We start from the raw sequence: 144,179 nt of genomic DNA, 5'->3' as shown, positions 1-144,179 counted from the left end.
TATGTATTACATACAACAAATAAAAATTGGTGATATACTTGACACTTTATCCATAATTATGAACATAATTTAGGATATTATATCCATTTTTTTTCTCTTCAATACGTTGCTTAATCTTGAGTTTTCCAATGTCAAGCAAACTCCAAAAAAAACATGACGCAATGATTCAATTTCTCATCCTCGACCTTTGAGAAAACTACACAAATATGGATGTGATTGACATTTTAGTGGCGTTCGTCCGCACCTTTCTAATAGAATGGAACTACTCATGCGTACAACAGAATTTGGTAAGTTACGACACACCTCCCTGGCAGTGATCAGCAGAATTTAGGAAGCTAAGCACAATTATTTGCTCCTCCTCATGTTGCTCAGTCTTGAGCTTCATAGTCCTTAGCGAACTTCAAAACAAAACATTACACGATTATATGATTTCTCACAAAAAAACCGGTTCCATTAAAAACACTGCCACCCCTATTCGTATAGAGAGCACATCAGTTAACAATCCAGAAGTGTGGTGCGTGAAAACTTTGAATGGACTTGGAATTCTGTTCGAGATGTTGTACTTATTTCTCACTCGATGACAGCGCAGTGGATGAAATAAAAAATGTGGTTGATAATTCTCGACTGTTAAGCCTCTGCAACAAGAAGCACAACTTCAGACATGCAGGCATTGATACTTATCAGTTTTGCACGAGAGAACAAAGAAAACTGGCATATGATGTTCTTACATACGCATACACCGGCTGTAATGCTTCCATGTGTGGCGATGGAAAAAGACGTGTGGTCCCTAAGAGACATATCTGCAGTAGTGAAAGAACCTTCCCTTTAAGTATCCTTTCTCGGTACCAGCACTACAGGTCTTACAATGTCAGACAGCCTACCTTTCATTCGGTGTCCCCATGTTGCACACTTTGAGGCTGCTGTACGCAGTGTCGTCACCTGATGAACACGCCAGCCTCGGAAATTTTTGCTTCTAAAAGCACGAGAATTATCTTGTCCGCTCAAGACACACACGATTGATTGTGAAGTTAGGAAGAAGACATGCTTTCCAAAAAAAACTATGATCAAAACCATAACCACCAACTCCTCATTCTGCATTCAGCATCAAGGTTAGACTTGTCAGAGTATAAAGTAATCAGACGAGTCTTTCAACTTAGAAGGTTGCAAACAATCGTGGAAGAATGACATTCATTAAAGTTTACCAGGAAACTTTGAGTTCAATAGAGGTCGGAATTAGTAGTTTACTCAGCTTATGGGGAAGAAATATAAAAGTTTGCAGAAGTCGTCACCATTTCAGGCGACATAGCATCACCGTACTACACTGTAATTAGGTTTCTGGCGGCTTCTTTGTGCCATTTCTACACGATTTCGAAGAATCACGATGATGTTTATCTCACATGATTCATGCATTTTGGAAGATTCGAACCAGTTCAAGAAGCAATAACACAATTTGCGCTAAGAAGGTTTCATTGCGAGGACTTCAATTACACCAATCGCTATTTATGACAGGATTATTTCCAAATTGGACATTACAGAATATGCTGGTCAGAAGTTTGTTCGAGACTTTGATATGTGGAATAGACGTTCTATGCACACGAGAAGCACATAATTACAGCAGAATACTTAAAACAGGATAAAAAATCGCTTCGTTTTTTCACTTGATGAAAAAATGAAATCAGGTGACCACCAAGTATGCGAAGAGGACTCGGTCACATTCCAGAGACTACTCGTTTTTAAACGCAGAAGGCCCCGAAATTCTACCGCACAAGCCCATTAAGAACGTCTTATAATCGACAGTGATGGTAAATGTTGGAAATAAACCTTTGATTGTCTGTAAAGCATTATTCACCACGTGTGAAGCTCTAAAAATAGTTCAATTCCAAGGTGCATGTATTTTGTACGATGGGATAGAATCTATGGAAGTTTCGTTGATGCTTTGGACGCACGATGGCGGGGTCGGCTCGGCCACATATTCCTAGCACTTAAATCAGGTTTTCATGAAGTATTTCTATAGCAGTGTTCTTTTTTCATTTACACTTTTCTTTTTCCGGATTTGACAGTCAGAGAAATACCGATGCATAGATTAATACAGGACTTCTGTGGCAATCTAAAGTGACAGACGACATGCCGAACCGAGAACGCACGACATGCTGTTGTCCCTATTGGAAGCTCAAGAAATCCAGATCACTAATGACAGATGGAGCAGGACAATGTCACAGAAGAATGCTGTCTCAAACCGCTATGGAACAAGCCTAAACCTGATTATGACCAGCACTATCTCATCGCAATTCACCATGGTAAGGCTTGATTTCCTTAACGTGGGAACATCGAGCCCCCTTCGTAACAAATAGCTCTCGTCTAGTTAGAGGGAGTATGTTATAAACTGCAGAGTATCTTCTATCTCATAACGATGTCGGGAAAGGTGAAACAAGAAATACCAATGTAGTTCTTGTGCACATCTTATTTGAATAGTGAGCGTGGAATTCACTGTGACGGAGGAAATCGATGATAGAGATAATTATTGTGCCGAGAGAAATGTGCTAGCAGAATGCGTGAGAAGAGGAAATGACTTTATTAATGGCAAGTGGTAGCAGCTCCAGTACGGAAGTTCACACATATACGCACATATAGATACGCATATACAAACAATTGTACATTATATGTATATATATATATATAAATATATATGTATATTATTTGCAGTTCTAAACGTCTAGAGGCTCTAAAAGGGAGCTTATCTGGAGAGTACAATTGTTGGCATTAGCCAAGCTTGAAACCTTGCTGTGTACCTTTAATTGGTACATCAAATGGCAAGTTGTGAGTTCGCTTATTGCAGCCAGAGTCAGCCTGATTTATTCATTCCTCAAGTGTGACTGGGTGTTGGGCAGAAAATTATTTGGTCTGATGTTACATCATTTCCGACTGCTAAATCTAGCATCATCGAAATGACTTGCAACAGCAGGGCCATTCTATTTGTCTCGAGTCTAATAAACGTGAGAGGTAAGAAACTCGGTTCTCTTGCGATCGGTTCGCCTGCGCATCCTCTGTTGGTAAATTGCAGTTTGTTGATGGTACTCAGAAAATGGAGAAACTAAATTGGTTATATGAACTCCAGTAAGCTTGCATCAGCGGTCAACATCAAGGCCAATCCCACCACGGCAGACCTCTTTCTTCATCGAGCTGCGACAACATGTAATTGCACGATTCGTCTTGGAATGAACCATCCTCAAGCTTCACAGAAATGCGGTGGCAATCTATGGGGGAGAGCATTTGATCGCAGATGCTATCACTCATATGTATGATGCTGGAGTCCACCATAGAGTCTGTAGGAATGTGTGGATACGTTGTGAACTCGTTCAAAGGCACAAGAGAGATACTGTCCGACGTGCGAGGACTGTCTGCGTTAACTATTTCGCTGGACATGCTGTCAGAGCTTTCGAAACTCGAATCTCCCTCTAGAAAAGGCACCAGAGCATCGTAGCTAGCAGTATGCTCAGTACATATCTGTTCCAACTTAACGGAGGCCTCGGACATCTTCGGCGGGGAAGGCTGAGATGCTGTTTTCAGTTTCTTGGATTGTTCCTTTGCACCCAAGACCGAACTTGGTTGTGGCGTCGGCAACTTTCCCCTAAGACAGTCCATCTGCGAAAAAAAATAGAAAGAGAAAGAAAATTAAAATTACTTCCAGTCGCTGCTATCAGAGGATTAAATTGGTGTAAAGCACATGATCAGGAGCAATAAATTTTTACACAATGATGCACATCTCCCAAAAACAGAGCCACTTCATGCAATGTGTGTGCCTTCCACTTCCTGAATTCTACGTAGGTGGTTGACATCGTGGCTATGAGGGATAGTAATAGAATCTGAAGCAAATAGTTTTGGACCACGGCGACCGTAGGATTCGCCGGGGAGTGAAATTAGAGTTATGACAACATTGAAGCCTCACCTCCTCCTGGAGCTGTTGCTTCTCCTGAACCACATCATCAAACTTATTCTTGAGCTGGTTGTAATCTAAGGAGAGAACTTCATAATCCCGCTCCAGCTGCTTGGTTTTCCAGCGCGCACGACGATTTTGGAACCACACGGCCACCTGCCGAGGCTGGAGTCCAAGCTCTTGTGCAAGTTGCAATTTCCTCTCCGGCTCGAGTTTATTCTCAATCTCAAAGTTTTTCTCTAGTGACCTGACCTGATCGAAGGTGAGTCTTCTCTTCTTCTCCACTTGTTGTGTGCAGTCTTCAATTTCCTCATCTCCTGGATCTTCACCAGAGGCTTCAAAGGAGGAATAGTAGGGGCGCTTTTGACTACAACTGGCCACAGCATCCTCCAAGCCTCCACCTGCGAGTTGAACTGCACAATGCGTGCACACAGAAGGTGTTAGACAAGGAAACGCACGTCAGGAGTAGAGAAGTTGTATACTAATCGTATTGTGAAGAATAGAGCAAATGTTGTCTGTTATGCAATCGTATGGCTCGGCAAAATCGCCAGTCGGTTTTAGTATCCTCAGTGTAGCGAAATAGTTCTTTAATTTGTTTTTCAAACTTCACACATGCGCTTCCATTAAAATTGACAAAGTCAACAAGCTTCCATCCTCAGACTTTCAATCTGCAACTAGTGCATACGCCACTGGCGAAGTGAAGAATCTAATGAGTTTGTGATTTCCTGAGCCGGACTAGGCAACGCTGTGTTCAGATTCCTCATAGTTCCCTTAGACGGCCGTAATCTCCACGAATCCTGGTGGAGGAGTGTCTAGTAGACGAACCTTGAAGCTGAACTGAAGAACAAGAGGCAAGCATGGCAACTAAGGTGTCTGTCGAGCTCTCGTTACGCACAAGCATGACATTGGGACCACCATAACCACTCACAGTGCTCGCCATCCCTATCCAGGTAGTGCCACTCGTGGGATGCACGCTCAAGTCTAGTGGCTTCGCCTACCTAAAAACACTCGAAAATGTTTTTGCATCCCAACATTGCCGTCGCAAGTCCTCGCATTTACCCTGAGCACCCAGCGGGACGATTGTCACTACACCACTTACTTCCTTTCTCCCAAATCTCTCCTCATTACCTACCTAGCCAGATCTGATGACTTAACTTCCTTACGAATATTCTCTCTTTCAAACTCCTCGCTCAACTGATATCGTGCTCACTCTGTCTCTCTCTCCCTCTCCCTCTCGCGCACGCTCGAGGGTCTACTTTGTCTCCGCTCACACAGTATCCTAGAGCCAGCAATTTCAAGAACTATGACGCTGGCAGTAACAGATTTCTCAGAACCCCAGACACGGCGAAAGGAGCTTTTAGTACTACTATGTTCAGGTCAGCTTAAGTGCATCCATGGAAATGAGGTGTCCCAGTTCTACTATATAAGTTCACTGCAACAGCGGCTACGAAAAGCCAAAACGAAACCTCCGCCAGGTCCCATTTCTCGCGACGTGGGCCGTACATCTCTGATTTAGTGCAAAGTCTACCTCTCTATATTCCCTCCTCCTTTTCCGCGGCGTATTCCTTCCGACCACTTTCATTAGTAATCGTCTGAAATCCTGGGCTAACAACAATCACCGCCGCTAAGACCACATCATTGACTCAGTGTAACCATCGTGCACAGACCTACGTAGGAAAATCTAATTACCTTATGACAACACTTCATCGCACTCACACACTTCAATGACACCAGCTCGGCATCATTAAAATTGTGAAAAATGCTCGCGAGTGTGTCGTCTCGCAGTCGACATGTTTTAGAATATAAATGTGAGCTGGCTTTGTGCAGGCGCATCCCCCCAGCTTGCCAGAGTCCAAACAGAGTCCACACGATTCATCACTTACTTTGCCACCGACACACCAGTCTCATCCCCCGATTATACTAAAATCACACTAAATCTTGCTTTGCGATTGCAGCCCCCACCCGAAGCTGGCTGCATCATTTTGTCTCACAGCCATCTGGCTCTGCGGGGGCGAAGGGCTTGTCCTGGACCATTCGAGGTGTCAGCGAGATGATGCTCTGGTTAGGTTTTTCTTTACCGTGTCATTAAAAAAAACTACCATGCAGTGAAGACAATGGAGATCCGGTGTACAATTGCATGCAGGAAGAATATTATACTTGTGAAGGACGTCTACCATTAAACATGAAAGTGTCTAACTTTCTGAGAACTGTGGCTTTTCGGTTGTTGTATACATCCTGAATAACGCGGATTTTGTACTCTTAGAATTTTGAGAGGAAGCGTCTTGGATGGTGCTCGAAAATGACGTGATTTTCTTGACAACATAATGAATTGCAGATTCTATTAGGAGCGATGATTGTGCGAAGATGATAAGTAAAAATATAAATAAATAAATAAATAAAAGTAATACCTTGATTCAGTGAAGACGGAAAAGAATCCAATTCTTCACTGCAGTTGCACACGCTCGGGTGATATGCTACGTGACACACGGGGCTGACATCAGTTGGAACAGGATTGACGCATCGTAAGAAGAGATGGGATCCGGACCCCCTGGGATGATAGATGTGTCCTTGATAAATCGGCTTCTTTACTTCTCCTCCACCGACAAATTTCAGAGAAGATTCCTTGTAGCGTCATGGATTAACAACCTAAACTCTGCTGGCATGAGAAGGTTTGAATGATTATTGTTCTCAACTACAACCAGCTTCCCAATGACTGCGGAAACAAAAACAAAAAAAACAAAACAAGCAACAGTTCAGTTCATCTCAGTCCAAAAGAGGCCGGCCTCGATCTGGCAGTTGTATAGATTCTCCCATTTGGTTGGTTGGTTGGGTGGCTGGCTGGCTGTGGGTACTAATTCTCGCCAGTCATCCTTTTAAGCATATTCTCTCCCAAGCTTAGCTTCCAAGTACCCAATATTGCAGGGTATGGGCATATTCTGGGGTGATGTTGAGAAGAAAGAAATGGCAGGTAGTTCATCACTACTAATAGGATTTCTGAGGTAACACTTCTTAATGTGTGCGTTATCTAAACAAATCACAGAGCTTTTGCAACAATATCAACATTTAGTTTTAGAATCACTTCTAAGAAGTATCAATAAACCAAGTTGGAGCCCGCACCTTCAACGAGAACTTTGAATATACAGCTTGATTGATGCAGCATGTGTAACTTCAATTCCCGTGGAAATTACTCTGGAGACTCCTTTTCCATTATATTACTTTTTCACACAAATGGGCTGAAGAGGATTGGCTCCTTGAGGATCCTTACTCCGCAAAATCTTAGTTCACAAGTAATAAAAAACAATAAGGGTGGTTAAAAACAAAGCACCTACTAAGACAAAATAGTACTGTTTTGTCTGATCTGTAGGCCTGCCTCCCGCACCAGTTAGCGTGACGTCATTTCACAAAAAAAAAAAAAAAAAAAAAAAAAAACACGGTAATTTCCACAATTGAGCATGTACGAGCAGCCAGTCCTCATACCGTGTGGTGCCTGGCTTCAGATGGTTCACCGTATTGACTTCGCCCTCAAGTCCACTACCGACCTCCTCACAGGCCCTCGATGCTGCTTTTCATTCCGCCGTGCGACGGTGGATTCTACAGTCACTATCGTGCTCACGAGTGCTGAGGCAGCAGCGGCAGCGGGAAGTGAAGTGGCATGTCAGCATGGTATTCCTCTGCAAAAGCTTGGAAAAAAAAAACCACAATAATGGATAAGTAATTGTCTCATTGGTGCGATGCCGAGAAATGTTTTCTGTAACTAAGAGCGGGGATGAATTGTGGAAGGAAGATGAAGAAGAAGAAGAGGTAATTGTGTCAGAGCTGGCACAGAGGGTAGTGTGGGTTCTTCTGATTCTCCTGTTGTTCCTGACACTCTCACTCCATCTCCGAATAAAGCTAACAGCAAGAGCCTGAAACCCTAGCCCTAGCCCTAATTCGATCCCACCATTCCGCACTTTGAATGTTTCTACTTCTCTCTCATAGTAATTCGATTGTAAAGTGCACAACCAATGCATTATTCAACGTTACCTTTTTCAATAACATCAAAAATGTGTGTGCATTTGGGTGCATTTGTGTGTGGTGAGGATGAATCTTTTTACAGCAAATGACAGGAAAAAGACAATACATAAGTGCAACATAAATAGTGCACTTGTTTACTTATTTTCTTTGCAAGGATATCATCTTTAATGAAGAAATCATGGCTTCGGGGAATCATTTTTGGACACAGCAACTAAAACGAGTCAATCAGCATTTTAATTTTTTCTTTTTGTTTTAATTTTTTTTAGTCTGTTCACTTGTTTGTTTGTTTGTTGTGGAATGTTGACTTGGAATCCAAGTGCATGATTTAAATTATTACATGGGTTCCACACCTTATGCCTTCTGTCCATCCATTAAAATACCCATTTGTATGTGATGAAAGGGCACCAAGTTTTTGGCATACACTAAAATACACTAACATTGTTTGGAATTTGGTCCAAATCAAGAGAAGAGATGTCTGAAAACTATCCACCCTCTTTTTTAGTTTGGGTCCAAAACACATGAAACATGGTCTCTTCCTTTCTATAAAGAAATATTTTGGAAATCACTCAGATCAAATTAAGTATTTTACAAGAGTTGTAGATATCTAACGAAGTCATAATTTTAAAAAAAAAAAAAAAAAAAAAAAAAAAAACATTAAAATTTATGAATACTCTGAATGAATATGGGTGAGATCCACAATAATTTCGTGACTACATACTTACATAAATATATTTTCCAATATTCAAAATTAAACTAAAGAAAACTTCCCAAAGGAAGCAGTAAAGTGAGAGACACCACAAATATTCTTTCACATCAACGTCACTAACATAAGTGGTTCAGTGCTTCACATGGCTTTTCTGAGGCAAGCCTCACAAGGTTTGTCTTAACACTGTATACTTTAGAGAACTTTAGTCCTTCCATATTATATTATGCTTAGGGAAAAATCTTTGATGTTTGGCTGCAGGCTCATTGTAGCTTGTTGTGTGAATTAAGTGAAATAAGACACTGTTATCAAGGTTGTGATGATGCAGAGTTATCCCATGAATTGTTCAAACTCTTGAAGTCCACTATAAAAAGGTCCCTCTCTTTCGACATGAAGTTGACTTTTGCAACACAATTCTTGAATACTACTAGCTTGTTTAAAATACAAAATGCTTATTGTTCTTTTGTTGTAAAATTCTGGGATTTCAAACTATTTACAATCATTAAATTGGTGGGTTTTGTATACTGCATGGAGCTTGTTTGATTTATTTATTTTATTTAGATTGTTCAAATGTGTTGGAATGTACAAAATCTGATTGACTATACTTGTGTTGCATTGAACCTCCCTCTCCATGTTTATGAATAAAAATAAATTGTACAAAAACTAGGTAAATAATTTATCTCACCTACAATAATTGACAAAAAAAAAAAAAAAAAAAAAAAAAACAACAACACAGAAACTTGACAAATTAATATTGGCTTCACAATGCTTGTATAATTTGGCAATACTATTATAAATACAATATAAGATATGATATTTTAATTAAGTTGTTGTATGTTTGTAAAATATTCATTATTATTAAAAGTTAAAATATTAATAATATGACTTTGTTTGCACATTGATGCCCATGTTAGAGCAAGAAGGTGTACGTGACAAATTTTATTTTTAAAAAATAAAATTATAAAATTTGTATTTTTAGAATCAATGTATAGTCGTCAAAGAGATTTTGATTTTATACTACAAAATTAAAAGGAATCAATTTTTTTAATTTAATTTTTGTATTCAAAAATTTAAAATAGATAAAATTATAAATTTTAAATTTAAAACCATATTTTTAGATATAATAAATTATATTTAGAAATTTTTAATTTTATTAATTTTTAATTTATTAAAGAAATCAAGATTTATTACAAAATATCAATGATGCAAAGACAAGAAACCAAAAAATAAAGAAGTACAAGAAGAATAAATTATTAGATTAAAACCAATACCAAATAAAAGACTAAAAATATTTGAATTGTTTTAAATATTGTATTAAAAATACTATTTTTTCTTTTTACTATAGAAATCTTAAAGAAACAAATATAAGGAATTAAATAATCAAGTAGTACAAAACTAAATAAATAAAATACTAGATCAGAGATAATATCAAATACAATAATAGAAACAAATTTATACTCAATTTTTTCTAGAATTTATATTAGCAATACCAAAATATCTCTTATCTTATTTATTTATTTATATTATGGCATCTAGGTTCTACTAAAGCTTCTAGGAAAGGAAATAAGAACTATAGAATATTATTAAAGAATAGAAAAGGTCTTGGATGGTTAAAAATTGCTATAGAAGTTTGAATTTTGTTGAAATTAAACTAGATATTATGATAGAAATTTAATTTTTTTTCGAAATAAGCTTATTTATTTTATTATTTTTAGATATAAAATTAAATGCAACATATCATTTTTTGTTTAATTGATTTAGTAGCATAATAAAAACCAAAAATAATTTATTAAGATTTGATATATTATTTTTTTCTTAAATCCCACAAAATCCAAATTTTATTCTAAAATGCCTTGAATAAATAATACCTTTTTAGTATAATTTCTTATTTAAATATTTTATAACATGTAAATAATTATTTTTCTTCTAAGTCTAAAATCACCATAGAAAAATTATTTCAAAAATATTTTTTAACACAGAAGTAATGACATACATATGAATAAAAAAACTATTATAGAATTTTAAGATAGTAAAGTATTTATTAAAAAATAATAATAGTATGTCGAGGGCTTAATATTAAGTGCCGACTATTCGATGCTGCACTAACAAAGTGTGCAATGTATGTATGTATGTATGTATGTATGTGTGTGTATATGTATGTATGTATATTTGGTTTTAAGATGGAGAAAAAAATAAATTATACTATGGATTAAAATCATTTTTTGAAGAAAAAAATTCAAAATAAAATTACTTAATAAATTAATTAAAAATTTAATCAATTTTTATAGCTTTAAATATATTAAAAAAATATTTTAAAAATCATATGAATCTATTTAAAAATATCAAGTTATAATAATGAGTAAAAGAAAAAATAATCATTAATATGCTTTCAAAGCCATATTCTTTCCTACGTACATGTTGTAAAAATTAAAAATATATACATAACCAATTAATGAAAAGATTTATAAGAGTATTTGTTTTAGAAAAAATAAATTACTTACCAACCATTTATTGTTTTGAAATTATTATAAAGTATTATTTCCTTAAAGAATTAATAATATCAAAGATATATTTGGCTATTTTAAATTAGAATCAGTTTATTTTTATTAATAAAAAAAGAATTAAATTAGATTACTTTTATGAAATATTAATCAAATATGATAAATAGTGAACAAAAGTTATACTTTTTATGAAAAAATGGAAACTTTATTGATATTTTCAATATGTTTAATATTTTTAATTAAATTTCTTTCTGATCTATGAACTTACACATCATAATATATAGAAAATATCCATTAAATTAGTAGAAATTATTTTTCATGTTTTTTAAGTAAATTTCAACCAAAATCTTATTATGTGGTCTGTATCTTATTTTCCTGTTATTTTTAATGAATTTAATGGATCTTTTTCATAAAATATATATATATATATATATATATATATTTAAAAACTCATATAACATGTGATTTTTTTCATTATTTTCATTTTTTTATTTTTATTTTTAAATGAACTGTATAAGTTTGTACATATAAGAATTTTTTTCTTAAGTCGAAAACTGTATTTGAATTAATTTAGCAAAGTAGGTATTGAAAGCATTCTTTTAACTTCACATAGTAAGAATCCTATTAGATTTTGAAATGATATATAAATGTAATTTCTAATCTACATTATATTGTATAATTTCTAATGATTTTAATTATGTATTTAATATTTCAAGATTTAGAATATCTGATTAATAAAAATTTTCTTTCTTTTTTTATTTTTTTGTATTATTATCAATATTTTTTTATTTACCACTTAATGTATTAGCTTTTCCATGTGAATTTATATTAAAAACTATAAAATAGTACCGTTTTTTTTCAAAATGTTAAACTATTTTTTTAAAACAAAAACAATAAAGAAAGAGTTATTTATACTAACTTAATATTATTAAAGCTTGAAAACCAGTAATCAATACTGAAAAAGTATTTTTCTCCTCTATTGACTTTTAGGTTGTGATATGTATTCAAATTTGACCTTACATTTTTTGCTTAATTATATTTAATTTATTTTTCTTAATTGACATAAGTACTATTTTTGGTGGTATTATAATTTATTTTAAAGTTTCAGTCCTCTTAAATAGCATCATTTTTTATTTTTATTTTTATTTTTCTTTTTTTGCAGCAAAGACTTTATATTTTGATTGGAAAATATATTTTACTTTATTTTATAAGTATACATTCTAAAATAAAAAATAATTCACAAAGCCAATTGATCTTAGCACGCAAAAACACAATGATTTTTGACACATTTTTCAGCTTAAGATTCTCATGAAGCTTAATAACATGACTGTTCTTTTTGTTTTTACTAATCAACTAACTAAATAATTATAATTTTTTCAAATAAATATTGTTGATACTGAAAATTGAATATTATTGGTTTGATATATATATATATATATATATATGTATATAGATAATCCCTTCAGATTTTATGGCATGAAAGTTTTTAACAACTTTGCATAGATTTTATGTGTTTACATAAAAATAAGTTCCAAAAATATACTTCAACTTGATTTTTCAAATGTCAAAAGTGCTTTAGAAGTCAAAAAAATATATTGAAACCGTCATTGGCTTAAGTTGATTATAAAAAGAAAGGGATAGCAGGATAAATCCTATTTTGAAGAAAATCTTACTTTGAATACGCTTACTCATGAAACATTAGTGCAAGATTCTCTGACCTACACAAAGGGATAATTTTCAATTCAAAATGTGTTAATTCATCATGCCAATAGACTAAAATAAGTTAATATGTTAATAAATCATTCTTTCAATTGGAATCTCAAATGTGTCACGTGTCAACAACATGTGTACCTCACAAAAGCTGACACAAGCAGTGTAAATTTTTCCTCAAAGTAATGCCTTCTAATTTATGTGGCTTTCAAACACATGAATGCACAGTTCAACACAAAGATGGAAAATGTCTTCATGAATACAAATTTGAAGAAGTGAAGGTATTTCATGTTGAAACTTATCCTTTCACAACCCTTTCATTCTTTCTTTTAATTCAGATATAACCCATTTCAACTTGAAGTTTAAAGGTATTGTGAGCTTTATGAAACATCCACCAAATAACCAACAGTGGAGTCCTACTAGTATTGCTTTCTAAGATCAAAGTCAGAGTTGTGTTCAGTAAAGCATGGCACTCATGCTCAAAATATGCCCGCAAAGCTGCTTCTCCAAAATATTTATCAATACACACACAAACAAATGAATGAAGTAGGAGATGTATGAACATCTGCAGCGACGAACAAAAGCTTTTCTGCAGAAGTTGAATATATTGTTGAGGTTAAGAAAAGGGGGCATGATAGTCCAAGTAAACAAATTCACCTTTAGTTACCATACTTGCAACTGCTTCCTGTCTCTACATTGATCAACTCAGGTTTATCTCAAGTAAACAAATAAACAAAGAAGAGGGAAATGAACTTGGGCTTGACTACTTTGCCTATAAAAGATTTGCTACCAGACAACCTCATAATGGACCAGTCACCATACATGTGTGGTAAAGCAAGTGGCTGACCCCAGTCAAAATACTCACAATAATAATAATAATAATAATGTAGGAGGGGGAGGAAACTGAGGGCTTTGAAAATACATATTTATATTGATATTCTATTACATGGGGTTTTTTTTTTTTTGTGTATTTGAGGTATGACTCCATTCCAACTGGATCAATTATTTGGTGCAAAGCAGGGAAAGGAGGGAGGAAGGGCAGGGAAGGGCAATACTTTAATAAAAGAGCCCATATTCTGGAGGATTTTTGTCTGCTTCTTACCCATCTCATCCTTTTTTTCCCTTCCTTATTCTTTTCTCCTTTCCCCCTTTTGCCTTCAGTGCACAGAAGGCTTACAGGAAAAGGAGATTCATTGAGAAGAAGAAGCCACTCTTGTATGTTCTTGGTTGATATCATTGATGCTATTTCTGTGCTGTGCAGCGCTAACTACATGCACATGTTGTAAAAAGTAACCATTCTGGACCTCCTAGTCAATGTACACTGCCCACATGGTGTATATACATACATACATACATACATACATACATACACTTGTCCAATTAGAACTTCCATGATCTCCTCCTGTGAAAGGGGAAAGAGCTGAGTTGGTGAAGTCTTGTGAACCTTTGAAAGGCTTCAGTTTTTTCAACCCAATTGATTTCGGATTCTAATGCTTGGCACAAGACAAAAGACTGAGCTGCGGCTAAAACAGCCATGCCAATTTTGTTGGCCTTAAAGTAACCAGCACGGCAGCCAGGCAGGGCAGGGAAATGAGTGAGCTAGAGGCTCACATGTGCTTTGTCTTTAGTTGTTAGCTGACACCTTCAAGGCAAAAAAAGGTTTAGTTATCATCACCACTCCTTGTGGCAGCAACATTAGGCCTCTTGTAATAGGGACAATGATTGACAACACGGCCACAAGCATGTGTGAGCTTCAAGTTTTTAATTTTTATTATTTTAATTTGGCACGTGTTGGATATATCCATTGCATTGATCAAAACCAGGAGATACAAAGCATGCAAGGCCTAATACTGTGTTTGCAGGACTATGTCAGGAGCACAATAGTATATTCAAATGTTTGTGCTCAGGGGAGTAGGCAGGATGGCACAATTTTGGAAGGTTTTGAGTGGATAAAATGGAGAAGTCTCACTTGGTTGACTCAAGTATTGTTAGAGGAAATGTTGAGATAGAACCAACTTTTTTTCCTTACATGGAGGAAATATTGTTGTTCCTTAGAATTTGTATTGAGTTCTTTACAAGCATGGTTTTTATGGAAATTCAAGAGACGAAAATCATAAAGAAAATGTATATATTAGAATTATCTATTTCTATATGAACCAAAATTAGCCATTCTTTTTAATAGCTTAATTTTTTACATGCTATCTATGATCTCTATAGAAGAAGATTAGTTGTTTGTAAAAAAAAAATAAAAGTTTGATCCAATTCCTTGAATAGTTTTTAACTTAAAAAAAACTTTTGCAAACTTATGAGAAGGATTTTAACATAGAAAGATATTTACAAGAAAAATACTCATTTCAATCTTAATTTTAATGCTAAAATTTATTTCAAAAAATTAAAATCTATCAAACATATTTTCATATGTATATAATATGTTTATGTTTACATGATCTAGGAAATGCAAGATATTTCAATCTTTTATGACATGTCATTTTTCATCAATACGATTTCATTCTTAAATAGATATATATATATACAACCAATTCTTTGAAGAATAAATATCATATAAGAAACTAAAATTAAGCAGCCATAATCAAGAACAAGAACATGATAAAAAGAAATAAACAAATGAAACTTCTCTCAAAGAAAGATGACAAAATAGAAATAACTTGATATGTATATTAAGAAAGAAACTGGAATGGCTATTGCCACAAGCCAAGAAAACTAGAGACCCTTGAAACTAGACTGGAAGCAAGAAATGAGTTGACTTTGTAAGACACATGCCTTGACTTATAAGTCAAGTTTTTCTATGTGTAGGTTACATAGTTAGCTTGATCTTCAAGCTAACAACTTGTGTGGCACATGGCCAACTTGTTGACCATGTTTCTAATCCAAAAAGTCAATTATAGACACCTATAAAGTCAAAATAGTGTCTATGAAGCTTCTAGAAAGCTTTTATAGTAAATATTATAGAATTAATTTACTTTTATCTACTTTTACTTACTTCTACCTATTTATATATGTAATTATTGGCTTACATGCATATGTCTATGACATTACTCCTCCTTCTAGGGATGAGTTCCACAAGGAGCAGTCATCATATGTTGAAAAAATCTATGATGCGAAAAATTATATTTGTCACATACTTTGATCTTTGTTCTCTTCGAAGATGATTGATAGGGCCTCTCAACCATCGGTAGTATTCCATACTACGACGGGAAGACCACCCAATTATTTAATCATTGTTAAGGTCTTTATAACTTCTTTTGAATAAAATATTTGGAATATCATCAGGAGTTGTTCGTACATGTAGTAAAATCATCAAACATCGATAGTCCCTTCCAAGGTCGTGATACCAAACGCGTTGTATCTTGCCATCTATTCAAGGAAGAACATGTTATTCTTGAAGATCTTCATCTCGATTGCATCATCTTGACGGTTGTAACAATCGTAATGTCTCGTCTGGTAAGTCAACAAAAGAAGGCTCTTGAGTCGAATCCACTGATTGTTGGTTCTCCATCTCCTGAGCATCATAACTACAAAGAAGCTACAAACAAAGATTGAAACTAGAATTTTATCTTACTTAGATCTTATTTCTTTTATAAATAAGATTTTCATCTTAATTTTGATGGATGTTGTCGATGAAAAGCCTCTACCGCCTTCGCTAGATTTGTAAGATTCTTTACTGGCTCCTATGTGCATTCATTAATATCATATCTGCACCAATCGACAAGATATTTCAATTTATTTTGATGCCACCTTGAATCTAAGATTTCTTCCACTTATCTTCTTCTTGGTGTGTCCATTGTCTTGTATGGTTCAAGAAGAGACATGTGGAATACTAGATGGATTTTTATTGACTCGAATAGATATAAACGATATGTAACTGGATTGATTTGTGTAGAAATAGAAAATGGTCCAAGCCTTCGATAATTCAACTTGTCATAAGGATGAGTGATCTTGATATTGCGATGTAGTAACCATACCTTATCACCTATGTGGAATGGTGGTTGTTCCTTTTGATAGACATCTGCATTGACCTTTTGTTGTTCTTGAGCTTCTTTTAACTACCCCTTCATCGTTGCATGTAGCTCTGACAAATGAATTACCAAACCTTTTGTAGTAGGATTATCAACTTTTAAAAATTCAAAAGTATTAAATCGTGGATGATAACCATAATTGGCAAAGAAATGTGTTTGTTTTGTAGAAAAATATACCATATTATTGATAGTAAACTCTACCAATGGTAAAAGAATTGTCCAATCATCTTGTTATTAATTGATGATACATCTTAAATACTACTCTAAAACTTGATTAACACGCTCTATTTGTCATGGACATACATTGGAAGATTCTTCAAATATTCTTCTAGAATATTCTCTAAAGATTCTCTAAAGATTCCTTTAAAAGGTTCTAGAAGATTCTTAGAATATTCCTTAAAGATTCTGTTAGAAGGTTCTAGAATATTCTTAGAAGGTTCTAGAATATTCTGATAGATTCTAAGAAGTTGCTCGAGAAGCTTCCTATTCAGTAGTATATATAGGAGTCGAGGCTGAAGGGTTCTTCAGTCTCGACAACACATCTCTTGGAGTTCTAGCTCACCTTTCTGGTGTTGTTCTTGTACTCATCTGTTTAATCTAGTTCTGCCACTTCTTCTTGAACTTCTTGTTAGATTTCAAGTCTGTATTTTGTGTCCGTGACAGTTTGTCGAGACTACATTTTCACTAGTATCAGAGCTAGTTCCTTCTTGTTAGAGAGTGGATTACCCCTCTTCTTGAAGGTGTGCTAGTGTTTTAGAGGTTGCGGATTACCCTCCTCTAAACTGATATCTCTTCTTTCTCAATATTGGAGCCTTATTCTTCTTGGAGAGAGTGGATTACCCCTCATCTTGGAGTCTTAAGGCGTTTTAGAGGTTGCGGAGTACTCTCCTCTGAACCAATATTGTCCTCTTGTCAAAACTCTTTTTTCTTCTTTCTGAAGGTTAGCCGAAGGTTAAGACGTTAAAATGGCTGAAAGTTTGGAATCCAAACTAGATGCCATCATAAATGCTCTTGCCTCGTTGTCACATAGGACAACAGAGATCGAAGGAGTCATGGTAGGACTCCATAACAATGGAGCATCTGGGATAGCGCCATCTAAAGCATATCAGCCTCAAACTTCTGCGCCAGAAGAAGCAGTTCTACCTCCATTTCAACAAGATCGAGTAGTCCTACAACGAAAAGAGCCTCGAGTTAGTCTTCCGGATAAGTTTGATGGAACTCATTCCAAGTTTCGAGGTTTTGTCAACCAAATCAGGTTGATAATAATTTTACAGCCCGAACGTTATCCGACGGAAGAAGCGCGTGTTGGGCTTGTTGGAACCTTGCTTACAGCACAAGCTCTGTCTTCGTTTACTCCCTTGTTCGAGAAGCGATCGCCAATCCTGAGCAACTTTGAAACGTTCTTGGAGGCGTTTGCAGAAGCATTTGGCGAGCATGATAAAGTTCGATGGGCTACAACAAAGATCCGATCGCTACGACAAAGAACACGCTCTGCATCAGTCTATGCCTCGGATTTCAGACAATTGGCAAGTGACATTAATTGGGGTGAAGAGGCGTTGGTGAGTCAGTTTTATTGGGGCTTGAAGGATGATGTGAAGGACTTGCTGTTATCTCTTCCTGATCCTCAAACGCTCAACGAAGCTATTAGCCAAGCTGTAAAGTGTGACAACCGCCTATTTCAGCGTCGCCAAGACCAACGTCCAAGACACCAAATGACTCGTTACGATGTGACTATGTCTGCAAATAGCTTAAACTCACATTCGGAGGCAACAGACATGCAAATCGACACGGCGCGTGTCTGATCTCTTACTCCAACAGAGAAGAAACGGCGTATGGAGGAAGGGTTATGTTTGTACTGTGGAGAAGAAGGTCACAAGGTTGGAAATTGCCCAAAGAAGCAAAATTGGCACCCTGTCAAGACTAGAAGTGCGATGATTCCGGAAAACGACGACGCCCAGCCACAGTAGGAACCGTGCGGCTGGACAATCTAATATCACGACAACAATCAGGTTCCTCCTTCTCTGTCCAACCTGCCCGTTGTTTTACAATTCCTTTGTTTTTAGGCCCTCAAAAACAAAAAACTTTAGCTTTATTGGATTCGGGGGCATCTACTTGTTTTTTAGATGAAGAGTTTGCTAAACGCCATAAGATCCGTTTAGTACAGAAGTCCAAACCTGTTCACGTAGAGGTGATAGATGGACGACCTTTATTGTCAGGCAACGTTACCCACGAATCAGAACCTATAGAAGTGGTGTTTAAGGACCATAGTAGTCACGTTATTTTTAATATTATTAGAACCCCATCAAGCCCTGTTATCCTTGGTCTTTCTTGGTTAGAAGATCATAATCCGTCCATTGATTGGAGGCTACGAAGGATAACATTTCCTGAAAAAAATAATAATAAACCTGTTGGTAGAACCTACATGAAGAAATCCATGTTTATTGGAGTGAGAGCGTTCCTAAGATCGTCCAAGGAAGGCGCACCATTTGTCATTTATGCAGCTCCAACTAGCGGCGAGAATATCTCAACATCGAATATACCAGAGCAATATAGGGATTTTGAAGACGTGTTTCAGAAGAAGAACGCCGATATACTGCCGGAACATCGACCATATGATTGCGCCATAGACTTAGAGGAAGGAGCGCAACCACCTTTTGGTCCAATATACAACCTATCGCAGACGGAGTTGGCAGAATTGCGGAAGTACATCGATGAGAATCTAGCCAAGAATTTTATTCGACATTCAAAGTCGCCAGCTGGAGCACCAATCCTATTCGTGAAGAAAAAGGATGGCTCACTGCGGATGTGCGTGGACTACCGAGGACTCAACAAGGTGACCAAGAAAAATTGCTATCCCTTACCTTTGATCTCCGGCCTCTAAGATCAACTTGGACGTGCAAGGATTTTTACAAAGATTGATTTAAGAGGAGCCTACAACCTTGTGCGAATCAAAGAAGGAGATGAATGGAAGATAGCCTTTCGTACAAGGTATGGCCATTTTGAGTACAATGTCATGCCTTTTGGTCTTACCAATGCTCCAGCGGTCTTTCAGCATATGATGAACGACATCTTTCGGGAGTACCTCAATGACTTTGTTGTCATCTATCTGGATGATATTTTGATATTTTCCAAGAATGAAGAAGAACATGAGAAGCACGTTTGTTTGGTTCTTGAAAAACTACGCGAACGAGGATTCTACGCCAAGTTGGAGAAGTGTCAATTTCACCAGAATGAGATGGAATTTTTGGGCTTCATTGCGACTACAGAGGGCTTGAAGATGGATCCAAAAAAGGTAGAAGCAATTATATCTTGGGAAGTTCCGAAGACGGTTAGAGATATTCAGTGTTTTCTTGGATTTGCTAACTTCTATCGGATCTTCATCAAGAATTATTCTCAAGTTGCTGCACCACTCACGCGTCTAACAAGCAAAGACAAGCTCGAATGGGGATCACAAGCAGCAAAAGCATTTCAAGATCTCAAGACGACATTTACTATGGCTCCAATCTTGGTACACCCTGACTTTGCAAAGGCTTTCTATTTAGAGACCGATGCTTCAGATTTTGCTTTGGGAGCTGTGCTTTTACAGATGGGCATAGACAAGAAGCTTCACCCAGTTGCGTTCTATTCACGGAAGTTCTCTGCTCCTGAGATCAACTACGAGATCCACGACAAAGAGCTGCTTGCTATAGTGGATGCCTTCCAAGAGTGGCGTCACTTCCTCGAAGGAGCTGCACATCCAGTGACTGTTTATACGGACCACAAGAATTTGGAGTACTTCATGACAGCTCGAATTTTGAATCGTCGTCAAGCTCGATGGAATATGTCTCTATCACGATTTGACTTTATTATCACCTACCGCCCTAGAAAACAGCAAGGATTATCTGATGCATTATCGAGGAGATTGTATCTTGCGCCAAAGGCTGAAGAAGCAGCGTTTGATCAACAATGTACAACATTATTGAAACCAGAAAAATTCAGGATTTTTGCTACTGTTGCAACTATCGATGACGGCTTCCTCAACGAGGTACGTACTGCGACCATTGAGGATTCTATAGCTCTTGACATCAAACAACGTGTCGATAATGACAAGTTTAAGGTGGAGGGAGATCTTCTGTATTTTGAAGAGCGGTTGTATATCCCGAAAGGACCAACTCGACTCCAAGTACTTCAATCTCGCCATGACTTTCCAGCTGCGGAACATTTTGGATTCAACAAGACTTTGGAGCTCATTTCACGAGATTTTTGGTGGCCCCAAATGTGGAAGGATGTGAAGGAATTTGTCCTTTCTTGTGATGTTTGTTCAAGATCCAAGATCCCTCGACATCGTCCGTATGGACTTCTCCAGCCATTGCCTATTCCGCACCGACCATGGTCTTCAGTTTCTATGGACTTCATTACGGACCTACCGCCATCGAATTCATTTGACAGCATCTTTGTTGTGGTGGATCGATTTACAAAGATGGCGCATTTCGTGCCTTGCAAGAAAACATCGTCAAGTGAAGACACCGCAAGACTCTTTCTTGATAACATATATCGTTATCATGGCCTACCAGATGATATCGTGTCGGATCGAGGTACTCAGTTTGTATCCAAGTTTTGGAGGTCCCTCTTTGAGATATTGAAGGTGGATATTAAGCTCTCTTCGGCTTTTCATGCTCAAACTGACGGTCAAACGGAGCGGGTGAATCAAGTTTTGGAGCAATATTTACGATGCAGCATCAACTATCAACAAGATGATTGGACTGCATATCTACCGCTTGCTGAGTTCGCATACAACAACACTCTTCATGCGTCAACTCAACAAACACCATTCTTCTCCAACTACGGATACCACCCCAAGCTCGATTTATTGAGTTCTTCAGCAAATAACAACCCAGCAGCTGAAGGATTTGTGAAGCAACTATCGGAGCTTCAAGCGACGTTGAAGCTTCAATTGCAATCTACCCAAGAGAGTTACAAGGCATCTGCAGATAAATATCGAAATGAGGCCCCTACTTTTAAAGTTGGAAGTAAAGTATGGCTTCTTCGACGGAATATCAAGACCAAGCGACCATGAAACAAATTGGACTATCGGAGATTAGGGCCATTTGTTATCGAGAAGCAGATCAATCCGGTGGCATATCGTCTGGAGTTACCAGCTACTATGAAGGTACATCCAGTCTTTCACGTGTCTTTGTTGGAACCTTATCGAGAGTCAGCTTTTCTCCAAAGAGTACAAAGTCCGCCACCAAGTATCGAAATTGAAAACCATGAGGAATACGAGGTGGAAAAGGTACTAGATTCATGGCGTAATAGGAGAAAATTGGAGTATTTAGTGCATTAGAGTGGATACGACATCAATGAACAAACGTGGGAGCGTGTCGAAAATCTTGCCAATGCACCAAAAAAGGTACAAGAATTTCATCAACGATATCCTCATAAACCTAAGCCGATTCAACGATAGCTTCTTGCTGAAGCTTGCTCATCAAGTAGCATAAAAAAGGGGGAGGGCACCTCCAAAACCCATAGTTCGATAGTGTAGAACTTTGTTAGCAACTATAGTTTGCTCTCATCATTTTAGCCTTTGGACATGGATAGTCAAGATACTACACTTGTTATGTCATCTCAAGCGACTAGCTCACGAAGACGACCGCGAGATGAAGAACCGCCTGCACCACGACGACGTCGGAGGATACCGAGCAACAGATCGCTAGTAATTGTATTTGAGGTCGAGCCTGCCTACGACGGTCAGCCAGAAGGTATGTTTGGAGGACAGTTTCACAATGAAGACACAGAAGTCCACGCTTGGTCAGAGGTTGAAGGTGTTGGTCACTACCGTTGGCTCCAAGGGCCGATGAATCATTTGCCTCGCGAACAACAATTGGAATTCATAGCGGATGTGATGCAACAAATTTTCATTTTCTTGCGTTGGTATTGATTGATAACAACATTGCTTCTCGAAGACCTCGAAGTTAGAAGAGGAGGTGATGTCATGGACATACATTGGAAGATTCTTCAAATATTCTTCTAGAATATTCTCTAAAGATTCTCTAAAGATTCTTTTAGAAGGTTTTAGAAGATTCTTAGAATATTCTCTAAAGATTCTGTTAAAAGATTCTAGAATATTCTTAGAAGGTTCTAGAATATTCTGATAGATTCTAGGAAGTTGCTCGAGAAGCTTCCTATTCAGTAGTATATATAGGAGTCGAGGCTGAAGGGTTCTTCAGTCTCGACAACACATCTCTTGGAGTTCTAGCTCACCTTTCTGGTGTTGTTCTTGTACTCATCTGTTTAATCTAGTTCTGCCACTTCTTCTTGAACTTCTTGTTAGATTTCAAGTCTGTATTTTGTGTCCGTGACACTATTTGTCCATCAGTTTGAAGTTGGAATGTCAAAGATAGTTTTATATCCACTTTTAGAATCTTGAAAAAATCTGCCAAAATCTTGATATAAATTGAGTTCCACTATCTGATATAATATCCTTAGGTAATCCATGATAGCATGTCAAGGACAAGAACTCGATGAAAAAGCAATTCAAACAAGTGAGCCTTCACTCAAAGAAAGGTAAATAAATATAAATAAACAAGTATATATATTGAAAGAAAAACTGGAATGGCTATTGCCAAAAGACAAGAAAACTAGAGATCCTTGAAACTAGACTAGAAGCAAGAAAGGAGTTGACAAGAGTGAAGAAGGCTTCACTCTTGTCTCTATATATATTATCTAACTAGGGGCTACATGGCGACGTTCTATAGGACCTCCAATATGTATTGACTTTATAGGATACATGCCTTGACTTACAAGGCAAGTTTTTCTACGTGTGGGCCACATAGTTAGCTTGATCTTCAAGCTAACAACATGTGTGGCATATGGCCAACTTGTTGACCATGTTTCTAATCCAAAAAATCAATTAAAGACACCTATGAAGTCAAAGCAGTATCTATAAAGCTTCTAAGAAGCTTCCATATTAAATACTATAGAATTAACTTACTTTTATCTACTTTTACTTACTTCTACCTATTTGTATATGTAATTATTAGCTTACATGAGTATGTCCATCACATAGCGATAGATATTTTCAAGAAAGATCTTAGCTGTTTCTTCACCTATGATAGATTTTGTTCATAGTACAAAATGATCTATCCTAGTAAAATGATCTACTATCACGAATATAGAGTCATAAGAACTTGAGATTGAAAGATTTGTGATGAAATCCATAGAAACAGAAGACCATGGTTGTTCTAGAATGGATAATGGCTGAAAAAATTTGTAAAGTCGATAACAAGGAATTTTTGATCTCGAGTAAACATCACAAGTTTGTACAAAATCTTTGACAACTTTTCACATATGGAGCCACCAAAAGTCCCTGAATATCAATTCTAAAGTTTTATTGTATCCAAAATGTCATGCTGTTGGAAAGTCATGATGAGCTTGAAGAACATGTAATCAAACTTCACTTTCTGGGACATATAGGTGTCCCTCAAAATATAGTAGATTCTTCTTGAATTCAAACTTGAAAGTATCATGAGACTTTGAAGGATTTCCTTAAATATCAGGAATAAGAGGATCAGAAGACATACTTGACTGAACTTGCTTAATGAAAGTTGGATCAATAGTTAGTGTGGATATCATTGCTCGAAGATGAAGATACTCTGGCTTCAAGAGAATTATTTGTTGTTGATCAAAAGCAACATCTCTTTCTTTTTGTGCAAGGTAAGATCATTTAAAGAATGCATCTGACAAATCTTATTATTTTCCTGGTCGATAAGTGATCTTGAATTCAAATCTTGACAAAGACATATTCTAATGGGCTTGGCAATGATTCAAAATATGTGCTGATATAAAATATTTAAGATTCTTGTGATCTATATACATAGTGATTGGATTAGAAGTACCTTCTAGATAATGGCACCATTTTTGAAACGAATCCATGATTACAAGAAGTTCTTTGTTGTGAATCTTGAAGTTGATCTCGGCTGTTGAAAATTTTCTGGAATGAAAAGCTATTGGATGAAGTTTATCATCAGTTCCTATTTGTGACAATATGGTACCGAAAGCAAAGTTTGATGCGTCTATTTTCATAAAAAAATGGTTTAGAAAAATCGACACGATACAAGCTTGGTTGCAGAAACAGAGGTTGTCTTCAAAGCTTCAAATGCTACTTCAGCTTCTTGATTCCATTGAAGTTTATCTTTACAAGTCAAATGTGTAAGTGGAGTTGCAACTTGAGAGAAGTCTTTCATGAAGATCCGATAGTAGTTGGCAAATTCCAAAAAGCATTGGACATCTCTTACTGTTTTTGAGATCTTCTGATCCATAATAGTTTGAACTTTCTTAGGATCCATTATAAGTCCATCATTTGAAATGATGTATCCTAAGTAATCGACTTGAGTAGTCTAAAATATATACTTTTCTATCTTGGCATAGAGTCCCATATCTCTTAGTTTTTGTAATACATGACAAACATGAAGTTCATGTTCTTCTATGTTCTTAGAATAGATTAAGTTTTCGTCTAGATAACAGATAATAAAATCATCTAAAAACTCTTTAAAGACATCATTCAATTAATCAAGGAATCTAGATATCAAAAGTAGCGGGTACCTATTTTTGATAGTGATTTTGTTGAGTCCTCGATAATCGATACACATCCGCAATGATCCATCTTTTTTCTTTACAAATATAATTGGAGCTCCTGCTGGAGATTTGGAATGGCGTATGAAGTTCTTGGCTAGATTTTCTACAATATACTCCTTGAATTTAGCCAACTCATTTTGAAATAAATTGTAGATTGGTCCAAATGGCGGTTGTGCTCCTTCTTGAAGGTCAATTGAGTAGTCATAGGAATGATGTTTCGGAAGAGTATCCACATTCTTCTTCTCAAATACATCTTGAAAATCTTGATATTGGCTTGGAATGCCACTTGAAGTCTTTCCACGAGTAGAAATAGGTGTAGCATAAATGACAGAAGGTGATCTTTCTTTTGCAGTATGCAAGAAAGCTCTTGTACCTACAAATATAGGTTTAATTATACTAGACTTATGACTTTCTACTTGATTAACTATGCTCTTAGTTATACTTTTAAAAAAGTCAAGACTACGAGAAGTCCAATCTATTTTAGGATTATATTCTTCTAGCCATGATAAACCTAAAATGACTAGATTAGAAGGATATGTAATGATATTAAATATTATAAAGCTATTATGACCATTAGTTGCTATTTCTATAGGAAGGGTTTCATGAGTAACATCTCATGAAGACATCAAACGACCATCTATGACTTCTACATGAATATGTTTAGTTTTCTTTACTAAAAAATATACTATGTCTTTTAGCAAATTCTTCATCTAAGAAATATGCTAAGGCTCGTGAATCTAGCAAGGCAGAGGCTTTGTGATGTTTAGGTTCTAGAATAATATTTATCCTAAAACATACAGAGGATTTTGAGGAGAGGATAGGATCTTTACTAGGCGTTGTACAAGGTTCCAACCGCACGGTTCCTATTGTAGCTGGACAAATTCATTTTTTGACATGCTGTCTTTTTTAATCATTGTATTTCTCATTTTATGGTTGCATCGCTTCTTTGGACAATGTTGAGCAATTTCGATAACTTGCAATCTACTTGTACGGTTCTCAGATCGGAATTTTAAAAGGCAATTGTCACACTTCACATCAAAGTAAATTGCTTGACTCAATGTTTGATGATCAAGTAAGTTGAGCATTAATTTTTTTTTACCTCATATTGTAATTCGTAGAAAAATTGGCTAATAAGTACAGCATCATCTCACTTGATATCAATTGCAAGTTATCAAAATTGTGAAATAAACAACATTATTGATCAATTGTTTTGTCGCAAAATACGGATCTTATTGGTTGCAACACAAATTGCATCATGTTTTCCATACATGGATCGAAACTCTACTAAAAAAGACTTTAGATTATCTAATATTGGATCTTGTCATTCAAGAAAAGATGAAAACCATGATAATACTGAACTTGAAAGAAGCGTACCAGAGAATCTAACTTGCGATCTTGGAATTGGATAGCTTTGGGGTTGAAGTTCAATCACAAGTTATACTTGATTGATAAATCTTCTAAACTTTGATCTGATGCCATCAAACTTCTCAGGTAGGGTAATTCTTGGTTCTCTAACACTAGAAGGGCATTCCACTAGAGAAGAAGGGACATGATTTGGTGCAGATGTTGAAGCAGCTCCAATCATTTCTATATCTTCACTTCCTGCCAATCTTGTTGCTCCTTGTGGTGGTAAATTGAGTTGATATATCGCAAGCATTAACTCCCTTGATTGCTCTTACATTTGTGCCATTGCACTCTTCATTTCAGTAAGTTCTGCCATGATAATACTCAGAAAAGAGAAGATGTCTAATATTACTCAAGACAAATAGAAGAGAGGACTTGAAAACAAAGAAAATACTAAAGACAATATCAGTTTAGAAGAAGGTCATCCGCAACTTCTAATATGCTTATGTCTTATGAAGAAAAAGAGGTAATTCACTCTTAATTAAGATTAGACAAAGCTCTAATATTATAAGTGTACTCTTGTTAATCAGTCACAAACAAGAACATGATAAAAAAAAATAAACAAGTGAGACTTCTGTCAAAGAAGATGACAAAATAGAAATAACTTGATATGTATATTAAGAAAGAAATTGGAATGGCTATTGCCACAAGCCAAGAAAATTAAAGACCCTTGAAACTAGACTGGAAGCAAGAAATGAGTTGACAAGAGTAAAGAAGGCTTTACTCTTGTCTCTATATATATTATCTAACTAGAGGCTATGTGGCGATGTTCTATAGGACCTCCAATATGTGTTGACTTTGTATGACACATGCCTTGACTTACAAGGCAAGTTTTTCTATGTGTGGGCCACATAATTAGCTTGATCTTCAAGCTAACAACATGTATGGCACATGGCCAACTTGTTGACCATGTTTCTAATCCAAAAAATCAATTATAGAAACCTATAAAGTCAAAATAGCATCTATGAAGCTTCTAGGAGCTTTTGTAGCAATTATTATAGAATTAACTTATTTTTACCTACTTTTACTTACTTCTACCTATTTATACATGTAATTACTAGCTTACATGCGTATGTCTATGACAGCCATACATTCCAAAACTTATAACTTTTGATAGTGAAATAAACACATTTTCAATCTCTTCATTAAGATTTTTTTTTATCATTTTTAAAAATTATTTTTAGAAAGTATTTTAGATTTTTAGATTATTTTTTAATATTAAACTATTTTTTATTGGTTTTAATAGAGAATTTTATAATTTCTTTTGATAAATCTACATATTTATTAAATTTAATAATTTAATAAATTATATATATTTTTAATATTATTAAAAATAAAAACTAGTAAAAAAAAGAAAAAAAGAAAAAATCATGTATATATATATATATATATATATATATATATATGCACTTTATTAAATAATATATTTACTTTGAAATAAGACTAGATTCTCTAAGGTCTAAAACATTATTAATTTCATAAAAACAAAGATCTTGACATAATATAAGAGCAGACGCACCCATTAAAATTGAAATTAATTAAACAGAATAGAACATGAATGACAAGTCTGAGTAAAAGAGAATAGAACCAAACAAAACCAAACAAAGCACAACAAGAAAAAAGCCAAATTTTATTGAAAGAAAGAGTTTGAAGTCATACTTGACTAAATATCCCAAATGGCCTCAGCCTATCCTACTTATACTTTGTTCAATTATACTTGAAACTTTTTAGAATGTCTCCAATGGTGGATTCCACCAAGTTAATTGTTCTTTTAAAAGACTCTAGAGATAGGCTCCACCATGATAATTGCCTTAAAACTTTCTAGAAGGTTCAATGGTGGATCCCATACAAACTACCACTTTAATCTCAATTCTAGAAACTTTCCAAAAACAATTCCAATTGCATATTTCTATTTACAAATAAGACAAATATCCTATCCATGCCCTGTTATAACCTAGTTTGAGAAGTGTATTTTAAAGATATGTATTAAAGATGAATTATAATTCAACTAAGATTTTCAAAGACTATCGTAAGTGTGTTTGTTTTGTTTAAATATATTTGTCCAAATTATTTTTAGTGCTATATAATTTAAAGCTTATAGCTAACCACTAAACCTAATAAAATCTAATCTTTTTGTGTACCACCTAATTATTTACTTCCACAAAGATAATTTAAGTACAAAATGTTAGTTAGCTTGATTATCTAAAAGAAATTTGGAAGAACTAATTTAATATAGGAATCCAAATTAATAGGGTTTCTATAGTAGAAGGTATATAGGAGATAACCAATCTACATAAGAATTATACTAATAGGGTCTAAATAATTGAAAACAAATAGAAGACACTTGATCCACATAAGAACCACTTATCCTAAAGTGTAAGTTAGAATAGATTAGATTAAGAGAGTAACTAGTTGCTTAGAAAAATATAGCTAGCAGCCAAGAATCAAAGTGATGTAAATAACAATCTAGGTCAATGATGTAAAAGAACTATTATTATTTTATATTTTAAAGTTTTATTTTAATTGATTTTGAATATAGAATATTTTTAAAATTTAAGCTATATTTCTTCTATTATTTAATCCAAAATAAGTTTTTACAATATTTTTATTAAAGTTTAATTGTATGTAGTTCAATTTATTGGTACAAAACAATTCTTAATAAGAATTCCAATTAGAACTTGTCAACTTTGATACAAAAAGATTTTTTTTCAGGAATAGTAATTACAAATTAATATTTGATAAGAGGCATAATAATTCAATGATTATTAAAGGTGATCAACAAGTTTTCTTTAAATTAAAGCCAAGTCCAAAGAGAACTTTTTGATCTATTAGATTTTGGACCTACTTATGTCTAAAGTACTATTGTTTGGACCTTAAATTCATTGAATGATGAGTCTTTTTATAGTGACATATACTATTAACCTAAATAGTGTTATTGACCAATAGACTATTCAATCAACATAATATATAAGATGAATACAAATAATAAATTCTAAATAATTCTTCACAAAACTTAAGAAAGAGCTTACCAAGAGTAACTTTTTCCTAGTGCAAGCAACCAATTTGTTAATGAGCTTCTATAGCTTTTAAGAAAAATTAACTTTTCTTGTACATGTAATTAGAATTTATATAGAATACTTATACCAATATTTCTTTGAATTGGTTGAGAAAGCCCTCTTGGCATACCATGTTGTCCTTTCTTAGTGTAAATTGACATATTGAAAACCTCTGCAAATTATAAAAGCCCGACTTCCCTGGTTGCAAAAAAACATTAAGAAAAAAGAAGAAAGGATAAACACACTTGGTTTGCATCCTTTAATTGTGTGCCTGATAATACTGGAAAATTAAATCACTCTGGTATCATCATTCTGCACATGGGTTTGAGTTTTTCAAGTTAGATCTTGTCCACAGGTGGATACTGTATCAGATTCTGCAACATTTGTCACTCTTCTTTTTGCAGTACATTTGCCCCCAAAGATCATCAATATCTCTGAACCAAAAAGATTTGAATCTAATACTGTATCAATCTGTTCAGTAATTTATGTATTAAAAAAAAAAAAAAAAAAAAAAATGCCATGAAAAGGATGACTCCAACTGTGAATTGGCTAATCAGTGTGTGGCACAATAGTTGAGGAGCAGGCCTTTAGAAGGCTAAAATTGAATCACATCAGCAAAATATGCAAAAGAAAGAATTAAGAAAAAAAATAAAAAAATGTAAGATGAGATGATGGAGAGGTTTGAGCAAATTTGGCACATGGTAGCAGGTGACCATTTCATGGGAAGCACCAAGCATGTGGGTAATCTGCTTGGAAACCAGTCCCTTGCGGTGATTGGGTGTTTAAGTTGCAAGAGAAACATTCTTCCAATAAGATTTTGTGCTGTAGAGGGACATTGTGCTTTTAGAGTTCAACAACCTAAATCCTGACAAAAGAACAAAAATAGGATTAATCACCAACAATGCCAGGCAACAACATCCTTGTCCTGTATAGAAGGATGCCTAATGATTCCTCCATCAAGACAGTATACAAACAATCCCTGCACAAAAACCCTAGTGAGATCCAGACTTTGGAACTCGTGTGTGTACATATCAATAACTAAAATACACAAACAAACATATACAAACAGAAAGAAATGATAACATCAGATTATTCTTTTGCCAGGCTTTTTTTGGGTGCAGTCCAACCCATCCACTTGTGCCACATGCCCTGAACAAGTCATTCTTTTCCTTTTACCAGATCCATATATTTACAAAATTTATTAGAATATTGTTTTCTTGTTTGTAAAGTAAAGCCCCACAAGCCCACACCTCCACACTGAACCTGCCCACATTTCACAATTTAACGCAAAAATCATGTGTCAACATTGAACTTTTCAAAATGTTGTGCTGTGTTCACTTTAATCTCCTCAGGTTGAAAAATAAATATCTCTGTTCTCCTTTGTAGAATGCTAAAATATACATATATAAATGCATTTTTATTAACAAAAATCCAAAAAGCACACATGTCTCTTGCCAACTGATAAAATTTGATCCCATAAATTTGGAAATTAAGTAATACTCAATTTGATTGCCAAAATACTCATAGTCCATTCAACTGCTTTCAGGTGTTAGTAGCAGACCAACAATGCAACTCATGTGGGTTGGCTTTCATGTGATGGACACTTAGATGAAGCCAATTTTTTGAGTGCACTTGAAAAGCGTAAATCATTTGCAGCGACAAGAGAAGTAGAGGAGACATGAGGCTTGGTTTTCCATCTTGTCTTATCTTATCCATAAAAATAAAAAAATAAAAACATTTTTTCAATGCCACCCATTTCTTCCTTTCTTGCCAAGAAACCCTTGATAACTTTGAGTAAAAGTTGAGCAGGTGATTATACAAGGAAAATAAGTGAACTGTGAAGAATTTCAATCATTATGAAACTCACCAAACGATTTTTTTTTTTTTTCTTTTTTTTTTTTCTTTTTTTTTTAAATCTTCTCCAATTTGTAATTCGATCAGTTTACAAGCAGAACTTTATTGAGATTTTAGGAAGTTCTTTACCATCAATCACATATGGTACATGGGTAAAAAACATGAGAAAGAAAACTAAGAAAATTTATGAAATAAAGAATAAAAAATAGTGTTACAGTTTGATGATGATTTTTAATATATACTGTTTAAAATTAATCTTTTTCTTAAAATGTTACAATAACTTTGTGATCTTTGCAAAGCACGTTACAATTGCTTGATTCATGTTTACTTATTCATGTGAATAAATGATGATTGTTTATATTCACTATATTTATCAATCTAATAAATTTACCTATCACATTATGTAAACAATTCTACATTTAAAAATTTATTTTTGGTGTACACTGCAATTTTTTATGAATTTTAACCATATTTTGATTGAAAAACCTACGTGATTGCTTCTATGGATTATACATTAATGACTTCACACAATCTGCATGTGAAAATGTAAGAAATGTGATGAATAAGCTTTAATTTTATTTTGTGCCTAAAATTTCAACTATTTAACATGTATTTCGAATTTTTAATGCTATTATTATTTCATGATTTTTATACAGAAAATATTTTGAATTACAAGTAAAAAAGTTAATTAATATAGAAGTTAAGATACCTATTTTTTTAGACATTGATTTTATAAAAATTAATTAAATTAATGTATGTGAGCTATATCAGTGTATCTTGGTAATTATATGTATTTAAGGATATTATATAATATTAAAAAATCAAGTCCAAATATAATATAATTCATTTTATCTTATTCACTGATTTAAATTAGATTAATTCGGGCTTATGATTTATTTTAATAAATATTTTATTTAATTATTATTTAAATATACCATGCTATTATTTTAATTTATGAAATGATTTTCATTAATGTAAAAATTTAATTTTTTATAATAATTTTAAAAAATGAGGTTTTTAATATTTTTTAAAAAATAAATGACAAGTTTTGTTTTAGAATAGATAAAGTTTGAAAATTATACATAGTTAATAATGTAAAATCTATAGCAAGAATGAAAATAATAAGATTTCAGAAAATTGTTAATTACCTTTTCATATTAAAAACCATCTAACACATTTTCTTTTTTAATTAAAATTTATTTCGATCAAATTCTTTTATGCTATGAGTTACATTTTATTGTATATATATATATATATATATATATATTTAATTTTTTCTATATAAAAATATAATTTGAAAATAAAATACTTTATTTATTTATTTATTTATACTAATTTTCGATTATAAAATTAATTCTAGTTTTTTAAAGAAATCTATTGAGATATTCAAATAGGATTTATTGATTAATTAAAAAATAAGGAAAATTTTTATACTTTATTATCTATAAATATAATTAATCTAACTTTAGAAAAACATTATAGTTAATACATGTAACATTTTCTTTTAAAAAATATTAAGAATTTAATTTAATTTAATTTTCTTACAATCAATTCTACAAAATTTTAAAATAATGTATTTCTAAAATTTAACTTAGGCTATAAAATTATTTTATGATTTGATTAAAATCCCTTGATTTTAGATGTAGGAAATAATGATAATAGTAAATCTATTGCAGTTTGTTTATCAATTAATTCCTTGACAAAATTAATTTATTCCTTGATAGGTTTTAAATTCATAAATATAGTAGTTAATCTTCTATTTAAATATTAATCAAGAAATTATAAGAAAAATACCTAGAAATCATATATATATATATATATATATATATATATATATCTTTAAAAAATATATTGCAAGAAACATTTGCTATGTGTAAGGATTTAATTTTTCTTCAAAGATATTATATAATACTTAGTAAATTGATTATAAAGAAAGTAAAGATATTTTTGAATAATATAACAAAAAATAGACTAAAAACATAATATTTTTGAATTTTTAATAAATTTGTATTACAAATCAATTAGAAAATCCACTGAGAACATTAGATTTTTAAAAGGTAAGAATGTAAAAGAATTTGGTTTTATACTGATTTTAGTTATTCAAAATTACTTTCTATATATATATATATATATATATATAATTTATTAAGATGAATTTGTAGGCTATAAAACTACCATGAATATATTTTATAAGAAAAGTTGATTCTTTAAAAGGTTCTATTGTATTTATATAATTTTTTGTAATAGAAAGAATCATTTGAAATAATTAAATATTAAAAAAAATATTATGGTGTATTTCAAAAACAGAAAATAATTTTATTTTGTTAGATCTTTGTATACATGTGTAATTCAATACTTCTTCTTTCTAAAGTTATGATCTGCAACTTACACAAACAACTCACACTCTCATTATATCTATGTTGATAATTTTTCTTTTGAAGTTAAATAGTTCAATGTAGAAATAGAAATATAAAATAAACTATAAATTTAAATTTAAATATTTATTTAAATAATCATATGCTAATTTTTATAATAATTTAATCTAAATGTATTGCAATGAGTAGAATTTATTCATATTAGACTCAATAAAGAAATTTAGTCATATAAGATTCATTTAATAGAATTATTTTATATTCTACTACTCATTAATTTTTTAAGTTATAATTATTTAATTAAAATTTATAAATTTGACAACATTAAAATCAATCAGTCTCTTATGCTTAACTTATTCAAAATATGCTTTTACAATCTTGTATGAATAAATTGATTTAATGAACTATTATGGAATAATGAGAACTAAAAAATATCAAAACCTCAAAATAATAATTAAATAAAGCCTTTGATAATCTTAATTTTTATAAGGTTAATTAGTCTTAATATTTTAAATAAGTAATTATATTTTATTACTAATTTTAAATAAAGGTTTTTCTTCAATATTGTATGAAGCTCTCTAATATTAATTTTTAAATTCTATACTACTAGATTTTTAACTTTTAAAAAATCAAAAGTATGAAATTTTAGATGATAATCTTAATTGATAAAAATTAGAATTTATTAACTAAAAGAATGTGTTGTACTACTTTACTATTTTTTTGCTAATAAAAAAAAATTCTATTTATTTTGATGATGGTTAGATACACATCACAAATACTTTTTTATAACTTTCTTCATACTTTCTATGTTTCTTTTAGTTTGAGGATAGAAATGTAAACTAACTTAATTTACCTTTAATATATTGCAAAGTATCTTTTAAAATCTTAATATAAATTAAAGCCCTGAATTAAATATAATACCACTAAAAATCTCATGATATTGATAAATATTATTGAAGTGAGTCTACTTGTTTCTTTGCTACTAATATTTTGTATATAGTATGTAATGTGTCATTTTATTAAGATGATCATCCACTAAAAAATTAGAATTCTAAGAATTTTAGATTAAAATATTTTTAATGAAATCCATTGAAATGTTAAAGAGTGTTTTCTAAAATCTAGATAAAATTGAGATCCTTAATTAAATATAATATTACTTAGATTTTTATAATTTCAAAAAATACTTTTAAAAAATTATATAATTTTTTTTACTAATAGTATTTTCTATGAAAGGTCCAAAATTTACTATTTTAATTTAGAAATTTACTATTATAAAATAAAATAAAATAAATTTAAGATTAGAAAAATTATAATAAATTCTATTGAATAAATGACTAAGATTGTTTTAGAATAGGTAGAGGTTAAAGAAGCCTTTACTCAAGAAGAAGTGTAACAAGATTAAACAAATACTATGTCAACTTTTTATATTTGAAGCCAATAAAAATCTCTTGAAATATTCTACTAAGTTTTTTTATATCCAAAATATCTTCTTATTAGAAAGTTTTATTGTGCTTAAAATGCATGTAATTGAAATTAAATTTTTAGAATATAAAAATATTATTTATAATAAAAAAAGATGTTTTAAATTTAAATTTCTTATAATTATTAAAAAGGTTATTAAAAATAAGAAGGCCTATTAATTTACTAAAAAAAATTGAATTAAAAAAAAGTAGATTCAATTGGAATTGTTGCTATAATAGCTCAAAAGCATACTTGCTCTAATTTTTAAAAAATAGTCTATTATTAATCATATCTAGATTTTTTTTTTTTTTTTAGTGTAAGATAAGATTGTCAAAATAAGGCATTTGATAATTCTTATTTTTTATCCAGCCAATATATAATAATAAATATACATTGTAACAAATACATGATCCAACAAGCTTGACAAAAATTAAGACATGTATTAATATAAAAGTTTCAAGGTTCTTACAATTAATATAAACTATAATTAGATTTAAATATATTTTTAGATAATAATATCATTCTTGAAATAAACCTACAATAACATGAAATTCCTTGTAGATTTTATAATTAATCTTGTTTATTGATTTTTTTTAAAATAAAAAATAAAAAAATAAAATTTATCATATATATATCTATTTATAATAGAATTATATTTAATGCAAAATTTAATGATTGTAACTATCTTTATCTTCTTTTCAATCTTTATTACATTGATTCTATAACAATCAATCATTTCTACAATTATGCTCCTTTGATATTATTTCATAATCAAATATTTCTTCTTTTTAACTTATACTTGTTTTATTGTTGCTTCTAAGATCTCTTTCTCTCTTTCTAATGTATTGCTATAGACTTCCTCTATGATCTTGTTGCCGAGAATCTTAATGGTGTAACAAAAACACTTTCAAAGAATATTTAATTTGATCACCTAAAATAATATTGTTAATATAAATTGATTAGAGATACTAATACTTCTTATTAACCTAATACAAATTAAAATTAAAAATTAAGATTAAAGATATAAAAGATTAAAATAATAGTAAAAACCTATGATAAGTCAATTGAAAAGTATGTCTTTTTAGATTTATAAGTACAAAAATTTACAAAAAAATATTTATAAAAAAATTTAAAAAAATTTAGAAAAAATAGAATAGTAAAAAAATATAACTTATTGATAAAGGAATTAAATCAAAAATAAGTAAAAGCCTGCATGTGAGATCAAAAAGATTAATAAAAGAAAAAAAGAAGATGAAAAGACAAAGAAATAAATCCAAATTATCAATTAATTTAACTTCTTAGTAAAAAAGATATAGTTCTATTATATCTAGAAAAAATATATTTATTTCATAAAAATGGTTTTATAGATTATATCTCTTAAAAATAAAGCTTATCTATTTATGAATTATATATATATATATATATATATATATATATATTGTATTAATAATATTGTATGATACTTAGAGATTTTTCATCTTATTAATAAGCATAGGCACTAGAGTTTAACTAATTAAAATTTGAAATAGTAGGATTTTTATATCTTAAATAGATTTGTATTAAAAAAATATAGAAGATAATATATGGCCTTGTTAAGATAATGTTATACATTGATTCAAAAAAATCATCATAGTATTTGCACGTTGTCCATTTTTTAGCTTGTTGCATCTTCTCTATAATCTCAAATAGCATGCTGCTCAAAAAATGAACTAATAACTATTTCTTTTTTATGTCTAGTATAAGAATCAAAGCAATTGATTATATCACAAAATTTCAATAAGACAATATGTATATAAAAGATATTGAGACAATTTTTTGATTAGTAAGTCAATATTTTGTTTGCTCTACTTTTATCTTTAAAACTTCATCTTCACAATTTGAAATGGTATCTACAAAAGTGAAAATGACTTTTTGATTAATTTCTTTTTACTCTTCTTATACTTTTTCCCATAGGTCCAACATTTTTGATATTTTTATTATTTGAGCATTCAAACAATATTTGAGACGCTTCAATAAATATTCTTTTGGTTTTATCTTTGAAGATTATATAAGTCAATGTATGACGTCGATTCTACATTCTTTAAAATACTTTGTTTTTAAAAATTGTACTTTGAATCATTGTCTTTTTAAAAGATCACATTATTGACACCCAAATTATAATAATCTAAGGTTTTTAAGAGCTCTTTGTGAAAAATTATATGATATAAGTTTGTATTCATATTCTTTTCATTTTTAGTGAAATAAAATATGCCATAGGTAGTCATGTAGTTCTAGAATTTAAAAAAAAAATCATCATTGTGCTTGATGATTGTTTAATAATTAAAATATTTTTTTGTATAAAGATTAGCTTACATATGCATTGGGCATTTGGTTGTAGAAGGATTTGACCTTATGTTGAAGTTAGATTTGTAACCTAAAACAATACATAAAGTTTTTAGAAACATCTTCTTAGAAATCTTAAATAACCTAAAACAACTTATCATACTTAGAGAAATAAAATAAAATATTCTAAAAAAGATTAAATAAATTTAAAATTGAATCCTAAAAAAATTCTAAAAACATCCTAGAAATCCTAATCAAATTCCAACTAAACCATAATAAAACGTAGTCAAATGCTAAATAAATTTTACAATAGATTTCAAACCTTGATAAATATTATTTTAATTATTTTTGTCTTATAACATGGTTATAAGATAAAAGAAGGAAAAAAATAATATATTATATAAGAGCTTATCTTAAAATATAGTAGCATGTTATTTTAAAAATATAAATAATAGTTAATGAGATAGTAAAATTAATAAGTGCTAATGCTATTTATTTTGTAAAAAACAAATTCTACTCATTTTATAGGATCATGAATAAGAAAAAATAAAATAGATTATCATAGGCAACTTTAGGTATTAGTAAAGAATATCAATCAGTAATAATTATTTAGATAAATATTAGATTGATACCTAGAGAGGTCCAATTATGAACCATGTTCAAAACCATACCTTGAAGCACAAAAATATGCACATACGGCAAATGAAGTTATTTTTTGTTAATAGAAGTATAAGTTTTGGAGGCTAATTTGATAGGGTTTTATTAATGTTAGTTTTGTAGGAATTTAATTATATATTTATAGTCAGAGCTTTGCAAATTTTGGATTGTTTTGAATGAAATTATTTTATACTGAATAAAAAAAGGTTACATTTTGTTGCAAATTTATGAGGTTTTCTTTTGTGCTATTGGTTGATTAATTTTTTATATTAATATAAATTTTGATAAAAATTTAACAATTTAAGAAGGAGATATTCAAAACAAGAGATATTCTAGAAGATTTATATTGATATTTGTGAAGGAGGACAATCAACACCTAAACAGATTTTGAGTCATTTCTCTCAATTTTTAAGTTAAGTATTCTTGAAATTTTGTATGCTTATTTTTAACTACGAAGTTAAGATATATGAAAAATTTAAATTAAGATAATTTGTTTTTATAGAATCTATTGAAGTTTGAAGCTTTTGTGTGGTTTTTACATTAGATTTAACTAGGATTTGTTGAAATTTCTTGTAATTTCTTTGAAATTTTTTATAGACTTATTTAGAATTAATTAGAATATTTTATTAATAGTATTTAAGATTTTTTTAAAGTTGAATATAGTGTGATAATTTTTTTTAGATTATTTAATATTATCAAGATATTTCTAAATATCTTATGCATTTAAAGCAAAATTTAATCCAACTTTAAGATAAAATCAAATTATTCTATAACCAGATATTTAATACATTTTAAAGCTAATTTATATATATACAAAAAATTATTGATCTTTATTTAAACTTCTCACACGTCTTAGTTTATTGATTGAAAATATACACAAAAATTTTGAAAAAAAAAACTTACAAATTAGAAAAAAAAATGCTTCTAATTGGCTCAAAAGTCTGCTATTTCAATTAAAACCTTCAAGCATCAAAATCTCTCCTTGGAACCATTATCATGTTTTCAAAATTTGCATGTATATTAAAAATAAGTAAACTATTAGCCTATAAAAAAATTATTCCACTTCAATTGGCTAATTGCTCAAAATTATAGAAATCATCATTAATCTTCAAAACTTAATTTTCAAGATCTTAACACTCTTAAATTAGAATTAATTTTGGTTTCACCATCTAATTAATTTTAATTTTATAAAGAAATTTAACACAACTACATTTACAAACTTACACAATTTCATCCATAGATCTACTACTAAACACATAATTTATTCAAATGCTATATCTTCTTTAATCTACAAAAAAAATATCTTTTAAATCAATTTTTACTTTATAATATTCTCACAAAATATTTATAAACTCAAATACCTAAAAACCAATGCTTAAAGAATAACTATTAACTTTTCTCTGTAAACCAAGCTCTTCAATCAACTAAAGAACCTCACATTTATTATAGGTATGTTGTTTTATATCTCATGGTTTGATTTTGACCCTAATTCATAATACAATGTCAATGCCAATGTAGTTGTATATACAAGGTTGTAAAAAGCTTCAATTGCAGTAACTAATTTGCTTGTTGTAATATTGTACATGACTTTTTATTTCTTGCTATCAAATAGAAGTTGCAATCAACTTGCTTTGATACTAAAATACTTTAGGATATCTATTTGCAAATGCAATCAACAATTTAAAATTTAATACCAAGTTGAGCTAATATCTTCTAAAACAAAAGTCTTTATGCTAACACTTGTAAGTTTTTTATTTTATTTTATTTTTTTTTGTCTTGTGCAATGGCTTACATGGTGATAATGTGATAATCTAAGTGAGTGCAACACAATTACTAGACTAGTAAATATTCATATGTATATATGCAAAAGAGTACAATAAAATTGTCTTATTATATAAACATAAGCCTAACAATACATCGAGCATTTAGCTATGAAAAAAATTGATCTTACCTTGAAGTTGGATTTTCACGTACAAAAACACTGTATAAGGTATTTAGAAACAACTTCTTGGTAATTTTGAACAACCTAAGTAAGCTTCTATTTATGCTAAATATACTTTATCAACTTAAAAAAAAATCCTAGAAATATCTTATTACATTCTAATCAATTCCAAATAAACCTTAATTAAGCTTTAAGAATCTTTGTTAAATTTAAAAAAATATATATATCTAATTAATCCTAAAGAAATAACAAAGAAATAAAAAAATCCAAAAAAAATACAAAACAAATCACAAAAAAACCTTAAAGAAACTTTAATCAAATCCTAATTAATATTAAAAATTCTTCAATAAATCATTATTGAAGTTTTAAAAATCCTACATAAAAGCTAACCAAATTTGAATCAAATTTTAAATAAATCTAAACAAATTCTAAATAAATCCTATAGTAGATTAAAAACCCTATAGTAGATTAATTTAATAGTTTAATTTTAAAATATAAAAATATAGTAGATTAATTTAATAGTTTAATTTTAAATTAATCTACTATAATAATTCTAAACAAATTCTAAATAGCTTCTATTTTAATTCTATTTTCTTAGAATATATATATATATATATATATATATATTACAAATAGTAAAAAATGATATATTAAAAATCATAATTCTTTTGAATTTTTTAGTTTAAAGATTTTTTTACCATAAACATAAGAATTAAAACAGGTCATAAGTTTTATTATAGCTATATATATATATATATATATATATATATATATATATATACACATATGTATCATCTTTAAAAAAATAATCTATAACTTGTAAAATTTATTTATTTTTAAAAAATAAAAATTTATTCTATTAAAAAAAAATTGAATCTTTAATTGTTGGTATTGTTAAATTAAAAAATATATAAATCTACTTAATTTTGAATATATATACATCTAATAAATAAAAATTTATTAAAAATTTAAATATATCAATAAAATAGAAAAGATTAGATTAGAATAAAATAGAAAAGATTAGATTAGAATAAAATAGAAAAGATTAGAACTTTAAACATATAAATTATAAATTCTTCAATTCACAATGCAAAAATCATATCCAAGAATCACAAGAATATACATCATTAATATATTTAAAATGGTTTAAAATAAATAAATTATATATATATATGTAATATATATATATGTAATATATATATATGTATATATATATATATATATATATATATATATATATATATATATATATATATATATATATATATATATATATTATAAGTCCAAAGTATAAATTTTGAAAATATTTTTTTTTTATGGAATTTAGGATTTTAAATTGTGATATATGTTTAAGTAATATATTTTAATAAACATACCTATATATACATGTTTATATCAAAGATAATAATCATAAAATTTTAATAGGCATTTATTGATTTTAATGCATTAGAAAAATACTTCAAAATTAACTAATATTTTACTATAATGGCTGAAATATACTTATGATATTTTTTATCTATATTTTTATGTTTAAAACCATGTATAATTATGATAAATATTCTAAAAATATCTTTAAAGTTTTATTATACAACACATATATCTTTAATTTAGTATTAAACATTTGATATAGTAATAAAAAAATTGTTAAGAATTTTTAATAGAATAACATCTATATATTTAATTGAGTGATAGGATTATTAAAAGTTTAAAATATTCAAAATATTTTGAGTTAAATTTTATCAAAAAAAATAAACATAGTAAAAATGATATATATATATATATATATAATTTAAAAAAATAATCAAAATTAAATTATTAAAAAGAGATGATGAATTTATTTTATTAGATAATTTTGATAGATTTTTTGTATAATTTTTATTTTTAGAAACTAATATTTTATTACTTTTTATATTATTTTACTAATTTTATAGATTTTCAAATAAATGTATTAATTTTAAAATATATATTTTTTATTTATAAAATATATATTTTTTATTTATAAAATATATATTTTTTATTTATAAAAAATATATTTTTATTTTATTTTATAAGATATTTGATAAAATTTTAATTTTCGTCGAAATTTAAGATAAGAAAATTGGAAAATTTAGTAAATTAGAATTTTTATAAATTTTGAGATTCAAATATGATTTGAAACTAGTATTTATTTTTATCGAATTTTTTTTTATATTTTAATAATCTTCTTATTGAAACATTAGAAGATTTTTTTAAAATTTATATATATGCATATATAATTTTTTATAATTTATTCGAAAATATTAATAAAAATAGTTTTTTTTATTATAATAACTTTGATTTCTAGTCTTTTTAAAAAGTAAAAAAAATCCTACAGTGATTTTATGACATGATTCATAACTATTAAAAAAGTGGGTTTTAGTCTTATTTATAGTATGTAAAATTAATAATAAAAATTTTAAAATATTATAAATTTAATCAATGAATACGAATAACTTATTATATATTATAATTATATCATAAATATATTATAAATATTATAAATATTATTAGTGAATACCAATAACTTACTAGAGCATATTTCTCCTAAAATAAAATAACATCCAAGGCTGATATTTATTGAAGTAGCAAGGTTATTATTATGAATAAGTATTATCACAATAGGGCAGAGATTTATTTATTTTTTAAATTACTGAAAGAGCAATGGCAAAAGTTTAAAATTTTTAAAAGTCTAAATTTGCATGCGAAATGAAGACAACTATTCTTAATTCTTTCAGTCATGATTTATTTTTCAATGACATTCCTGATTTTTACATTATTTAATATTGAATATTTTTAAACTTTTAATCATTAAATTTGATGTGTACATTGTTCAACGCCATACAGTTCTCTAACTTGTAACTTCTGAAATATGTATTCAGCAAACAATAATTGTGATGTTTAATAATGCTCTACATAATAATCATGATAATAATAATAATAATATATCACGTACAATAGTTTCAGAACATACAAGAAAAGCTTTAACACTGCAATCAAAGAATTCATCGTGTTAACACCACACACTTTTAAGGTAGATTGAAATGACGATTACAGCTGCCACCCTTATTTTATCGACGACTACAAAACGATAACCCGATGTGAGGATGAAGGAGCGTGGCATTAACCGCTGTAGTAAACAAAACCAAAGCTACAACTAAACAATGAAGACGACAAGATGCAGAGAAGAATGAAGGATGAGGCACAACTTACAAGGGCTGTGTGCCGATCCGGTGCCTCTCCAGAGTTGGAATGTCTTGGCATCTCCGGAACTGAAATGTTACTTGGATGTTACCTCGTGCTCAATAATGCTTCGGAGTCGTTATTGCCCCCGACAAAAATCATCATTGAGGATTCTGGTCTGTGTGAATCGTGAGAGAGGTTGTTTTAGAGGTTGGAGAGATTGTGAATTCGTCAACTAGGAGCCATAAAGCTTGAGAATCAACAGCCTATTGTCTACGAACCATGCTGATCAAAATGGCTTTTATCATGTTGAGAATGTTTAGAAAGACATAAGAGTAATAGTAAGTCATACACACACACAAGAGTAGTAGTAAGTCATATACACAAGAGGGTTTCTAAGGAGAGAGAGCTTCACATGTAAAAATCTGTTCATCTGGTTGTGTCTCGTATACAAGAAGAGAAAAGAGGAGAGGATAAACAATACTTCTCCACTAGACTCTAAATATTGTAGCTATAGTATTTACTATAGTTTACACTAAATATTATGGAGCGCGTTGGCTACATTTAATGATCTCAACACTCCTCCTCGCTCATCATAATATTTACATAATATAAAATTTGTATAGAATTATGATCTATACTTTTTTGTGATCTTGCAAGATCAACAATTGTTGCCTCATTAAAACCTTATCTAGAAAAACCTTATTTTATTTAAGAAAAAAACCATAGATGAAGGAAAAAGAGTGCAACATCATTTTCTTTAATTATTTAAAGAGCTCATTAACTTTCTTATTCAAGAAGAGCAAGTCGTCGCATACCAATGCCATAAGTAAGTCGATGATGGTTGCTTAATGGGAGAGCTTTGGTCAAGAGATCAGCAAGGTTATTTGTAGATTCAATTTTCTTAATTATAAGTGCTTGATCAGTAATCAAGTCATGGGTATAACTAAAATACTTTGGATCAATATGCATTGTCTTGTCGCCTTTAATGAAACCAACTTGCATCTGTGCAATACAAGGACTATTATCTTCATACAAGATAGTTGGAAAATCATCATATGAAAATCCATAGGTTGTTTGAATGAATTTATCAATTGATCGCAACCAAATACATTCTCGAGATGCTTCATGTAAGGCAATAATTTTTACATAGTTGGATGAAGTTGCAATTATTATTTGTTTCACTGATTTCTATGATATTACAGCTCTATGTCTTAAGAATATATATCCTGTTTGAGATTTAGCTATTGCAATATCAGATTTATATCTTGCATCACAATATCCAACTAATTTTGGATCTGCGGATTATATGTAGTATAATCCCAAGTCTTCAGTACCTTTTAAATAATGTAATAAATGTTTGATGCCATTTTAATGTTCTAGTGTTGGACGTGTATTATGTCTTGTAAGAACACTAATTGCAAATGCAATATCTGGTCTTGTAGATGTAGCTAAATATAAAAGTACTCTAACCGCTGCGAGGTATGGATATTGGTCTCCCAATATTTCCTTCTCCTCCTCGCATGGACGATATGGATCATGACCATCACGACCACGTCCAACCATTGGTGTGGACAATAGATAAGCATCAATCATATTAAATCTTTGCAAGATTCGTCTAATATACGTTAGTTGGTAGAGAAAAAAGCTACCATCTATTAGATACATAATCTGAAGACCAATGCAAAAAGTTGTTTTTCCTAGCATTTTCATCCCAAATTCATATATAAGTAGGTTTGTAGTTGTAACACATGTAGATGTAGTACCCACTAGGTTAAGATCATCAACATATACAGCAATGATCACAAAACGAGTTTTATCTCGTTTGATAAACAAACAAAGGATTAGTGGATCACTTATAAAATTATTTGTAATTAAATAATCTCGAAGACATTGATACCACATACGTCCGGATTATTTTAAATCATACAAGGCCTTACATAATTTAATACCACGATATTTTCCTAGAGCGGGTCAATTTGAAGTTCTTGTTTCTAAGCTAGGTGGAACTTTCATATAAATATTTGCATCAAGAGAATCATATAGATATGCAGTTACTATATCCATCAGATGCATCACAAGGGTGGCATGAACTGTCATTCCAATAATATATCGAAATATAATTGAATCTATGATTGGAGAATATGTGGATTCATAATCAATGCCAAATCGTTGAATAAATCCTTGAGCAACAAGACGAGCTTTATAGCAAATTATTTGGTCTTGAGCATCTTACTTGCGTATTAATATCATTTTATATTCCATAGGGCGAGACGTAAGAGTGTCTACAATTGGACCAAAGACTTTCTTCTTACGCAAAGAGGCATACTCCTCCTCAATAGCAGTTTTTTATTTTGACCAAACTAAGTGATACATCGCCTCTTCGATGGTTTGAGGTTCAATATTGTCTTTTTCGCAAGAAAGGGCTTCTCTAATCATATATGCAAATGATTCATCTACCATAATAGATGGTCTATTCCAAATATCATCTGTAGCTCAATATAGAATAGATAATTCTTTACTCAATTTGTTCTTATTCCTTCCAATTCCAAGATTGTTTTTCATAGGAATTGAAGGTACATTATGCATAGATATATCATCATGAATTGATAGTCCTACAAGATGTGTGGCAATTTCTTGAGAAATAATACCAGGATTAGTCAATTTTATAGCTTTCTTCTTACGTGGTTGCTTATCTTGTCCACGAGTTCTTTTAGTTGTTGTTGTTATAACTTAAGGTATTGTAGTCAATGGCACTACAATCTGAGCAGGTGCATTCTGAGCTTCATTAATAGGAACTCTTGTAATTCTAGGTGCATCATTGAAGCTATCAGGTGTTTCATCTCCGATCCATTTTAGATGCAAAATCTTAGCAACTTTAGTTTCTACCAAAGATGTCCTAGGATCAAGATTCATTGTAAATGTTTTTGGTGCTTCAAATATGAGTACTTTATTTCTTTGTTGATTGGATACTCCTCTTTGAAGAGATGGAAATACATTTTCTTCAAAACGGTAATTTTACAAATGTGCATGTAATAATGTGCCAATTGATGGATCAACAATACGAATAATGCTTGGTGAATCAAAACCAATATATATGCCTTCTTGTTGATGAGCTCCAATGGTACGCCATTGAGTTTTTGGTACTGGAATCTAAGCATGGCAACCAAATGCTCGTAAGTGAGATACATTTAGAATACGACCCAAAATGAGCTCATGTGGTGAAATAATTTCAAGAGAAGAAGGGCGAAGGCATATTAATGCTGCAGTATGTAAAACTGTATGACCCCACATAGATGTAGTTAGATTTGTGTGAAGGAGGAGTGGCCGAGTAATGAGTTGTATAAACTTTATAAATGACTCTGCAAGTCCATTTTGAGCATGTTCATATGGAACACAATATGTCAATTCGATTTCTATTGGAGTACAATAGTCTTCAAAAGACTTTGATGCGAATTCTTTTGCATTATCCATATGCAATGTTTTTATAGGATAATCAGGAAAATCTGCCTGCAAGTGAATAAGCATAGATATAAGATTGGCAAACACCATGTTTCAAATTAATAATAATAAAACATATGATTATTTACCTGATGCATCAACAAGGACCAAAAAATAACAAAATGGTCCTGATATTGGATTAATAGGACCACAAATATCACCATGCAATCTTTCAAGCATTGGTGGTAATTCTTGTGAAAGTTTCCAAATTGAAGGCCAAGTAATCATTTTACCTTGCATGCATGTATGACATAATTCCATAGAGTCTACATCTGCAGGCTTTAAATTGTGCCAAGTTATACATGGAATGATCTTTCTAAATAATATGGATCATGGATGTCCCAATCGTCCATGCTAGACAGAAACACGACTCTCTGAGATAGATGATGCAAAATTAAATATAATGGGAAATAAACCATTTTCTGTAGCAAAAGCTTTTTCAACAACTTTATGGTTCTTCGCAAGAATCAAAACCTCTTTTCTATTTAAAGTGGTGATCGAGAGGTGATAACCATTAATACACACATCTCGGTAGTTGATCAAACTCCGAGGTGCTGAGGGTGCAAACATCACATGTTTTCATTTTATGATAGAACCCGCAGGTAATTTTACCATCGCTATGCCCTCTTGGAAACAAAACGCATTTGCTCCAAGCATGGTCATCATATTTTTAGTTTGCCAAGTTGAAGATTTTTCAATAAAAAATCATCTATCTCGTAAGATAGTATGTGTTGTTGCAAAATCAATGAACGCATCATTTGATTCATCATTAGAGGTTTTACAATTCATATAAGCCTCTAAGTCATCAACACCAATTGAATCTATGGATGTATCCATAGTATGAACTTCACGAGCCTCAGTTTGTAATTTCTTATTTTCTTAGAATATTTTAATAAAATATTATGAAGTACGGCACGCATGTACTAAATGTCCAATCATTCCACACTTATGGCAAGAATGCATCTCTGATTTTTATTTTCTACTATAATTAATAGTAGAAAGTTTATTCTTTCTATATGGGTAGAAATAGTCTTGACTATGACTACCCTGACACTTATGAGCATGTTTCCCATGTTTATATAATTTCTTCTTAGACTTTGAAATATTAAGTACATGAGATTCTGGAACTGTAGTTCCAATAGGACGAGCTTTCGCATTGTGCAAGAGTAGTTCATTTTGCTTCTCCGGAAGAAATAGATAGGACATGAGATCAGAATGACTCTGAAATTTCATGTTCTTGTATTGTTGTGCAAGCACAACAAATACAGGAGGAAATATGGAGAGAGTTTTCTCAATCATTTCTTCTTCAGAAATACTTTGTCCACATAATCGTAATTGTGAGACAATACTATATATTTCACTATTGAAAGCATTTAAATTTGGAAAATCCAAGACACTTAAATGTGTCCAATTATGACGTGCACGTGGAAGAAAAATGGTCTTTTGATGATCAAACCTAGATTTAAGATTCTTCAAAAGTTTTGTAGGATCTTCCATTTCCAAATATTGATGTTGTAATGCAGGTACAAGATGACGACGAAGGAAAAGAAGTACTTTCCAATAAATAGCACGAGGTATAGAAATACTTATTGTAGGAGATTCTTCAAACATAATGGCATCCGAGAGTTGTTTTGCAAATAAATTTGTTTTTGCCATTTTTGCCCATAATAGATAATTGTTTCCATCCATAGTCAATGGTGGAAATAAAAGAGCTTGAAAATGTTGGGATGCACTTATAATAGTTGGAACCATAGTAGAAGCAGTTGAAGCACTCATTATAAATAAATTTGTAAAGAAAATACAAGATCAAGTAGAAAAGTTGAGTAAAACGTACCTTAAAATATAAAGTCAAATAAAATGATAAACTTGAACTTGAAAAAATAAAAATATATAATTTTTTTATTTATTTATTTTTTTTAAAGGAGATTGTAGATTAAAAGAGTAGAACAGCAATAAGATGGCAGCAGCAGGCAGCGGTAGGGCGGTAGGGCGACAGGGTGGCAGTGGTAGGCAGCGATGGGTGGCAATAATGGACAGCAACGACGGGCGGCGACAGCGGCAACATTAAGACGGTGACGGAGACAGGGGCAACAGCATTAGGATGGCGACAGCGGCGAGTGGCAACGCCAGAGGGGGCAATGGCTGGTTCAGCGACAATTCGACGGCAAGCACGACAGTTTGGTAGTAGGGAGCACAGAGCAAGCTGAGGTGGAGTTGGGCTAGATCAAGTATTCTAAACAAGCAGGGCAGAGAGTGGAACAAGTGCTCTAAGCAAGCAGTAAGAAGAACAAGATCATGAGGTAGACACTGAACAAGGGTAGCAACACGTTTGAAGAGTCAAAGACTAGAGCAAAAAATTGTGATAGTGTGTAGAAGAGAGTCATGCTGATAACGTGTTGAGAATGTTTAGAAAGACACAAGAGTAATAGTAAGTCATACATACACAAGAGTAGTAATAAGTCATACACATAAGAGGGTTTCTAAGGAGAGAGAGCTTCACACATAAAAATCTATTCATCTGGTTGTGTCTAGTATACAAGAAGAGAAAAGAGGAGAGGATAACTAGTACTTCTCCACTAGACTCTAAATATTGTAGCTACAGTATTTATTCTAGTCTATAGTAAATATTATGGAGAGCGCAAGCTACATTTAATGATTTCAACATATCACAAAGAATTTCCCTTTAGGTATGAGAATAAACCTTAACCTTTTGTCTGCATTCATGCAAACCAAGAGGGCATATTTGTATTTTAATCAAAAAATGACAACTGCGATAATTCTCTACCTATTCTGAGCGACAAACATGCATCAGTAAAAATAATATTCTCAGAATCTCACCGTGTTAACCTATCAGCTCACGCATCGATCGGGGCACGCGTCGATGAAATCTGTTTTAATGCAAAACTGCTCGCTCAATCCCCCTGAGATGGCCTAGTGATCTTGAGTACACATGCATCGGAAGAATGAATGCTTCTCAAATCATCTAATTGTACGAGTTACCTTGTGTGTCCAACTTCGCTAACCAACCTTGAACACTCTGCAAGATGAAAGACAACAAATCAGCCTAAGATACGTTACAATAGGATGTCGGCATTGCAGTCGAACTATGTGTGTGTGTTTTTTTTTTTTTTTTTTTTTTTTTTTTTGTCGGAAATTGGCGTTTGATACTATAAAACTAGAGAAGGACATTAATTGAAGCTGAACGTAGGATATATATTTGGTCTAAGGTTTCAGGTTCGCTGTTTTTGCTTGATGCTTTCCATGATGTTCCCAATTTGGACAGTAGAGTCATTGAAGTAATAAAAGTCCTCTTTATGACTTCCGCAGCTGATCGGCAAACCAAACATAAGAGGTTTCCACCCTGAATGAACTAGCAAATGTCACCTATTTGCAGTTCTGTGCATGGCAATGTAGCATAGATCCGATGTTCAATCCGTGTACTGAAGTCGCATCATAGCGTCGAAACAATTCATGGAGCTTGGAAGTCGATTTCAGGCATCAGAACAGCAACACTGTCACAGATATTCTATGATATGATAATAATCCTTTACAAATCACCATGTTTACAGATAACACCATACCGCCATTGAATCGGCAAATTGTAGTGTCTTAAAGTGCATTTACGGTCTCTCAATGAATAGAAGCAACCATCTCAAGCGTCACTTGACAGCAAAATGCAGAAATTGCATAGAACCACAGAACGACGGCCATCTTGGCATCCCTAATCATCCAATCTGCCGAAAAACGTCCATGTTAATATCTATATAAGCTGAAGTCAAATCCTTAAAGTCAATAGGAGAGGAGTAGAATTGAGTCATCAATCGTGATATATGACCAATCCAGAATTCAGTACTGCTTTTCAACAATCGATAATCTGTCGCAGATATAACCTCTCTCATCCTGCGCGATTGCGGCGTGCAATGACTCAGGACTCGAGCACAACCGAGTTCCTCATAAAGACAAAATCACTGAAGCACACCTCCTGTTGATCTTCTACACTGCTGATCCGATCTGCGAAAAACTACACAACCACACAAATTCTCAAACAATCGAAGGCTCGGGTCTGTGTAGGGTGACTGCAAAATAACTAAAAATATTATATAATCATTGGAAATATTATAAATAATCGTCTATTTGTATTTAAAATTAGAAAATATTTTGTTAAATTTTATTTTAAAGTTTCTTCAAATTGAATGTTTTGATTACTTGTATACAATTTGATAATTGTTAAGTTCATCTAAGGTACATTAAAAAACTTGAATAGCAAAGCCTAATATCCTTGAATCTTCATTTGATTTTGTGGATTGTTAACTTTTGTACTAAATATAATTTTTGAAGATAAATAGATGAATGATATTAAATAGTGTAATATTATAATAGAAGAATAGCAAGAGAGAATGGAGCTCAATTGTATCTAGATTTCTAATAATTAAACAAAATTAGGCTAAAAGTTTAATCAACTTTGATGTTGTTTTCAAAGTTGTACTAAAGACAAGACTAAAAATGTTTGTTGTCAGATTTTATTAGTGTTATTTCACATATTTATGTGTAGTTTCTTGCATGCAATAATATACATTCAACATTAACTTATTAATTAAATAGATTATTTATTTGTAGATAAAATATCTTAAATCTCCTCTAGTATTAAGAAAAAACAAATTTGTTGAATGATTTTAAAGATTTGACTATGAAAAAGTAAACTTCTATGAGCTTATCATGTAAAACTACTACTATTCTACAAAATATTTGTAAATTTTGGATGATTTTATTTTCTACAACTCTTCTTGGCTTTTCAAGACATTTTAAACATAAAATTTTATTTATTTATTTTAAAATAAGTTTAGAAATTAATACAATTATATATATATAAAAAAAAAAAAAAAAAAAAAAAAACTTTCTTTCTTTTACCAAGCTCAAAACTTGTTGTCAAAGAATAGATTGCACTCTTGACTGTGACAACAATCACGTCCATCCAGTTCTTCCCTCAACAGGATCGGCCCTTCGTCGTCGCCGTCGTTTCCCACAAATGGTGCTCGATTTGTCGATTCTCCTCACGCTTTGCTGAGAATGAGCATGCGATTCCCTAGCTTTCAGAGTTTCGAGGGATTTTGCAATGGAGTGGATTGTAGCTCCCGCGGTGAAAGCAGGAGACCGGGTGGCTATCATCGCGCCTGCCAGCCCTGTCTCAGTGGATCTTCTCGAAGCCGGCATTGCTGTACTAAGATCTTGGTTATTCTCCTTCTCCGATGAATAGGTTTTCTATAGTATTGTTATTATTATTATTAGTATCATTATTTTTTCTGAATGCTTTCTGCGCTTGATTCTGTAATTGGTGAGCAACTCTGAAAATATTTTCAAGGGTTGTCATCATGCATTGTGATAGGTTTAATTTTGATACACTGCTCTGAAATGAAGTTCAAATTTTCGCGTTGCACGTCAATCTTGTCCTCTGACATGAGCTAGTGGTGATTTGAGAAGGGATTTAGTGCCGGTGGTGCACCCACAAGTGTGGTCAAAGCAAGGGTACCTCGCGGGCTCCGATGAAGAGCGAGCTGATGCACTGGTTGGGGTGCTTGATGATCCCAGTATTGCAGCCGTGGTGTGTGCCCAAGGTGGATATGGCTGTACAAGATTACTAGAATTGTTGCCGATCTCTAGAATTGGTGCTCACAACCTTCCCTCTAAACGCTTCTTTGGATTCTCAGATATTACTGCCTTGCATAGGTACGGAACAGCATGAATCTTCGTTGTTTTGTTTTACTGCCTTCGTGTTTCTCCACCTCGTTCTCAACTCAAATCATATAGGTGTGACGTTGTTAGGTTTCGCTACGGGCGACTCGAGATTTAACTGCAATTTCTTCAAATACTTCATTAATACATGCGTTTAAAACATCACGAAATGAAAATTGTTGGTTTTGTTTCTGTTCTCGTGACTGTTTTCTACATCAATGATGAGTCCAACCACTGACTATCCTGAACCTTCATTGTTATTATTATAATCATTATTGCTCTTATGTTTTCTCATCGCTGTTCTAATTGATTTTGGAAATTGTGCTTCTTCTACTAGCGAGGAAATGGGCATTTTGCATATTTCCCACGTGCTTCAGTAGAAAAGCGTCCTATTCATAATTAATGTGAAGTTGTTTGCAGCTTGATGAGAGTAGCGGTACCAGGATATGTGAGCTTCTACGCACCAATGCTTGCAACATCTTATTTTGCAAAGAGCACGGAGCTAAGCCGAGAGTCGTTACGTTTATCTATGTTTGCTCCTAATCTTCAATCTGCTTGTCCGCCACTCAAGGTACTTCGAAGTTAGAACATGGGATTTTTTTTAAGGTCATAAACTTCAAGCTGTTAGGAAGGGCGCGCATAGTTTCAATGCGTCTGTCCATGCTAACTTCCACTTCAGCAGTAAAAATTAGTTCAAAAGCCCTTGTTTACTAGGAAACGTCCTTGATGCAGGGGCGATGTTTACAGATGGGACGCGCAAGGTCCACAAATGGTGTTGTGAGTGGGCGCCTCGTTGGGGGAAATCTGACTGTCTTCACTAATTGTCTTGCAACTCCTTGGCAGGAAGATATGGAGCGCTGCATTCTGATCCTAGAAGATGGTTTATTATCCTTTATTCTAGCCCTTCACCAGTTCTCCCTCCAATAATAGATTTAATTAAGTTGCTTTAGAGCGAATGATGGCTTCTGGATGTGCTGTAGATTTACTAGTTTGTAATTAATAGATAGCATTAGGGTGCAAGTGTGAACAATCATGTGATATTCCTTCTGCCCATGCACCTCACGTCGAAAGACTGATCTCATTCTCGCGATGTTCAAAGTCCATCTTGATGAGCGATATCATGTGGACTTTTCATAGCTTTCTTTTTCTTCAGTCATGTAAATAAATTGATGTGTTGAATTTATTCTTATGTATTACCCATTCTACTCTTTTGGAATGATTTATGGCATTGGTACTGGTTACTTTTACTTTTTGAATGAGCTTATATTTCTGAGCACTTCTCTCTAACAGAACATAGTTTACTGAATTTTTTGCAGTTCATGAGGCGCCTTATAGTGTGGATCGCATGTTCACTCATTTAAAATCAGTGTCTCCCGACCAGGAGGTGCTTAAAAAAATAGAAGCTCTCGTTCTTGGAGATTTTGGTGATGCATTGCGGAGGAATTATGAAGAACTAGGTATACTTAATTTTTCGCCTATGCTTCAAGCTTAATTTATGCACCCTGCTCAAAATATTCAACATTTGTGGAGATTTCTGATTTATAACAAAAGGACAAGTACTTATTAACTGCACTGGTGTAAGTGATGACATTCTAATTTTCCAATAGTCAGTCTTCTTCTTGAATGGGAAAGCGTGAGCAGTAGGGAGCTGATCATCAATGTCAGTTATAACTCACACGTATATTATCTCAACCCCAGCCCGTAGTTTACGTTGCTTAAGTGATAAGGGAAAGGAGTCTTCAAAAACAATATTGATTCCGATGTATGTGTCTTTGCAGCCTGCGCAAACAAAATGGTTACACAAGAGACGGTGGAGAAGTGGTTCTGGCTTGAACAGATGCGTTTGCCACCAGATCTTCCTGTATTGTCTGGCCTTCCAATAGGCCACATTGGGGACAATAGAGTAGTCCCGCTTGGTGCATTTGTGGATGTTAATTTGAGAACATGTAGCTTGAGTGTATCTTCCTTAGTTGGTCGTCCCTCACACAATAGTCGTTTGTAATTCAACGGCAACATCTTCTAGTCGTGCAGTTAAATTAGTGTACCATGTGTGTAGATGGGAACAATACCTTTTTTTGGAAAATTAAATTAAAATAATACTTTCATGACTGAATTTGATGCTGACAAGATCAGATAGGATGTGTGAAACTACTGCAGAATTTCGTGACGTTTACGGTATGCTTTTTATCATTCCTTATAACAAATAATGGTCTGCGCTGAGTGTAATACTAAATACGTTACATGAAAAATTACAATAAACTCCAATTAAGTGCAGGTGCGACAGGATGTCAAAAAATTATCAACCACAAAGTTGTTGTAAGTTCAACCGATTCCAAGTGGATTCCACAGCAATTTCTGCCAAGAATAGTGAATTTCTCCAAAAATCCAGTGTCAGATTCCCACAAACAACCCACTGCATTCAATGCAATATGTCAACCTTGGCAACTAACCACGGAAAAGAATATTGCTCTATTCGATTAATATACTTAAAACTCAAGTTTCAATAAGCAAAAACCTTCACACAACAGAACCATTTGAAAACATATATTCATATAAGCACATAAACGCAGATTTTGGGATGTAGCACTTGACATGAAATAAACATAGCACAGCTTGTACAAAGTTAAACAATATTTGTTGGTTCTAATAAATTGCTTTAGTGAAAATCTTCACACGAAATTTTCTTTTCTGAGTGCAGGTCAGTCTCCAGAATAAAAGTCAGGATCATGTTTTAATGTAAAATTACTGATGCTGTTAAGCATGTTAGTACGATGGTATCTTGGTCAGTATATCCATCCTTGTGACACCACTTCTGCCTCCGCATCAAGAATTCACTACAGCCTTAGGTTGTCAGAAAATGAGTTTCTCCAGACCTTCCAAAACTTATGTAGATAATAACAATCCTAAGACCGTGGCACATACCGGATGTTATTATCAACGCAGATAGCCTGCACAAGTGGTCAAAAGTGTAAGATGAAACTAACCACTCAATATCAAATGTATGGGAATATCGGCAAGCACAAAGGAAGATATAAATAAAACAGAAGAATCGGAATTGAGGAACTGGAAGTACCTGCATTTCTTCAGACAATTCACCAGTGACAGTGAACTCATAGCAACCAGGAACAAATTTACCTAGACAAAGCTGACTCCTGGAAAAGTTCCTTTTAAATCTCGTGTTCAGTTTCAAGCAGGAAACTGATTTCTTTCTGAAGGTATGCAGATTACCCACCCTCTCACAAGAATTCTGGCAAAAACTTCCCTACTCATATTTCAGGTAATAGAGGGAGCTGATTACATAAACTAAACTGAACAAGACAATTCTTAACTTCTAATACCTGCCTACTAAGTGCCAGGCACTGACCAAAGTCTTGAAGTTCACTAGTCTACTACATCATAATGTTAAAATGCACGCCACTTAAAGCAATGCAACTTTAAAGGAATTGAAGGGCAGATCACCACTGTGTCAAGAGGGCAAGCCTCCTCGAGAGAACACATGGTCCTTGATTTCAAGTGGGTTGTAAGAAGCATAATTTCTTCAAATTGTTAAAGTCCATAAACAAAATCTTGAGAAAATGAGAGGTTAACCAAGAAAGAAAATAATTGGCTGCTTGTTGCAGTGGCTGCCTCAAAACCCCCATCTACAAATTAGCTTGGATCTCCCTTGTCACAGCTCTTCTTCTTGCATGTTAAGGCTTGTTGAAAAGCTAACAATGAACTCTAGCTTCTTCCAAATTCTCAAAATAAAAAGAAGAAAATCCAGTAAATGGCATAGAAAGTTCCAAACTAGTCTTGAATTTTGCCACCCGAAAAGCTCTAGCAATCCCCTTCTTACAAATCTGCTTGGATCTCCTTCATTATAACTCTATTTTTTGCATGAAATAGTTTGTTGGAAAGCTAAAAACAATATTCAGCTTTTCTCAAAATTTCAAATCAAGAAGAAGAAAATACAAGAAATAGCATAGAAATCTCTAACCAGTCTTGAATCTCGCCACCCAAAAACTCTAGTGACCTCCCTTTTCACAAATTCACATGGTTCTCCCTCCTCATGGCTTTATTTCTTGCATACTATAGCTTATTGGAAAGCTAACAACACAATATAACTTCTCTCAAAATTTCAGAATAAAAAGATGAAAATTTTTTAAGTGGCCTTCAAAACTCCAAATCAAACTTAAATCTTGTCCCTCCTCCCTAAAATTCTAGCGACCCTCCCTTTCCACTCCTTTCAACCTCAGCCTCTCCTCCCCCCTCAAAATTAAAATCCTTGATGCCAAAAATCCCTATTCCTAATCTTCTTCCAATATCCATCTTGAACTACTATAGAACTAGGTATTTATCCTAAAAGATAATACCTTCAAGCTCAAATAATCCATTTAAGACAACAATTTCATATTCTAAATTATATTCAAATTTTTAAATATATTAGTATTATATCTTCATCTCCTCTCTTATAAATAAAATTAATTATCTTCTAAATATCTTTAATACAATTTAATTAAGTGCATCACAACAACAAATTGTAGAATCAGATACAACATAAATCAAACCATCTCTACTGGATCTCCAAGCATATGATGTCATTTTAATAGAATAGTATAATGATTTAAAATCTAACTAATCACATATTTATTTGAAGCCATCGAGCTGCCCAACTACTTGTTGGATCTATGTATAAGATTATCTTAAACAAACTAACATAGACAAGTGGCAACTGTTTAAATTTAAAAACCTATGTTTCTTAAATGAGTAAATTTATGTTCAACTATGACTTTATTATAGAAAGGAAAGAAAAGAAAGAACAAACTAACAAAGATAAAGACAAAAAAATCTTTGGCCATAGAAGAGAAATTAGGTGAGTCTGTAAACTTGCAATTGAGTTAGTGAGAATTAATATCCAAAAGCTTTTAACATGAATTGTGAAGTACAAAGGTTGGAATTATAAAACATATATTAATTAATATTGAGCACAATATTATTGGTGGATATCGACAAGATTGCTTATCCTGCAAAATTGGGAGTTATGTACTCTAAGTCACAATCAATAACTAATTTATATTTAGACTATGATCAATTTCAACTTACATATAGGAATAGAGATCTAATAACAATGAGAATATTACTTGGATTATTTAAAATGTGTACTCTTTCACAAAGTACTACTAACTCAATTGTATATTTGACTAATGGAATGAACAAGGTATTGAGAGATTTTATTTTTAAAAAAACTATGTCTTTTTTAGATGATGTTCTTATCAAAAGATACAAAGAAGGAAAAAAAAGATGAAACTTTAGATGAAAGGGGGTGTTGCAAGTATGTTATTGATCATATATAAGATTGTGAAAAGATTTTAATTTAAATTAAAGAAGTTCATCTTACACTTTTTGAAGCAAAATCTACATTTGAAATGCAAGAAGTTGTCATTGTTGTGCATTTGTATATATTTTATGAAAGAAAACCAAATCCAAGCAAAGTTGATGTAATTAGAATAATAAAGGATATATATAATTCTTTAATAGAAGTACATAAGTTTTTAGGTACTTGTATATTTTATTGTATATAGATTCTTTATTATTTTTATATAGCAAATCTATTATATGAATTATTAGGTAAAGATTTTTAATTTAAATATAAAAGAAAGCAGAATGAAAGAATAAAAAAGCTAAAAGTGTTATTGTTGATACCTCCAATTTTAAGAAGAATTGATTATAAGTATAATAGATAAATAATTCTTATTATAAATACTAATTCTATTGCTATTAGATGGATTGTGAATTAAGATGATTCAAGTCGAAATAAATTTGTAATTTTATTTGGAGCTAAAATTTTAAGTATTCATCAACATGCATAATTGTGAATCAAAAGAAAACTATAGAGAATTGTTTTGGCTATAAAAGCTGAAAAAGATTATTTGATTGATACATTGGTAGTAATTGAAATAGATTACTTGTCATTACTTGAAATAATAATTAATTGTTAAATACCAAATATTGAAATGCTAAGATGGATTGCTTATATTAAATCATTAATTCTAAAATTTAGGCATTTTTCTAGAAAAGATAATTTGGTGGCAGACATATTGTCTTCAGTAAGATATGAAAGAGAAGACAAGATGCTTGAAGACATTGATGATATTGGATCCAAATTCTATTTACTATCAAATCCTAACAAGAAAGATAAGTTCTTTTTTAAAAAAAATTATGAAAGATAATTATTGGATATTGATTATTATTTGAATAATTAGACTAAATAAATAAATAAACAGTATATAAAAAAATTAAACAAATAAAAAAAAGGTTTATGGATTTTTTTTAAGAATGATTCTTATAGAAGAGGCCAAAATAAGGAATTGAGATGCAATAACAAGTGATAGGAAATAAAGAAGAGTAATAAAAATTAATAAATAGATTTTATGATGATTTATAGGTAAAAAATAAGAGAATTTGTACTTTTTTTTATTAAACTTAAAAAATGATATTCGTGAAAAATATACATCAAGATATAATTTTATTTATAAAATCATGTGAAACTTATCAAGCATATTCCAATATATGACATCAAGATAGTCTATATCCAACATATCTTTTGGCTATTCATTTTAAATAGATTGTTGATTGGTTATTATATCAACTGGCTTATGAAAAATGAGATATTTGGTTTTGGCTCATGAAGATTTATTAATCCAAGTAGAAGGTAGAGCATTGAGAAAAAAATCTATAGAATGAATTTGTAGATTTTTGCTTGAAGATGTAATTTGCTATATGGATGTATAAAAAAAATCATTGCAAATCATAGAGAATTAATTGCATAAAAAGCTCATGATCTCTTTGAAAGATATGGAGTTAAGTTATCACTGACTACTACTTATAATTTTAAAAAAATACCAAAAAAGAATGTATTCATTTATCAATTGTAAAAGCATTAGTTAAAACTTATAATAAAAATGATAGAAAATAGCTTCAACTGTTGTCATTTTTATTGTAAGTTAATCAAACAACTAATAGTTTAGTAATGAAATATATGCCTATTAAGCTTATGATAGGTCAAAAATCTATTATGCCAATTAAAGAAAAAAATACTCACTTGGAGTATGCTACAATAGAAAGATGAATTGACAATAGAAGAACTTTTAGCTATTAAAATTCAATAACTTCAGCAAAGACTAGAGGATGTGCAAATAGCATTAGAAAGGTTTAAAAGGTCAAGGTTACAAAATAAGACACAATTTGATAAGAAACATTGATTGAGACCTAAAGCAATTGAAGAAGGTAATTGAATTTTGGTCTATGATAGTAGCTTGAATAATCAACATAGTACTTTAAAGAAGATTTCTAAAGAATGATTTGGACTATATGTAGTAAGAACTATTTATGATAATATAACCTATTCATTATAAGAATTAAATAGAATAAAGTTTAAAATATCAATTGTGAAGAAGTGAGAGAAGATATTCAAACAAAGACACATAGAAATAAGTATAGAAGACCTTATTAAAGACATAAATCTCTCAAGAAAAGAAGATGATTTTAACTTAGATAGCAAAAATGATGGTAAAAATTTGGATAAAGACATGAAAAATATAATATGAATCAAACAAGATTTCGATTATTTGATACATATCAAAGGACAAATTCAGATGAAAAGGATATTATGTGGTAACATAACTATATGTTAAAAAATAAAAAATGGATGATATTGTAGAAGAGCCTAGTAAAAATATATAATAAAAAGATAAAAATAAATGATAAGAAGATAGTAAAACATTTGATCTTAATACTACTTTTTGTAGAAAAAACTTCTAATTACTATGTAGGGGCACAAATGCCTCAAATCAAAGTAAATGATATAAATAAATGATATAAGTAAATGATATAAGTAAATAATATAAAAATTATTCATTTCTATAAAAAAATTTATTTCTAATATTTTTTTAAGGTTATTTTTATTTCTTTAAGGTTATTTATTTTAGGATTTTTTTTATTATTTTTTTTATTAGATTAATTTATGGCTTCTTTGTGTTTTTTTTATAACTTCTTTTAAATTTATTTTAAATTGGTCAAAGTTTATTTAAGACTTCATTAAATTTAGTAGGATTTTGTTGTTACATTTCTATTTACCTTCCATAGCTAGGTTTCCAATGTATATTCAAGCAAGAATACACATAATATGACAATGTTCTTACATTCTTTATTACAAATCCTTAAATTTGTTGTATGGATGAATATTACATAATATTTTGTTATGTTATCAATTGAGTCTAAAGTAGATAGTATACAAAATTCTTTTTGGATAGATAGTGCAAAAGGCAAAAAAAGACGCAACTTTCATTCTATTATAAATAGTTGTCTATTATGAATAGTGAATATGGATTATAGAGGTTATATAATTGTGGACATCAAATTTGGAGAAAAGATCCAAGAAAAATATTTGAAGAATATTGTAAGCTATTAATTAAAAAACTATACATTGTACTATTTTTAATACCATTAAATGAAGGCATTGTTGTATCCATTTAGAAGATTAAATTTAATATAGTATTTTTAGAAAAAAATGTAAAGTTAAAACTAATAGTATTAATTTTACTTTTACTGTCTCTTTAAGTAAAATTAAATTGTGATAAACAATAAAGCCATTGTCAAAAGTAGTGTTAGAATTTAAAATTATTAAAACTTTGAAAGTAATGTTGTGACTAGTATTGAAACATGTAAGGTATTAAGATGTTCAATTTCTTGTATGCTTATTGAGTATGTGAACAAGAACATTATAAAAACTTGTACTACATTGGCATGAAGTAAGGATAGAAAGATTTATGAAAATTAGGCAGTTACCATGTTCATATACATTTATAATGTAACATTTTTTATATCAAAACAAAGCTCAGCCTATCAAGGTTTTAAATTTAGATGCAAGTAATCAAAGTTGTTACAATATAATAAATTTGAACAATGTATCTTAACAACATCATATTTCTTTAGGATCTTAAAAAAAATATGCTTAGCTTGAAGCTATATGTGTCAAGGACAAGAACATGATAAAAACAAATAGAAAAAAGTGAGACTTCTCTCAAAGAAAGATGACAAAATAGAAATAACTTCATATGTATATTAAGAAAGAAAGTGGAATGGCTATTGCCAAAAGCCAAGAAAACTAGAGGCCCTTGAAACTACATTGGAAGCAAGAAAGGAATTGACAAGAATGAAGAAGGCTTCACTCTTGTCTCTATATATGCTACCTTACTAGGGGCTACGTGGCGACATTCTATAAGACCTCCAATATGTGTTGACTTTGTAGGACACATGCTTTGACTTACAAGGCAAGTTTTTCTACGTGTGGGCCACATAGTTAACTTGGTCTTCAAGCTAACAATATGTGGGGCACATGGCCAACTTGTTGACCACGTTTCTAATTCCAAAAAGTCAATTAAAGACACCTTTAAAGTCAAAGCAACATCTATGAAGCTTGTAGGAAGCTTTTATATCAAATACTATAGAATTAACTTACTTTTATCTACTTTTACTTACTTCTACCTATTTATACATGTAATTACTAGCTTACATGTATATGTCCATGACAACATGTGTCAAATTTGGAATATTAATTTAGATTTTAAAGATTTTATCTTCATAATTCTAACTCAATATTATATTATAACATACATAGTATTTCAATTATAATAATAATGATCAATTCTTGTACTTAGATAGAATATAATTGGATTTATGCTAACTATTCAAGTTTACACTTTTTGAAGTTGAATTCAAGAGTTGTTATAAGAATTGACTTTATGTCCAAGTATAAAGTTTTAAAGTAGTTTCAAATATTGATAAGCTTTGTTATCATATTTTAGAAGTTGAGACTATTAATTTGTAATTAGGACATGATCTATAAGCTAAAATATATATTCTTTTTATATTAATATTTGTTAAATCAACATACATGATAGAATTGAAACTTTGACCAATTGTTTAATGACCAAATTATTTGTTTTCTTCTCTATTATAATAATTGTGTATTAAATTTAAAATACTATAAAAATATAAAATATTAATCTAAAACCAATTTTTTTAATTTTTATTTATAATTCTAATTTTTTTTTTAATCAAATTTAGGCATTTGTAACAACTTTGATTGATAGTAAAATAAATAAAGAAATATGGATTTTAAATGTCTTGCTAAATTAACAAGATATTTCTCTTGTTAATCAAGTTGGTCTTCATATTCTTATCTTTTATTTAACTTGTGGCACTTAAAGATAGATTAGAGAACAATTCAACAAAGTTCAGTGAATTTTCTTTGCATAGAGATAAAATTGTAAAAGGTATCAATCAACCACAAACTAACAAAGTGTTTCTAAAAACCAGTTTTACATTTAAAATTTTATATAAAATCCTAGAATGGTATTTCTATTTGAAGACGAACAAAGATTAATTTATGTTAAAAAATATCATATTATAAAATTAAAATGAACTAATAAACAATAACAATTGTTATAATCAACAATCTACCATTTATTCCTCTACCACTTATAAAATTGATACTTAATCCGAAATCATGTTGTTGGTTTTTTGTATTGGGACTAGAAGTCAAAGATTTTAAAATGTATAATACTATATTTCTTTATTTATATTTTAATTATATTAAATCAATTTTAAAATTACATTTTTGAATTCAAAGATAAAATATAGCCAACAAGCATTTATGATAAATTCAATAATGACAATACTACATGATAAAAATTGAACATGATTTTATAAAATTATTATAAAACTATATGTATTATAAATTTATTCTTTTTCTTTAAAATAATTTCTTTCTTCATAGTACTCTTCTAAAAATATAGAAAAAATTATATAAATAATTTGATATTATTAAATGTAAATACTTAAAAGACAATAACAAGTATTCAAATTATTAGTCAATATTCAATTTGTAATAAAAGCATGTCTAATATATCAATAAGGCTAAGAAGAATCTATTCTATCATTAGATACAGAAGAAGACCAATGTCTATAATATATATTTATTTAAATTAAGAATTTACATAGATCCAAAATTCTTTGGTATACTTGATTACTTAATTACTTAAATAAGATAAAGTTAATGAATCCAAGTAAAGAGATTAAGAATCAAAAAATTGTAGCATTTTAAAATCAATTTCCAAAATAGAATATTATCTTACACTAGTGCCTATTATTTAATTCCAAAATTCATAAAAAAGAGAATTTTTTGTACTACACAAATGTAGACTCCAATGTTAACCATCTTTTGAAAGATTTTAATCTAGACATGTCAAATAAAGATTCTCCCAAAAAACCACTACCATGGATGATAATCCATGGGTGATAATCCATAGAATAATATTTATTCATTGGATCAAACTTGGAGATAATTTTACCAAAATACATTAGAAAAAAAATGTTTGAAATAACCTTAAACTATCAAAAAAGTAATAAGTGCACCAACACTACAAAATAGCACTAAAAAAGTTGATAACTCAGATCATAGTTCTGAAATAACAACCATTATACACATTGCACTAAGATCACTTTATTAACAAAACTAAAAACTAAAAAAATACTCCGAGAAATGTAAACATCCTTTGGTTCCTTCAACTAATGTTACTTTACTTCCAAACACCAACTATCTATGAAAGTGTCACGGACACAAAATACAGACTTGAAATCTAACAAGAAGTTCAAGAAGAAGTGGCAGAACTAGATTAAAGAGATGAGTACAAGAACAACACCAAAAAAGTGAGCTAGAACTCCAAGAGATGTGTTGTCGAGACTGAAGAACTCTTCAGCCTCGATCCCTATATATACTCCTACTTAGGAAGCTTCTCGAGCTACTTCTAGGAAGCTTCTAGAAGGTTCCAGAGGCTTCCTTTCTAGAAGGTTTTAGAAACTTCTCGAGCTACTTCTATTAACTAGGAAGCTTCTAGAAAGTTCCAAGGGATTCCTTTCTAGAAGCTTCTAGAAACTTCTCTTCTAGAAGGTTCCAGAGACTTCTTTTCTAGAAGCTTCTAGAAACTTCTCTCTAAAAGGTTCCAAAGGCTTCTCTTCTAGAAGGTTCCAGAGGCTTGTTTTCTAGAAGGTTCTAGAAACTTCTCTCTAGAAAGTTCTAAGGAATATGTCCCTAACATCACCCCCTCCTTTAGCTTCGAGGTCTCTGAGAAGCAATGTTGTTGATCAGTACCAACGCAAGAAAATGAAAATCTCTCGCATAACTTCTGCTATGAACTCCAACTGTTGTTCACGAGGCAAGTGGTTCATCGACCCTTGAAGCCAACGGTAGTGGCCCACACCTTCGACTTCTGACGAAGCATGAACTTCCGTGTCCTCATTGTGAAATTATCCTTCAAACACGCCTTCTGGTTGACCATCGTAAGCAAACTCGATCTCAAATACGATCACCAGTGATCGGTTACTCGGTATCCTCTGTCGTCGTCGTGGTACATATAATTCTTCATCTCGGGGTCGCCTTCGTGAGCTACTCAGTTGTGATACTCTGACTGGCATAATATCTATCTCTTGGCTATCTATATCAAAAGACCAAACTATGATCTATCTTGGAGAAAATAACTACATCAACTATGAATTTTGCTGGTGCTCTCCCCTTTTCTTATATTGTTGGGAGGACAAGCTTTTGAAAGAAGCTATCATCGAATTGATTTAGGTTTATCGGGATGTCGTTGATGAAACTCCTGTACCTTTTGTGGCGCATTCGTAAGATTTTCAGCTGGCTCCCATGTTCGCTCATTAATGTCATAGCCGCACCAATGAACAAGATATTCTAACTTTCCCCACCTTCGCCATGAATCCAATACCTTTTCAACCTCGTATTCTTCGTGGTTCTCGATTTCAATACTAGGTGGCGGACATTGCACTCTTCTAGGAAAAGATGACTCTCGATAAGGTTCCAACAGAGAAACATGAAAGACTGGATGTACCTTCATAGAAGCCGGTAACTCCAGCCGGTATGCCACTGGATTAATTTGCTTCTGAATGATAAATGGTCCCAATCTTTGATAGTCCAACTTATCACATGGTCGCTTGGTCTTGATATTTCGTCGAAGAAGCCAGGCTTTGTCTCCAACTTTGAAAGTAGGTGCTGGATTCCGAAATCTATCTGCAGACGTCTTATAGGATTCTTGAGCGGATTATAATTGAAGCTTCAACATAGTTTGAAGCTCTGATAGTTGCTTCGCAAATCCTTCAGCTGCTGGATTGTTATTTATTGACGGACTCAACAAATCAAGCTTCGGATGATACCCATAGTTGGAAAAGAATGGTGTTTGTTGAGTCGACGCATGGAGGGTGTTGTTATATGTAAACTCGGCTAGCGGTAGATATGCAGTCCAATCGTCTTGCTGATAGTTGATGCTGCATCGTAAGTACTGCTCCAAGACTTGGTTCACCCGTTCCGTTTGGCCATCAGTTTGAGGATGAAAAGCTGAAGAAAGCTTGATATCCACCTTCAATATCCCAAAGAGAGATCTCCAAAACTTTGACACGAACTGGGTACCTCGATCTGATATGATATCATCTGGTAGTCCATGATATCGATACACATTATTGAGAAAGAGTCTTGCTGTGACTTCACTGGACGATGTCTTCTTACAAGGAACAAAGTGTGCCATCTTCATAAGCCGATCTACCACGACAAAGATGCTGTCAAATGAGTTTGATGATGGCAAATCCGTGATGAAGTCCATAGAAATTGAAGACCATGGTCGACATGGAATTGGCAATGGCTGTAGAAGTCCATAAGGGCGATGCCGAGGATTCTTAGATCTTGAACAGATGTCACAAGAGAGGACAAAATCTTTCACATCCTTCCACATTTGGGGCCACCAAAAATCTCGGGAAATAAGCTCCAAGATCTTGTTGAATCCAAAATGTCCCACAGTTGGAAAATCATGGCGAGATTGAAGAACTCGGAGTCGTGCTAATCCTTTTGGAATGTACAATCGCTCTTCAAAGTATAAAAGATCTCCCTCCACCTTGAACTTGTTATCATTGGTACGTTACTTGATATCAATGGCTACTGAATCTTTAATGGTCATAGCACGTACCTGGTTTAGGAAGTCAGCATCAAATGATACAATAGTAGCACAAAGTTGAAATCTCTCTGGCTTCAATAACGTTGTACATTCTTGATCAAACGTTGCTTCTCCAGCCTTTGGTGCAAGATACGATCTCCTTGATAAAGCATCGGATAGTCCTTGCTGCCTTCCAGGTCGATAAGTGATAACAAAATCGAATCTAAATAGCGACATATTCCACCAAGTTTGACGCCGATTTAAAACTCGAGCCATCATGAAATACTCCAAATTCTTGTGATCTGTATATACGGTTACTGGATGTGCAGCTCCTTCAAGAAAGTGACGCCATTCTTCGAAAGAATCCACTATAGCAAGAAGTTCCTTATCGTGGATCTTATAATTGATTTCAGCGACAGAGAACTTCCGAGAATAGAATGCAACTGGATGGAGCTTCTTATCTTCACTCATTTGTGAAAGTACAGCTCCCAAAGCAAAATCTGAAGCATCAGTTTCTAAATAGAAGGACTTTGTAAAGTCTGGATGTACCAAAATTGGAGTTGTAGTAAATGCTGTCTTCAAATCTTGAAACGCCTTCTCCGCCAAAGGTCCCCATTCCAACTTATCCTTGCATGTTAATCGAGTGAGAGGAGCAGCAACTTGAGAATAATTCTAGATGAAGATCCGATAGAAGTTAGCAAAACCAAGAAAGCATTGTACGTCTCTAACCGTCTTCGGAACCTCCCAAGACATGATTGCTTCTACTTTCTTGGGGTCCATCTTCAAACCTTCTATAGTCGCAATGAACCCCAAAAATTCCATCTCCGTTTGGTGAAATAAACACTTTTCTAATTTGGCATATAGTCCTCGCTTGCGTAGTTTCTCCAAGACCAAACAAACATGCTCCTCATGCTCTTCCTCGTTTTTAGAGAATATTAGAATATCGTCTAAGTAGATGACAACAAAATCGTCGAGGTGTTCTCGAAAGATGTCATTCATCATATGTTGGAAAACCTCTAGAGCATTGGTAAGACCAAAAGGCATGACATTATATTCGAAATGACCATACCTTGTACGAAATGCTGTCTTCCACTCATCTCCTTCCTTGATTCGTACGAGATTATAAGCTCCCCTTAAATCAATTTTTGTAAAGATCTTCGCACGTCCCAGTTGTTCTAAGAGACTAGAAATCAAGGGTAATGGGTAACGATTTTTCTTTGTTACCTTGTTGAGGCCTCGATAGTCCACACACATCCGTAATGATCCATCTTTCTTCTTCACAAATAAGATGGGTGCTCTAACTGATGATTTTGAATGACGAATGAAGTTCTTGGCTAGATTCTCGTCGATGTACTTTTGTAACTCTGCCAACTCCATTTGCGATAGATTGTAGATTGGGCCAAAAGGTGGTTGTGCTCCTTCTTGCAAGTCTATGGCACAATCATATGGTCGGTGTTCCGGTAGTATGTCGGCGTTCTTCTTTTGAAACACGTCTTCAAAATCTTTATATTGCTCCGGTATACTTGCTGTTGAGATCTTCTCCTCGGTAGTTGGAGCCGCATAAATGACAAATGGAATGCCTTCCTTAGATGATCTTATAAACGTTCTTGCTCCAATGAGTAAGGATTTCTTTTTTCGAGGTTTTTTACTAGGTTTTTTCTTGGGTGGTTTTGTGGGAAAAGTCATCTTCCGCAACCTCCAATCTATCAATGGATTATGTTTTTCCAACCAAGAAAGACCAAGAATAATAGGATTTGATGGGGTTCTAATAATATTAAAAATAATATGACTACTATGGTCTTTAAACGTTACTTCTATAGGTTTTGATTCATGGATGATGCTACCAGACAATAAAGGTCGCCCATCTATGACCTCAACATGAACAGGTTTTGATTTTAGTACTAAAGGGATCTTATGACGCTTTGCAAATTCTTCGTCTAAAAAACAAGCAGATGCTCCTGAGTCTAGTAGTGCTAAGGTTCTCAGTTTTTGAGGGCCGATAAACAGAGGGATTGTAAAACAAAGTGCAGGTTGGGCAGAAAGAAAGGAACCTGATTGTTGTTGGGATATTTCATTGTCCAGCCGCACGGTTCCTACTGTGGCTGGGCATCCTCGTTTTCTTGAACAAATACTCCCCTAGTCTTGACTATGCCTCGATTTTACTTTTTGGAGTAGTTTCCGACTTTGTGGCCTTCTCCACCGCAATACAAGCTTAAATTTTCCTCCATACATCGCTTTTTTTCTTCTATAGTAAGAGATTTGATATATATCGCATCAATTTGCATGTCTTCCACCTCTGAATGCGAATTCACACCGCTTGTCGACATAGTTGGAGCATGGCGAATTGTATGTTGTATTGAGCGTTGGTCTTGGTGACGTTGGAATAGGCAATTATCGCACTTCACAACTTGGCTAATGGCTTCATTGAGCGTTTGTGGATCAGGAAGAGTTAACAGTAAATCCTTCACATCATCTCTTAAACCCCAATAGAATTGACTCATCAACGCTTCTTCATCCCAATTGATGTCGCATACTAATTGCCTGAAATTCGAAGCATAGACTGATGTAGAATGCATCCCTTGTCGTAGCGACCGGATCTTTGTTATAGCCCATCGAACCTTATCAAGTTTACCAAATGCTTCCACAAATGCTTCCAAAAAGGTTTCGAAGTTGTTTAATATGGATGATCGTTTCTCAAACAAATGAGCAAACCATGATAGAGTTTGTCCCGTAAGTAAGGTTCCAACAAGCCCAACACGTGACTCCTCCATTGGATATCGTTCGGGCTATAAAACTGTTATCAACTTGATTTGATTGACGAATCCTCAAAACTTGGAACGTGTTCCATCAAACTTATCTGGAAGGCTAACTCGAGGCTCCTTATGTTGTAGAATTAGTGGTTCTTGTCGAACCTGAGGTAAAGTTGTTTCTCCAAGTACCGAAATTTGAGGCTGGTGTAGTTTAGATTGTGCTATCCTAGATAGTCCATCATTATGAAGCCTTGCCACCACTCCTTCAATCTCTACAGTTCTTTGTGATAACGTAGCGAGGGCATTCATAATAGCATCTAACTTAGACTCCAAACTTTCTGTCATACTAATGTCTTGACCTCCGGCCATTCTAAAAGAAGGACAAAAATGACCCTATAAGAGGTAATATTGGTTTATAGGAAGGTAATCCACAACCTATAAAATGCCTTAAGAATTTCAAGAAGAGGGGTAATCCACTCTCTCCAAGAAGAATAAGACTCCAATATTATAACAGAAGAAGTATCAGTTTAGAGGAGGGTAATCCGCAACCTCTAAAAAATGCTAGTATACCTTCAAGTAGAGGGGTAATCCACACTCTACTAAGAAAGAACTAGCTCTGATATCTCAAGTTAGTGTAGTCTCGACAAACTGTCACAGACACAAAATACAGACTTGAAATCTAACAAGAAGTTCAAGAAGAAGTGGCAGAACTAGATTAAAGAGATGAGTACAAGAACAACACCAAAAAAGTGAGCTAGAACTCCAAGAGATGTGTTGTCGAGACTGAAGAACTCTTCAGCCTCGATCCCTATATATACTCCTACTTAGGAAGCTTCTCGAGCTACTTCTAGGAAGCTTCTAGAAGGTTCCAGAGGCTTCCTTTCTAGAAGGTTTTAGAAACTTCTCGAGCTACTTCTATTAACTAGGAAGCTTCTAGAAAGTTCCAGGGGATTCCTTTCTAAAAGCTTCTAAAAACTTCTCTTCTAGAAGGTTCCAGAGACTTCCTTTCTAGAAGCTTCTAGAAACTTCTCTCTAAAATGTTCCAAAAGCTTCTCTTCTAGAAGGTTCCAAAGGCTTGTTTTGTAGAAAGTTCTAGAAACTTCTCTCTAGAAAGTTCTAAGGAATATGTCCTTAACTGAAAGTGAAGACAAATTCACTTCACATCCAAAGAAGTTACTAAATTTTGAAGAATAAATATACCTATTCACGAGTTCATTCACATCCTAGAGTTGTCTTCATAAAATCCAGTCTATTTCATTTTGTGTTGATCACGATCAAGCAAATTGTGGGTTACAAACCATGAATCGTGAAGACGACGTGAGACTGAAAGCTTTGCACAACAAAGCAATTTCGGCACGCTCGACGCTGTAGCTTCGCCATAGAAATTATACACTGACTTCGTTCTACCATAGTATCCAAATGAGGCTTTGAGTGCCTTTCCAAACTATGAGTACTCCCTTCTCTATTGAAAGTGGGCAATCTTCATCACCCAACTTCTCTCTAGGTTTCAAAGTTTGGAGAATTGCTTAAGCATCATGCACTTTCAAAGAGTGTCAACTCACCTGTTTGTCTAGATGGTCTCCCTCTGGATGGTTCGGTGTGCCGGATTTAGCAGGTTTCCTGCAATCGGAATGGATAACACATGGTTCGGTGTGCCGGATTTAGCAGGTTTCCTGCAATCGGAATGGATAACAATCGGAATGGATAACACAGAGAAGTGAAGTAAAAGCCTGGTGGTGGCGAAGAATTCCATCAGCGATGTATTACATCTTGCAATAATTGCACGAGGAGATCGTTCCATGTGTCGATGGAACCTGGAAGGCACCAGTGCAGGCAATCCTTCTGGATGAATCCCTGGTGCTCTTTTGAGTAAGGTTGAAACGTTCTGTACACGTTTGGATGAGCGTCGGCTCGAAATTGAGCAATGTTCGTGACATTCAACAACTTGATTCGGGGCTTGTCAGCCGCATTTAAAGTACCTATACACCGTCGTCAGACATTAAAGGTTAATGCAGAGAGGAGGAGATGGAGATGGAACACCGTGACGGCAAAACTGTCCTCTTTCTAGTAAGATCCTAAACACGTTGACAAGCTGGGTGATAAAGATCGGTCACGTCTATTAGTCTTTGCCTACAATGAGAGGAGAATTCGCTATGCACATACCTGTAACGTTCTGAAATACTTCCTTTTGAATGTCAAGCATCCACTTGGTTACGTAGAGCATGGCCACCCCTCCGGGTGTAGTGCGCACGCATTCGCCACCGTTATCCCATCTTCCGTTCTCAAAATGGTCAGGAGAAAAGGATCGGAACACAACGGTGCCAGTGAATCCAGGTATCGATAAAATACCCTGCAAGACGTTACGTATGGCTGTGCGGTAAGCGTCAAAAAAGCCGATCTCCTTACATTCAGTTTCCCATCCATCACATGTGTGACCACCTATGGGTTGACCGCCTTGCAGGAAAAGGGCGCGCTGAAACCACCATTGACCTGAAAATCATGAAACAATCCTTATGAAAAATGGCACCAAAAGCTGCAAACAAGGCATCCTTCATAGGATCACAATCAATCAACTTGATATGGAAGCAAATTGTGAGAACTAAAACTTTAGCTTTGAGGTGATGATGACAAACCAGTGGATAATTGCAGAATGTCAGCGCCGCGTGCATAGTCAGCCCAAGTTTTGTCGAGTTCATCGATGTGAATGTAGGGCACAGTTATTGTTTCGTTGTCCGAACGTGTGACCTGCTTTTCTTCCACGTGCACAAGAAATGGAGACCAGCGGATTGTGAAAGTGAAGTTGGTTGAGGGAAAGACATAGACAATATTTTTATAGTCTGGTGATTGGTACTTCGGAAACGGCATCTCAGCCTGAAACACGCGAAACATGTTGGACATGAGCTCAAGCGAAGAAATAAGAATAAGAATCTCTGAATGCCTGCACAGTCATACAGGAGGGTTTGGTTGCGCAGTTGTATAGAAGACGTGTTTCAAAGCACAACAGGCACTCTTTGCTAGATTTTGTAGTTTTTCTCAAAAGACAGAGTTCAAGTCCATGAAAAGCACGCAGTAGACTGTAGACTGATTGCAGTACCTGTGACAGAATACAAAGAAGAGATTGAAACTGGTTGCGAGAAATTGAATCTCCTGCGAAAACAACAGAGCGACCACGCATGGTGCTTAAGAAAGCTCGGGCGTCAATTCTAGGTAAGTCACATTCGTATGGTTGCCACTTCCAGTGTAGGTACCCCGTGTCTGGCCGTCCATTTTTCATGCAATCCTGGTGCCCTTGAATGAACTTGCAGGTGGAGTTGGTATATTGGGGAGGACGTGTGTCTGGTACCCAACTGCCTTCAAACAAATCACAGGCCCCTACAACACGGAAGAAAGCATATTATCAGGGAGGTATAAGGCAAAGGAATGGATATCTTCCTCAGAATGCATAAGCTGACAAAGAGATCGAAATAGCTACGTTATGAACAGAAGAATAATGAGTAATGCAGATTACCAAACCCGGGTGTTCATCAGTTTTTTTATTAACTTTGAAATTGTAATATTATACATCATAAACGTGCTTTTTATTCTAAAAGAAGAAGACGCTGATGACCTGGCGGCTGGTAGCTTGATTGCTACCGTCGGAAGACTTGCGTGCGGATCAGTGTTCTTTCGAGAAAATGCGACAGAATACAATAGAAGCTGCTCAATAACATTCTGAAGTTATGAGGTCGCGGGTACCCACCTGGGTTCTCTGGGCTTGTGATATTAGTGAGCTGTGGACTCTCCATTGCAATCCCACTCGAATCAGACCGTTCCGTGTCTGAAAGATCATCTTCATTCTGCTTCGAGGTATCATTCCCGATAGATGAACCAGTCAAGAAGTTTGGGCCCTCAAGCTCTGTCGGTGGTTCAACCGTTGCATCCACTTGAGGACTGGATTCTACAGAAATTGAACTCAAGCTGTCTGTGGTGGTCTCAGAATCTCCTTTTGTTTCCTCCTGCTCACTCGCGTCCGTATCCTTCACCAATGCATCAGCTTCTGTGATAGCTTCTGCTGGACCTGTAACAGGATTATTCGTGTCTGTGAGGTTCTCAGTGCCTTCCACAGTCGGTTGCACCTGGAAATCACTTCCGTTTGTGTCACTGTTGAATGAAGAGGTATTTGTACCTTCCTGCGTCGAAACCCCTCAACGTCAAAATATATTGATAGAAACTACATTGTAGCAAGCTGAGATTACAGATGAACTACATCGAATTGCCTACTCCGTGCAAAGAAATTAATAAACATGTCTGACATGCGACAGACAACATACCTCGAGTGAATTCGGGAAGGGCTTTTCCTGAAGAAAAACCATGGCTTCCGTTGAGGTAGCAGGAGTCTCAAAGTACATGTAGTAAGATACGATCACGAGAGTGAGGAAGGAGACACATAGGGCTCCAGTTACTAGTTTCCTTTTGTCCATGCTCAGAAAATCTCTCCCAGGGGAACTCCTCGCCAACTTCTCAACATCGCCGCTGATCGTTTGTTGACCAGGACCCATCTTGGTCCAGGATACAGTCCCGAAAGCGATGCTTCAGTTTCTTGTCATCTTGGTAATACCTGCCGACGAGAGAAGCTCACAAGACATCAGAAAACTCCTCACAGAAATCTAGGGTTTGGTCAAATTTTTCTGGACATATGTATATACGACGTGATCTCTATTCTCCTCCTTGAGGTGTTCACCCACGCAGCATGCATTGTCCACATTGTAGTCCAACCAGCGTGGCACCATATCCATAGCAAAGACTGTAGCGCAAATCGCAGCGTTCCAGTTCATTGCTAAGCAATTGACTCTGTCTCACTAGAAACACGTACCAGCTAACATTCCGGCGACTAAACTTTCTCTGTTATCCATTTAATCCCGTCGAACAGAAGAAAGAGTGCAGCCGTCTTAGAGCTTTGAAATAATTGTTCCTACTAGACGATGGCGGCGAAGACACTGCTGCAAGTTTACACCAGTAAAATCAATGACATTGCGTTGGTTATTAATTCTTGGAATAATAGTTTCAACGTGCCAATCTGCGGAGCTGAAATCTGAAAGTTTCCTGAGTATAGCACTACTCCTTTTCACCCTCCAGCAAAGGGCAGTTGTCAGATTAACCAAATTAATGGAGACAGAGATCGCAACACAAGTCCACCAGCTAGAATTGTTGCGAGTAAGGATATGCGAACCCCTAAAATTCAAAAGAACTGGGCTGAGGGATGGGAGGCTATCGATTCGAAAACCCTATATTTTCTTTCTGGTTTGAAGAGATGAGACAGCATTGAAGATCGAGCGTTCAAAAGAATACATAAAATTCATTCCATACCTCTAAATGCTCCTCCCAACAAAACATGAACTGGATTCTCGTATCCTTTCGATATCTCGCAAGACCTGCTAGAATGGAATGGCAAACTCTTCAGCACCACGGCAGAGAGTTAGAAGAAAAGTTCGGATCACAACTTCAGCATTGTTGTAAACTCATGTCAATGGCATTCCCAGCCCTTGATTGTCGGGTTCGCATTGCAGGACTGGAGTGGAGATGTGACCATGCATAGAAGCACCCCCCACAAGTTCCAGATGCAGTGCACCTTAAGAACAAAATAACAAATCCTCTTTCCAGTGACGAGGGCCAAGCCATAGTTTCAAGCCACTTACATGTATTAAACCAGATCAAGCATGCACATGTAACACAGCCACGCATGGGTGGAAACAGCATACTCGTTATCACAAACCCACTCGCGTCAGGTCCAAAGTGACAGTGGACGCGATTCTTCGAGAGTAGCAAAAACTGGCAACCCGTTCGGAGGCTCAAGACTCAAACGAGTGTCATTGCCAGGTACACTTCTACACCACTGCACTCTGAAACTTTGCCTGTTGCTGCGCGTCTCAACCCCACCAGCTGGGCTGGATAGGCCTGTCGATCGATGAGTCACCAGTTTGGGAAGGGGCGTCAGCGGAATAATTGGAGATGGGGTTGCCACTTCTGGACAAGCGACAATTGCAACTGGCTCCCTTGAGGTGAAGTCCGAATGGCGACAAAGCGTGTCCAGCATTGTCGAAGCAATTCGACAAGAGCCTCCTCTAGAAATGTGGTAAGCGGCGGGAAAGCAACCAGTTGGGACTGCTCAATGCTCACAAAATTCGCAGTGCTCCACGAAGAACGGAAAGAGGAGGCGACCCACCTCACAGCATATGTACACCATGGACAGTTATTGTGAAACCTGTGATCTAATTCCGCGATGGACCTGCTTGGATCTTCCGTCGGTGACGTAGCGCCGCGAGCGATCACCCGCCGTTACTTTGTTTTCCTGTTTTTTGTTCTTTTTCTCATGAAAATGACTTTTTTGATATAGTACAACTTGATGTTATTATTGTATGTACATATGTATAAAACTTAAAAAATAAAAATAAAAATGAAACATCAATATTATTAAGAGCTTTTAATGGCATGCCAAAAGGCTTGAGAATCTAGATGAAAGTTTAATTATTGTTGATTTTCATAATGACAACTATCATGGTCACCATATTACAGTCTGGCCTACTGTATTTGAAACACAAACTAATCATACTTGTCAATGAGTTTAACAATCAAATATTATATTAAAAAACTTTAAACATAAAAGATTTGAAATAAAATTCCAAAAAAAATATGATTCGTAGTTATAAACAATAAAAAATTATAATATGTGCAATTTTATTCTATTTGTTAAAAAAAAAAAAAAAAAAAAAAAAAAAATGTCTATTCTTATACTAATATGTATACATGTACAATTTTTTTTTTTTATTTTGGTCCAAGCAACTCTCCAATTTTTTATTTTGTAACTTCAAAAAACAACATGTTAAAATTGAAGAACAAATAAAATTATTTAGCTTAAGAAACATCATATCTCTTTGCATCCAAATAAAAGCAATCTTTTAATATTGCAAAATTTATAGATTCATCACAATACTCCTTTTCAAGATAATACAATTAGATTTGATTCTTTAAACCTTTTTAGCTGTAGAAATAGTTTGTCAATGAATTTTGATACACAAATACATAAGATTTTTTTGAAGTAAGTTAAGTGCAATTGTTTAATCAATTAAAGTTTTGCAAACATACACATAGATATAAATGTATATATATATTACTAGCAAAAATATGTGCTATTAGGCACCAAAATTTTTAGCATTGCCATTGATATGGACATACATATTAATATTAGTATTTATTTAAATTAAAAGAATTAGGTAGAAGCAAGTAAATTTGAAAATATTTTAAAGAAAAGCTTCTTAGAAAATTCTTGGATTTGACTTAGTATTTATAGGTAATAGGTAGGTTAAAAACCTTGCTAAAAAATTGACTACATGTAGCATATGTTGACCGTACAAAGGAAGTTCTTTGTAATGAAATCATATATTTTGTGTATTTTCTAAATTGCATTATTGTGACTCAAATCTATATGCATTTGTAATAAGTTTCAATATGCATTTCCTTTGTGTCATCTTTCTTTAAGACACATCTATCATATTTAAATATATTATTTAAGATCTTGTCCTTGATAGATTACTAAGAGTATATTTATAATATAAAAGCATTGTCTTTTCTTGATTAAGAATAAATTATGTCATTTTTTTTGATAAAACATAAGCATATTAGAAGTTGTAAATTATCCACTTCTAAATTGATATTGTTGTAAGAATATTTTTTGTTGTTGAGTTCTATCTTTTATTTGTTTCAAGTGACAATGACATTTTTTTCTTTTTCTTTTTCTTCCTATTGTGTTATTACAACAAAATTTGTTGAAATGGAAGATATAATAATACAAATGTAAGAGCAAATAAGGGAATGAATACTTACAATACATCAATTCAATTTACCACCACAAGGAGTAAGACTGTCCATGTCGAAGAACATATAGTTTTTGACCCATTTTCCTTGAATTGAGTTTCGAAACAACAAAAAAAGCAAAGTTTCAAATGTACCACAGTATACTACGCAAGACATTCAAAGGCCCTTTCACCATTGCTTCCACTAAACCACACTCAAGGTAAAATGCCTTCATAATTTCTCTAGATGCCCGATTTGGCTTTAGAATAGGGTCAAAAGGAAGAGCCGGAAACACACCTGATCATACGTTTTCATGAGAGAGCATAGCAAGCAAACGCGCAGCTCGCGGCCAAAGCTTGTCGGCACCTGTGCAGCGCCTGCCATATCCCTCATCCCAAATACCTACACTTGTTGCCGACTATGTCATCAGCAGTTGCAATTACGACCCAGTTTGTAATCAAACTCGACCACCTGTAACTGATCCCATAAACCCAATCAAAGACCTAACCATTCATCCCCGACGAAGAAGATACTCAAAAGTCTGATAAGTGGACCAGTTAACCTAAAAACCCATAGACCCAAAATCACAGAAGAATGAAGCATCAGCGATGTGAAAAAACAAGGTGCCGAAAATGCAAGAGCATGTAGATGTAAGACCACAGCAATAAGGATCAAAACCCACAATCCATGCGAGGACGAGGAGACAAATACTACCGACAACGAGGACGCAGCACCGCCATGCATGGCGGTGGCATCGACACCGCTACGAACCGGGCGGAGGCACCGGGCGGGTATACACATATCTCTATTGATATCCGTTTGAAGCCCAGTCAACGAGGTTTATGCTGATGCCAACGCTGCTGGAACTGGCTCTTTTCTTTGAAGCCAAGTCATCCACTCAATCATTTAGTTCATTTGAGGTGGAGATTAAAGTTTCAAATAATTCTGGTTAATAGGTTTTATAAGTTGTAGAATTCCCTCTTGGGTGCTTGTTTGCTTATTTATTGACCGAGATAAAATTGTAAGTTTGTCCGGTCGTTGAATATTTCATAAATATTGATATTTGATTAATAAAATTAGATGATTAAAAACAACATATCTTTTAGTTCTTTGAAATAATTCTAGTGGCCGAAGAGATTTTTAAAAAACAAACCCACGACTTTCTGTGAAAAGCTGAAAAATAATAGCATAGTTATTCGTTACTGTTTCCGAAACTTTTAACAACGAACTATGAACAATATATTAGATTAAAACTATAATGCTTGTATGACCTGCATGATAATCAATTCAACATGTTGTACATGTATGATATCATAGATTGTTTTTCAAAATCTTCTGTCTTAAATTTACGTTTCTCTTCGAAAATTTGCATAAGATTGTGAACAATTTTAAACGTGTCTCAGTTTTATGGTTAGTTTTATAGAAATGGTGTTAAGACATAATAAATAACATTAAATCGTGTGATAAATTCTCATCATTCATAAAGAAATGTGGTAGGGTGAGAAGGAATATTATTCGCTGCTTAACATAATTTAAAATTTTCACTTAAGAACTTCCGTTCCAGGGAAGGAAAAATGAAGAGAAGTGGAAGAAATGTATATACTACGTAATGAGAAACTGAAAATTATTATTAATGTGTTAGATTTACATCTAGTGAAACTGTTACGAATATAAGGAAGAAAACACGAATAGGTTTTTAGTAGTTGCAATAATTTGAAGAAATTTTTTTATGTGTACGTGATCAGTTTCGTTAACTGAAATAAAGTGTGGGTATATGTGATGGATAATTTGATAAGATATAACTCGTATTATGTTTACTTTAAATTGAAAAGATATTCCTTTAATGCTGCTCAAGTAGGATGGGCAATAATTCTTCCTCACCATCTTCGGTTCTAACCTGGCTAACTAGAGTACATTTACACACAGAATAACGAATCGAGCGTATGGTGCGCTATGATTCAGGATGCGAGAAATGAACAATTCCAACATAACATGTGGAAAGCCTTCACGGGTAGATACACAGACCAAAAAAATACAAACCAACAGCTTTATCAACAATGAATGGAACAAATGTAATGGTAGAGGGACAACCCATCCATCGTCGCGGATGACCAACTGTATATCCGCTATATCCACAAGGCGCTCCATCACTACGGGTAGGGGGGTCTTGCTCAGGGAGCACCAAATAACAGGCTGTTCACTGAGACTCAGCCATGCGCGAACTTACTTCCACTACGCGGATGAGTAGTTAGTCCCAGCAGCGACATAAAACAACTAGGAACAATTACAAGCTCGAAAATTCTGAACGTTGTTACAAAAAGAAGGTTGCAAACAGAAATACAACATTCACGTCCTTGGACACCTTAAAGAGTGAACAAAGAAATAGAGTCAATGAAGTGAAGAAGAAAAACGATCCTTTGTAAGTTTCCCAGTGATCCACACCAGTAATTCAAAGTAGCAATTAAATCACTTACCAGCTCCCTACGAGAGCCGAGATCAACCCAGCTCCAACTTATGATGGAGAAGACAAAATAAAACTAGAACAAGACAGCCTGAAGAAAAACAACAAGGCTGAGAGTACCAAATTATACGTATGGAATAAGTTTCAAACCTGCAAAACAGTCATTCAAGGAGGGCATGGCAGCGGTGCACATGCAAAGAGCCAGAAGAGGCATCAATTGCATGATAGGCACATGCTAGCGGCCCATAGCTTACTTGAAGTAAAGCAAGCCCTCATTCATATATATGACTAGTGCGTAGTAAACAACTCCAAGTGGGTTCAGACCCTCAGTAAAAACTGTCATTACGAGAAGTAAACCATCAACGGTGATCCAGGCCGAAGTAGGTAGGCGTGGCAGAGGTGTACCAGCTTCAACGCAAGCTTACAAATTCACATGCCAGAGGCCAATTACACACACCCAGTGTATGCCCCCACAATAATCAAAGCCTCTAACAATTGCTCTACCTCAAAATCAAAGTTTTTACCGTAACCCTTATGCTGCTGTCTTCACCTTACCGTACACCTTCGCCTTCTCAAGCGATGTCTGGAACCGCCCGTGTCCGAACTTCGACGATGTGTCGATGAACTTCAGCTTGATGTCCTCCAATGCACTTCGAGACACCTGCTTGTACAGACTCTGACGAAGTGTTATCACCCTCTTCTTCGGTCCCATCACTCCTCCCTTGATCATCAAATAATCCTCCCTCACGATACCGTAATGTGCGAACCCGCCCATCGGCGTGATCTCCTTCTCCGTCACGTCGAACTCTGTCGACGCCGAAAACGACTGCTTGTCCGCCACTTTCCCCACCTTGTACACCTTCTTGTTCATCTCCGTCCTGTGATGGTACCCGTTCTGTCCCGCCCGAGCCACCGTGAACGACACTCGCGCCGGATGCCATGCTCCGATACACGCCACCTTCCGAAGACCCCTGTGAGTCTTCCTCGGCAGACGAGTCACTCCCCACCGCGTCACCACGCCCTCGTACCCGTGACCCCGGGTCACACCGATGATGTCGATCATCTCGTCCTTCCTGAACACCGAGTCCACCGGCACCTCCTTCTCGAACAGCTTGTACCCGAAGTCCACCTTCGCCGCGATGCTCCCGCCGTTCACCTGAATCTCTGCCAAATGCGCCTTCTTCTGCTTGATGCCCTTCAGCTTCCTCACCTGCGTGTGCGCCAGCACACGGATCACGCTCGCGTACTTCTTCATCCTCTCCAGCTCCGACTCCACATCCTTCTTCCCCTCCTCGCTCTCGTACCTCTTGCTGTACTTCGAGAACGCTTTCTTCTTCGACTTGTACCAGTTCTTGTAGAACCGCCTCTTCACCTCGTCGCTCAAGTGCTGAGCCCACACCGTGTTCAGCGACCTCAAACCGCGCGGGGTCTTGATGTACGCCACCAAACCCACCACCACCATGGGAGGCGTCTCCACGATGGTCACGGCCTCGCATGTCTCCTTCTTGTGCAGCTTAGACCCAGGCTTCTCCACCTCGCGCACGATGTGAGTCATACCAGCCTTGTACCCAAGGAACGAAGTCAAGTGCGGCTCCTTCGAGGCCACATCTTTCGGGAAGGTCTTCACCTTACCACGCGACCTCGCCGCTCTCTTCCGGGGCAGGAATCCCAGAGACCCGTGCCTGGGGTGCTCGAATTTCCTGTGCGACATGGCTGCGTGCTGGGCCTGCAACAATCTGAAACACGGGTACTCAGCTGCGGCCACAACCAGACACTGAAGGGATATGTTGTGCCGAAGTGCAAGCCCTTATACCTCATTGCGGTTAGGGTTCGGAACCCTAAGTTCATCCATCACTGTTTCGAGCTGCAGAATGCAGCCGATTGCAAAGGGCATTCATCATTAATCAGCGATGGTGAGAAAGTTTTGGGTACTCCCCGAGTGGACTGGCACTCATGAATTGTTGTGATATGTGCCGTTGCAACAGAAGGTCCCGTCATGAGTAGAAGAGAATTCGCGCATCCCTGCAGTTTAGATAGAGCTCAGGAGAGCTTTGGTTCACTGAATGTAGCATCCGAAGTTCGATGTCTTGGAAGGCTTACAACAGTTACCTGATACACAGGGGGACTGAGAACCCCTAAACATTGATAAGATCATCACTAACAAAGACTTGCAGTGAAATTGATTGTATCAAACAGCAGAAATCAATAATGTTAGATGTAGATTATGAAACCAAACTCAGCGTTAAAGGATACAACCACATTCCGGGGCCTGGTGCTGTACCAAGCCTGGATCCACAATGAGAAGCTTTAGGGGGGAGCTCCTTCAAATTCACAATAGGGATTTAAAGTACAGAACGCTTTTGAACTGCACTTTTAGTAAGGCTTTCCATTTCTTCGCCAAAGTTCTGACATTCACGACACAGTATAGTTAGTGCATGTCTAGCTGCTGCTAGATTCTAAAATCATTGCACTCGAAATGCCTTGAGCTCTCTCCTTTCAATTAATTGAACTCAAACTAAGACTAATATGAATTCCGATATCTCCAAGCACAAAGTTACTTATTCTGACAAGCCCCCTAAGTCTATAATGGATGATGTTCCTGCGAATGATTACTTGCCACAAATCTTTCATCGGTGCAGCACCTAAGTCGGCATTGTTTCCAGGAGGACATGGGTCGAGCATTGAATTTAGTAGCAGGTCGAAATTGACTGATCCTGATGATAACCCACCATAGAATGTTGCTGGATTTGGTAGTGCTGATGCAGGCCATGTCACCGTGAAATTGATTGATTCTTGGTGGAACTGTCAGTGGTAATGCGAGGAACGATTGAAGAGTTCCTTCGAAGGCATAGTACTGTCGATCTCTTACTATCCTTTGTTTGCCCTGCAGTATCGTTTACGCTAAGGTTACTTTTTTTTATGGTCTTTGGAGATAAAATTTATGCCCCTTGATATTCATATATTCGCTAGTGCGGCAGTTGGTGTACTCCCCCTGGCATGTGATTCGAAGATTGTAATTTCTAAGTTCTCAGGTTTTAATTGCTGAATTCAGCGCAGTTGTGATCGCCAAGGACTGCGCTGAATTCAGTATATTGTGTTCTGAAATAGGTTTTTGACTCGGGAATTTTTTCATGGGTGGGTTATAATTTTTTCTAGAACGGAAAAGCTGCGTTGGTTACAATAATTCCTCACAATTAAACTGGTAAATTTCGATATGCTTACGCAATTTTTGGTGGAATTTTACAGATTTTGCTTCTAGAGTTTGTGATTACGTTACTTCATGTGCTCCGTGTTTCTGTTTCTCGTAGGAATTGTGAACGTGTGACGAACTCGGAGATTTTGCCATCTTGAAGGTCGTCAGTAGGGGCAGCAGCACGTCTCTACGCCAAAGCAGGTCGTTGGTGGTACAGTCAGTTGACTTGACTTTGTTGTATGGTTCCATTACTAGCAGAGACAGAAGATGCCCAATTTGTGAATACTAAGTCGGATTGCGAGTGCTAGTCACCCACCCTGGCATCTCTGAGCTTTGCAGCTGCCCAGACCCGCCACCTGATTACAGAGTGGAAGGCAAGGCTATTAGGGTTGAACAGAGAGAGGAAGGCCAGGGGTTTGGTGGAGGCCATGACCAACTCCAGTAGCAGGGGTTTGCACTTGGATCCTTCTCTTGACCCCACGCAATCGCGCTCATCTTCTATATTTGAGGATTGGGGGAGTTCGAATCTCAAGGTTCTTGCTGAACGCCTCCGCCATTACAGGTACCTATCGTCAAGTCCTCAATTCAATGCGTACTGAGGTTGCGGGACTGCTGCGGAATTAGGATCTTCTCATCGAATGCCTCAACTTGCTCCGCGTTATTTTCGGTTCATTATCCTTACAAACCATAAGAAGAATTTGTGGAATTCGAGACTGAATCTCGGAGGAACTCAGTAAGAGCAGTTTGAAAGCTCCTGGTATGGCGGCACAGAGAAAGCGTTACAGATAAATGTATCAGTTACCCTAAAATTGCATAGCTGATGATAAGCAATGGCCACTTCCATGTTTTTTCAATGTTTTCTCTACGTTACTTCGAGATTCTCTTTGACGATGTGGCTTTTTCACGACGAATTCCATCTCTGTCACAAATAGGCCTTCACCAAGCTCGTGGGCATCATCAGACGATGAAACGCACGGGGGTGTGACGTCCCAAGTGGGAATGCCGACATCAATAGCGAATGCCAACGATCTAAAGGTTCCTCCGAAGTCCAAGCGAGCTGCTGTACTTCTGTGTCTTTTCCAAGGTGCCGAGCGGGAACTACGTGTGATTCTCACAAAGCGGGCTAGCTCGTTGTCTTCTCATTCAGGTTAGCTTTTCGTTTCTCAGCGGTTTCCTTTTATGAACTTTTCGCTGAATTGAGTGTGGAGCTCCTGGACACTGTTCACTGCTTCTTCTCATCTGTCCCACTTATCTTGGTAGCTGATGAATGTTTAGTATATGCCCAGGAGAGGTAGCATTACCCGGCGGCAAAAGGGATGAAGGAGAGGACGACAAGGCTACTGCGTTACGTGAAGCTCACGAAGAAATTGGATTGGAGCCTTCCCATGTCAAGATTGTCACAGTTCTTGAACCTTTCCTTTCCAAAGTGAGCGGTCTCCTTTGTCTAACTTGCGCCATGATTATGTAGTTTCCACTTTAGGGCTTGGAATATTAATCATGTGCTCTCTGGCTCCTCTACCCGACGCTCACATCGTTCTTTGGGGTGGTGCAGCACTTGCTGACGGTGACTCCAGTTGTCGGAATAATCCCAGAACACCACAAATTTGAACCCAGACCAAACGCAGGAGAGGTGGACGCCATCTTTGACGTCCCATTGGAGATGTTTCTGAAGGCATGCACTCAATCCATATCTGTCCATTTCCTTCCACTCAATCCGTATCCGTAGCAGATATGGATCAACTATATCTGCTTGCAATGTATCAACTCTCAACTCCTTTCACTTCATGCTCTTTTAGCCCCCTTCCAATGGAGTCAAGGGGCTCCGTAGCAGGTTGGTACATTGCAAGCTCTTTCTTAAATGTCTCTAAGCCTTCGACGTACATTTACTTCTAGATTTTTTTTCTGCTTGATAGGATGAGCGGCACCGCGTTGAGGATCGACAGTGGCTGAACATCCAGTACCGTGTGCACTACTTCGACTACGATGCGCCGGATGGCAAGAAATACATCATCTGGGGTTTGACTGCTGCTATTCTCATTCACGCAGCCTCTATCATTCTGCAGCGTCCGCCCGATTTTCCAGAGTTTTGGCCGGATTTCGACGCCTTGGCTAGAAATGTAAGAGATGGTAAAGGAGGCGGGAACATGCCGTAAGGTAGGGTGGGTTGGCTAGGTCTTGAATTCCGCTGATTCTTGTCAATAGGCTATAATATCCCTGCGTTGTCCAATGTATACTTGATTTCACGTATATTTATGTAGTGAGACCATCTAATGAGAGTTATAATTATAATTTTCTGAAGCAGGTGCATACTCTATGTAACATGTGACATTCTCATGAAACTTGGAAAAAAGCATATTTGAACATTCTGAGTAGATTGCAATTAGTTGTGAACTTCATGAGGGAGACATAAGAAAGAGGAAAGCAGGAGAATGTAGCCTGTATTTAGCCAGTGTTTTTCCAAGGAAGTGATCTTTCAGGATTTAGAAAGCTTAATGTAATCGGTTCGTTTATTTCAACTGAAAATCAGTTTATAAGCTTTTCTATTTGGGAATACGGTGATGATTGAGATTGTATCTTGCAGAACCTATGAAGGCAGTTGGGGGTGGAGGAACGCAAGTGGAAGGAGATTTTGGGTCAACATGTTGTAGTGATGCAAGGGAAACTAAATTTTAACATATTCAGTTCTGACTTAAAATGAGAATTAGGTGAGTGTTTTTCTCTTTCAATATGACATCGTTTCCACCAGGAAGCAAAGTCCATCATAATGCTAATTCATTAGGATGACACCATGCAGCGTATGACTAGATATTATTAGTGCAATAATTGTGAATGCAATTGGGGTCTACTGGATTGCGTAAGCTTTACAAGCAAGTGAATGTACGAACCTATCTTATTTTATTTATTAAGATAGTTTATAAACTTGTTTAGAATTAAGAAGCATTTTGTTGATATTTGTAAGTTTTTGTAAGATATTTCTTTCTAAAATATTCAAAATATATATTAAAAAAATGATAACTTTATAATGTTGCAAAACATTGTGTATATGTACATTATGATCAAAAATAATAAATACAATGTCAAAAAAATTAAATAATTTATTATAGAGATGACTATTGTGAATATATCAAATTAAAAAATGATTCTTTATATTACTAAAAAAATCAAAGAATTCTTGTATTATTCGATGCATTTCATTCAATGACTTATATGATCTCATTTACAATCATTAAAGCAAAGCATGGCATAATGCATTGTATATGTTTTGCTGATATAAAACATTAATTGCAAAGTAAAAATACATTAATCCAACTTCTATATCATATTGGATAAAGATAGCTCCCATGATTTTCCTACCAAGCTATTAAGTCTAAGAAATTTATTTGAAATACTTATTAATTAAGAATCTAATTAATTAATTTATTTGACTCTTTCAAAAAAGATATGTCATTAAATTATTTATGATATAATAGAAGAGAAGGAATAGAGGTCTTAGCAAGACTAGACAAATTTTATTTTAGTGTTTTTTCTCTTTATAAAAATAAAATTCAAGTTAAGAAAAGATGCAAAATTATTTAACTATTTTTCAATTAAATTTTTTCTATACTTCAAAAGTCAAAACCTAAATCATCTAAATTTAAAATGAATAATTATTATCTAAATAATTTCTAAGTTTTGCAACATGATAATAAGATATGATTTAATTATAATAGCAAAGGATCTTTTATTTATTGCATATAAATGTTTATAAAATTCTACATGTCTTTTTTGTTTGAAACAAGCATTTTTAAGATCAAGACAATACATCAAACTACATAGACAACTACAAGTAGCCTATGTTGCTCTTTAAGCCAATCCTTAAGTCATTAGCCTTTTAGCTTGCCTTAAACACGTGTAAGTCTTTATCAACCAAATTAGAGATTGGATACAAGAAGAAAAATAAATACAAGTTTAATTTTAATAAAGAAAAATTGTTGATAGTCTTAATAAAACATTTTACATAACAATCAAAGATTGTAATTCTAAATCCATTATTGTAAAACTCTAAAATTTTCAAGGTTTACTTCTAAGAGACTCCATAAGATTTAAAAAACATCTATTTTAATTTTTATTCTAGTTTATAAAAAAAACATCAAATACTTGAAGATGCCACATCTACTATGCTTTCTAATATTCTATATAAGGTCACAAAGTATATGAAAAAGGACTTATTTAATTAATATTAAAAAGAAATTTAAATTAGCATCTCATCTTAAAATAATCTAGTCCAAATTTATAACTTATTAGTAATTCAAATAAAAAATTAATTGATTTTATTAAATCAATTTGGATGGGCATATGCATCTAATATTCATATTAATAAGTTCTTTGGAATTTTATTTAGTATTTCTTTAATCATATAAGATATTAATCTTTTTTTATGAATGGAATGACATAAAAATTAGACTAATGGTAATCAAGCAAAATCAACATTATAAGTTGAGACATCATTGCAAACAACATTTTACTTTTATCCTTATATTTCTTTTCTAGTTATTTTGGACTAACTCTATGAAGGCTATTTATGAGATTAAATCAATGATTAAAAATTTCTTGTAAATTATTACAACTTCTTTAATGCAATTTACAAAAAGACAACAATCAAATGGAATAATATTGCTTTGTCAAGAATAAGTAGGTTATTAAATTTGGATTACTAAAATCTGAAATTGGAATTAATAAGTTTTGGCATTATTATTAGGAAATTAAATCAAACTACATTTTTTACTATTTTAGACCTAAGTGATATGCCTCAATGACTTGAGATTGTCAAAGTTAAGAAAAAGTTGAGTTTTTGATTGCCTACTTGGTGTTTGATTTTTTTTATTGTTGAAAATCCAGCAAACTAATGTTAATCATTGGAATAATAATCACAATGATTTATATTAGAGCATAATAGCTTTTTATTTGGACTTTCTATCAATTTGAAGAAATTTATAAAAAAATAAGAAGAAGACAATTGTGATGGCTAAAGTAGACATCAATACCAATAAGATTAAATTTAGTATAGAATAGACATTAAACAAGTGTAGATTTATCAATTGCAATTAAATATCAACTGATTTTAGTCATAAATTCTAAGTTCTTATAACATTTTTTTAATCTAAATTGATTGATAAAAACTTTTGTTTGTCTTAACTTTCTTATTTGGTAGTTTATCTCTTGGTGTTTGAACATATAAAAAAATTAGCTAAATCAGATTTGTAGGAAAAACATTAACTCAACAATTACTCATTTCATATTACAAATAGAATATTGAGTCTAAAACTTGGAATAAAATTGAAAAAGGTTTGATCACATATGTATGACTTATTTTAACTCAACTATCCTTCTACCTTTCATAATATAAAGAACTTCTTCTTATGGTAGAATCTTCAATTATTTTTTATTGACTCTCATTTAGAACCTCATTAAATTACTATATTATACTCAAATAGATCTTCTTTTATTAAAAACGTCTTCAAAGGGCCAATGTCACCACTTACTACTAATGAAGCTATGTCCACTTATCACATTCATTTACTTTATGATGTTATTTGATATTTTTTTTTGTATTTGTTTTTTAATGTTATAAAAAAAAATACTTCAATATGACAATGCCCTTCCAAAATCCAATAAGTAGATAGATTTGTATAAAATAGGATTTGATATTTTTTTTGAGGTGATATATTAATTCTAAGCAAATTATGTTAGAATAGAAGAAAATAAGTGAATTATCTTATTTGATCCTATGGATATGACTTCTTTTGTATACACCTTCAATTAAGAACATTATATTTTAATAAAAAGTTATTACTTAGATAAGATTTAGAAGACAATTACAACTTAGTAGAAGATTTTTTTAAAAATTATTATAATTTAAAAAAAATCTAAACCATAAAACAAAACAAACAAACAAACAAAAATAAAATAAAGCAAATGAATCTTTTATAATTAATATCTTTTATGGTTTAATTAGTGACTTAATTTTTGAACTTTTATCTTATTCATGGATTTAGGGTTTAGGATTTAGGATTTAGGTAAATAAATCATGTCTATAAAGCATGCTATAAAGTAATAGTATTACTATCAATATTGTGGCAAAAATTTCTAGTGTTGTTTCAAGACTTTCTAGTCTTTTTGTCTTTAACAATAGGCATTTTAGTTCAATAGATTACCATCTTTGAATCATTTCTAAGTCTTTTTCAGAATCATAAGAATATATTAAGGATTTCTTTCCTTCGAGATTTATGTCCTTGACAGTTTGATAAGAATATTAACTTATTATTCTTATCTTGTTTTAGAAGTGAGTGGATTATTCTACTTTTATTATTATATTTTGAAGGTTACAAATTATCCACCTTTTAAGAAATTATTTAATTTTTTAACACTATTTTTTTCTTTAAAGATAATATATTATCCTTTTTGTGAATTTTTTTATTTCATATTAGAAGATTATAGATTATCCTCCTCTAATTTGACTTGTGGATTTGTTAAGTTGTTTGAAATAAAAGAAAAAATCATAGATGCTATACCTGGCAAAAGTGAGAGTAGATTTGTAACTATTGTAGATCTTTACAAACTTGTCAATACTCTTAAGGTAGAAATTTCATCCATCATCAGCATCAACCACAAAAATACTAATCCAATGCCTATGGAAGAAGTTCAAAGTCTATATAAAGAAGTTGTATAGTTAAAGAAAGCAAGTAGATCAATTTCATAAACAAATCCAAAAACATTTGCTTCCACAATTACCATGGAGATAATGATTAGTATGCTTGAAATGTTTAATGGAACAAGATCAAAATTTCAAGGATTTCTACAAGAAATCAAGTCATATCTAAAGTTGCATTCTTTCTAATATCCTTATGGATTTACTCAAGTTTGATTCATAAGCATACTTCTATCTAAAAGTTTTCTCTCTTGGTTTGTACATTTGATAGAAAAAGATTCATGACTCCTTTATGATTTGAATTCATTTCTAAAAGTATTTACGGCCACATTCAAAAAAAGTGATTAAAAAAAAGCAACAAAAATCTATATCTTATCTTTTCAACAAAGATCATGGTTGATTATCATATATACTGCTAAATTCCAAAACATTGCTTGTGACATAGATTAGAATAACAAACCCTTTATCAATCAATTTCAATATGAGTTGAAGGATAATATTAAAGATTTGTTACTGATAATGTCGAAAGCAAAATCTTTGAAATAATTTATTCTTCAAGATATTCCATGCGATAATTGATTATTTAAAAGATGTTAAGAATAATGACTTGGCTAAAGAAAAACAAACCAAGTAACAAAAATAGCTCTTAAGTTTTCATAAACTTATTCAACAAATATAAAATGAATGCAAATTAATATGATATATTTTAAATTCTTCATAGAGCAAGAAAAGACTTGATGTCTTTAGAAAGGTTTATACTTATATTATAGAGAAGCTAAGAATATTACTCAATATTATCAAAAAAAATAATATAATAACAAAATAAGAAGCATGATTACTAAAAAAAGATTATATGTTAAAAAAAAGTTTTTTTTAGCTATAATAGAAAACATGTGGCTGAAATCATGTACAATACCTAGTAAAGGTCATATTTTCTCTTTAGATCTTTTATCTTATTTAAAAATAGATTTATTTAGAACCTAAAAATCATAAGGTCTTTACATTATTAGATTCAAGAGCCTTAGCTTGTTTTACAAATAAAGACTTTGTCAAAAAATAAAATATCTATAATTATAAAAATTAAATCTGTACATGTAGAAATCATAGATGGTTGTTTATTTTCTTTTATAGATATTATCTATGAAAAAATTTCTTTAGATATATCAATTAAAGATCATAATAGCACATTAATATTTAATATAATATATATTTTTTAATTTGATTATTTTAGGATTATTATGATTAAAAAAATATAATTTTTATTTAGATTGAATTTCTTATAATCTTAATTTTTCTTATAGTTTGATCAAAATGGCTATTAGTCAAGTAAAAATATATAAGTCTAATACATCCAAATCTTTATTGATAGGTACAAGAGCTTTCATGCATGTTGTAATAGAAGAATTATCTTTTGCTATATATGCCATGCCTATTTTTAATGGTGAAAAGATAATAAGTGGTATTGCTAGCCAATATCAAGATTTTAAAGACAATTTTTGAAAAAAAATGGATATATTTTTTTAAAGCATTGACCTTATGATTGCTCAATTGATTTACAAAAAAGAGATCAACTACCATTCAAATTAATCTAGATCTTATTGTAAAATGAATTGGCTATTTTAAAAGAATATATTAATAAATTCTTAGCAAAAAACTTCATATGCCATTAAAAATCTCCAATAAGAACTCCTAATTTATTTATGAAGATAAATAATAGATCTCTATGAATGTGTATAGATTATTGAAGTCTTAATAAAATCACCATCAAGAATAGATCTCCTATCTTTGATTATAAGACTTCTTGATTAAATCAATTAAGCAAATATTTATACAAAAATAGATATATGAGGAGCATATTACTTGGTCTATATTAAAAAAACAACATGAATGGAAGACTATTTTTTGAACTAGATATAGACATTTCAAATTTAATGTCATGTCTTTTGGACTCATAAATGTACCAACTACTTTTCAACATCTTATAAATGACATATTTTATAAATTTCTTGCTTATTTTATTATCTTTTATTTAAATAACTTTTCTATCTATTCTAAGAATATAAAAGAACATAAACTTCATGTTTGTTGTGTGTTACAAAAAATTAGAAATATAGGGTTATATGCTAAGATGAAAAAAAGTGTATTTCATACTATTCAAGTTGACTTTCTAAGATATATCATTTCCAACAAAGGTCTAATGATGGATCCAAAGAAAGTCAAGACTTCATAGATTAGAAGATACTAAAATCAATAAGAAATATATAATGATTTTTAAAATTTTCTAATTATTATAGGATCATCATCTAAATTTTTTTCAAGTTGTAGTTCTTCTTAAATGTTTGACATGTAAAATTAAACTTGAGTGGAGCAAAGAAGTTGAATTATCTGTTAAAGTCTTAAAAAAAATATTTCTTTTTGCAGCAATTTTTTACTACGTCAATTTATTTAAGGTATTTTTTTATGAAAATAAATGCATCAATCTTTGCTATAAGTGCCATTTTGTCACAAATAGGAATAGAAAATAAGCTTTTCTAAGTAGCTTATTATTTCATAAAATTTTTAGCACTCAAAATTAACTATAAGATTTATGATAAAAAACTTCTTGTAATTGTGGATTCATTTCTAAAATAGTATTATTATCTAGAAAGCACTTCTATTCCGCTCACCATATATACAGATCAGAAGATCAATAAATAATTCATATTAATATGTATTTTTAGATATTCTTATTTCATACCAAAAAAAAAAGAGATGGAGCTTTTGATCAATAAAGATTGATTCTCTTGAAGCCAGTATTATGATATAACACAACTAATGAATGAAATGAAAAAAATATATATTATATAAGATCTTATTTTAAAATATTATAAAAAATTATTTTAGAATTATAGATAATAGTCAAAAAGTTAGTAAAACCAAAAAATGATAATGTTGCCTTAAAATCAAAATGAGACCCTGAGGCACAAAATCATGCAACTACGGTGATTCTAAGATTTTTTTGTAGATTGAAGAATTAAATTTGAGGCCAAACTTAAGAAGAGATTTTTAGATAATGGTTTCATGTCATTTGGATCAATATAGATTTCAATCAACAATTATATGGATATCAAGAGATTTCAAGGGATTTTCAAAGTTAGTGATATTTTTGGTAGAATTAGGATTTGAAAAATATAAATATATTTAAAAAATTTAAGGATTTCTTGAGTTTTGTGGTATGTATATAAGTGAAATTTAGATAGTATATTGATGTGCTAGTTATAAATGTGTTTGTAAATTTTGAGGTCAATTAAATAATTAAATTGAAGTATATGAGGGTTTTTGTAGATTGAAGTCTCAAAAATTTGAGTTTGATGGTTAGTAAATATTTCTAAGATCTTTAGCAATTTGTCAATTAGATTGAAGTAAAAAACAATTTTATGGATATATGTCTTAATTTTCAATGTTTAGGTAAAATTTAAAAGCAATTCAATGGTTTAAAAAAGAAATATTGGTACTAAAAGTTTGGCATTCAAGTTAGAATAGAAGGCCGTCCAACACCTGATTAGATTATTTTGCATTTCTCTCAATCAATAAATGTGATCAATTTCATCTTTCTTGTGCTTATTCCTAATTAAGATTTTAAAAAGTGTGCAAGTTTTGAGTTGATATCAATGATTTGATCATAATTTTTTATAATTCCATTTTATTATAGGATTTGTTAAGAGTTTGTTTAAGATCTAGGATTTAGTTAAGAACTTCATTAAGATTTGATTAGAATTTTTCTAAAATTTATTTAAGATTAAAGATTTTATTACAATTTTATTAGTATTTAATTTATTATTTGATTAAAATTCAATTAGAATTTTATTAGTATTTGATTTAGGATTTAATTAAGATTTAATTAAGATTTAATTAAGATTAAATTAGGATTTCAATTAGGATTATATTAAGGTTTTTATTTTTAATATTTTTTGAGATTCTTTTTTATTTTTTAAAGTTTTTATTTTCTATATTTTTAAAAATTATTATTATTTCTTTAAAGATTTATTTCTATATTTCTTCAAGATTTCTTGTTATCTTTCTTTGAGATTAAATCTTGACTTCTTTGTGTATCTTTTGTGACTTCTTTTAAATTTATTTTGATAGGTTAAAATTTAATTGGATTTATTGGAAATTATTTGAAGTTTATTTAAGGCTCTATTAGATTTAGTAGAATGATTGTTACATTTTTACTTATCTTCTATAGCTAGGTACTCGGTGTATTTTTAAGCAAGAACACACTTAATACTATACCAAAGCATTTTCATCTTTAAACAATAAAATCAACATTAATTGTTGATTCAACCATTGTGAAGCAAATTCAATCAAATATGTCCATTGATCTTCTTGTTCATAATACCAAGAATAATTTTTTTAAATCTCATAATACTTCCAAGTTCAAATTCAAAAATAATCTACTTTATTTTGGGAGATGATTATATATTCTAAAAGGCAAAGCACAATTATGTATTCTTCAAACTCGTCATGACTTTCTAGCAACTGGACATTTTAAATACAATAAGACTTTTAAGCTAATATTGAGAGATTTTTAGTGGCTTCAAATATTGAAGGTAATTAAAGACTTTGTACAATCATGTAATATTTGTTTGAAATCAAAAAATCCTTGTTATCAATTTTATGGACTTCTTCAGCCATTACATATGTTGGAATAATCATGGTTTTTTATTTTTATGGATTTTATCACAGATCTTTCAGTCTTAGGTTTACATGATTTTATATTTATGATAATAGGTTATTTTATGAAGATGGTACATTTTGTATTATATATAAAATCTATTACAGGTGAAGAAATGGCTAAACTTTTTTTTGACAACATCTATTGCTATTATAGATTACTCAAAGATATTTTTGCTATTGGCAAAGTTTATATACAATAATTTGGTACATTTTTCTATTCAACAACACCTTTTTTTTTTATCAATTATAGTAATCATCTATATTGATACTTTTGACTTTTCAAAAGATAATAATCTTACAATAAAAGATTTGGCAAATCATTTGTCAGTCCTACAAACAACAATGAAGGTACAGTTAAAAGAAGCTCAACAACAACAAAAAATCAATGCAGATGCCTACTACAAGGAATAACCACAATTCCACATAGGTGATAAAATATGGTTATTTTGTCACAATATCAAGACTAGTCGTCCTTATAACGAGTTTGACTATTATAGATTTGGACTTTTTTTATTAATAAATAAGTCAATTATATTACTTATCAATTACATCTATCAAAATTTATGAAGATCCATCTTGCATTCCCCGTATCTCTTTTTGAACTATATAAGATAGTGAATATTTTGGGAAGAAGAAAAATATCATCTTTTTTTATAAAAGTAGATAATAATCAAGAATTTGAATTGGAAGAAGTCTTAGATTCAAGACATCACCAAAATATATTGGAATATCTTATATATTAATATGGATATAATATTAATAAATACACATGGAAGCCAACAAAAAATCTTACAAATATAATAAAAGACATTGAAGTTTTTCATTAATGACATCCATTAAAACAAAGATGAAGAAAAGCAAGATCCATAAAAGATGATGATAATCCTTGTGAAAGTTATCTCTAGAAGGAAGAGTAATGTTACAAACATATATATATTTAATCCAATAATTATCTATATGATTGGATAGAAGTATATAAATATAGATTAATTTTATAATATCTTTTAGAGAAGCTTCTTAAAAGCTTCATAGATGAGGTTTTGACTTTACAGGTATTTGTAGTTGATTGATAGGTTAAAAACTTGATCAATTGGTTAATCACATGTGATACATGTTAGTAGCTCGTAGAACAAAATAACTATGTGGCATACATATAGAAAACTTTTCTTATAAGTTAAGATATGTGTCTAGCAAAGTCAACAAGTATTGGAGATCTCTCACGGATATACATAGATATTCTAATAAATACCTATATGATTACATAGGATTAGATAAAAGTTAATAAAAATAAATTAATTTCATAAGATCTTTTAGGAAAGCTTCCTAAAAGCTTCTTAAATGCTACTTGACTTTACATGTGTTTATAGTTGATTGATAAATTAGAAACTTGGTCAACAAGTTAATCACATATTGATAGCTTGCACAACAAGTTAATTATATGGCGTATATATAGAAAACTTATCTTGCAAGTTAAAATACATGTCTTCCAAAGTCAACATGTTTTGGAGGTCCTATAGGATATCACAATGTAATTCTTAATTAAGAATATATATGGAAGAAAGAATGAGACCTTCTTCACTCTTCTCAATGCCTTTCTAGTCCTCAGTCTTATTTCAAGTCTTTCTAGTCTGCTTATTTTGACAATAGCCATTCTAGTTTAATATTATATCATCTTTGAGTGACTTTCTAGTTTCTTTCAATGATACAAGAGTGTATTGAGGATTTTCTTTCTTTGAGATTCATATCCTTGGCATTTTGACAAGAGTGCTAATATAATGTTTTTATTTTGTTTTAAAAGTGATTGGATTATCCTATTTCTATTGTTGTGTTTTAAAGGTTGCAGACTACCCATGTTTAAATAAAAATCTTATTTTCTAATATTTATCTTTTTCTTAAAGAAAGCTGTTTATCCCTCTTTGTATAAATTTTTATTAGATGTTGTACATTATCCTCCTCTAATTTAACTTTTTAAATTTATTTGAGTTGTCTATGGAAGAAAAAATTATGGATGCTACTCTCAATAGAAGTCATTGCATGCAAAAATCAATTATTTAAAAGACATCAAGAATAAAGATATGGTTGAAGAAGAACAAATCAAGTAATGATGATAGCTTCTAAGTTTTCAAAAAATTATTTATCAAGGCTAAAATCAATGCAAATTGATATAATATATTTAAAATTCCTCATAGAGAAGGAAAAGATCCAATGACGTCAAGTGGGCTTATACTTACATTGTAGAAAAAGTAACCACATTGCTCAATATTATCCAAAGAAACAACGCAATTATAAAATGAGAAGTACGATTGCTAAAGAAGACAATGTGTCAAAAAATAAGTTTTTCTACCTACAATAGAGACCGTGGTGCTAGAATCATGTACAACATCTAGTAAAGATCTTATTCTTTCTTCCGATTTTTCACTTTATTTTATAATAGAAGTCTATTCAGGACCAAAAAATTACAAAGTCTTAGCCTTGTTGGATTTAGGAGCCTCAACCTATTTTATAGATGAAGACTTTGTCAAAAAACAAGATATTTCTTTAATTAAGAAAATCAAACATGTATATGTAGAAGTAATAGATAGACGTTTATTATCTTTTGAGGATATTAGACATGAAACTATTTTTGTAAAAGTAGCAAGTAGTGGTCACAATAGTTTAGTAATATTTAATATAATTAATTTTTTTAATCCAATTATTTTAAGATTATCATGGTTAAAAAGTTATAATTTTTAGATATACTAGATTTCTAGCAATCTTGAATTTTTCCATAGTTTAGCCCAAGGTCTTCCTAGGCAAGTAGAAATCCATATGTTTAGTATATCCAAATCTTTATTGATAGGTGTGAGAGCTTTTATGCATGCCACAAATAAAGGACTATTTTTAGCTATACATGCCATACTCATTGCTAATAGTAAGAAGATATCAAGTAGTATTCCTAGTTAGTATCAAGATTTTCAGGACATTTTTTTAAAAAAAAAATACAAATATTCTTCTAGAGCATCATCCTTATGGTTATTCCATTGATCTTTAAGAAGGAATTCAACTACCATTTGGATCAATCTAAAGCCTATTACAAAATGAGCTGGTTGCATTTAAAGAGTATATTAATGAGAACTTGGCTAAAAATTTTATATGCCATTCTAAATCTCCAACCGACACTCCTATCTTATTTGTAAAGAAAAAAGATGGATCTCTGTGGATGTATGTAGATTATTGAGGACTTCACAAGATCACCATAAAAAATAGGTATCTTCTACTTTTGATTTTGTAGCTTCTTGATCCATTAAATCAAGCAAAGATCTATATAAAATAGATTTACAAGGAAAATATAATTTGGTCCGCATCAAAAAAAGAGATGAATAGAAAACTACTTTCCAAACTAGGTATAGACATTTTGAATATAATATCATGCCTTTTAGACTCACAAATATGTCAATTGCTTTTCAACATCTAATGAATGATGTCTTTTGTGAGTTTTCTGATGATTTTTTCATGTGTTATTTAAATAATATTTTAATCTATTCTAAAAATATAAAAAAATAAAAAGTTCATATTTGTTGTATGTTACAAAAACTAAGAGATGTAGGATTATATGCAAAGATGAAAAAGTGTGTATTCCATATTACTCAAGTTGACTTTTTGGGATATATTATTTCTAATGAAGGCCTTATGATGGATCCAAAGAATATTTAAACTATCATAGATTTGAAGATCCCAAGAACAATAAAAGATGTGTAATGTTTTTTTGGCCATGTCAATTATTACTAAATCTTTATGAAGAACTTTTCTTAAGTTATAGCTCCACTTACATGTTTGACTTGTAATGACAAACTTAAGTAGAATAAAGAAGTTAAAGCATCATTTATTGCTTTAAAGAAAGAATTTATTTTTGTATCAACTTTATATTGTGTGGACTTTTTTAAAGCATTCTTTATAAAAATAGATGCATTAGAATTTATCTTGAATGCAGTATTATTACGAATGGAAACAAATGACAAATCCTATTTAATAGCTTTTTATTCCAAGAAATTTTAAGCAACCGAGATTAATTATAAGATCTACAACAAAAAACTTCTTAGAATTGCAGATTCATTTCAAGAATGATATCATTATCTAGAAGGCATTTCAAGTCCAATTACTATATATATATGTATATATATATATAAAAGAACCTCAAGTATTTCATGTCGATATGTATTTTGAATTGTTGCCAAGTCCATTAGAGCATGTCATTATCAAGATTTGATTTTAAGATCATATATCAACCTGAAAAAAAAAATTTATCCGATATTCTTTTTAGACAATCTTATCTTATAGCAAAAGAAGAAAACATATCTTTTAATCAACAAAAAACAATCCTCTTGAAACCAAAGCATTTTCATCTTTGAGTAATAAAATCAATATTGACTATTGATTTGACCTTTGTCGAACAAATTCAATCAAATATGTCCATTGATCTTCTTGTTCATGATATCAAGAATCTTTTTTCTAAATCTCATGATGTTTTAAAATTCAATTCAAGAACAACCTACTCTATTTTGAAAGATGCATATATGTTCCAAAATAAGAAGCACATTTACATATTCTTCAAGTATGTCATGACTTTCCAATAGCAAGATATTTTTAATACAATGAGACTTTAGAGCTTATATCTAAAGATTTTTAGTGGCCGCAAATGTGGAAGGTGATAAAAGACTTTTTCTAGTCATGTGATATTTATTCAAGTTCAAAAACTCCTTATCATCAATCTTATGGACTTTTCCAACCATTGCTTATATTTGAACAACCATGGTCTTCCATTCTTATGGATTTTATTATAGATCTTCTAAATTTAAGTTCATATGGCTCTATATTCATAATCATAGATTGTTTCACCAAAATGGTACATTTTGTATCATGTATAAAATCTATTTCAGGTAAAAAATTAGTTAAGCTTTTCAATGAATTGTCAATGAAAACTATTGCTATCATAGATTGCTAAAGGATATTATACCGAATAGAAGGATTCAATTTGTATTAAGATTTTTAAAAATCCTATTCAAGATATTAAAGGTAGATATAAAGTTTTCTTTGTCTTTTCATCTTCAAACTGATGGACAAACAAAATGAATCAAGTTTTGGAGCAATATTTGAGGTGTATCATCAACTATCATAAAGGTGATGGATAATTCTTTTGCCATTGGCAAAGTTTACATATAATAATTTGGTACCTTTTTTTCAACAAATATCTTTCTTTTTTAATTATGGTTATTATCTACAACTTAATACTTTTGATTTTTTAAAAGTTAACAATCCTATGGCAAAAGATTTAGCAAATCATTTGTAAAAGCTATATCCAACAATGAAGACACAATTAAAAGAAGCTCAAGAATGACAAAAGACCAACACAGATGCCTATCACAAAGAGTAACTACAATTTGATGTAGGTGACAAGATATGGTTACTTTGTCACAATATCAAATCTACTCATCCTTGTAACATATTTGACTATTGTGGACTTGGATCTTTCCCAATTAGTGAACAAGTCAATTCTATTGCTTATTGATTATATCTATTAAAATCTATGAAGATCACCTTGTATTTTACATGTCCTTTCTTGAATAGTATAAGTCAATGAATATCTCGAGAAGAAGACAAATGCCACCTCTTCTTATCGAAGTGGATAATAATCAAGAGTTCAAGATGGAAGAAGTCTTAGATTCAAGGCAATGCCAAAGTAGGTTAGAATATTTTATTTATTAGAATGAATATGATATTAGTGAATGCACATAGAAGCTAGTAAAGAATCTTGCAAATACAATAAAGAGAATTGAAGATTTTTATTGACGATATCCATCAAAATGAAGATGAAGAACAACAAATCTTTGCTATAAAACAAACAAGATCAAATCAAGATAACACTCTCCTTTCTATTCTTTTTTGTAGCTTTTGTATAATTAAGGAGATGAAGAACCAACAACCAGCAGATTCAACTCAAGAGCTTTTATTTGCAGACTTATCAAACAAGACATTGTAATTGTCACAACCTTCAAGATGACAACATCAAGATGAAGATCCTCAAGAACAACATGTATTTCTTTAAATAGATGGTAGGACACAATGTGTTTGGTATTATAACCTTAAAAGAGACTCTTGATGTTTGGTGATTTTATTAGAGGTAAGAATAGCTCCTAATGGTGTTCAAAATATTTTATTTGAAGGAAGTTACGAAGGTCTCAACAATGACCAAATAACATGGTGGTCTTCTTGCCATGGTATAGAGTATTATCAATGGCTCAGAGGACCTATCAACTATCTCCAAAGAGAACAAAGATTGGAATATGTGGCAAATATAATTCACCACATCTTGGATTTCTTCAACATATGAAGATCGTTTGTTATGGAACTCATCCCTAGAAGAGAGAATAATATCATGGACATACATAGATACTCTAGTAAATATCTATATGACCAGGGAAGAATAGATAAAAGTTAATAAAAATAAGTTAATTTCATAAGATCTTTTAGAGAAGTTTTTTAGAAGCTTCATAGATGTTGCTTGACTTTACATGTGTTTGTAGTTGATTTATATGTTAGAAACTTGGTCAACAAGTTAATCACATATTGATAGCTTAAAAAATAAGATAATTATGTGGCATACATATAGAAAACTTGCCTTGCAAGTTAAAATATGTGTCTTTTAAAGTCAACACATTTTGGAGGCCGCATAGGATATTTCCACATAGTTCTTAATTAAGAGTATATATGGGAGCAAGAATGATGCCTTTTTCACTCTTATCAACATCTTTTTAGTCTTTAGACTTATTTCAAGTCTTTCTAGTCTTTTTATTTTAGCAATAGCCATTCTAGTTTAATATTATATCATCTTTGAGTGACTTTCTAGTTCCTTTTAATGACACAAGAGTATATTGAGGATTTTCTTTCTTTGAGATTCATATTTTTGATGAGATTCTATATAACATTGCTACATAGCTCCTAGTTAGATAATATATTTGGAGGCAAAAATAAAGCCTTCTTTTCTCTTATCAATATCTTTCTTATTTTTAATTTTGATGAAGACTTTTTAGTCTTCTTGTCTTTGGTAATAGCTATTTTAATTCAATGTATTACCATCTTTGAATAATTTATTAGTCTTTTTGAGTGACACAACAATGTATTGAAGATTTCTTTCTTTAAGATTTTTTTCTTTGATAGAAAGCTATCATTGCTTGGCGATAAAAAATTATTTTTGCAAAATCTCTTCCATCTAGATTCAAATATTTTTGTAAGATTTGGTCTATTTCAAGAGATATTTTTTTATAGACTATTTGGATCTAATAAAATAAGTTTTTCTTTAAAAATGAAGTTGAGAGTATACTTAGTTGATTACTAAGTCACGTCTTGAATCAAGTACAATGACTCAAAAAATTATTTTGATATTGACATATTTTTAAAAAATAATTATATTAAAGATGAATTATATTGAATAATGACACGTCATTTATATAGTAAATGAAGTATTCTTTTACCACTACCAAATGAGCCCATGTTGAAAAGAATCCATTAGATAATTACAAAGCTATGACCAATCTAATTTGAAATTGTATTGAAACAATTTTTTGAGTGTGGCATCTATTTTTTGGATTCTATCAATTACTCAACATTATAGCATTCTATCATCATCAAATTTACTATAAAAATATTATTAATAATCTAATGACATCATTAATACTTATTAATAGCTATAAAAGTACCTTTCTTTATTACAATTCTTGGCGTGGACATATTCTAAATTACCACATTCTACGACCTTCTAGAATCTTCTTCAAATTTTTAAAACCTTTTAGATACTTGTAGAATGTTTCACAATCTTTTAAAAAGTTCCATAAGCTTCTAGAAGCCCTTTTAGACTTCTAGAAGCTTCTTAGACTTTTAGAAACTTCCATAGAAAGTACTATAGATTTTTGTAACCTTCATTATACTATAGATAGGAGTGTTTGGAATCACTTTTGCTATCAATCTTATTCTTTGTCTTTAATCTTAATATATTTCTTTGTCAGATTCTTGTATCCTTGATAATTCCTTAAACAACTATGAGATCCATTTCTTACTCTCTCCAAGATAAATATCACTTTTTTTCTTCTTCATTCTTAAAAATCTTATGACCAAATTATTTCTAAATTTGGCTATAATAAAATTACTATTTTTAGGTTAGTAAAAAGATTACTTTTAATAATAAGAATCTTAAATTATATAAATCAAAAAAGCTCACTGTAGTATATGAAATAACAATCATTTGCCAAATCAACACTAAAAAGGCTCAAAGTATTGTTGAGGTTGCTAAAAACCTTAATAATATTATCAATAATTTTGTGTCAACTCAAACCATTTGAAATGTTTTCAAGAAATAGAATATAAAAGTTGTAGTAAAGAAGAAAAAGCTACTACTATTTACTCGCCATCAAAAATAATTCTTGGATTTTGCTCTGAAGTGTAACGAATAGACTATGGATCATTGGAAGAGGGTTATTTGGTCAGATGAGACAAAAAACAATAAATTTGAGTGAGATGGCAAAAAGTGGATGTAGAAACAAAAATGTTAGTTCTCGATTGACAAGAAGATCTATAAAACAATTAAGTATGGGGGTAAAAATGTAATGATATCATGTTGTATAGAATGGAATGGAACTGAGAGGATGGTAGAGATTGAGGAGAAGATGGATGCTAAATAATTTGTAGAAATTCTTGAAAAAAACATTCTTTTTAGTATTAAAGAATCTAGGATTTCTAAAAAAGAGGTGATTTTTGAGCAAAATAATGATCCAAAGCATAATTCAAAACTAGCATGGAAGTAGTTTGATCATCATGGAATTAAAGTAATAAATTGGCCTAATTAGTTTCCTAATCTTAATTCCATTGAACATCTTTGGAAGCACTTCAAATACTAGCTCAACACCTAGAAGATAAAACCAAACAAAATTTAGAAATTATGGAAAAATGTAGCTGTGGAATAGAATAATATTGAAGCAATTTTATACCAAAAGTTAATAAAAAGTATGCCTAAGAGGTTGAAAGCAGTTATTAAGGCCAAAAGAGATCCTATAAAGTATTGATATATAATTGGATACCACATTCAAAAAAAAATTTTGATATTGTTTCAAATTGAATTGGTCATAATTCTATAATTACCAAATGGATTTTTTTCAATCTGGGCTCATTTGGTAGCTGTAAAAGAGTATTTATTTGCTATAAAAATCATGTGTCATTATTCACTATAATTCATTTATAATATACCATTCTTTTCAAAATATGTTAAAATTGAAACAATTTTTTGAGTCATTATATGTAGTTAGTCATTCAAGAGTTATTCCATCTCTCAAAGAAAGAGGACTCTTATTATAAGTGCTTTGTTAGTTGCATTTTGACAAATTTTTAACAAAATTTTCCATATTCAATAAGATTCTTTTATATTTATTCATACTTAATATAAAAATAGATATAATAATAAATAGATAGTTAAAAATATATTTTTTATCTTAAATATGTGTGATTATATTCATTTGGATTGATTGAAATTTTCTAAATGTAGCACATGTTATAAATATTTTGACAATTAGTCATTTGTATATTTGATAAAAATCAAAGTTTTTTCTTAAATTTAAAATATTTACGTATATAATGCTATAAAATAAATAATAGAAAAAACTAATATAAAAATTATTTAATAAAAAATCATTAGTAGATACAATCTTAAACTTAATAATTAAAGATACAATGCATTCATAGTAGTTATTAATGAGTTTTGTCATGTATTGATCAAACTCACAAAATAATATCATTGCAATAATAATACTAAAAGCATATATTAATTTTAATAAAAAATATCACCTAAAGACGGTTATTTTAGATGGATATATCTTAGACTATTTGAAATTTTCTTACATCATACAATTTTTTGTTAAATATACCAATTTAACAAGTTAATTTATTTTTAATTTTGAGACTATATCATAATATTTTTATTTAATATGTAATATTAGATTTACACCATTTATTTTAGTTTTTTTAATTATCTATTTATAAATAATTATCTTGATTATTATCATAATTTAATAAAATTAATATTAATAGTTATAGTACAAACTATTTCAAGGTATATATGAATGATATGAATTACAATAGTTAAAGAATAAATGTAAGGTAGTTGGATCATGTTTCTTTTTAATTTTATAAATTGTTACAAAATTAAACTTACAAGAAGGAATTATTTGCGATAGTACATTACTTGAAGACTTGGAAGTACTACTTAGGTGGTGGGAGAGCCAAAGTCTACTTCGATAACATCTCTTTCAAATATTTCATGTCAAAAGCACCAACATCTCTAAAAGAGTTGAGACGGTATGATATTGTTAGGGACATAGTCCTTAGAACCTTCTAGAGACAAGTTTCTAGAACCTTCTAGAAGCAAGTCTCTGGAACCTTCTAGAAGCAAGTCTCTGGAACCTTCTAGAAGCAAGTCTCTTGAACCTTCTAGAAGCTTCTTAGTTGGTAGAAGTTGTTTGAGAAGCTTCCTAAATAGGAGTATATATTGGAATCGAGGCTGAAGAGTTCTTCAGTCTCGACAACTTATCTCTTGGAGCTCTAGCTCACTTCTCTGGTGTTGTTCTTGTATCCATCTGATTAATCTAGTTCTTGCCAATTCTTCTTGAACTTCTTGTTAGATCTCGAGTCTGTATTTGTGTGTCCGTGACAATCATGATCATCTCGGTGGACTTCAAGTTTATTCACAAGCCAAGCAAAGGTAACTTAGTGCTAGATATGCTAAGTAGAAAAGAAGAATTTATGAGAGAAAAACTCCACGATACAATGACACTCAAAACAATTGTCTATTGTGATGACTCCTCCTTTATCAAAGGTATAAAGTTAGCCTATGAAACGGATGAGGATGCACTAAATATCAACAAAGTGTTTGCTTCAACTAAAACCACAAGGGAACAAAGGAAGCTTATGGAAGTCTCTTTGATAAAAAATGGACTTATTTGGTTTAAGCAAACACAACTTTATGTTTTTAAAGGCAAATGAAGAAAGAAAGTCATGTTCAAGTTATATGACTCTCCATACATAGGACATAAAAGTATAAAGTCTATGTTAGGAAATGTGGCATGGTCTTACTATTGGCCTTCTATATGGAAAGACGTGGAATAGTATATAAGAAGTTGTCTAATGTGCCAAAGAAACAAGCACTCTACACAAGCACTCTACACAAGCAAAGGTAGGATTATTAGAACTATTACTACTTTTATTTTTTTTTATAAAAATATATCAATGGATTTCATAACAAGCTTACCAAAATATAGTGAAGCCAATGTCATACTTATTATATTTGATAAGTTCACTAAGACAACAAGATTTGTAGTAATGGCTATGTTCCGAAGAAATTCCAAAGATAAGTTATAGGCTGCTTTGTATGTGATGGCGAGCCTCTTCTTTGACTTTTGGATCTTGTTGAATGGGGTGCGAACTTTGATTGTGAGTGACAAGGACGTTTGCTTTACAAAATTATTTTGGCACCATGTTATGAAAAATTTAGGGTCCAAGATCATCATTACCACAGCTTGGCATTCACAAAGAGATGGCCAAACTAAAAGAATCAATGGCACACTTTCAATATCCCTAAAATATTATATAACAAGCAGCATAAAGATTGGATCAAGAGGCTCTTTGTAATCAAATTTAGTTATAATACTAGTTGGAATGAGTCTTTAAATTATATACCTTTCTAAGTGGCTCACGGCTTTGATACATTCAAATCTATTGACTTGATTGGAGTTAGGCAAAGTAGCAATCACACTTTGGGATTCTACTCAATAGAAGGAGCGAAGTGGATAGCTCAAAGAGAAGTCATTCTGAATATTGCTAGAATACAACTAGAAGTGGTTCAAAGTACATATAAGAAACAAGCCAATAAGTATAGGCAGAATGTGCAATATAAGAGGGAAGAAAAAGTATGATTGAATGAACAACTTCACCTACTTTATGCATCTCACTGTCAAGTAGTCCCAAAAATAAGCTAGACCTTATGTAATCAAAAGAATATTATACAAAAATGTCTATGTATTAGACATTTTGAAGAGATTGAAGTGTAGTCTGGTCTTCCATGTGAAAATCCTTAAGAAATATGTGGATGATGAAAGAAGCTTCTATAAAAAAAAAAAAAAGGTGTATATTCTACCTCAAAAGGAGATGTGGAATCAAATTATGGATCAAATATTAGTGATATTTAACAAAAAGCGGACCAATGTTAGATGAGTTCAATATCTATGCACCTTTAAGGATTATCTTTCACATGCGTTTCAGTAGATCAACGAGAGAAATTTGAAGCATGTATAAGAGATGATAATTGCTTTCAATGAATAAATTAAAAAAAAAAAAAAAAAAAAAAAAAAAATGATTATAGGAAGGTAAGATCCTTGTAGAAGCAATACAAGAATTAAGATTTTTTCATGTTGTAAGAATAGGAGAATGGCATGACAAACTTGAAGATGATGGCATCTTTACTCCAAATGGGAGGATAAAATATAGAGAAAATCCTATGCAACACATTTATAATAGATGTGGAGTAAGATAGAAATCAGGAGGTTTTAGATTCACGATGGAAAAAACATAAGTGAGAGTACCAAGACTCAAAAAAGCCCAGTGATGATGCGCACGTCAAAAAAATAAGGTATAAGTTTTTCAACGTGATGAAAGATTTTGAATGAATTCCAAGTTGAGGTGATTTTGAAGAAGACAACCTTAAGAAGCTTGTATGAGGCGAATACAAGACTTTAAGCAACAAAACCAAATTGGTTGGTCTTTCCTAAATAGATTTCTCATTGAGTGATTCCAAATCACCTCCATAAGGTAGGAGAAGGGTAGTGAGGTGAGACGAGGCTCAATTAAGGAATTCAACATCCAAATCAAGTCTAAATAAAGATGCTAGTCTTTATGACCCACAACCAAAAATGTGGGCTTTCTTACCCAATAGTTGAGGAAAACTTATGAAAAGTTAGGGGCAAACAATACATCATGCTAGAGGACAGTAATGTCCCATCTCACTTATAAAGAAGTAATCTTAAAATTTCAAGTGAAGGAATTAAATAGGAACTAGGTAGAAAAGAGAGTTGTCACGTTATCTAGGTGAAAGATACAAATTGTACTAAGACATCTTGAAGAGGAATGAATTCCACTTCAATATATATATATATATATATATATTAAGATCAAATTGTCAATGAGGACATTGACCCTCCAAAGTGGAAGAGGGTGTAAGGATCTGATGGACTTAAACCTTGCACTTGCTCGAGTTAAGATTAGAGTTGCAAATTTCTCAATGCCTAGGAATAGTTTAAGATGTGGTGGCAATGGAATGGCAGGGCAGGCCACCTTCCTCATATCAAGGTAATCCTCACAAGGAGGCATGAGGTGATCTGAGGAATACTTTTGTACCCGTGGGTCCCGAGTGGCACTAGTGAACCTGTATCTAGACATCTCGAAGCAACAGGGTGATCTAAGGTAGTAAAGAAGTGACTTGGGAGACGAGAGTCGTCTCTCCAGCCCTCCTCTAATGAGTGACGCCAGGCTGGTGACCCAAGTCTATGATGGAGACAAACTGGGGTGACGGCGCGTCCCCTTGGTGGATGGAACACGATGCTACGCATGTGGTGGCTGTAGTGATGATACCACGGTGCAGTGTGGATTAATGCAGTGCGATTAAGAATTTTGTTGTATACACCAAGACTGTAAGTTCATAGGTTTCTTTCTTTTGCACAATTAAAAAATAAAATTTGATGTTCTCAAAAATGAGGTTTTTGTAGTAAATTATTAATATACAGTGTAATAGTTTCACAAAACTAACAGTGTGAAAACAATGTTTATTGAAGTGTTACAACCCGAAAATACTTAGATTGATGCTTTAATGGTTCGTGATGGAAACGCACTCTAGTGTCCTGTGAGATCACTTGGAAGACCTGATGGTTTTTTTCTCTTCGCTGAGCTCTCACGAACCCTACTAATTAGGAGTCACTGCAGTTAACCTCCACTTTTCAGAAGACAAGTCCTTCATGCTGATACATTAACCTCACCTCCACATCCAACCTGGAAACCACGACCCAAACCAATTCTGGCAGCCACCAAAGATATGGTTCACACAATCAAATTGAATCAACGCTTAACAGTCACAAGAGCCCAGCTTTGATCGAATAGTGAGTGGAGGCAGGGAAGCTGCGGAGCAGATGAGTATTAGCTGTAATCCAGAAGGTACCAGGCAACCAAGCCAAACCTGACAAAAATATGCAATTTTCCTCATCCCATGAGTTTGTTAGGCTCAGATATTTCCAACATGGGAGCTTCAGCTTGGAGGTTGGAACAGCCTGAGATTTAGACAACGTAATTAAATGAAATAATATACTGAACAGATTGATTATTGCTTTCACACAAACCAGAACACATTTCAAACGAGAAAGGTAACCTACGATCAGAAAGGCAGGCTTCGCCGCAATCCCACGTCACATTGGTCATTCAACGTTCAATTCCACAGAACAAGACATACTAGGAAAAACAGATGAAGTGAGAATTTCTTAGAAATAGTTTGTAAACACCAAGGACATGATGGGTCCAAGCATGACAAGGATAAAAGAATATCATCACTTTAAAGACCCGTGAAAAGCCATTGCAAACGTGGGCGAACTTCAAGGTGAACGAATTATGACTTTTCAGATTCAAGTCAATAGGGCAGTTACAGGGTTGAAACCCTAAATTCAATTATACCCTAAAACTGAATAAACCGCGCTACCTTTCAATTACCAGGTTTTCAACATGTCCCTCATGCTGCTGTCTTCACCTTACCGTACACCTTCGCCTTCTCAAGCGATGTCTGGAACCGCCCGTGTCCGAACTTCGACGATGTGTCGATGAACTTCAGCTTGATGTCCTCCAATGCACTTCGAGACACCTGCTTGTACAGACTCTGACGAAGTGTTATCACCCTCTTCTTCGGTCCCATCACTCCTCCCTTGATCATCAAATAATCCTCCCTCACGATACCGTAATGTGCGAACCCGCCCATCGGCGTGATCTCCTTCTCCGTCACGTCGAACTCTGTCGACGCCGAAAACGACTGCTTGTCCGCCACTTTCCCCACCTTGTACACCTTCTTGTTCATCTCCGTCCTGTGATGGTACCCGTTCTGTCCCGCCCGAGCCACCGTGAACGACACTCGCGCCGGATGCCATGCTCCGATACACGCCACCTTCCGAAGACCCCTGTGAGTCTTCCTCGGCAGACGAGTCACTCCCCACCGCGTCACCACGCCCTCGTACCCGTGACCCCGGGTCACACCGATGATGTCGATCATCTCGTCCTTCCTGAACACCGAGTCCACCGGCACCTCCTTCTCGAACAGCTTGTACCCGAAGTCCACCTTCGCCGCGATGCTCCCGCCGTTCACCTGAATCTCTGCCAAATGCGCCTTCTTCTGCTTGATGCCCTTCAGCTTCCTCACCTGCGTGTGCGCCAGCACACGGATCACGCTCGCGTACTTCTTCATCCTCTCCAGCTCCGACTCCACATCCTTCTTCCCCTCCTCGCTCTCGTACCTCTTGCTGTACTTCGAGAACGCTTTCTTCTTCGACTTGTACCAGTTCTTGTAGAACCGCCTCTTCACCTCGTCGCTCAAGTGCTGAGCCCACACCGTGTTCAGCGACCTCAAACCGCGCGGGGTCTTGATGTACGCCACCAAACCCACCACCACCATGGGAGGCGTCTCCACGATGGTCACGGCCTCGCATGTCTCCTTCTTGTGCAGCTTAGACCCAGGCTTCTCCACCTCGCGCACGATGTGAGTCATACCAGCCTTGTACCCAAGGAACGAAGTCAAGTGCGGCTCCTTCGAGGCCACATCTTTCGGGAAGGTCTTCACCTTACCACGCGACCTCGCCGCTCTCTTCCGGGGCAGGAATCCCAGAGACCCGTGCCTGGGGTGCTCGAATTTCCTGTGCGACATGGCTGCGTGCTGGGCTTGCAAGGCAGAGCAGCAATGAAATGCTGAAAGAGACGGTTTTCGTGGGGAGCGATGGTATTGTAGGGCTTGGGCATTCCCATGCGCCCCAAACCCTAATTCTTGCTTTTTTGTCGCTACTATTAATACCCGGATTAAGTCTCCGTGTTGTTTGATTTTGCCGCATGGACTGTGAATGTGGTGCTCTCAGCTTGTCCTTTAAAGTTCCTTGTGGTTTATGTCCAAAATGTAAAGCGATTTTAAAGGCATAGGTGTAATTTTGTAATTTGTAGTGGGTAATATTCTAATACAATCCATTCTTCTACTTTACGCTATTATTATTGATTGAGTTGATTTTTATTTAATGTGTGGGAATTTAGAATTTAATCTCCTTGCTTTTGAAAAAAATACAAGTTGTGTCACAAATTAAGTTGAAACATTTAGTGGGATTTGAATAGGTAAATGAATATGTAAGTTAATTGTGGGAACTAATGCTGATGTCAATTGTGATTTTAATCGAAGTAGAAGTATTAGAAAAAATAATTTGTATTTTTTTATTTCTATGTTTTTTTCTTGGATCAAAAATCTGTATTTATACAAAATAGAAGAAGATGTGGAATAGTTCTGAGAAACTAAGGTAGAAAAGCATATCAAGTAAATCATGAGATGGCAAATAAATTAGTTTTATAACAAAAAGATCAGAATAAACTTAAAAAAAAACAATGTGATAGTATATGTTTAAATGGACATTTAAAATGTAGACTTAAAATTGCAAACTATGCTTCAAGATGCTTAATCATTGTTTCTATGCAATTAAATTATTATTTGAATCAATTAAACATTCTTAAAATGCAATCAATACAATTCATTATAATATTGAGTGTCAAGGACATGAACTAAAAGATGATGCATAAACCAATGAAATCCATATCAAAGAAGGAGTGACAAAATAGAAATAAGGAAGTACATATATTAAAAGAAACTGGAAAAGCTTATTGCCAAAAGACAAGAAAACTTGAGACTCTTCAAACTAAACTAGAAACAAGAAAGGAGTTGACAAGAGTGAAGAAGGCTTCACTCTTGTCTCTATATATACTATCTAACTAAGAGCTACGTGGTGATGTTCTATAGGACTTCCAATGTGTGTTGACTTTGTAGGACATATGCTTTAACTTATAAGGCAAGTTTTTTTTATGTGTGCGCCATATAATTAGCTTGGTCTTCTGTCAAGGACAAGAACTCGATGAAAAAACAGTTCAGACAAGTAAGCCTTCACTCAAAGAAAAGTAACAAAATATGAATAATAAGTATGTATATTGAAAAGAGAAACTAGACTGGCTATTGCCATAAGACAAGAAACTAAAGACTCTTGAACCTGGACTAGAAGCAAGAAAGGAGTTGACAAGAGTGAAGAAGCCTTCACTCTTGTCTCTATATATACTATCTAACTAGGGGCTACGCGGCGACGTTTTATAGGACCTCCAATATGTGTTGACTTTGTAGGACACATGCCTTGACTTACAAGGCAAGTTTTTCTACGTGTGGGCCACATAGTTAGCTTGATCTTCAAGCTAACAACATGTGTGGCACATGGCCAACTTGTTGACCACGTTTCTAATCCAAAAAGTCAATTAAAGACACCTATGAAGTCAAAGCAGCGTCTATGAAGTTTCTAGGAAGCTTTTATATTAAATATTATAGAATTAACTTACTTTTATCTACTTTTACTTACTTCTACCTATTTCTATATGTAATTATTAGCTTATATGATTATGGCCGTGACATTACCCCCCCTTCTAGAGACGAGTTCCACGAGGAGCGGTCATCATATGTTGAGGAAATCTATGATGCGACGAATTGTATTCGCCACATACTCTGATCTCTGTTCTCTTCGAAGATGATTGATAGGGCCTCTCAACCATCGGTAGTATCCCATACCATGGCGGGAAGACCACCCAGTTATTTGATCATTGTTGAGGCCTTCGTAACTTCCTTCGAATAGAATATTTGGAACACCATCAAGAGTTGTTCCTACTTCTAGCAAAATCACCAAACATCGGGAGTCCCTTCCCAAATCGTGATACCAAACGCGTTGTATCTCACCATCTATTCGAGGAAGAACATGTCGTTCTTGAAGATCTTCATCTTGATTGCGTCGTCTTGAAGGTTGTGACAATCGTAATGTCTCGTCCGGTAGGTCAGCAAACGAAGGTTCTTGAGTTGAATCCGCTGGTTGTTGGCTCTCCATCTAATTAGCGTCACAAATGCAAAGAAGTTACAAACAAGGATAGGAAATTGAATGTTATCTTGCCTCAATCTTATCTCTTTTATAAGAGAGATTTTCATCTTGGTTTTGATGGATGTCGTTGATGAAAAACTTTGACTTTAGCTGATGCATTTGCTAGATTCCTAGATGGCTCCCATGTGCATTCACTAATATCATATCCGCGCCAATGAACAAGATATTCCAGCTTATTTTGGCGCCGCCTTGAGTATAATATCTCTTCCACCTCAAATTCTTCATTATTATCTACTTCTATAGGAGGCGGTGGCATTTGTCTTCTTCCTTGTATATCCACTGTCTTATATGGTTCAAGAAGAGACACGTGGATTACAGGATGGATCTTCATTGACTCCAGTAGATGTAACCGATATGCAACTAGGTTGATCTGTTCAGAAACAGAAAAGGGGCCAAGCCTACGATAGTCCAACTTGTCACAAGGTCGAGTAGTCTTGATATTGCAACGAAGTAGCCATACCTTATCACCCACGTTGAGTTGTGGTTGCTCCTTACGATATAGATCTGCGTTTATCTTTTGTCATTCTTGAGCTTCCTTCAATTGCGTCTTCATTATTGCATGTAACTCTGACAACCGATTTGTCATATCTTCTGCTGCAGGATTATCAACTTTTGAAAAATCAAAAGTATCAAGTCGTGGATGATAGCCATAATTGGCAAAGAAAGGTGTTTGTTGTGTGGAAGAATGTACCGTATTATTATAAGCAAACTCTGCCAATGGCAGAAGGGTTGTCCAATCATCTTGTTGGTAGTTGATAGTACACCTTAAATATTGCTCCAAGACTTGGTTTACGCGCTCTGTTTGTCCATCAGTTTGAGGATGGAAAGCCGAAGATAGCTTTATGTCCACTTTTAAAATCTTGAAAAGGGTCCTCCAAAATCTTGACACAAATTGAGTTCCCTTATCCGATATGATATCTTTAGGTAATCCATGATAGCGATAGATATTATCAATGAAAAGCTTAGCTGTTTCTTCACCTGTGATAGATTTTGTACATGGCACAAAATGTGCCATCTTGGTGAAACGATCTACTATCACAAATATAGAATCATAAGATCTTGAGCTTGGAAGATCTGTGATGAAATCCATAGAAACAGAAGACCATGGTTGTTTTGGTATAGGTAATGGCTGAAGAAGTCCGTAAGGTCGATGACGAGGAATTTTTGATCTTGAACAAATATCACATGATTGTACAAAGTCTTTGACTGACTTCCACATTTGTGGCCACCAAAAATCTCTTGATATGAGTTCCAAAGTCTTATTATATCCAAAGTGCCCTGCTATTGGAAAGTCATGACGTGCTTGAAGAACACGTAAACGTGCTTCTCCTTTTGGAACATATAGGCGTCCTTCAAAATATAATAGATTATTCTTGAACTCGAATTTAGAATGATCATGAGACTTGGAAGAATTATTCTCGATATCATAAACAAGAGGGTCTGAGGACATACTGGACTGGATTTGCTTGAGAAAAGTTGAATCAACAGTCAATGTTGATTTCATTGCTCGGAGATGAAATTGCTCCGGTTTCAAGAGGACCGTTCTTTGTTGCTCAAAAGCTGCATCTCCTTCTTTTGGTACAAAATAAGAACGTCTAGATAGGGCAACAGACAAACCTTGTTGTTTTCCTGGCCGATAAGTGATAATGAACTCGAATCTTGACAAAGACATACTCCAACGAGCTTGACAACGATTCAACACGCATGCTGATATGAAATACTCGAGGTTTTTGTGATCTGTATATACAGTGACTGGACTATAAGCGCCTTCTAGATAATGATGCCATTCTTGAAAGGAATCCACGATCGCAAGAAGTTTTTTATCGTGGATCTCATAATTGATCTCGGTTGCTGAGAATTTTCTTGAATGAAAAGCTATCGGATGAAGTTTGTCATCTGTTCCCATTTGTGATAAAACTGCACCCAAGGCAAAATCTGATGCATCTGTTTCCATAAAAAATGCCTTGGAAAAGTCAACACGATATAAGACTGGTGCAGAGACAAACAATGTCTTCAAGGCTTCAAATACTACTTCCGCTTCTTGATTCCATTGGAATTTATCTTTACTAGTCAAGCGTGTAAGTGGAGCTGCAACTCATGAGAAATCTTTGATGAAGATCCGATAGTAATTGGCAAATCCCAAGAAACATTGGACATCTCTTACTGTCCTTGGAATCTTCCAATCCATGATTGTTTGGACTTTCTTAGAATCCATCATGAGACTATCATTTGAAATGATGTATCCTAAAAAGTTAACTTGAGTAGTGTGAAATACAAACTTTTCCATCTTGGCATACAATCCTGCATCTCTAAGTTTTTGTAATACTTGACGAACATGTATTTCATGTTCTTCGACGTTCTTAGAATAGATCAAGATATCGTCTAGATAGCAGACGACAAAATTGTCTAAGAATTCACGAAATACATCATTCATGAGATGTTGAAAAGCAGCTGGTGCATTCGTGAGTCCAAAGGGCATGACATTATATTTGAAATGTCCATACTTGGTTCGAAACGAAGTCTTCCATTCATCTCCTTCTTTGATCCGTACTAGATTATATGCTCCTCTTAGATCTATTTTTGTATAGATCTTAGCTTGATTCAACTGGTCAAGGAGTCCTGATATCAAAGGTAATGGATACCTGTTCTTGATTGTGATCTTGTTGAGTCCTCGATAATCAACACACATTCGTAAAGATCCATCTTTTTTTTTTACGAATAGAATTGGAGTTCCTGCTGGAGATTTTGAATGGCGTATGAAATTCTTCACTAAATTCTCGTCAATATATGTCTTGAGTTCAGCCATCTCATCTTGCGATAAACTGTAAATTGGTCCAAATGGTGGCTGAGTTCTTTCCTTGAGGTCGATTGAACAATCATATGGGCGATGCTCAGGAAGAATATCTACATTCTTTTTCTCAAAAACGTCTTGATACTCCTGATATTGACTTGGAATGCCACTTGAAGTCTTTACGTTTTCAGAAATAGGTGCAGCATAAATAGCAAAAGTTGATCCTTCTTTTGCTGCGTGTATAAATGCTTTTGCACCTATCAGTACGGGTTTTACTATACTAGACTTATAATTTTTTACTTGGTTGGTAGAACTATTAATAACGCTCTGGGAAAAGTCAAGTTTACGTGAATTCTAATCTATTCGAGGGTTATATTTTTCTAGCGAGGATAAACCTAAAATAACTGGATTGGACGGAGATTTAATTATGTTAAAAGCTATGTAGCTATCATGACCGTCTATTGTTACTTTTATAGGATGAGTTTCATGAGTGACATCTCCAGAAGACAAGGGACGACCATCTATGACTTCTACATGTACTGGTTTAGGTTTCTGTACAAAGGGTATTTTACGACTTTTAACAAATTGTTCATCTAAAAAACATGTTGAGGCTCCCGAATCTAATAAAGCAGAGGCTTTGTAATTCTTAGGTCCTAAATATAAGTCTATTATAAAACAAGGAGAGGGTTCTGAGGAGAGGATAGGACCTTCATTAGGAATTGTACAAGGTTCCAGCTGCATGGTTCCTATTGTAGCTGGACGAATCCGTTTTCTGACATGTTGTCTTCTTTGACCGTCGTACCCCTCATTTTATAGTTGCGTCATTTCTTTGGACAATGTTGAGCAGTGTGCTTAGGTTCTCCGCAATATAAACATAATCCTTTTTGACGACGACGAATCTTTTCTTGCTCAGTTAGGGATTTAAAACGTACCGCGTCAATTTGCATGTCTTTTACTTCCGAATGTACGTTTGGCAAAGATGTTGATGTTGCCATTGAGTAATAACGTTGAAGTTTCCATGAATGATTCTCGAATCGAAATTCGAAAAGTCGATTATCACATTTTACCGCAAAATCGATTGCTTGACTCAAAGTTTGAGGATCAGGTAAGTTGAGCATCAATTTCTTTACTTCGTATTGCAATCCATAAAGAAATTGACTAATGAGTGCAGCATCATCCCACTTGATGTCAATTGTAAGTTGTCAAAATTGTGAAGTATACACTGTTACTGAGCGATTTCCTTGTCGCAGAATTCGGATCTTATTTGTTGCAACACGAGTTGCATCGTGTTCACCATACATAGATCGAAACTCCACCAAAAAAGCTTCCAAATTGTCCAATATTAGATTTCATTGTTCAAGAAAAGACGAAAACCACGATAATACAGAACCAGAAAGTAGAGTGCCAATAAACCTGACTTGTGATCCTGGAGTTGGATAGCTTTGCGGTTGAAGTTCAATTGCCAATTGTACTTGATTGATGAATCCTCGAAACTTTGATCTCGTACCATCAAATTTCTCAGGTAAGGCAATTCTTGGTTCTCTAGTGCTTATAGGGTGTTGTACAATTGGAGAAGGAACGTGATTTGTTGTAGATGTTGAAGCAGCTCCGATCATCTCTATATCCCCACTTTCTGCTATTCTTGTTCTTTTCTGTGTTGGTGAATTGAGTTGATGCATTGCAAGCATTAACTCCCTCATTTGCTCGAGCATTTGTGCCATGGCATTCTTCATTTCAACAAGCTTTGCCATAATGACACTAAGAAGAAAAATTTGTTTGATACTGCTCAAGACAAAAGAAAAGAAAGACTTGATAACAAAGAAGATACTAAGAACAATATCAGTTTAGAAGTGGGTAATCCGCAAACTTCTAATACGCTTATGCCTTGTCAAGAGAAAGGGGTAATCCACTCTTACTCAAGAAAAAAAAAGCTCTGATATTCTAAGTACACTCTTGTCAATCTGTCAAGGACAAGAACTCGATGAAAAAATAGTTCAGACAAGTAAGCCTTCACTCAAAGAAAAGTAACAAAATATGAATAATAAGTATGTATATTGAAAAGAGAAACTAGACTGGCTATTGCCACAAGACAAGAAACTAAAGACTCTTGAACCTGGACTAGAAGCAAGAAAGGAGTTGACAAGAGTGAAGAAGCCTTCACTCTTGTCTCTATATATACTATCTAACTAGGGGCTACGTGGCGACGTTCTATAGGACCTCCAATATGTGTTGACTTTGTAGGACACATGCCTTGACTTACAAGGCAAGTTTTTCTATGTGTGGACTACATAGTTAGCTTGATCTTCAAGCTAACAACATGTGTGGCACATGGCCAAGTTGTTGACTACGTTTCTAATCCAAAAAGTCAATTAAAGACACCTATGAAGTCAAAGCAGCGTCTAAGAAGTTTCTAGGAAGCTTTTATATTAAATATTATAGAATTAACTTACTTTTATCTACTTTTATTTACTTCTACCTATTTTTATATGTAATTATTAGCTTACATGATTATGGCTGTGACATCTTCAAGCTAACAACATGTGTGGCACATAGCCAACTTGTTGACTACGTTTTTAATCCAAAAAGTCAATTAAAGACACCTATAAAGTCAAAACAGTGTCTACAAAGCTTCTAAGAAGCTGGTATAGAAGATATTATAGAATTAACTTGCTTTTATCTTCTTCTACTTACTTCTACTTATTTATATAGATAATTACTAACTTACATGTGTATGTTCATGACATTACTTTCTCTCTTAGGGACGGGTTCTATAAAGAGCAGTCATCATATGTTGAGAAAATCTTTGGTGCAATGAATTGTATTCACCACATATTCAGATCTTCGTTCTTTTTGAAGATGGTTGATAGGGCCTTTCAACCATTGATAATATTCTATATCAGGGTGGGAAGACCACCTCGTTATCTGATCGTTGTTGAGGCCTTCATAACTTCTTTCAAATAAAATATATGGAACACCATCAAGAATTATCCCCACTTCTAATAAAATTACTAAACATTTGGAGTTTCTTTCAACGTTGTGATATCAAACGCATTGTATCTCGCCATCTATTCAAGAAATAATATGTTGTTCTTGAAGATCTTCATCTCGATTGCATCATCTTGAAGGTTATGACAATTGCAATGTTTGGTCTGGCAGATCAGCAAACAAAGGCTCTTTAATTGAATTCGCTAGTTGTTGGTTCTCCATCTCCTTAACAACATAACTATAAAGAAGTTACAAACAAGGATTGAAAGTAAAATGTTATCTTGCTGAGATCTTGTTTCTTTTATAATGAAGGTTTTCATCTTGATTTTCATCGATGTTGTCAATGAAAAACTTGCACTAACTTTGCTACATTTTAAGATTCTTTATTGGCTCCCATATGCATTCACTAATATCATATCCGCACCAATGGACAACTTATTCTAATTTATTTTGACACCGCCTTGAATCTAGGACTTCTTCTACTTCGAACTCTTCAATATTGTCCACTTCTATAGGAGGAAGTGGAGCTTGTCTTCTTCTTCTTGGTATGTCAACTATCTTGTATGGTTTAAGAAGAGACATGTGGAATATTGGATGGATTTTCATTAATTCCAATAGATATAAACGATATGCAATTAGATTGATTTGTGCAGAAATAAAAAATGGTCCAAGTCTACGATTATCCAACTTATCACAAGGACAAGTGGTCTTGATATTACAACGAAGTAATCATATCTTATCACCCATGTGGAATGGTCATTGTTCCTTTGGATAGACATCTACATTGAACTTTTGTTGTTCTTGAGCTTCTTTTCACTATGCCTTCATTGTTGCATGTAGCTCTGATAAATGATTTGCCAAATCTTTCCCTGTAGGATTATCAGCTTTTGAAAAGTCAAAAGTATCAAGTTGTGGATGATAACCATAATTGGCAAAGAAAGGTGTTTGTTTTATAGAAGAATGTACTGTGTTATTATAAGCAAACTCTGTTAATGGCAAAAGAATTGTCCAATCATCTTGTTGGTAGTTGATGGTACATCTTAAATACTACTCCAAAACTTGATTAATACGCTCCATTTTTCCATCATTTTGAGGATAAAATGCCAAAGATAGTTTTATATCCACTTTTAGAATCTTGAAAAGAGTCCGCCAAGTTCTTGATACAAACTGAGTTCTGCTATCCAATATAATATCTTTGGTTAATCCATGATAGCGATAGATGTTGTCAAGAAAGAGCTTAGCTGTTTTTTCACCTATGATAGATTTTGTATATGGTACAAAATGTGCCATCTTAGTAAAACGATCTACTATTACAAATATAGAGTCATAAGAACCTAAGATTGAAAGATCCATGATGAAATCCATAGTAACAAAAGACTATGATTATTTTGGAATAAGTAATGGTTGAAGAAATCTGTAAGGTCAATGACAAGGAGTTTTTGATCTTGAAAAAATGTCACATGACTGAACAAAGTCTCTCACATCCTTCCACATTTGTAGCCACTAAAAATCTCTAGATATAAGCTTCAAAGTCTTGTTGTATTCAAAATGTCTTGGTACTAGAAAGTCATGACATGCTTGAAGAACACATAATCATGCTTCTCCTTTTGGAGCATATAATCAATCTTCGAAATAGAATAGGTTGTTTTTGAACTCAAACTTAGAAGTATCTTGAAACTTAAAAGAAAGATTCTTGATATTAAGAATAAGAAGATCAGAAGACATACTTGATTGGATTTGTTTCACAAAGATTGAATCAACAGTCAACTTTCATTTCATTATTCAAAGATGAAAATGCTCTAGCTTGAAGAGAATTGTTCTTTGCTAATAAAAAGATGCATCTCCTTCTTTTGGTGCAAGATAAGAACTTCTAGAAAGGACCTTTGACAAACCTTGTTGTTTTCCGAGTTGATATGTGATCTTGAAATCAAATCTTGATAAGGACATGTTCCAACGAGCTTGGCGATGATTTAAAATATGTGTTGACATGAAGTATTCGAGATTTTTGTGATTCGTATATACACTGACTAGATTAGAAGCGCCTTCTAGATGATGATGCCATTCTTGAAATAAATCCACAATTGCGAAAAGTTCTTTGTTGTGGATTTCATAGTTAATCTTGGCTGCTGAAAATTTTCTAGAATAAAAAGCTACTACATTGAATTTATCATTTGCTTCCATTTATCATAATATTACACCCAAAATAAAGTCTAATGTTTTTGTTTCCATAAAAAAATGCCTCAAAAAAGTTGATGTGATACAAGATTGGTGTAGAAATAAAGGTTGACTTCAAAGTTTCAAAAGATGCTTTAACTTCTTTACTCCACTCAAGTTTGTGTTTGCAAGTCAAGCGTGTAAGTGGAGTTGCAACTTGAGAGAAGTCTTTGATGAAGATTCAATAATAGTTGACAAAGCTCAAAAAGCATTGGACATCTCTTACCGTTTTTGAAATCTTCCAATCTATAATTGTTTGAATTTTTTTTGGATCCATCATAAGTTCATCATTTGAAATGATGTATCCTAAAAAGTTGACTTGAGTAGTGTGGAATATACACTTTTTTATCTTGGCATAGAATCCTACATCTCTTAATTTTTGTAACACATGACGAATATGAAGTTCATGTTCATCTGTATTCTTAGAATAGATCAAGATGTCGTTCACATAACATATAACAAAATGGTCTAAAAACTCTCAAAAACCATCATTCATTAGATGTTGAAAAGCTGCTGGTGTATTTGTAAGTCCAAAAAGCATGATATTGTATTCAAAATATCCATACCTAATTTAAAATATAGTCTTCTATTCATTTCTTTTTTTAATATGTACTAGATTGTATGCTCTATATAGATCTATTTTTGTGTAGATCTTAGCTTGATTCAATTGATCAAGAAGTCTGGATATCAAAGGCAGAGGGTACCTATTCTTGATGGTGATCTTATTGAGTCCTCAATAATCATCACACATCTGCAATGATCCATCTTTCTTCATCACAAATAAGATTGGAGCTCCTGCTGATGATTTGAAATGACATATGAAATTCTTGGCCAGATTCTCTTGAATATATTCCTTGAGTTCAGCCAATTCATTTTGTGATAAATTATAGATTGGTCCAAATGGCGGTTGTGCTCCTTCTTAAAGGTCAATTGAGCAGTCATAAGGATGATGTTTTGAAAGAATATCCACATTCTTCTTCTCAAATACATTTTAAAATTCTTGATATTGGCTAAGAATGCCATTTGAAGTCTTTGCATCATTAGAAATAGGTGTGGCATAAATGACACAAGGTGATCCTTCTTTTGCAACATGCAAGAAAGTTCTTACACCTACAAACATAGGTTTAATTGCACTAGACTTATGACTTTCTACTGGATTACTTTCACTCATAATTATACTTTTAGAGAAGTCAAGGGTACGAAAAATCCAATCTATGTAAGAATTATACTTTTTTAACTATGATAAACCTAAAATAACTGGATTAGACGAGAGATTTAATTATATTAAAGATTACGCAACTACTATGACCATTTATTGCTACATCTATAGAAATTATTTTATGAGTAACATCTCCAAAAGACAACAAATAACTATCTATGACTTCTGGATGAACAAGTTTGATTTTTTGTACTAATGGTATTTTATGACTTTTAATAAATTCTACATCTAAGAAATAAGCTGAAGCTCCTAAATCTATCAAGACGGAGGCTTTATAATTATTAGGTCCTAAATATACATCTATTATAAAATAAAGAGAGGGTTTTGAGGAGAAGATAGGACCTTCATTAGAAATTGTATAAGATTCCAGCCACACGGTCCCTATTGTAGCTGGACAAATTTTTTTTTGACACATTGTCTTTTTTGACAGATGTGCTCCTCATTTTGTGATTTTGTTGCTTCTTTAGACAATGTTGAGAAGTGTGTTTAGGTTCTCTACAATATAAGTACAATCCTTCTTGATAACAATGAATATTTTCTTGCTCGATAAGATGTTTAAAACATACCACATTGATTTGCATATCCTCTACTTTTGAATATATGTATTGACGAGATATTGGTATTGCCATCAAATTGTAGTAACGTTGAGACCTATTTGTACATCTCTCAAATCAAAATTCAAAAAGTCGATTGTCGCATTTCACAGCAAAGTCAATTGCTTGACTCAATGTTTGAGGATCAAGAAAGTTGAGCATCGATTTCTTTACTTCATATTGTAATCCATAGAGAAATTGGCTAATAAGTGCAACATCATCCCACTTGATATCAGTTGCAAGTTGTCAAAATTGTGAAGCATATAACGTTACATATCGATTATCTTCTCCCAAAATATGGATCTTATTGGTTGGAACACGAGTTGCATCATGTTTTTCATATATGGACCAAAATTTTGCCAAAAATACCTCTAGATTATCCAATATTTGATCTTATTGTTCAAAAAAAGATGAAAACCACAATAGTGTTGAATTTGAAAGAAGTATATCAATAAATCTAATTTATGATCTTGGAGTTAAATAGCTTTGAGGTTGAAGTTCAATCACAAGTTATACTTGATTGATAAATTCTCGAAATTTAAATCTTATACCATCAAACTTCTTGGACAGTACAACTCTTAGTTTTCTAATACTTGAAAGATGTTCTACCATGGATGGAGGGAAATGATTTGGTGCAGATGTTGAAGTAGCTTTAATCATATCTATAACTTCACTTCTTACTATTCTTGTTGATCCTTGTGGTGGTAAGCTAAGTTGATGCATTGCAAGCATCAACTCCCTCGATTGCTCTTGCATTTGTGCTATTACACTCTTCATTTCAAAAAGCTCTACCATAATAACACTCAAAAAACTATCTGATACCACTCAAGCTAAGTAGAAGAAAGGAGTTGAGGATAAAGAAAATACTAAGAACAATATCAGTTTAGAAGAAGGTAATCCATAACTTCTAATATGCTTATGTCTTATCATGAGAAAAGAGTAATCCACTCTTAATCAAGATAAGACAAAGCTCTGATACTGTAAGTGTACTCTTGTCAATCTGTCAAGGACATGAATTAAAAGATGATGCATAAATCAATGAAATCTGTGTCAAAGAAAGAGTGACAAAATAGAAATAAGAAAGTACATATATTAAAAGAAACTGGAAAAGCTTATTGCCAAAAGACAAGAAAACTTAAGACTCTTCAAACTAAACTAGAAGAAAGAAAGGAGTTGACAAGAGTGAAGAAGGCTTCACTCTTGTCTCTATATATACTATCTAATTAGAAGCTATGTGGTAATGTTGTATAAGACTTCCAATGTGCGTTGACTTTGTAGAACATATGCCTTGACTTATAAGGCAAGTTTTTCTATGTGTGGGCCACATAATTAGCTTGGTCTTAAAATTAATAGTATGTGTGGCACATGGCCAACTTGTTGACTACGTTTTTAATCCAAAAAGTCAATTAAAGACACCTATAAAGTCAAAACAGTGTCTATAAAGCTTTTAAAAAGCTTCCATAGAAGATATTATAGAATTAACTTATTTTTACCTTCTTCTACTTACTTCTACTTATTTATATAGGTAATTACTGGCTTACATGCGTATGTCTGTGACATTGAGATATAATTGACGAATCAATAGAAGTCAAATTAGTTGATCTTTTTTTAGAATTTATTAAACACATGATACATAAGAAAAAAATTTATAGACATATTAATTTAATTTAATTAGTTTTTATAATGGATAAGTATTTATAATGTACTATAAAGTCACTAAAAATATAATAAGTGAATTACAACTAAAATCCTTTGATATTTGATCTACAAATAAAAAACCTCAAATTTCTAATTTTAGAAATATTTGTCCTAAAAATAACATCTCTATTTTTTCTACTTAACTTCCAATATTTCTTGCATGTTGTGATTTTTGTTGTTGTTAAACCTTTTTTGCTTAGATTTGTTACATGATAAACTTATAATTTTTTTTATATATATCTATTTATTTATTTTACTTACTTACTAAAATTTTCTTATTAAATCTAGGTTTTTTTGATGATTTTGATTAAATTTAGAGATGCAATCTACAATATATTGTATACTCTTAATAAATCTTGTAACAGATTTGAAAAATCTCAACAATTTGGTTTTAGGGCTTAGAGTTTAATCAATAAACAACTTAAGATCAATTTTGTAATCCACTTGCACATTATTAGAGCCATATTCAATTTGATACTTAAATACTTGGTATAAATCCAACTTGACAAGTTCACATCAGAATTCTACAAAAAAAATCTAAGTCAAGTTAGTGACAAATTTTAATCTTCAACTTCTAATTTGTTTTATTATAGGCATACAACTAGTTATGTTTAAGAATTTAATATGTTCTAAGTTAAATGTTTTGCACATGTAAACAACTTTTATTATTTTGACTCCTTTGATAAAAATGGAAGTTATTTTTAAAAAAAATAGTTGATTTGTAAAAATATTTTACATTCTTACTTTTTACTTTTAAGTTGCCAAATCCCTTGGATGCTAAGTATCAAAACATAACTTATTTAATTTAGTTTCATCTTCATTGACAACTTCTCTTTTATCTTAGTTATTTCTTTCTTTTTACTTTTATTTTTTTACTAAAATTTCATGTTAAAAGTAACATTTTACAATTTAAAATTTAAAATTTTGAGTTTAATTTTGGAATATCATACATGATAAACTATTAACAAAATGTCTATTTTTTATATATGATATTCAAAATTATTTAACAAAATAAACATAATATGACAAATAGTTTATTTAACAAAATGTTTATTTCTTCTCTGTAGCAGTTGAATACACCATGCTTGTGTTTGTGTTTGAACCATACTCGTCGTGTTGGTTAAAACACACCATCATGGACCTTTTCTTCAACTTTCTCAAACACACAAATTGGACAACATTTCAAAACGAAATTCAACACATGAACTATATCTAAATTTTATTAGCTTCACCATACCAATCCAGATATTCTCCGTTCAAGTGAACGTCATGACCCACAAATGAACTGCACCAGGTTGCAAAAAACAAAAGAAAATAACGCAAATCTGATGTTCTCTACATCTACGTGAAGAGGTCATAGTCCAAGTGTGGTACCGAAACTGAAGCTTCCCGTTCTCAGATTGTAAATCATACAAAGGATAAAAAAAGAAGCAGAAAAAGAAGCTCAAGGAAAAAAAAAAAAAAGAAAAAAAAAAAAGAAAAAAGAACTGTGGATCCGCCGTGACCTAGACTCAGAATCTCACAACAAAGCACCGCAAAGGGGCTTACCACCAGACTAACATAGTCCGGCATTGCAGTTGGATTGGTAGCACTTGTGCGACTGAAATTGCAGTTTTGATTTGTGGATCCCCTCTGTGATGGTTGCGGTTTGAGATTAAAGTCTTCTGTCATTTGGTTGGCAGCCAATCGCAGTTCCTCGGATGCGAGGGAGATGGTATCAGGGCTTTAGGGAGCTTGTAGATTACAGCTACTGCATGGTTGGCCTCTGTGAACTTGTGTTTACTGTCGAGTAAGCACTGAGGGAAGGAGGCGATGGAGTGCATTTTTGTTCGTGGTGCTGCGCGCTGTAGTGGCGTAGGGATTGGGACACATGTAGCGGCAGAGAGACATCAACACAGCAGCAGTGCTAAGGAATGCATGTTTTCCAACACTAAGAAGGGCGGGCATTTGAAGCAGTTTGGAAATGGAGCTTCTGTGAGTCCTTGACTCTGTGCGCATGCTTTCCTTGCTGGAATCGTGTTACTTTGTCTCGAGGGTTTTGCCTTCAAAAGTTTGGACTTATGGTATTTTTTATAACAGTTCAGTGGAATTTTTCTAAAAAGTCGTTCGTGAAGAGACAGCTGCCGACGTTTGCATCTCTTTTTGCATAGGGGATATGTTGTTAGGTGTGGATACACACGGCGGACTGCAGGGTGATTACGCTTGTTGCTGCTTCTGACATTCTTTCTACTCAAAATTTGCGCAACTGACGAAATTTATCGAGATCATGAATTGTAGAAAGTGATGTCGCGTTGTTCTCTTATGCAATCAAATGTCGAACCAAATTTGCGATAACTTGGTCAGGTTTGCCCTGCGGCCTCAGCATTAACTTGTAGTGTACTATGAGAATTGTTTTAAATGCTCAAGGTTGTGAGATTTGAGGTTGATTCTTAAAGTGAACTTGTTCCAGATTGGCGGTTATTCGCTAGGATCTTTTAAACCTGTTATTTCATGCCGAGCTGTAAAAACAGCGGTGGATGCACCAGCTATTGAAGACCAAGAGTCTACTCTGGGTAATATTTGTATTCTGCTTGAACTTCATGATTCAGGGTTTAGGGTTTAAGGGTTGTGAAGTCTGATTTTAGATGAGAGCATCAGAAATGATTTGCAGTCTGTGCAAATGTTATAAATTCCCCGGGTGTCGTTTTCAAGTCGCACTTCCTGGAGGTAGATGATATATTTACCTTTTAAAATTATTACAGGACGATCTCAATTTCTGGAGGCTGCGCAACGAGGAAACCTGGTGCCGGTGTATCGGCGCATTTTCGCTGATCATCTCACACCAGTATTGGCATACCGGTGCTTAGTGAAAGAGGATGACAGAGAAGCTCCGTCCTTTCTCTTTGAGTCCGTTGAAAATGGGAAAAGCATTAATATGGTGAGTTGAGGATGTCTTGAGGATGCTTTCTTCATTGGAATTATTTATCAGCCTGTGAATGTGGTCATTCGTTGCGAACTCCGATAGTCTGCAATTCTTAATGCTTTGTACTTGTGACCTCGTCACGCCCATAATTTTATAATTTCATGATTTGTACGCATTCAAGAAAGATCTCATTCTTGTCTATTCCCTCTGAAGTGGATACAACCGTCGAGTGCCTGGGAAGTATAATGTTTCCATACATTTTGTCATCTTCTTAACAAAGCAAGTCTTACGAAGCGTTTGGCTACGGTTTTGAAGAGGAATTTGTAGTCCTATACATGTTGCAGCAGCATTGACTAGTAAGTCATGCATGGACAAGGTAAAAAGTAATCGTGTTCCTATAAGCACGAGATGTCCTGACATTAGAGTGGTTTGATGACAGGGAAGATTCAGCATGGTCGGAGCTCAGCCTTCAATGGAGATCATTGGAAAAGAGGATCGCATCATCATATTGAATCACGAGGAAGGTACCCGTATAGAGAAGCAATCTGACAATCCCCTGAACGAGCCCCAAGAAATTGCATCAAAGTGGAACCCAGTGAAGATTGACAGTCTTCCGGATGTCTTCTGTGGTATGGTTCAACACTGACGAGTTCACGCTCTGCTAGCGCGTCTTTCGATGTTTTACCATGTGACCACATAAATAAGATAAACTCGTCCTTCATATCGTATTCTTCTTTCTTTTTGATATAATTGTCCTACCAAATCATTGTAGAGAAGCACTGAGACTATACTTCTGCGTGCTCTGATATTTATTGAGCACCGAGTTGTAATCTTTCCTCTTAAACATTCTCATATTCCATAGCATGAGCGGGAGTTTGTAGTTGATATCTTCGAGCATGGCTGCAGGAGGATGGGTGGGGTACTTTTCATATGACACTGTGAGGTATGTGGAGAAAAAGAAATTGCCCTTTTCTTCAGCACCCAATGATGATCGAGGTTTACCTGACATCCACCTTGGACTTTACAACGATGTACTGGTTTTTGATCATGTGACTAAGGTGTTATTCTAGCCCGTATACTTTTTAAATCATGTGTTATCCTAGTGCTATATCAGAACAATTATGTCCTGAGTTTGTTATTTTAGTCCCTGTAACAAATTACCAACTTTTTTCACTCTTATATATATATATATATATATATATAGCCTTTTGTGTGTGTCTGTGGTTCTTTTATGCTAGTACATTGTTCACACAATGCAGAAGACTTAGTAAAGGTTGGACTGATTGTGGTTGCAACAGTTGGTGTATGTGTTACATTGGGTTCATGTGGACCGGTTTGATAGCCCTGAGTCCGCTTACGAGGACGGGTGTAAAAGACTTGAGCTTTTGGTGGCTCGCCTACAAACCCCTGGAGGGTACCAGCTTTGACCCTCTCCGTAAATATTCTAGATCTATAGTTTTCTTAACAATCAAGTCGAATTGCCTGTCGCATGGTGTTTTCTTTTGTCTTTGGTTTAGATGGATTTTCTAGTCCTAGAAGGTCCTTTTTGCCTGTTTACTGCAACTTTCTCAAGTTTTGACATACTCGCTTTCTGTCTTGTTTCAAGGGTCAAACTTTCAAGTGGATCGGTGGAATTGTCCATTGGACAATGTGGCCAGAGAACAGCTAAATCAAATTATACCCCCGAGCAATTTAAGGATTCTATTTTGCAAGTGAAGGAGCATATATTGGCAGGTGACATTTTTCAACTGGTCTTGAGCCAGAGGTTTGAGAGGCGAACATTTGCAGACCCTTTTGAGGTTTACAGGGCTCTGCGTATCGTAAATCCTAGTCCATACATGATCTACCTTCAGGTGTGTCACCTGCCTCTCTTAACATCCTTGGAACATAGCGTGAATTAAGTGTAGTAAAGTTTACTGTAGAAAATGACGAAGTGATTACAGCTGTTGCAGTCGCTCAAGAGAAGAGCAGAGATTGTTAGTTTCATAATTTAAAAATCCTCTGGATTGCTTTTGCTTTGAAGCTTTCGATCACGTCTTCCTAAACTCCCTTCTTTCCAGTTAGGACGCGTTATCAACTTCATTGGAAATGTTCTTTGATGCAGGCACGGGGTGCCATAATGGTGGCTTCTAGTCCGGAGATACTTACCCGCATTGCAGAGGTAATTTACATATGTGACTCAACCCAAGAGTATTCAAGCTTCCTTTTACGGAGTTTTTCTACCTTGTGTCTGGAGTAATTCTTGTCTTATTTTTCTCTGACTCATATATGTCGGCTGTTTGTGTTTCTTTAGAGGTGTTAATGAGTATTTCTTACCTGGGTATTTCGCAAAACAGAGGACTGTGGTGAACAGGCCACTAGCAGGAACACGCAGGCGAGGGAAGACGCCAGATGAAGACATGGCGATGGAGAAGGATTTATTAGCAGATGAGAAGGAATGTGCGGAGCACGTCATGCTTGTGGACCTAGGTCGCAATGATGTTGGAAAGGTAAAGCTCCATGCCTTCGAAGTTTCTCCCAAGGATTTAGTTCACGTCTATGAGGCCTGTTAATGTGTACATACATGGCCATGGAGATGGAGGACATGGTATAACTCACTCCGTTTGTTTACAGTTTACTAATTTATATCAAAGACGTTATGTTTGAGAAGACGAGGTTTGCTATTCAAAATGTGGGAATGTTGTCGAGTTTAATGTCATGGTCAGCACCATGTCTAATCTCCGAAGTTGCAGGCACTGGGAAAAGGTAATTTATAGTCCTGGATGTTGAACTTGCAGGTTTCCAAGGCGGGTACGGTGAAGGTTGAAAAGTTGATGGAGGTGGAGCGGTATTCACACGTGATGCACATCAGTTCCACGGTACTGATCCTCCCCTGTGATCTTTATATTAATCTGTCATCTTCAGACACCTAGATGGACCTCTTCTCCAAGAAGATTGCGGACACTTTCTGTAGTTATGTTTTTTTCATAGCGCTAGTTGTGATCTTGGTATCTATCCTAGCCTAACTCAAGCCTGGGACGCTTTCGTTTCCTCCTACACCTGATATAGTGTACTGAGGTTTTATACAAGAGAACTCTTGTTTTCCATTCCACACCATTTCACATTATAGTTGGTCTTGATATTACAGAGATATTTGAATAGAGAATGTCGAATTCACCTCCCTTTGTCGTCCTTGTTTTGACCAAATTGTTCCAATTCACATTAGGTTTGTTGCATATCAAAGGGTTTGGGACACCCCTTCTTTATTGAAACACCCATTTTGCTAGTAGATTATGGGATTCATGTTTTGAGGGCACAGGTTACAGGAGAGCTGTTGGACGAGCTTTCTAGTTGGGATGCACTACGAGCAGCGTTGCCAGTCGGCACTGTCAGCGGGGCTCCTAAGGTAATTGTCCTTTCTACCCTTCGCCATTGTTGATGCAGCGGAACTGGTGTTTTTGAAATTATGTGATTAATGTTATATCCTTCAAAAATTATATCGTCACCATTCTAATTCACATGTTGGACGTTTAACCTTTCATGCAACACAGTTTCTGAAACTTGTAGGCACGTTTCCTGAGTCTTTTCGATCCAAAAAACTTGAATGAAATGGAAACAGTTCTAAATTGACTTCACACATGGTGATAGGTAAGGGCGATGGAGCTAATTGACAAGTTAGAGCCAACTAGAAGAGGCCCTTACAGTGGTGGCATTGGCGGCGTCTCCTTCACTGGGCAGATGGACATTGCATTAGCTCTACGTACAATGGTGTTCCCGACGCAAAGGAACGACACGATGTATTCTTACAAACAGGCCAATAGCCGCAGAGAATGGGTTGTCCACCTACAGGTCTAATCTCTTCTTTGCAATCCTAAACGATCCTGATTTAATAAGTATCAGACTTAGTTTGAAAGCCAGTTATCTATTTTCTTATGATTTCTGTACGCTGAAATTGTAGTGTGCTCTTGTTCACAGGCTGGTGCTGGAATAGTAGCGGATAGTGACCCCGAGAGCGAGTACCAGGAGACGGTGAACAAGGCTGCTGGGCTTGCTCGTGCAATTGATCTTGCAGAATCTGCTTTCGTTAAGATTGACACATGAATGTCTACCGAAGCTTCGTTGTTATTACAAAAACTGTAATGCTTACCATGAACGTATTCATAGTTCTGTAAGGAATCGATTTCTTGGGCTAGTTTCTCTACATTTTTGTCTTACTCAGTGACGAGGTTGATTCAAGTTACGTATTATGGAAAGATCGGTACTTCAATCCTTCTAGAATTAATTTAGAACGACGTCTAAACAATGCCATTCCTTTATTCGCAAGATGGAGGTGATCAGGTGGGTAGTATTTCTATAGAAGGCTGATCGAGGAGAAGCGATGCTCGCTGCACTGAATACTTTCTGCATTGTAATGAAAAGTACGGAGATACGGTTTGTGGAGTAGATGGACGGTGCAACTCGCCTAGGAATTTACTGTGATATATGTTCTATGAGGTCTTGATGTTTAAATCAGACACAAGGTTATGGCTTTTCGTGACAGATTTCTTACAGAACATTTCTTATTGTCCGGAGAAGATTGCTACTGTCTACGTCTAAGAGATAATTCATTTTTCCGGGTGAAGAAAAGTGGATTACTGGCAATAGTATGTGGAGCATAAATTATCGATATTTGTGGTTTAAAATGTAGTGACAAGTAGAATGATGCTCAATTTTACAGTATGTTTATAAGTTTAGGGTGAGGGTTTGGATTTGCCCACAATTTGTTAGGTGGCTGCGACTTTGTTCTCATTCATTGTATTTATTTTTACATATATTTATATACATATTTACACATATATATATATATATATATATACATGTTCATTGATAAGTTGGGACAGAGTAGAAATTGGTATGTAACAATCGCAGTTGTTCAATAAGATGTTAAATGTTAGAGATGACATAAAAAAGCATTTGCAGGGGAAATTGATGGGGGAAGAGGATAAAATAACTGTTCGAACTAATTTAGTTACAAACAAGATGTATTATACAGTGGAAAACAATCAAAGTTTTTACTCAAGTCCCTTCATCAATGATAAAATCAAAGTGTACCATTCAGCACAATGCACTGGTCTAAGTATTCCAGACATACTTAAAAATATTCCTCAACAGACGCAGTGCACGACGCAAGCAGGACACCCCAAATACAAGATAGTTTAGGCATGTGTCAAAAGACTGCAAACACATGTCGTTATCTCATAACCAATGTGTTTCACTTTTAATCATGAAGCGTAGCGTCCCCCCCATACATATCTCATACTAGCAGAGCGAAAACTCCATTACTACAGTTGCCTCCGAATGAACCGTGCTACGATTATTAATCCTAAGCTTTCGATAATCTAACCGATCGGTGCGACTCGTACCAACATGTGTAGTGATTTCCTGCCTCCAGCACAGTAGCCAGACTACCACACGCCTACTTGGATCTTTGTCTCATCTTTCGGCGCTTGCGTTTCAGGCGCCTCATACGTTTTTTCTTCCACTGTTGCCAAATGACACAAGGGAAAGGTTAGCACGGTAGTGCACAACTTGACAGACAGCCACTCGGAAACTACTCACACCACTACCCACTTGCAATCGTACTGACTCTTACCCTAACCTAATAACTAGCAAAGAACTCGGTGCACAATTCTGTAACACGTAAGAACTCAGAGTAAAACATAGTCTAAGCGAACCGAGATCTTAACGGCAGAAAAAAGGAACATGACAAACTGCACCAGGCTGAAACCTAACGGAACCATAGCAACTCACACCACCACCGACATATCATACCACTCACAAAACCCACCAGGGAAGGAAATCTAAATAAACAGCTTGGGACACAAACATGACGGTATCAAGGAGAAAGACAGGCAGCAGGTACCTTGGCCCTCATGATTCACGAACACGACGAGCAATGCAGCCGCAAGACGCGAGTTGGGAGAAAGCTAGGCTTTGGAGTGGGCATATGAAGGAAGTGTGAGTCACTGCAAGTGCCAGATGCAGCCCTAATGTTCCGAATGTTCCTACTGTTACTAGACGTGCTGACGTGCCGTTCCAGCTCATCACCTCTTCTGCCACGTATGACTTCCACGTAGGAGTCTTGTTGCTTTCTCTATGAAGGTCGGTAGTGGTGACAGTGCATCCCCCCCTCCATTTCCGCACACTATGACTGCTTATAACTTGTCTATGACCCGGCATTGCAACAAATTGTCATTGTCTTGTTTCTCTTACCGTTGCTTTTGCAGGGCTCAACAACGATCCATCTTTTCTTCTGGATCGAAGGGCTGTGAGAAGGGGAAGATATGCATTAAAACTAATGTTTCATGTACACGTTTCTGACTAATAATGAGCTTCTTTGTTCATGTGAAGGGGCTTTAGAACCACATGTTCCACGAAGAGACTATGAAATGTGAGTTTTATTGTTTATGTGGTTTTATTTTTTGTTTTTTAAACATTAGATAGTCATTTTTTTCTATGCTAGCAACTGTTAACATCACTTAAGAGAATTCTTAATTGTGATTTGAACTATTAACCTCTTTGTACCAACATGCTATCTTTTTGTAGTTTAAGATAATTGTGGACCAAAATGTAAGTTTTATTTTATTATATAAAATTTTAAAACTTAGAAAAATGACACCAATGATTTATTTATTTTCCTTCTTTGTGATAATATTATACTTTCCATAATAGCAATAGTTTTCTTTAAAAATTTTCATCTAATATATTCTAATTACTTTTATATTTAATTACTTGTTATTCTAAAATTTTATGTTGTTATAGTTGCTTAAAATAGTTGATTATATGGTAGAATAAAAAATAATAATAACACCTTGTTGAGCTCTATGATGTCTTTATAATTTTTTTTATATTAATGAATGTTTTTTAAGATCTTTTAATATGAAGTATTCTTAGCCATGCCTTTAGATATTTTTCCTTATATCCAAAGGTAGAGCTAAGAATATGCCTTTGTAGCAAGTATCATGAAATAGTGATCAAAGCAAGCTTGTTTATATTTTTGTATATGATCACACCGCATTGATATATTTTGGAATTCTATTTAAATTAATTTTATTTTTTGGTGCTAAGTATATGTTTGCCATCTATTAATCTCATTTTTAAAAAAGAGAAGCTTCATGTTGCAAATGCTTTGCTAATTTATTTTTGATAAATTTTCAATAAAATTATTTGTATTTGATTAGACTTTTCTAAACTATGCTTCTCGTTTGGAATATATACCAAACTTTATTTTCAAAGACAAATTTATTTCTCTAAATTCATATAGTCCATAGACAAAGACCAATCTTGCAAAAATATTTGAATCTAGAGAGAATAGGTTTATCAAAAACATCTTATTTTTTAAATAACAGATTTTTAAAGATTCTAATTATAAAGATTGGATGTTAATTTATTATAAAAGAGAGGTAGTCTAATCCTACATATAGCAAGCTTAATAACAATTCCAAACTCTATTGAAAATATTTTATGCATTTATGATTGAAAAATAGCACAATAAATATGAATATTAGAACTTATTTTTTCCTCTCTATGTATTATTTCTATTCTTTTGTGCCATATAAGTCCAATTAACATATAGTTTCTTTACAAGAACAAAGGTTGGACTAAGTATCTATCTAATTAAATGAAAAGTCAAGACCAAAGAAAATAAATTTATTCTTTTTGTCTTCTAAAGATTGTTTGAGTAAAAAAAATATCACCACAATGGAATATTCTAGATCAAATGTCTATTTATTTATTTTTGTTTGAAAGATGTAAGTTATAAAAAACCAATAGTTTCCTTAAATGCCAACATATTCCAAAGAGAGTTGAAATACCACATCATCTAAACATGCTATTTGTCAATCATAAGAGCATCTAAACATGCTATTTTCCAAATTTTGAAAAGAATTGATTTGTTGCAAGAGAAAACACATCTTTTATGACCAGCCATGCATGCTAATGGAGTCTATGAGGAGTATCAATGATACAGAAGATCGTGAGTTGTCAATCATAAGTGAGTTGAAATACCACATGATCTAAACTTAATTCACATAATTCAATCCAATCCTAGAGTTTTGGAAAGGTATTATCCTTGAAAAGAGTGTCTTTCTAAGAAGTTAAAAAATAAATGTAGAAAAAAATCCCACATAAAGCTATAAAACAAAGAAATGTGATATGTAGATATTGCTTCATTCACAATAAGATAATTCATAGTCCCTTTAAAGATATTTTCAACACAATGAAGATTGATTGAGTAGAGAATTGCAACTTGATGGGATTATAGATGGATTTCAATTAAACAAAATTATAGGTTTGACCATAAGAAACAATTCCACATGTTGTGAAAGAAAGTAGGGGGTTGTGTGGAAAAAACATATACATATGTGTCCATACTTTTTCATCTATATTCTACATTTTAAATCCCACACTCCATTTATGATTTGGAATGAGTGACTACAGCAGATGTGGAATCCTAGTCCCATAAACTTAAGTTTTAGTGTTTATCAATTTGAATTTAATAAATTGTTCAATATTTGCTTGAATTGGTTGAAATGCCACCAACACCCATATGGACAAGAGTGCTTCGGTGGCTTGTTCAAGATCAACAATACAAAGCCCTCCTTCAAATTTCTTACAACAAACAGACCACGCCACTTTGGACATCGTTAAGGAAGTGATATTAATAACTTGTATTGGGCACTCGTACAAAATCCTTTCGAGGCTTTGGAGAGCAATAGACGGAACAGCAATCGGCGTTCAGATCAAGGACTCAGATCACAACATATACTCAGATCAAATTGAGCAATGTATGGATTCGATGCTGATCCAATGAGAACATCCGTAGTAGCGCCAGAAAAAAGCTTGCTCCCGAAAAAAAATGCCTCCTGTCAAATGAGCTCCCTGACACTGCTGCCCTGGAGTCAACATCGATCTCCTGATCGTCCGCCGATCTTCTGAATCATCGATACTCCTCATAGACCTCGTAAGCGTGCTTGGCTGGTCGTAAAAAGATGTGTTTTCTCTCGCAGCAAATCAGTTCCTTTCCTTGTTGAGCTCTTTGGTTTTGCATTTTGCTATCGATAGCAAAAATTGGCACCCATATTTCTTGATCAAGCCCAGCTCTTACTTTTATTGTTTACTTTCCCCACTTCTCTTCTCCCCTCCTGGACCCTTCGCCACTATCATGTTTGGAAATTCGGCCAGTGTGAAAACTTTCTGCATGACCGTCCATGTAAGATTTGCAAATGCGGGGCCCGTGATAGGCACTCCGTGCTGTGTTTAACTCTTGGCGCCTGTATTTTCGTGGTGGGCGAGAGGGTGAGTGCGGAACTGTTTGACAACAAGAATCCGAGTTACACCCTCAAAAACATGCTCTGTGAATTGTCCTGTCTCAGAATCGAATCAACTCCAGCAGTGTTCGTCTTGTTTTTTAGATTTTCTTTCACAACCTTCGATGGATCCGTGGAGTCCAATATATGACAGCACAGGAGTAATGTGATTTATAGTAGAAAGTTGGTTGGGACTAGTATGATTTTTAAAACATCTGATATTCAGATGCACGGCTCCTCGCCACATCTGGAAGCTCGTTCGCCCTCCAACACCGGCGTCACAACGTTCTCTCGTACATTCAAAGATGATAACCACATGCCTCGATTCTTTCCTGCAGAATCGTTGCACCGACTACATGTTCAAAGAAAACCGAGAAGGACATTTAGCACACTTTCACCCTCGACTTTCCCATGATATCGTAATGCATGACAAAGGGTGCAAGCAACAACTTCTTTTTTTTTTCTTTTTTTTTTTTTTTTTTTTTTTTTTGTCTTCCTCGGCTTGCATCTTACCATTAATAACATTGGAAAAAATATCTTGATCCCCTCTAAATTACCGACAATTTAAACCACTGCAAAGAACCAATAGAGCCGATGCTAATAAAATGATCAAGCTCCACTATCCACAAACTTTCAAAATGCTTATTCAAAACACACAACTGGCACTTGTGTCACTTTTGCTAGATGTCATTTTCTGTTGCAGGTGGGATTGGTGGCTCTGAACCTAGAAATATGTCCGCATTTGGTGACACTCGAAATGGAAGCGACTCAAACGACCACACTTGATTTCTGTGGATGTGGTGCTCTCTCTCAGGCCTCCATCTAATGCCTTCATCTTTCGCGACTGGATGCCTCTTACTGCACGCAAGTTAACGTATCCTTTTATCTCTCATTTGTTAAGGTGGCCGCTTTCAGTGGCCATTTATGTACTGCTATTCTTGTGTGTGTTTCTACCTCTGATATTTTTGAATGTGTGCAGTCATCTTGGAGATGATTGCCTGTCTGCAACTATCGGAAGATACCAGGATGAACGACGTCAGCTCCTCTCATGGCGTGGTAGATCAGAGTAGTCTAGTTGATTATAAACTTCATGAAAATGTTTCTGAAATGCCACGAGAGGTAACTCAAATGAAGCAGATGATGGAAGGGTATTGTCAAGTTGTACATTTCTGGTTTTATCGAATAGTAACCTCTAAGGTTCATTTGGGTTCTTTTGGAATTGCATCATTGTTCCTTGACCAGCGCATCAGTGTACGGAAGGCACCGGAAGGTGGTGGAAGAATGGAATTGGTTTCTTCCTAAAATTGATTGTTGGGATCCGTTTTCCCTGTGCACCTTGTTGATGTATATGTTACTTGTAATGTTTTCAGTCAATGTTCAGCACTTTTTGTACTTGAGCTCAACTGTTCGCGACTTATCACGCTTTGCCTTCAGGCATACATATTCTCATGCCATTGTCAGCATTCGTTTTGGTAGTTTAGTCATTTGGATTTTATGAAAAATTAGAAAAATATTTTTTTTCCTAAAATTTTTAAATGTGAATTTAAAAGTCCACCAGCATTTGTGAGAAGTCCCCTTTTTCATTTTGCATTCTAGTAGGTGACGAACAAGGGCTATGAGGATTTACAAGCATGGGTGTGGAAGGACAAGAACTTAGAAAATGTACAGTTTCCCTTCCATGCATAGAATGTAACCGTCAAGAATGTGCAGGTTGAATCGCAAACACAGTTGTTCCTTGACGTGTTGATACAATGTTATCGTGAATAGAAACATATACCTGTAGGCTCAAAATTAGGGCTTGCGATGATATATGAACGTTGATGCAGGCAAATTAGTCACATGAACTTGGGGTAGAACTGAATGTTGGGGTTGGAAAGGTACAACTTATCTACCAAGTACCTTAAACAACGAAAATAACAACACACAAATCATGTACTTGGGAACGAAGGTTCCGTAAAGGTGATCTAGGAAGAAGTTGCATTACAAGAAAAGAAAAACACAATGCATGTGATCCGTATTGAAGCTTCAGTATACTAATAAGAAAGCGTAATACAGATCATGCGGATAACATCACCACTACAACACGGATACAGTCGTCAAACAAAAAGAATACATAACATTCTGTTGCGGAAGAACATTGAAGTCAATTGTATAAACGCTTTCCTGTACGAGGACGTGAACAACTGGGTCACAGTAGAGAGTAACAGGCACACACAGTAATGCAAAATAAATTTAAATCATTCAGTCATTACATCAATCTGCATGGCGCAATTGTGATTGCCGTGGAGAGCAGCAAGAAATCATAATAATGCAGGGCAAATTCAAGTCAATCACTTAGAAACCGAAGTTGACATAGAGCTACAGTGCAAACCGAGGTCCACATTCAACACCTACTCACAGCAAGGCAACTTAGTTACTCATGATATGACTGCATTGCGCGTAGTAGAAAGTCGTGCCTGAAACTTAACTCCAACAAGAATGCGAGGATTTCCTTGTGACAAGGTCGCTGTCAATGGTCAAATCTCTTCATCCACTGCTTCACCCTCCATTGCCATAGCCTGTGCCAACAATCGTATTACAAAATAATATAAAATAAAACAATCCAGGAAACTTAACCGAGCTAGAAACACAACATGCTTTTCTCTGTGCCATCTTTTTGTGTCATTCTTGCAAGGATGCATGGTAATGCGCACCCTCTCCTAAAAAGCCTCAGTCCCCACGCCGCTTGCCAAGCGGCAAAAGTCACGGCTATTGAAAGATTCACTACGTGCAGTGTAAAAAAGGATTTGTCCAACGAGTGGCCTTTCTGGTAGGCCACAGACTACTTGAGTATACATTTTTGTGATGGTGGTCACAGGGCCCATCTCTTGAGCTAGTCGAATCCAGCACCCTGGTCACAATACCTGATTCAAGTATCATCTTGCTGGCATAACCGGGGCAAGTGGCCATGACATGCGTTGACAAAGAACTGTTTCAAGCTGATTTTAAGTTCATCCACGCTTCGTCTAGTGTTTGCCCTGAAGGTAAACGAAAATTTAGAAAAGCGGTTGTGGACAAGAACTGGTCTCTTCCAACCCTATCGAAAAAACTATGTTCGCTTCAGAACCACGTATACTTCCCCTTGCTTTCAATTCATTGCTTGAGCGTTCCCTGTTTCTATACCTGTGCATAAATCTGAACACATATTTGTAAATTGAAGATGCCACATGTCTGTATCTCGAGCATGCCTCGTCAGAGAAACCTGGACGCGCAGCAGATTAAAGGAAAACATACCTAAGTTGCCGAACATAACTTAATCAGTAATATTTAACTGGAAACAGTATGGTCCTTTTAGAACGACTCATCGATGTCTCTGTTGATAGGGATTTCACAGATGGGTGGTTTCAGACAAGATTGCAATAAGGCCAAATCAACTTCGTAAGGACTGGAGTTCGAGCAATTTAAACCATCGACTTCAATTTGACTAACCACAAAAAGTAGTACGACTGACACTCCTTTGTGCACGCAGAGATACACAAATTTACACTGGCTGCATTACTGATGCATCATAAGCTCTAAATAATGAAGAGATCAACAAGCGACAGCTGAAACAAAAAGTAGAGCATTTACTCACAAAACATGCCAATGACTTCAGTGTACAAACTTTGGTCTAATCCGACTTCAAATGATACATTCCAAATCTACCCATAGGGGAAAGCCAACGCTCTTGTGATGCTACAATGCTAAAGCGGCACCTGGCTTTCTCCAACCCTCAAAATTATCCTGCTGAGCATAATACCTATCTGCGTCATCGACGTATTTCAACGACACCGACAACCAAGTATCAGATATATGTGCTAGGTGAACTAAGATATTTAAAAAGATATTCTTTGGATGCACATGGCCCTCCCTTCCAGCATGTCCCAAATCCGCGTTGACTTCCTCAATCACTTCCTGAAAAATAAAAGATCAGAAAACATACCAAATTCAACATTGAAACACATGCCATTACGGAATGGGAAAACGAGAAGTAGGTAATTAATTCATATCAAAAAAGTAATCGAAAGACCAGAGTTATAAAACGGAGTGGTCCACATCTTCTAAACATTTGCAGGCAGACATAAGCAGACACCATACCTTGAGTGCTAAGAATGTCCTAGTGCTGCACAGCTTTCAGCGGATGTGCTCGGAGTGCGCTCAAATCGAGGTTAGAGTCAAGCTCTTCATCCAATTCGCCGACCACTCCTCTATAACAACCAACCCATTCCAAACCATACGTGATGAAGACTAAACGATAATTCACCCATTGGATGAGAACAGCGAGTCTTTTCAGAACATACAGTGTTGACAATGAGCATACCACAAACCATCACACAATAAAATGGGTCCACAAAAGGCACTTACATGTTATCTCCTCGGATGATGTGCAAACCCAACACAACCTGCTCCACACCAGCCTGTATCGAACAAAACAACCTTAAAACATGGATGCTACCATTACTAAGAAAAGACACGACTAACCCAGCCCGTTGGTCAAGCTTCAAATTCGCCATGCTACGGCAGCAAATACAACCGTAAAAATATAGGATTCGTAGGATTACACCAATCGGATATACCTTAGTAGAATACACACGCTCATGTGATTCATCCAATATCAGGTTTGTAGCCTGATCAAAACCTTTCAACACACCCTGTACAATAAAGAAAAGGTTAACGGCAGAATTATATTTATGCATACCACAACATCAACCAAAAAAATAAAATAAAATAAAAGAGGGGTGGTGTATGTGTCTGCGTGTGTGTGGGTGTGCGCGCGCGCGCGCGCGCGCGTTATGAAGACCCTGCAAGCTAGGGATGGAAGTACCGAACTGCGATTTCTAGTGTAGGGAACTCAAAAGAAAGATGAATACCACGATATTGCGCCCATCATTGGTTATCACGGAAATGGTCTCTGCAGTATCCACCAAAAGCACAGAAACAAAATTAGACCTCTTCGAGAAACCACGACAGAAACTCAATATGTGAACGCACTTGATTAGCCACTAGTCATTTGGTAAAAATTCTGGGTAAACATTCTTGATCCGCCTGTTCTACGTCTGTCCCGAAATTCATGTCAATAAAGACAGATTGTTATGAAAATGGCACAGACACTCACCCCATTAATCAGCGAAAATTTAATTAAAGAACATACATTTATGAATTTAGAGGACATCTGAGAACGATCATTTCGAAACAGATTGCTCGTACACGTTCCCGCCAATGTTTTCGATGCATAAAAAAAATTACAAGTTTCATCATTACAAACAGAATGCCGTACAGTAAAGGACACCAAGAAAAATAAGACACCTAATAAAATCCAAAATTTTGCACAAGACAACAATCGCTCACACCCGCAATGCAGCCGAGTTATTAAACGTCCCACACCCTGATCCACAGTAAATAACGATATCAAGCCCCGGCTATGTCTTCAGGTAGTTAAGAAGCTAGAATCGACCACTTCCGAAAGGAGATGTCGAGAAAGGGAACGAAAAACCCTAAGCCCTGGCCGAGCCATGTAAGACACAGCAGTGTACGATCGGCAACGAAAGCTGGATCGCAAAAGGGGGAGAGATTGGCGGTAGTGAAGGGGGGAAGGGGGTGGGGATGGGGCACATACGATCGATGAGAGACTCCAAGCCGGTGTCGGTCGCCATAGCTCCTCCTGCGCTTCTGCTCGTACTGTGTTCCGAGCTCCAATGCTACAATACAAATGCTTCCTCAGACTGCACCACCCCTGTGCCCTGTGCCCTGTCCCCCCCCCCCACCCCAAAATGCCCTAATGCATAGCCTCGCCTTGTTCTCGTTCACACTGCCTCGAATTAAACCCCGTTCATACTGACTTGAATCCAACTTCGTTCACACTACCTCAAATCAAACTCCGTTCACACTGCTTCGTGTTAATCCCCGTTCAGACCGTCACGGTGCTACTTGGCCTTTTTTCCCCTGCGATTGCTCCTCTTCTTCCCCAACGAGTCCATGGAAGCTTGTTTACTGCCATGGTTAGGGCTTGTTGGTTCTTCCTTCACCAAACGGAGTGAAATTCTCCAGCTGCATCAATTTTTTTTAGAAGTCCTTTGCTTCAGTATTATGAACTTGCAGGGAATAACTCTTGTTGGTTTTTTTTTATTATTATTTTTCGACTTTTACTGTTTCAATTGATTTGAGGTCCACATAATTATTCAAACCCGAATTTGAAATTTGTCTTCATTTGAGGAATCTTTTTACCCTAAAGTAAAGTAATGAAAAAACATCATGTGAATGATTTATTGGATAAAACATGTTTATTGTCAAAATAATAATATTGGCTCAATGAAAAATAATTGTCCATTGCATGATTTAGAGATAAAAAAGGAAAAAAGGCAGAAATAAAAATAAAAATATACTTCAAATTTGAAATATATATGGGAGCAACAACACAACCTTGTGTGTGTGTATGTATATATATATATATATATATATATATATCATTTATTTTTTTACCTGCGAAAAATCCTTGAAGTAAGCCGAAGAAGACATTCAATAATGGTGTAAACATTAATATGAAGTGGCATTGGTAGCTTTAAGCAATCATTATTGAAATATATTTATATATCTATGTATTCTTAATTGAGTTATTTGGAATGTGTTATGTTTTTTAGAAATTTTCGTTTACCATGGTGCTTATACTTCAAAGTTAAAATTATAATAATGTGATTTACATATATTTGTAAAATAGTAAAATTAGCAAGTAAAATTGATAGTGAACATACTTACTTATATATATATATATATATATATATGTGTGTGTGTGTGTGTGTGTTTTTAGAATGTTACATTACTATTATTACAAGAACACATGATTATGAAATATTAATGTAAGGTGACTTCATTCATGCACAGCAATTATACATCTTGGAGCAATTTTACAAAATTGAACAATTGTAAATAAATCCATATTTTCTTACCACGGTCACTCATGTGTATACACGTGTACACATAAATTAAACATTTTTTCAAGTGATAAAATTATTAACATTATATTCAAGCATCTCCATTGATTCTTATTATTCTTTCAAGATTATTTTTTAAGCCTTGGTATTTGAATCATTTCATGAATTAAAGGAATTCTGTATATTTGTATATAAATTCGTGTGTGTGTGTGTGCCTTTTTGCTCCAATCTTCGTCAATACAGTAAATAGCTCAATTCTTTTCTCACATCACTCATTGTACGCAAGAAAAGAGAGTGAGGGAGTGCTAAGGTGGAACTTAGATCACGAATTCCCGCGCCACGTCAGCATCCCAGAGAATCCAGCAAGTCATGCTTCAGAATGACCACGCTCTATCCCCCCCCCCCCCAAGCCCTAAAATATCCACAACACAAAGCACCTCAACAGTGTGAAACCAGTCAGAAGTAGGCGAAACGCCACGTCATCCCAAAAACCCGAAACCAATA

General features: G+C 33.6%; 7 protein-coding genes, 5 long non-coding RNA genes and 1 pseudogene across 35 annotated transcripts; 3 read left to right on the top strand and 10 right to left on the bottom strand.

Annotated features, from left to right (window-relative positions):
• Positions 1-9: 9 nt before the first annotated feature.
• On the bottom strand, positions 10-1,676 carry LOC149989327 (uncharacterized). Its single transcript, XR_016503157.1, has 3 exons — positions 882-1,676; positions 564-635; positions 10-398 (listed from the first exon to the last, which is right to left on the bottom strand). It is a non-coding gene; the product is annotated as an uncharacterized LOC149989327 (long non-coding RNA).
• Positions 1,677-2,549: 873 nt separating this feature from the next.
• LOC112282031 (uncharacterized) lies at positions 2,550-5,581 on the bottom strand. Of its 2 annotated transcripts, none has more exons than XM_024519153.3 (3): positions 4,933-5,581; positions 3,947-4,347; positions 2,550-3,642 (listed from the first exon to the last, which is right to left on the bottom strand). In XM_024519153.3, exons 1-3 carry the CDS (start codon positions 4,958-4,960, stop codon positions 3,139-3,141), a joined length of 933 nt encoding a protein of 310 aa, XP_024374921.1. In that variant the 5' UTR covers positions 4,961-5,581; the 3' UTR covers positions 2,550-3,138. The 2 variants fall into 2 exon arrangements, with proteins under 2 accessions (XP_024374921.1, XP_024374920.1); XM_024519152.3 differs by having other exon boundaries at positions 4,760-5,577.
• A 23,762-nt stretch (positions 5,582-29,343) lies between these two features.
• Positions 29,344-31,670, bottom strand: LOC141045399 (uncharacterized). 3 transcript variants are annotated; one of them, XR_012217522.2, is made up of 3 exons: positions 31,534-31,670; positions 30,686-31,235; positions 29,344-30,284 (listed from the first exon to the last, which is right to left on the bottom strand). It is a non-coding gene; the product is annotated as an uncharacterized LOC141045399 (long non-coding RNA). The 3 variants fall into 3 exon arrangements; XR_016503156.1 differs by having other exon boundaries at positions 31,417-31,544; XR_016503155.1 differs by having other exon boundaries at positions 30,686-30,951; positions 31,100-31,538.
• Positions 31,671-50,390: 18,720 nt separating this feature from the next.
• Positions 50,391-52,330, bottom strand: LOC149989326 (uncharacterized). Its single transcript, XR_016503152.1, has 3 exons — positions 52,188-52,330; positions 51,259-51,300; positions 50,391-51,013 (listed from the first exon to the last, which is right to left on the bottom strand). It is a non-coding gene; the product is annotated as an uncharacterized LOC149989326 (long non-coding RNA).
• A 15-nt stretch (positions 52,331-52,345) lies between these two features.
• Positions 52,346-55,122, top strand: LOC112282064 (uncharacterized). 2 transcript variants are annotated; one of them, XM_090250811.1, is made up of 6 exons: positions 52,346-52,508; positions 52,758-53,003; positions 53,430-53,580; positions 53,853-53,889; positions 54,326-54,466; positions 54,788-55,122. In XM_090250811.1, exons 1-6 carry the CDS (start codon positions 52,393-52,395, stop codon positions 55,009-55,011), a joined length of 915 nt encoding a protein of 304 aa, XP_090106937.1. In that variant the 5' UTR covers positions 52,346-52,392; the 3' UTR covers positions 55,012-55,122. The 2 variants fall into 2 exon arrangements, with proteins under 2 accessions (XP_090106937.1, XP_024375004.1); XM_024519236.3 differs by having other exon boundaries at positions 53,742-53,889.
• A 15,996-nt stretch (positions 55,123-71,118) lies between these two features.
• On the bottom strand, positions 71,119-75,897 carry LOC112282128 (protein trichome birefringence-like 24). Of its 11 annotated transcripts, none has more exons than XM_024519375.3 (9): positions 75,474-75,897; positions 75,145-75,209; positions 74,651-74,777; positions 74,109-74,395; positions 73,538-73,967; positions 72,893-73,170; positions 72,432-72,669; positions 71,962-72,288; positions 71,119-71,777 (listed from the first exon to the last, which is right to left on the bottom strand). In XM_024519375.3, exons 4-9 carry the CDS (start codon positions 74,334-74,336, stop codon positions 71,551-71,553), a joined length of 1,728 nt encoding a protein of 575 aa, XP_024375143.1. In that variant the 5' UTR covers positions 74,337-74,395; positions 74,651-74,777; positions 75,145-75,209; positions 75,474-75,897; the 3' UTR covers positions 71,119-71,550. The 11 variants fall into 11 exon arrangements, with proteins under 11 accessions (XP_024375143.1, XP_024375146.1, XP_090106938.1 ...); XM_024519378.3 differs by having other exon boundaries at positions 74,651-74,774; positions 75,474-75,760; XM_090250812.1 differs by having other exon boundaries at positions 75,537-75,676.
• LOC149989325 (uncharacterized) lies at positions 75,886-78,308 on the bottom strand. The gene is made up of 2 exons (XR_016503154.1): positions 77,926-78,308; positions 75,886-76,126 (listed from the first exon to the last, which is right to left on the bottom strand). It is a non-coding gene; the product is annotated as an uncharacterized LOC149989325 (long non-coding RNA).
• Positions 78,309-80,160: 1,852 nt separating this feature from the next.
• On the bottom strand, positions 80,161-81,885 carry LOC141045373 (large ribosomal subunit protein uL3 pseudogene; annotated as a pseudogene). Its single transcript, XR_016503153.1, has one exon. The product of XR_016503153.1 is annotated as a large ribosomal subunit protein uL3 pseudogene (transcript).
• Positions 81,886-82,716: 831 nt separating this feature from the next.
• On the top strand, positions 82,717-86,231 carry LOC112282386 (nudix hydrolase 15, mitochondrial). 8 transcript variants are annotated; one of them, XM_090250814.1, is made up of 8 exons: positions 82,717-82,940; positions 83,246-83,291; positions 83,398-83,844; positions 84,215-84,429; positions 84,569-84,708; positions 84,835-84,954; positions 85,196-85,436; positions 85,864-86,231. In XM_090250814.1, the coding sequence occupies exons 3-7, from the start codon at positions 83,711-83,713 to the stop codon at positions 85,433-85,435; spliced, it is 849 nt and encodes a 282-aa protein (XP_090106940.1). In that variant the 5' UTR covers positions 82,717-82,940; positions 83,246-83,291; positions 83,398-83,710; the 3' UTR covers position 85,436; positions 85,864-86,231. The 8 variants fall into 8 exon arrangements, with proteins under 8 accessions (XP_090106940.1, XP_090106942.1, XP_090106941.1 ...); XM_024519917.3 differs by lacking the exon at positions 83,246-83,291 and having other exon boundaries at positions 82,803-82,940; positions 83,398-83,493; positions 83,622-83,844; XM_090250817.1 differs by lacking the exon at positions 82,717-82,940 and having other exon boundaries at positions 83,087-83,291; positions 83,398-83,493; positions 83,622-83,844.
• Positions 86,232-109,400: 23,169 nt separating this feature from the next.
• On the bottom strand, positions 109,401-111,031 carry LOC112282385 (large ribosomal subunit protein uL3). Its single transcript, XM_024519912.3, has one exon. The coding sequence runs from the start codon at positions 110,705-110,707 to the stop codon at positions 109,529-109,531; it is 1,179 nt and encodes a 392-aa protein (XP_024375680.1). The 5' UTR covers positions 110,708-111,031; the 3' UTR covers positions 109,401-109,528.
• Positions 111,032-126,048: 15,017 nt separating this feature from the next.
• On the top strand, positions 126,049-132,228 carry LOC112282753 (anthranilate synthase alpha subunit 1, chloroplastic). The gene is made up of 13 exons (XM_024520810.3): positions 126,049-126,474; positions 126,950-127,052; positions 127,242-127,417; positions 127,842-128,031; positions 128,309-128,460; positions 128,701-128,816; positions 129,009-129,255; positions 129,507-129,563; positions 129,739-129,891; positions 130,180-130,260; positions 130,701-130,787; positions 131,030-131,230; positions 131,357-132,228. The coding sequence occupies exons 1-13, from the start codon at positions 126,313-126,315 to the stop codon at positions 131,480-131,482; spliced, it is 1,851 nt and encodes a 616-aa protein (XP_024376578.1). The 5' UTR covers positions 126,049-126,312; the 3' UTR covers positions 131,483-132,228.
• Positions 132,229-132,611: 383 nt separating this feature from the next.
• LOC112282754 (uncharacterized) lies at positions 132,612-133,367 on the bottom strand. Its single transcript, XR_002969961.3, has 2 exons — positions 133,284-133,367; positions 132,612-132,902 (listed from the first exon to the last, which is right to left on the bottom strand). It is a non-coding gene; the product is annotated as an uncharacterized LOC112282754 (long non-coding RNA).
• Positions 133,368-140,313: 6,946 nt separating this feature from the next.
• Positions 140,314-142,442, bottom strand: LOC112282175 (sm-like protein LSM8). Of its 2 annotated transcripts, XM_024519519.3 has the most exons (6): positions 142,364-142,442; positions 141,618-141,658; positions 141,324-141,398; positions 141,112-141,164; positions 140,845-140,954; positions 140,314-140,661 (listed from the first exon to the last, which is right to left on the bottom strand). In XM_024519519.3, exons 1-5 carry the CDS (start codon positions 142,398-142,400, stop codon positions 140,864-140,866), a joined length of 297 nt encoding a protein of 98 aa, XP_024375287.1. In that variant the 5' UTR covers positions 142,401-142,442; the 3' UTR covers positions 140,314-140,661; positions 140,845-140,863. The 2 variants fall into 2 exon arrangements, with proteins under 2 accessions (XP_024375287.1, XP_024375286.1); XM_024519518.3 differs by having other exon boundaries at positions 141,112-141,398.
• Between the last annotated feature and the right edge of the window lie 1,737 nt (positions 142,443-144,179).

The sequence above is a fragment of the Physcomitrium patens genome, chromosome 5 (genome assembly GCF_059467195.1).
Source record: "Physcomitrium patens ecotype Gransden chromosome 5, ASM5946719v1, whole genome shotgun sequence".
NCBI lineage: Eukaryota > Viridiplantae > Streptophyta > Bryopsida > Funariales > Funariaceae > Physcomitrium > Physcomitrium patens.
This window is presented reverse-complemented; position numbering and strand designations above follow the sequence as displayed.

Coding starts and splice junctions, on each gene's coding strand:
- LOC112282031 (XM_024519152.3), bottom strand. CDS start 4,874: ATGGCGAGCACTGTGAGTGGTTATGGTGGTCCCAATGTCATGCTTGTG. Junction 4,348..4,759: donor TTCTTCAGTTCAGCTTCAAG/GTTCGTCTACTA, acceptor CGCATTGTGCAG/TTCAACTCGCAGGTGGAGGC. Junction 3,643..3,946: donor AGCAACAGCTCCAGGAGGAG/GTGAGGCTTCAA, acceptor TTTTTTTCGCAG/ATGGACTGTCTTAGGGGAAA.
- LOC112282064 (XM_024519236.3), top strand. CDS start 52,393: ATGGAGTGGATTGTAGCTCCCGCGGTGAAAGCAGGAGACCGGGTGGCT. Junction 52,509..52,757: donor ATTGCTGTACTAAGATCTTG/GTTATTCTCCTT, acceptor TGATTTGAGAAG/GGATTTAGTGCCGGTGGTGC. Junction 53,004..53,429: donor GATATTACTGCCTTGCATAG/GTACGGAACAGC, acceptor AGTTGTTTGCAG/CTTGATGAGAGTAGCGGTAC.
- LOC112282128 (XM_024519375.3), bottom strand. CDS start 74,336: ATGGGTCCTGGTCAACAAACGATCAGCGGCGATGTTGAGAAGTTGGCG. Junction 72,670..72,892: donor TTCTTTGTATTCTGTCACAG/GTACTGCAATCA, acceptor CGCGTGTTTCAG/GCTGAGATGCCGTTTCCGAA. Junction 71,778..71,961: donor AGTATTTCAGAACGTTACAG/GTATGTGCATAG, acceptor GACGGTGTATAG/GTACTTTAAATGCGGCTGAC.
- LOC112282386 (XM_090250814.1), top strand. CDS start 83,711: ATGACCAACTCCAGTAGCAGGGGTTTGCACTTGGATCCTTCTCTTGAC. Junction 84,709..84,834: donor TTGAACCTTTCCTTTCCAAA/GTGAGCGGTCTC, acceptor GGGGTGGTGCAG/CACTTGCTGACGGTGACTCC. Junction 84,955..85,195: donor CATTGGAGATGTTTCTGAAG/GCATGCACTCAA, acceptor TCTGCTTGATAG/GATGAGCGGCACCGCGTTGA.
- LOC112282385 (XM_024519912.3), bottom strand. CDS start 110,707: ATGTCGCACAGGAAATTCGAGCACCCCAGGCACGGGTCTCTGGGATTC.
- LOC112282753 (XM_024520810.3), top strand. CDS start 126,313: ATGGAGTGCATTTTTGTTCGTGGTGCTGCGCGCTGTAGTGGCGTAGGG. Junction 128,032..128,308: donor TCTTCCGGATGTCTTCTGTG/GTATGGTTCAAC, acceptor GCATGGCTGCAG/GAGGATGGGTGGGGTACTTT. Junction 129,892..130,179: donor GTCGCAATGATGTTGGAAAG/GTAAAGCTCCAT, acceptor TTGAACTTGCAG/GTTTCCAAGGCGGGTACGGT.
- LOC112282175 (XM_024519518.3), bottom strand. CDS start 142,400: ATGGCGACCGACACCGGCTTGGAGTCTCTCATCGATC. Junction 141,399..141,617: donor ATGATGGGCGCAATATCGTG/GTATTCATCTTT, acceptor TTTATTGTACAG/GGTGTGTTGAAAGGTTTTGA. Junction 140,955..141,111: donor ATCATCCGAGGAGATAACAT/GTAAGTGCCTTT, acceptor TGGTTGTTATAG/AGGAGTGGTCGGCGAATTGG.